This window comes from Zea mays, chromosome 1 (assembly GCF_902167145.1).
Source record: "Zea mays cultivar B73 chromosome 1, Zm-B73-REFERENCE-NAM-5.0, whole genome shotgun sequence".
Classification (NCBI taxonomy): domain Eukaryota; kingdom Viridiplantae; phylum Streptophyta; class Magnoliopsida; order Poales; family Poaceae; genus Zea; species Zea mays.
In genome coordinates this window covers 24,798,395-24,934,088 of record NC_050096.1, presented here as the reverse complement: position 1 = coordinate 24,934,088, position 135,694 = coordinate 24,798,395, and the positions used below count along the sequence as shown (strand labels likewise).

Sequence of the window (135,694 nt, the reverse complement as noted above, 5' to 3'; positions counted from 1 at the left end):
CCTGAAGCATCTTTCGACCCATCTGGTCGTCTGTCTGGCCGTCGCTTTCAGGTTTCAGCTGTGCCGTCTGAGCCCCTTTTTTAGTCGGTATGTTATTGAAGAAAGTTACCTAGACCGCGACGACGCGGATGCATGGTGAAAATATTTCGCATAAAAATGTTGTCCAGAGTTGGATTCGGACTACCAGGAGAGTTGATCGCTAATTTTTGCTAGTAGCGCACAACTGGTGCCTTCTGCTTTGCAGCGAATTGGAGTGCAAGCACAAATGACATACTGCTGCCTCAGCTGGTGCCATGAACAAACCACTCCAATTTCAAAACAAACAAAAGAACTACACCACTCCACTCAATTTCACTTTGCATGCAACTGCACAACTGCGGGAGGAATTCAAAGCTTAGTCGTCGCGTTGATTTCAGGGGGGTTTTTTCAACAAAGCAGCGCCAAACTTTAGTCCACTCGACTCCCACCACAGCATTTTTTTCCTCAACCAAGGTGTTTCTAGATCCCGCTCGTGCGGTCTCGTGGCGATTAAAGTGCAATAGGATCATCCGCACCGTGCCACAAAGTTATGTAGTAGACTGAGTCTACTCTGTTCTGCCGGTTCTCACCTCTTTTTTTTTCTTTTCCAAAATCAAGTAGTTCTACTTCACTCACACGCCCCCTACCGCCACCACCTAAAAAAAAGGTTGAACAATAGGCATTTCAGTGTTTCACTCACTATTCTCCCTTTTCAGTGAGAAAAGCTTTGACAAAAGTTGGGTGAATTTAAAAGAAGGGGCCTTTGTGCCTGTCTAGCTCACCGTGTGAACAAGGTCAGTGGTTTCAGTCCAAGTGCTGCTGACCGATGTGGCTAATCACGGTCTCTAGATGGTAGGTGTTCGCCAAAGTAAGCGCACACGTCAGCAGACAAAAGCATCCCCATCATCTAGATAACATAAGCCCGGGCCTACAACAACTTTATCCGGCCCAAAGGCTGTTGGCCCGGTTCGCAGTTCGCGCAGCCCCAGCTGCAATCCGAGCAGCAGCAGCTGCTGCTAGGCTCGCTGGCGCTGCTGCAGCGGTGGCGGCCCGCAGCGCTGCATGCAATGCAACCGATCAAATGAGTCAAAGAAAGCTCACTCGTATCCGTCCTTTTGTTCTTGTGCGCACGTCCATGCTTCCTGCGGCTGTAATTAGGCAAGTTACTCGGCAGTCAAAATTGTTGTTAGAGTTAGTTTGATTACTTCGTTTTAAAAAAAAACTATTTTTCCAAAAAATGAATTAATTTTTCAGAAAATATAAATTACTTTGAAAAATGGGGTTGTGAAACTAGCATCATTCGATCTCGCCCTCCTCGTGGCACAAGTTGGCAGCACAATTTGACCTGGAAACCCCATCTGCACCTTCTTCTGCTTGGAACGTACCCGAAACTAGATGAAAGATGAAACCACACCCGGACTTGGCGCTGGTCTTGACGCTCCCCACGGCTTGAAGCTGGTTTTATGTTGAAACTTTCTAGTCCGGGCGGCGAACTGCGTGATTCAACTACAAATGACGGTTGACCGGGGGAAAGTTGGATCTTAGATGGTGCTAATTAATTAATGAGTTGTATGGTTGATAGACTAATGTCAGTCTTAGTAACAAGTTTTATGGTTCTGTTTTTAGAACTACCATATGTAGAATAAAATAAGTGTATGAAGCATTTATTCTTAATAAAAGGTTTTATTGTGTGATTTGCGTATATTAAATTCTATGATTTTTATAGAGAGTCGACAGTCGTGGCAAGATAGTTTCTCACTTCTTCTCTTTATTTTCAAAAGTTACCACATTATTATCAAAAAGTGTTTATAGCATGCATGTGCGATCCACAGACAACTGCTATCTGCAAGTTCTTGAAATTCAACACACCCGGATAAACAGACAACTCATACAATCCGCAGATAGAGGTTGTCTATTTAACTTTCTGTAAATTTTTTTTTTATGCTTATACGTAGCCATGATCAATCATGAATAGAATTTGTACGTACTATTGTGTCGCTAGTTGATACAGAACGTGTCCTTCGATCTATTCTGACGATCATTGACTGACTGAATGGGAGCCATGTTACCTTTTTATAATCCGGAGCCTATGACATTTTCATACAAGGAACAGGTTCAGACAATAGGCAATAGCACACACACGCGATGGACAGATTCACACAAGAGCATACACGCGATTCCGTACGCAACAGTCTGTGCTTATTTACAGATTCTCAAAAAAAAGAACAGCAGGTCGCAAACAACGGCATTTTAATTAGTTCACCCCCAAAAGATAAACCAGACAACAGGATGTGCAAGTGAAATGAATAGCATACAAGACAACAGGTCACAAACAGGGACAGTTGGTTTGAAAAATATATATATATATCATTAGGCCATTAGCTGATTACATTTAGAAGTTCAAAACATAAAGTGAAATGAACTAGCATTATTTCTCTGTTGTCCAGAAACTCACTATGCCTAGTGTCTAGCGCGTTCAGATAATATAATCACAATGACCTTTCTTTCTACATATATGAAACATTCAGACAACTAGAAACCAAAATGATCGAAGGTGAAGATTGTTAATTTTACAGGATCTCTAGGAGTAGATCAGTGGGGTAATCTGTATTCTATTGAGTAATTTCGGGTTCCTAATTTATAGAACAAAACAGTATTAGATTGTTACCGTCGTTGGGAAGCGCAGGCGTGTTGGAGGATGTAGATCCGTCCGCCATCAGGTTTCTTGATGAAGGTTGATGCAGCGAGGTTGTCGACGGCGATGAACAGTGGTGTCTTCCCGTCACTGGCTGCGCACCCTATCAGATCGGTGTTAGGGTTTTGTCGGTGGGGAGTATGGCTCTCAAGAAACACGTGCTCTTAGCCGCCGGCCCCCACCCTTTTATTTATAGCGCAGTGTGACAGGGGCCCACCAACCATATCGGGTTGGGCGCCCCCGATCAGGACGCAATCAAAGGTCCAAGATGTCCGTTGGGCCTATCTTGGTGGAGATCAATCCAACATTCTCCCCCTTGATCTCATCGTTCACTTTAAACTTTAAACTTTAACTTCAACACTTTTCACTTTACTCGTTCCATCACAGATAAGTGCATAGAGAATGTTTCATCGTCACGATCAATCGTCGATAGATTTGACAGCTACAATACACATCTCTGATCTGAAACAGTTACTTTAACTTTAGGCCCTATTTATAGTCCAGGAATCATAGGCTTTCCCTTAAACCCATGTCAGCTACATGTTCTTTGAACACTTTGGGTGGTAAGCCTTTTGTAAGCGGATCCGCGAGCATCTTTTCACTTCTTATATACTCAAGACTTATTATTTGATCCCGGACTTTATCCTTCACAACGTAGTACTTTATGTCAATGTGTTTGGCAGCACCACTTGACCTATTGTTGTGAGCATACTGTACTGCTGGAGCATTATCGCAGTATAACTTTAGTGGTTTATGTATGTTGTCGACCACCTTTAAACCGGGTATGAACTTCTTTAACCAGTTCACCTGCCCCGAAGCCTCAAAACACGCTACAAACTCGGCATACTCTGTGGACGATGTAGTGACGGTTTGTTTCGAGCTTTTCCATGAAATAGCTCCACCTGCGAGAGTGAACACATATCCTGATGTGGATTTTCTATCATCTCCCGCATAATCAGAATCTGTGTACCCCACTATTTGGAGTGAATCTATTCTTCTATACGTCATCATGAGGCCTTTCGTGCCTTGCAAATATCGCAAGACTTTCTTTACCAATTTCCAGTGCTCAATCCCTGGATTACATTGAAATCTGCCAAGCAACCCGGTAACAAAAGCTAAGTCAGGGCGCGTACACACTTGAGCATACTGCAGGCTTCCGACAGCAGAAGCATATGGAACCACTTTCATTTGGTCGAGCTCGTACTGGTTCCTAGGGCATTGCAAATCCCCATATTTGTCGCCCTTGACTATTGGTGCAGGTGATGCACTACATTTGTGCATATTGAATCTCTTTAAAATCTTTTCTATGTATAACTTTTGGGACAGTCCCAATACCCCTTTTGTTCTATCTCGGTGAATCTCTATGCCCAAAACAAAAGACGCTTCACCAAGATCTTTCATGTCAAATTTTGAGGACAAAAACTTCTTTGTCTCCAGCAGTAGATTGACATCACTACTAGCAAGTAAGATATCATCCACATATAGGATTAGGAAGATGTACTTTCCATTCTTAAACTTTGCATATACACAGTTGTCCTCAACATTCTCTTTAAACCCAAAATCCTTTATTGTTCTATCAAACTTCAAGTACCACTGTCTTGAAGCTTGTTTTAAACCATAAATTGATTTCTTTAGGCGGCATCCCATGCCTTCTTTTTCTTTCACAACAAAACCTTTCGGTTGTGCCATGTAAACAATTTCTTCCAAATCCCCATTGAGGAATGTCGTCTTTACATCCATCTGATGTAACTCTAAATCATAGTGTGCCACTAATGCCATTATAATTCTGAAGGAGTCCTTACATGAGACTGGAGAAAATGTCTCATTGTAATCAATCCCTTCTCTTTGTGTAAAGCCTTTTGCCACAAGTCGCGCTTTATGTCTTTCAATATTCCCTTTGGAGTCGAGTTTTGTTCTGTAGACCCATTTACAACCTATTGTTTTGGCTCCTTTAGGAATTGTCTCTAAATCCCAAACTTTGTTAGCATTCATTGATTCCATTTCATCTTCCATGGCTTTAAGCCACTTTGACGAGTGCTCACTTCTCATGGCTTCTTCAAATGAGGTGGGATCACCCTCCATTTGAAGTCCTTCGGTGTTGTACACCTCATAATCATCAGGAATAGCTGATCTTTTAATTCTTTGAGACCTTCTTGGGGCCTCTACATTTGGCACATCTACTATCTGGGGCTGTTGTTGCTCCCCCTCACTTGTGACATCATTTTCTATAGGATCCTGAAGGACAGGTTCCTCATGTCCATTCATTATCGCCACAGGAGAACTAACAACAGGTGTTGTCACTACAGTGTATTGCACTGTTCGTGCAACAGGAACAAGTAATTCAAAAATTGGTTCCTGAAACATTGGAGTGGGCACATATACCCGCTTTTCCTCAAGATCAATTTTTCGACTTACCATGCTCCCCCTCATCATTTCATCCTCTAGGAACACAGCGTGTCTCGTTTCTACAAACTTTGTATATCTATCTAGACAGTAGAAACGAAACCCTTTCGATCTTTCTGGATAGCCAATGAAATGGCAACTTACTGTTTTGGGATCTAGTTTCCCAATGTTTGGGTTAAACACTTTAGCCTCAGCAGGACTCCCCCACACACGTAAGTGGTTTAGTGAGGGTACTTTTCCTGTCCACAACTCATACGGTGTTTTGGGCACTGACTTACTTGGTACTCTATTGAGAATATGAATGGCGGTTTTCAGTGCCTCCATCCATAGACTCAATGGTAAGGTAGAGTAACTCATCATACTACGCACCATATCCATCAATGTACGGTTACGCCTTTCAGCTACTCCATTCTGCTGAGATTCGCCCGGTGTTGAGTACTGGGCTACTATACCATTTTCCTGTAAGAACCTTGCAAAAGGTCCAGGAACTTGGCCATATGGGGTATGCCGACCATAGTACTCTCCACCACGGTCAGACCGGACTACCTTAATCTTTGAACTATGCTGATTTTCAACTTCAGCCTTAAATATCTTAAATTTATCCAACGCTTCTGTTCTTTCTTTAATTGGATAAATGTAGCCAAAACGAGAGTAATCATCTGTGAATGTTATGAACGAGTCAAAACCATCCACACTTTTCATAGGAAATGGACCACATATATCTGTGTGGATTATCTGTAGAATTCCTGTGCTTCGTTTGGCGTTCTTTTTAATTTTCTTTGCATACTTTCCTTTAATGCATTCTCTGCATTGTTCTAAGTCTGAGAACTCTAATGGAGGAAGAATATCATTCTTAACTAGTCTCTCTATTCTCCCCCTCGAAATATGGCCTAAACGACAGTGCCATAATTTCGATGATTCATCATGAGTTCTCTTTCGTTTTCTGTTTTCATTCAGTGACGAGGATACATTTTCATTCATATCGCTCACGGAATTCACATTTTCACGAAGCGATAACAAATAAAGATCTTCCTTTTGAAAAGCAAGACCAACACTTTCTTTATTATGAAATATCTCACATTTGCCATCTCCAAAATGACAATCAAAACCATTATTGTCCAAACATGAGACACTAATCAAATTCCTCTGTAAAGAGGGAACATAAAGAACGTCTCTAAGTACAAGTATGAAGCCATTAGCAAGCTCTAGAGGAAGGTCGCCAACAGCTTCAACATCTGCTTGCACTCCATTTGCAACTTTAATGTGTCTTTCTTTTCTTTGCATAGTCCTCGTCAAACGGAATCCCTGTAAAGAATTAGCAACATGGATGGTTGCCCCTGAGTCAATCCACCAAGTAGATTTTGAATATTGTACATATAGGGATTCATTAATGAACGTAATAATGTTCTCACCATTCTTTGCCATGATAGACTTTAAGAATTCAGGACAGTCTTTCTTGTAATGTCCTGTCTTCTTACAGTGGAGACATTGATCTTTGTTTACCATAAACTTTTTCTGTTGAGGCTGATGGTGCCGAGGAGCCTTTCCCTTTGCTTTTGCGGGAGAGTTGGCATTAGCATTAAAATTTCTTTTCTTATTATCTTTAACATAGTGGAGAGTGCCACCATTGGCAGCTTTTATTCTCTCCTCTTCTTGCACACACATAGCCATACAACGATCAAGATCCCACTTCTCGGGTTGAATGTTGTAGTTGACAACAAAGGTGTCGAACTCTTTTGGCAGTGAAGCAAAAATCAAATGGACAAGGAATTCATCCTTAACATGCAAATCCATTGGTTTAAGCTTTGAGTTCATATGACTCATCTTTAGTATGTGCTCTCTTATGCCAGTGTCATTGCCTCCTCCAGAATACCTCTCTGTCATCATCTGCTTTATCAGCTGAGTTGCATATGTCTTTGAAGAGCCATAGAACTGACCCTTTATTCTATCGAGGTATTCTGTGACAGTGTCACACTCTGGAATTGAGCCCGCAATAGAAGGCTCAACTGTATTCTTTAGCACTGCCATGCACTTTTTGTTGGCAATAACCCACTTTCTATGTTCAAGGTCATAAGCCATCTGTTTGGGAGCATGGTCCCTCTGTCTGTTCTGCCAAGCAGACTCAGCCTCATCTGTCTCTCTCACTGGTGCCACAGGCTCAGTGGGACACGGTGTGGTGACTACCCAGTCCACCTCAGCCAAAACGAAGGCTAGGTCAATCTTTTTCTTCCATTCTGTATAATTATCTTCTTTTAGGTGTGGAATATCTTTAATAAACCCCATCAAGGAGTATCCTCCTGAAATTACAATTCATGTAAGTGAGAACAAATTACATTAATTGCATGCTTCAGTTCCAACAAAAATTAAAGCATACAAATTTATCCAGTTTATATTAATTCTACATCACCGGTGGGCAGAAATAGAATTAATGTAAAACAAAAGACACTATAATATTATAATATTGCTATTAATCAACGTTGGTCAGAATAATAACAATACTATAATAATATGAAAATCATATCCATTTATCAAAATTAAATTCTCCCGTTGGTTCGAATTTAATAATGAAAATAATAACTTTAAATTTGCAGCGGAAACATTAATAAAACTTTTATTCAGAAGCATAAAACAAATACTTTTCTATTCTCTAATCAAATTATCTCGTTGGTTCAAATTTGAATAGAGATAGAACGTCAATAATTAAATAATGGCCTCTGAAAAAAAATGTTTACTGTTTCTTTCTCTTAGTTGGACTGAAACCAACCCGTCCAGCTTAGGGTTTGCACTAGTACATATACGTAGTGTCTTTCTTTTCCCTCTCCCAGCCGCCACACTTCTTTCTGTTAGCGTTTTTCTCGGGCGCAGTAACGGCTGGCGGCTCCGAACGCGTAGGCCTCGCCCCGGCACTATCTTCGCGCACGCCGCCATGGCTTTTCGGACGTGGAGCTCCAGCTCCCGCGTTCTCGAGAGGAGACGCCATGGAGGGCCGGATCCCGTCTTGCGCTGGGAAAAATATCCGGCTTCGCGGCGGTCTCAACCCAGCCCTCGGCCTGCGCGGGGCCAGCAGCGACCTGAAGCAGCCGAAACTGCAAGAATCCGGCGGTCTCCACCCAGCCCGTGGCCTGCGCGCGGCTAGCAGCGAGCCGAGGCAGCGGAACGGGCAGAAGCCTACGCCCCTGCACCTGCACGTGCAGGTTTGGAGTAGCATGCCATTTCTTTTTCTTTGAATTTGACGTGACGTGTCTCTGTTTTCTTTTGCAGGGGTAAATCCAGTCGCCATTTGGCTTTCTTTTCTGTTGTTTTATCTCTGAATCCAAACAGATTCAATCTCTTTTCATTTTCGTTGATTAAAACTGAAAGGGAATTAGGCTTACACCTATTTCCTAATTGATTTTGGTGGTTGAATTGCCCAACACAAATAATTGGACTAACCAGTTTGCTCTAGATTATATGTTCTACAGGTGTCAAAGGTTCATCTACAACTATACTAAATCGACTGTCCGGAATACCGTAGATTATTCCGGACAGGAGAAGCTTTTTGGAAAAACAGGCCAAGCGCGGACCGTCCGGGCCCTTGCGGCGGACCGTCCGCACCACCAGGATGACCCTCGGACAGAACCAATGCAAAAATCTGAGTTTGCACTATGGACCGTCCGGAGGAAAAGAGCGGACCGTCTGAGACCTCGCGCGGACCGTCCGGCCTCTGGCGCGGACCGTCCGGTAGGTGAGGAACCGAAAAACCCGAAGGTGACGGGTTCGGAAAAATGAATTATAGCGTCCGCGCGGACCGTCCGGGGTGCACGACCGGACCGTCCGCGCCTGGCTTTATCTGACATCTGACGACGCATTAAATGCAATATAGCCGTTGATATAGCCGTTACTGCTGACCGTTGCATTTTCAGCCGTTGATCTACAGGCGCGGACCGTCCGGACCAGGCGGGCGGACCGTCCGCGGTGGGCAGAATGGAGCAACGACTAGGAAGTGGTTGGTGGCTATAAATACAACCCCAACCACCTCCATTCACTTCACCCAAGCATTCCAACCTTCAACATTCAATACAAGAGCTAGCAATTCATTCCAAGACACATTCAAAGCTTCCAATCTCTCTAAGTTTCACAATTGAGAAAAGAGATCATTAGTGATTAGTGACTTAAGAGAGAAAGTGATCCGTGTGTTATTTGTCGCTCTTGTCGCTTGGCTTTTGCAATCGTGTTTTCTTTCGATCTTCATTGCGATCAAACTCACTTGTAATTGAGGCAAGAGACACCAATCTTGTGGTGGTCCTTGTGGGAACTTTGTGTTCCAAGTGATTGAGAAGAAAAGCTCACTCGGTCCGAGGGACCGTTTGAGAGAGGGTAAGGGTTGAAAGAGACCCGGCCTTTGTGGCCTCCTCAACGGGGAGTAGGTTTGAGAGAACCGAACCTCGGTAAAACAAATCCGCTTGTCTCACTTCATTATTCGCTTGCGATTTGTTTAACACCCTCTCTCGCGGACTCTATTATATTCCTAACGCTAACCCGGCTTGTAGTTATGATTATTTTTGAGAATTTCAGTTTCGCCCTATTCTCCCCCCCCCTCTAGGCGACTTTCAATTGGTATCAGAGCCCGGTTCTTCATTAGAGCCTAACCGCTCGAAGTGATGTCGGGAGATCACACCAAGAGGGAGATGGAGACCGGCGACAAGCCCACTACGAGCCAAGGGAGCACTTCGTCGGAAGAGTCCCGCACCAAGAGGAAGGAGAAGAGGAAGGACTCCTCCAAACGGAAGGAGAAAAGATCTTCTTCCTCACACCACAAAGAGAAGAAGGAAAAGTCTTCTTCCCACAAGTCACATCGGAAAGGCGACAAGCACAAGAGGATGAGGAAGGTGGTCTACTACGAGACCGACACTTCATCAACATCTACCTCCGACTCCGATGCGCCGTCCGTAACTTCTAAGCGCCAAGAGCGCAAGAAGTTTAGTAAGATCCCCTTACACTACCCTCGTACATCTAGACATACTCCATTACTTTCCGTTCCATTAGGCAAACCGCCAACCTTTAATGGCGAAGATTATGCTATGTGGAGTGATTTAATGAAATTCCATCTAACCTCACTCCACAAAAGTATATGGAATGTTGTTGAGTTTGGAGCACAGGTACCATCCGTAGGGGATGAAGACTACGATACGGACGAAGTGGCCCAAATCGAGCACTTCAACTCCCAAGCCACAACCATACTCCTCGCCTCTCTAAGCAAGGAGGAATACAACAAAGTGCAAGGGTTGAAGAATGCAAAGGAGATTTGGGATCTTCTCAAGACCGCGCACGAGGGTGATGAACTCACCAAGATCACCAAGCGGGAAACGATCGAGGGGGAGCTCGGTCGCTTCCGTCTTCGCCAAGGGGAAGAGCCACAAGATATGTACAACCGGCTCAAAACCTTGGTGAACCAAGTGCGCAACCTCGGGAGCAAGAAGTGGGACGACCACGAGGTGGTTAAGGTTATTCTAATGAAAGGATCACGATGCCCAAGAGGGGGGGTGAATTGGGCTTTTCTAAAAATCAACACTAATTAAAACCTAAGCAAGAGCTAAACAAGAGCCCAACTTCACCCCAACAACTAGCACTAAGAAAATAATACTTGAAATGTAACAAAGCTAAGACAATGCTTCAAATGCTTGCTAAACAAATACACAAAGTAAATAGCTTAAATTAAGTGCGGAATGTAAAGCAAAGTTTAGAAGACTCCTCCAATTTTTCCCGAGGTATCGAAGAGTCGGCACTCTCCACTAGTCCTCGTTGGAGCACCCGCGCAAGGGTATCGCTCCCCCTTGGTCCTCGCAAGAACCAAGTGCTCACTACGAGATGATCCTTTGCCACTCCGGCGCGGTGGATCCCTCGAGACCGCTTACAAACTTGAGTCGGGTCACCAACAAGATCTTCACGGTGATCACCGAGCTCCCAACGCCACCAAGCCGTCTAGGTGATGCCGATCACCAAGAGTAACAAGCCATAGACTTTCGCTTGACCAAGAGAAGCCTAATGCAAGTGGTGTGTGCTCTAAGGTGGCTCTCACTAGCGCTAATGAGGAACAAGCGCGGATTATGATTCTCTAATCTCCTCACTAGGCTTTTGGTGCTTGCAATACTCTACCAAGGTGCTGGAATAAATGTGGAGTGCAAGACATTGAATATGGTGGGTGGAGGGGGTATAAATAGCCCTCACCCACCAACTAGCCGTTACAGGCAATGTGCTGCGCGATGGCGCACCGGACAGTCCGGTGCGCCACCGGTGCGCCAACGGTGCGCCACCGGTGCGCCAACGGTCACTTCCAACGGCTAGTTCTGACATAGAGCCGTTGGACTCATGGCGCACCGGACAGTGAACAGTCCACTGTCCGGTGCACACCAGACAGTCCGGTGCGGTGTCCGGTGTGCCACTAAAATTTATCTCCGAGGGCTGCGCTCTCGGGTTTCTGCGACTGGGAAAACTCTGCTGAGGACCAGCCTGGCCCCACCTGGCAGAGGGTGCACCGGACAGTCCGGTGCACACCGGACAGTCCGGTGCCCCAAAGCCAGAAACCCTACCTCTTGTTTTTCAGCTGATTTTTAAATCGGTTTTTGCTCTAACTTGTGTGTGAGTTCTAGAGTGACACCTAGCACTGTATATGAGTGTGATTGTGCACCAACACTACACTAGAACTCTCTTGGTCAAACTACTCATCGACAACCCCTCTTTATAGTACGGCTAAAAGAGAATAAAAGACCTAACTAAATCGCGAGTGTCCACATCTCCTTGACACTCGGACTCCGTAGACCTTCACCTTTTGTTCCGTCGTTTTAGCCGTCGCTTCGAGTTCTTATCTCCGGGATTGCTTTCTCATTGTAGTGCTTTTACCTGTCATGCGACCTAACTTACCATTTGTCTCTGCAAAACACACGTTAGTCACATATAATATTACGTTGTCATTAATCACTAAAACCAACCAGGGGCCTAGATGCTTTCAATCTCCCCCTTTTTGGTGATTGATGACAACCCTACAAGTTTTGTGAGAGTAGTTTGTTTTGAAGATTCTGTCAATAGAAAGAATGGTTAGTTATACTCAGTAATCTTTGACAGAAGGAATGTGTACCATAAAATAAGAGTGAGCGCATACACATCATAAGATTCTTGTTCATATAAAAGAGAAAGTAAATTAATGAAACAAGAGCTAGAAGACTGGTGATATGATATAAGGTGAAAACATAATACACACAGTCAACCATAAGCAACGAGAGTATATGACGAGTTTGTGAGCCAAAAACACATCAAGCTAGTACAGAGAGTAGCAGGCATACATATTACATCAAAAAGACTCTGACTCTCTACTAACTCTCTAACTCCCCCTAGCTCTCACAACTCATATCTCTCCCCCTTTGGCGTCAAACACCAAAAGGGACCTGAACCTAAATATCTGAAGCAGGAGGAGGAGGCGGGGGCGCATCCGGTCGAGGTCGAGGTAGCAGAGCAAACGCCGACGGAGGGTCAGAGTCAGTCTCGGATCCAGGATCTGCGGTAGAAGCTGGAGCAGGTACTGACTCGGACAGAGGCCGCGATGCAGGAGCTACCGGAGCAGAAGCGGTCACAGATACTGCCACAGTGGTAGTGGTAACAGCAGATGCTGGTTGCACTGACGGCTGCGGACAGATAGAGCTGAGAGCCGGAGAGGTGAACGCCAAAGTGACCGGCCGGAGCGGAGAGGTACAAGCAGGGGGTCCAGACAAGATCGAAGGCACCACTGGAGCGTGAAGCGGAGGAGGCGGAACAGACTGAACCGGAGGAGCTGAGATACCAGAATGCTGAAGCATGAGAGCCATGAATGCCCTATTCTCTGCCCTATCCTGAATAAGCTGCTGCTGAAGAGCATCCTGCCTGTCCTGCATGCTCTGAAACATCGAGAGCATCCGGTCGGATAAATGGGCCTGCTCGGCTGCCAGGAGAGCCTGCTGCTGGGTGAGAGTCTGCTGCTGCTGGGTGAGAGTCTGAAGAATCAAAGCAAGGGCAGGGTCCAAAGCTGGAGGAGGAGCAGGGGCAGCACGGGAACTCCCAGCCTCATGATCATGTGAGCGTGGAGGCATAGGAGGCGGAGGCGGAGGAGGAACCCCAAAATCATCATCATCATCATCATCAGCTGTACCCTGAGTGTCAAACTGTCGTAGAGCTGCATCCTCGGCCTGAGAGTCAAACACAGAAGCAGAAGCTGGCACTGGAATCTCAGGAGCAGGACGGTAAGATCCAAATACAAGGCGAGAGGCCTCAAGGGTGCTCTGAAATCGAGGTGGCTGAATCAGCTGCGCAAAGATGTGGCATAAGTAGTGAGCATAAGGTAACTGCCGACGAGCACGAATCCCATCCAGAACGGTGTCCTCGATCTCACAGATCAGAAAGTCCACAACATCAAACACAGAGTGGGATACCAGGGCACCAAGGAGCCAAAGCTGAATATGAGTGGTAGCCTCCCTGTATCCCATCCGCGGCAGGAGTGTCCGTCTGACGAGCTCATATAAGTACTTCGCTGCTGTAGTAAAGTCTGCTGGAGAACGTCGCGACCCATCTGTGAAAGGCGGGCGGAACAGAGCCGCGACGTGAGCTGTCCCTGGAGCCACACCGCCGTGAGGGCGACGTGGAGGGTCTGAAGTGCCGTAGCAGAGACTGTGAAGGCGAGTAGTCGACTCAGGGAATCCAAAAAGCTGCCGGATCTGACTGGCAGTGATCGTGACATCCTCGCGCTCAAAACGGAACCTCATCCAATGATGATCCGGGTCAATCCAAACGGAGGCGTAGAAGACGCGGACCCACTCCTCAACATATCTGCCGCTGATAGTCAGAAGGGTCAGTAGGCCAGGCAGATAGGTGAGATGCGCCTCAGACTCAGCACCGGCTGCTAGCAAAAAAGCTGGAAGATCCAAGAGGCGGTGCACTCGCAGCGCTATCTGAGCAGACAACTGAGCTCTGAAGAATGACTCCTGAATCCGTGTGCTGAAAAGAACACATGCTGCTGGGTCTCTCTGAGCTGGCAGCCAAGACTCCACGGGTACGTACCTGAATCGACGTACCCGGGCTGCAGTAGCACGCTGAAGATCAAACAGACGAGGATCCGAAACCAGTGGACGGACCTCAGTCTCATCACGCTCCCGGAAGCGAGGTGGAGGGACAGGAGGAGCTGAAGCGGGAGCGGGGGCAGGGGAAGCAGTGGAAGCTGGCGTAGTGCTGGTAGTGGGTATGGCGGTGGAGGTGGATGGAGCAATAGGAGTGACGGGAGCAGGCAGAGTGGGTGGCGGAGTGGAAGCGAAGGTGTGAGTGGAGGAGCGAGACCGGGAGGCGAGACGACGAGCACGGAAAGCAATCTGATCTGATGGAATATCCGGCTGATCTCCAAGTGCTGCCTGCGCAGCGGCTGCTGCAGCTGCTGCTGCTGCACGAGCCTCTCTGTCCGAACGCCGCTTCTTGCGGCCTTCCTGCTGCTCCAAAAAGACAGTCTTGCCCTTCACCTGCCTGAAGGGGCGACGAGGGTCCTCGTCATCGCCACCCCCTGACGCCGACGCATTCTTCGTGCGCGGCATCCTGAACTAAAGTCTGCAAATGAGATAGAGAGACTAAGCACAGAGCAAAAGTGACCGATAGATTTAGCAAAGAGTGAGATGTCTACCTGGAAAGCTCACACAAGAGGTGACGATCCAGGCAGGACGGGAGACGCCACACGGTCACACAAGGTCACTGAAATGACAGAAGAGGTGAGCACGTATTAGTCACATAGTCATAAGCATATGAAATGTGAATAAATACATACACAGAGAGATATGACACGAGACAGGACGATCAAGAAGTCAAACGACATAAAAACGGCATTTGACAGGCAAATAGTGACATAGGATGATTGGAATTCGAATTGAGGCACGAAACGATATGGGATTGAGCCGATACTTCACAAATAGGTTTATATAGGTCAATATGAGTGAAGTGTGTGCATGGTTTAAATTTAGGCGAAGAATTAGGGTTTTGAGCACTCGGCTCGGAAACGATCGCGCAAAATGGGAATTTTGGTGAAATTTAAGCCTGGGATCTCGGATTGGCGTGAAATTTGGCAAGTAGGTTACTGGAAGTGTGGTGAAGGTGCCTGAAAAATTTGGGTTCAATTGGAGCAAGTTTGGCTGGTTTGGGCATTTCACCGAGCATGTGGCGTGCGGGGAGCTAGGGTTTTAGGAATATGGCCATTTGAGGTGGGAATGCCCTCCCGAAGGAGCTAAAAGTTTGCAGGGAGACACAAGGGAGGAACATGAACTCATTCCATCAATTGGATTCACAGGAATTCACAGATTTGGAAGATTTGCACAAGGGTGGTGTTCACTGCCTAACTGACAGAGAAAAGAGAGAGAGAGAGGGAGGACAGAGGGCTGCTCACCGCGGGGGAACAGAAGGGGTGCGCAGGTCGCCGGAGATGGAGGCCGCCGGAGAGAAGAGATCGACGGCGGGCGTTGGGAAGTTGCCAGAGACAGAGGAGACAGAGCGCGGCCAGGGAAAGAATGAGGCCTCTGGCCTGGCTCGGGCTGGAGGCCGTTTTTTTTTAAAACGCGAGATGGGCACACCGGACAGTCTACAGTGGCTGTCCGGTGCACACCGGACAGCGCACAGTAGCTGTCCGGTGAACCACCGGACAGCGCACAGGGAAAAAGACTTTTTAACGCGCGGCTGCCGGTGCACCGGACATTGCACAGTGCAGTGTCCGGTGCACACCGGACTGTCCGGTGAGCCCAGACAGAGGGGAGTTTGGAAAATTTTGAATTTTTCTATCTAACCCCTAACCAAACCAAATCCCAACTTATAATCACACAAAAGAACACTTGTTGGGACAGGTATTGGCATCCTCATATACTTTTCAAAATATTTTGCCATAGGCTAGATAATTTTTAGAGAAAATAGGCAAATGGTGAAATTTGCATTTGGGCTTGCACTAGGGGTTTTCAAGAGTGATTTGAGTTTTGAATACTCCCCCTAAGTGCAGTACCTCATGCATATTTCAAGAACCAATAATTGCATGAAAAGTAAGAATTTAAGTGCTAAAAGCTTAAAAACTAAGACTTGTCAAATTAGACCCGAGTTAAGCTTTTTCACTCGCTTTATTGGCGGTTATCTCAACTAGGTTAGACAAGTCCTAGATGCAATACAAGGAATTTAAATATGCAATGCAAGTGACAACACCATTTGACATTTCACATAAAATTTCTGAGATCAAGGATATTTAGTTCATTCCTCAACATGCAAAAGCGGGTCTTATCAAGTGGCTTAGTGAAAATATCCGCTAATTGATCTTCCGACCTCACTCCTTCTAAAATGATATCTCCTTTAGCAACATGATCTCTAAGGAAGTGATGACGGATATCAATGTGCTTGGTGCGAGAGTGTTGTACAGGATTATTAGCAATTTTAACAGCACTCTCATTATCACACAACAAAGGTACTTTTTCTAGAACTACGCCATAGTCTAGAAGAGTTTGCTTCATATATAAAATCTGTGTGCAACAAGCACCTGCGGCAATGTATTCTGCTTCGGCAGTTGACAAGGCAACACTATTTTGCTTTTTGGATGTCCATGAAACTAGTGATCTACCAAGCAGATGGCATCCCCCAGAAGTACTTTTCCTATCAATCTTGCAACCGGCATAATCCGAATCGGAATAGCCAATTAAATCAAAAGTAGCTCCTTTGGGATACCACAGACCAACGCTTGTGGTGTGCTTGAGATACCTAAGAATTCTCTTAACAGCGCGAAGATGAGCTTTCTTAGGATTAGATTGAAATCTAGCACACATGCAGACACTAAACATAATATCGGGCCTAGATGCGGTAAGGTATAATAAACTACCAATCATAGAACGGTAGAGAGTTTGATTAACCGGGTTACCTCCCTCATCTAAGTCGAGATGTCCATTTGTAGGCATGGGGGTCTTGATTGGTTTGCACTTCTCCATGTTGAATCTTTTCAACAAGTCTTTGGTATACTTCTCTTGAGAGAGAAAGTTACCATCTTTCATTTGCTTGACTTGAAAGCCGAGGAAGTATGTTAGCTCACCAATCATTGACATCTCGAACTCCTTCGACATCAACTCGCCAAATTCCTTGCAATGATAGTCATTTGTCGAGCCAAAGATTATATCATCAACATATACTTGACAAATGAAAATATCACCGTTATGTTTCTTTGTGAAGAGAGTTGTGTCGACGGTCCCGATTTTGAAGCCCTTTTCGATGAGGAAGTCGCGAAGACGCTCATACCAAGCCCTTGGAGCTTGCTTTAGCCCATAAAGCGCCTTGGACAACCTGTAAGCATGGTTAGGATATCTAGGGTCTTCAAATCCAGGCGGTTGCTCAACATATACAAGTTCATTTATGAAGCCATTTAAAAAAGCACTTTTTACATCCATTTGATAAAGTTTTATATCATAGCATGATGCATATGCAAGTAGGATACGGATGGCTTCCAGTCGAGCAACCGGTGCAAAGGTCTCTCCAAAATCTAAGCCTTCAACTTGAGAGAATCCCTTTGCAACAAGTCTTGCCTTGTTTCTTACAATCACACCTTGATCATCTTGTTTGTTTCTGAACACCCACTTTGTTCCAATGATTCTTGCATCTTGTGGGGGTTTCTCCAGGGTCCAAACTTCGTTGCGGGTGAAGTTGTTAAGTTCTTCATGCATGGCATTCACCCAGTCCGGATCCTGTAGCGCCTCATCTATACAAGTAGGCTCAACACAAGAAACAAAAGAGTGATGTTCAATAAAATTAGCATGTTTATGTGATCGAGTAATAACCCCTTGTGAAGGACTCCCGATGATTTGGTTTTGAGGATGAGCTTGAAGTAGTGATGAGTTCCTCCTGTCAACCACTTGGGAAGAAGATCCTGGAGCATCAACATCTTCGGCTTGTACCCTTGCTTGTTCATGAGAGACAAATGTATCTTCATTTGCATGCCTCTCATCTTTTTCATCATCTTGTGGTACATTTGATGAAGAAGGCCTGTCAATGATTTGCACCTCTTCTTCATCTTCTTTTGGTTTGATAGCTCCAATAGGCATGTTCTTCATTGCTTCCCTAAGTGGCTCATCACCTACATCATCAAGATTTTCAAGTGCTCCTTGGGAGCCATTAGTCTCATCAAATTCCACATCATATGTTTCTTCTACCACGCCAGTGGCATGGTTGAATACTCGATATGCTTTGGACTTTAATGAATAACCCAAAAGAAAACCAATATCACAACGTCTTTGAAACTTCCCTAGATGATGGCGTTTTTTGTAGATGTAGCATTTGCATCCAAACACCCGGAAGAAAGAGACGTCTGGCTTTTTCCCATTTAGCAGTTCATAAGGAGTCTTCGCAAGTAGCCGGTGAGGAAATAGCCTGTTTGATGCATAGCAAGCAGTGTTGACAGCTTCGGTCCAAAACCTCTCCGGTGTGTTATACTCATCAATCATTGTTCTTGCAAGAGTGATCAAGGTCCTATTTTTCCTTTCAACAACTCCATTTTGTTGAGGTGTATATGTGGCAGATACGTCATGCTTGATCCCAATTTCATCACAGTACTCATGAATGTTGGTGTTGTCAAATTCTTTGTCATTGTCGCTTCTAATCTTCTTAATCTTACAATCAAATTCATTTTGTGCTTTCTTGGCAAACTTCTTGAATATAGATACAACTTCAGATTTGTCATGAAGAAAGAACACCCAAGTGTATCTTGAGAAGTCATCAACAATCACTAGACAGTAGAGGTTGCCACCGGCACTGACATAATTTGTAGGTCCAAATAAATCCATATGAAGTAGTTCCAGTGGCCTTGATGTTGACATGAAAGCTTTAGTGGGATGTGTATTAGCAACCTGCTTTCCAGCTTGACATGCACTGCATGGCTTGTCCTTTTCAAATACCACATCCTTTAATCCTCTAACCATATCTTTCTTTAATACCTTCTTGAGTGTGCTCATCCCAACATGTGCAAGCCTCCTATGCCAAAGCCATCCAAGAGAAGCTTTGGTGAAGAGGCAAGTTCTTAAGTTTGCATCTTCTGAAGTGAAATCCACTAAGTAGAGGTTGTTGTATCTAAAACCCTTGAATACCATTGATTCATCATCCATTTTTGTTACAATAACCTCTGATGGAGTGAATAAGCATTGAAGTCCAAGATCACAGAGTTGTCCCACTGATAATAAATTGAAGCTCAAAGGTGCAACTAAGAGAACATTTGATATTGATAAGTCATTTGAGATTGCCACCTTGCCAAGTCCTTGTACTTTTCCTTTTGAGTTGTCTCCAAATGTGATTTTATCTTGACCATCAACATTCTCATCTAATGAGGTGAACATCCGTGGGTTGCCTGTCATATGTTGTGTGCATCCACTGTCAATAACCCAATGGCTCCCACCGGTCTTGTAGTTCACCTACATTCACAGACAATTCAAGCTTGAGTTTTGAGAGCCCTATATTGCATAGGACCAGTGACTCTCTCAATTAAGGACTTTGCCACCCAGATTTGTCTAGGTCTACTCTTATTTGGTGGACCTAGGAATGTAACCTTAATCTTTCCATTTGCAACTTTTCTTAGAACATAGTGAGCATTGAAAGCAAATGGTCTTGAGTGCTTAGGCAAGGGAGTTGGTGGTTTAGCTTTGCAGTTGTGGGCAAAATGACCTTCATTTCCACACTCAAAGCATTTGATAGGCTTGTGAGTCTGCTTTGGCTTGTATTGAGTGATAGCTTTCTTTTGCACAAAAGCATTGTATCCAATACCACTCTTGTTATTTTTCATAACAGTGTTCATAAGCAGCTCATTTTGGAGGTATTGACCCTTGTTGAACTTTTGCACACTTGTTGCAAGATGTTCATTTTCACTTTTTAGTTTCTTGACCTCATTCTTAAGCCTTTGATTATCCACTGCCAACTCATTGTTGAAATCATTGTTCTCAATAGCAACTTTTCCTCTAGTAGTTGCATTAGTCAAATAATTCTTCAATTTTTGGTTGTCTAAAGTCAGGACTTCAACTTTTTCAGTCAATTCAGCATGTAGACTAGTTTGCTCTTCTTGAATCAAATCATCACATGAGGTTGCTACATCAAGCTTAACAACAGGGTTAATAGCCTCATGTGTTTTGCAAGATAAAAGTTCATTTTCAACAAGAAGATTGTCATGATCAAATTTAATTTGAGTATAGTCTTCCTTGATCTTAACTAGTCTATTTTGCAACTCCCTATTAGCTTCATTTAATTTGTCATACTTCTCCTTAGCATCTTTTAGGGAGTTTGTGAGCTCATTTACAGTTGATGACATAGTTTTATTTTCTTCCTTTATTTCATCACTAGCCTTTATAACTATGTCATACTTGGCATTTAAAGATTCATTTTCATTTTTCAACCTATCACATTTAGCTTTTGACTTTCTAATGATTTGTGTATATTCTTTAAGCAAGTCAGCTAACTCATCATATGAAGGTGAAGCAAATTCTTCATCACTATCACTATCACTATCATCATCAATATTAATATCATTTTGTACCTTTCGTTCACCCCTAGCCATGAGGCATAGGTGAGAAGTGGATGATGGCGATGGTGGTGGTGAAGAGAAGTCCCCGGCGATGGCCGCAACTTTTTCATCATCCTCTTCTTCACTTGAAGAAGATCCACTTGATGATTCGATGTCGGTGAGCCAATCGCCAACAATATAGGCCTTTCCATTCTTCTTCTTGTGGAACCTCTTTTGCTTCCCATCCTTCCTCTTGAAAAATTTCTTTTCCTTCTTTTCATCATCGCTGTCATCTTCCTTCTTGCCCTTGAACTTGTTCTTTTTGGGCTTGTTGCATTGATGAGCAAGATGACCAAGCTCACCACAGTTGTAGCAGTCCATCTCAGAAATGGGCTTTCTTTTGTTGGAAAAGAACTTCTTCTTTCTTGAATCAAATTTGATGCCTTCTCTATTTAGCTTCTTCAACATCTTGGTGGTCTTCCTTACCATCAAGGCAATGTTTGCATCAAGGTCATCATCACTTGAGGACTCTTCCTCAACTTGTATTTTTGCTTTTCCTTTTCTTTCATGATTTGCTTTGAGAGCCAAATCCTTTCTTTTGGAAGATGATTCTTCTTTGTTGATGTGCATGTACATTTCATGGGCATTGATCTTTCCCAAAATTTGTGTAGGTGTGGTAACTGAAAGATCCATTTGATGTAGCACAGTGACAATGTGTCCATATTTGTCTATTGGGAGGACACTGAGAATCTTCCTCACAACATCCGGTTGTGAGATTTGAGTAAGCCCCAATCCATTGACTTCCTCTACAAGAATATTAAGTCGTGAGTACATAGCGTTTGCATTTTCATTAGCAAGCATTTCAAAAGAATTTAACTTTCGCATAGCTATGTGATATCTTTCCTCACGTTCACTTCTAGTTCCTTCGTGTAGAGCACAAATGTCCATCCACAAATCATGAGCATTTTTATGATTCCGAACTCTATTGAACACATCTTTGCAAAGGCCTCTAAAAAGGGTGTTTTTGGCCTTCGCATTCCATTTCTCATAATTGAACTCATCACCTACAAGATTTGTGGGATCTCTAGGTTGGGGAAACCCTTGTGTGGCGGCTTTATAGACACCAATGTCTATAGCCTCTAAGTATGCTTCCATACGAATTTTCCAATAAGGAAAATCGTCACCATCAAAAACGGGAGGAGGTCCATCCCCACCGGACATCGTAACTCTAGCGGTTAAGCTAATCTATGAGCAACAAGGCTCCGATACCAATTGAAAGGATCACGATGCCCAAGAGGGGGGGGTGAATTGGGCTTTTCTAAAAATCAACACTAATTAAAACCTAAGCAAGAGCTAAACAAGAGCCCAACTTCACCCCAACAACTAGCACTAAGAAAATAATACTTGAAATGTAACAAAGCTAAGACAATGCTTCAAATGCTTGCTAAACAAATACACAAAGTAAATAGCTTAAATTAAGTGCGGAATGTAAAGCAAAGTTTAGAAGACTCCTCCAATTTTTCCCGAGGTATCGAAGAGTCGGCACTCTCCACTAGTCCTCGTTGGAGCACCCGCGCAAGGGTATCACCCCCCCTTGGTCCTCGCAAGAACCAAGTGCTCACTACGAGATGATCCTTTGCCACTCCGGCGCGGTGGATCCCTCGAGACCGCTTACAAACTTGAGTCGGGTCACCAACAAGATCTTCACGGTGATCACCGAGCTCCCAACGCCACCAAGCCGTCTAGGTGATGCCGATCACCAAGAGTAACAAGCCATAGACTTTCGCTTGACCAAGAGAAGCCTAATGCAAGTGGTGTGTGCTCTAAGGTGGCTCTCACTAGCGCTAATGAGGAACAAGCGCGGATTATGATTCTCTAATCTCCTCACTAGGCTTTTGGTGCTTGCAATACTCTACCAAGGTGCTGGAATAAATGTGGAGTGCAAGACATTGAATATGGTGGGTGGAGGGGGTATAAATAGCCCTCACCCACCAACTAGCCGTTACAGGCAATGTGCTGCGCGATGGCGCACCGGACAGTCCGGTGCGCCACCGGTGCGCCAACGGTGCGCCACCGGTGCGCCAACGGTCACTTCCAACGGCTAGTTCTGACATAGAGCCGTTGGACTCATGGCGCACCGGACAGTGAACAGTCCACTGTCCGGTGCACACCGGACAGTCCGGTGCGGTGTCCGGTGTGCCACTAAAATTTATCTCCGAGGGCTGCGCTCTCGGGTTTCTGCGACTGGGAAAACTCTGCTGAGGACCAGCCTGGCCCCACCTGGCAGAGGGTGCACCGGACAGTCCGGTGCACACCGGACAGTCCGGTGCCCCAAAGCCAGAAACCCTACCTCTTGTTTTTCAGCTGATTTTTAAATCGGTTTTTGCTCTAACTTGTGTGTGAGTTCTAGAGTGACACCTAGCACTGTATATGAGTGTGATTGTGCACCAACACTACACTAGAACTCTCTTGGTCAAACTACTCATCGACAACCCCTCTTTATAGTACGGCTAAAAGAGAATAAAAGACCTAACTAAATCGCGAGTGTCCACATCTCCTTGACACTCGGACTCCGTAGACCTTCACCTTCTGTTCCGTCGTTTTAGCCGTCGCTTCGAGTTCTTATCTCCGGGATTGCTTTCTCATTGTAGTGCTTTTACCTGTCATGCGACCTAACTTACCATTTGTCTCTGCAAAACACACGTTAGTCACATATAATATTATGTTGTCATTAATCACTAAAACCAACCAGGGGCCTAGATGCTTTCATCTAAGATCTCTCATTTTCCTTAACCCCACTCAAGTTCAATTAATTCGTGGTAATCCTAGATACACACTAATGACTCCCGAGGAAGTAATCGGGAATTTTGTGAGCTTTGAATGTATGATTAAAGGCTCAAAGAAGATCAACGAGCTTGATGAACCCTCCACGTCCGAAGCACAACCGGTGGCATTTAAGGCGACGGAGGAGAAGAAGGAGGAGTCTACACCGAGTAGACAACCAATTGACGCCTCCAAGCTCGACAATGAGGAGATGGCTTTAATCATCAAAAGCTTTCGCCAAATCCTCAAGCAACGGAAGGGGAAGGACTACAAATCCCGTTCCAAGAAAGTTTGCTACAAGTGTGGTAAGCCCGGTCACTTTATTGTTAAATGTCCATTATCAAGTGACAGTGACAGGGATAACGACAAGAAAGGCAAAAAGAAGAGGTACCACAAGAGGAGGGGCGGCGATGCCCACGTATGCCGCGGGTGGAACTCCGACGAGAGCTCCACCGACTCCTCCTCCTCCGATGAGGACGCCGCCAACATCGCCGTCACCAAGGGACTCCTCTTCCCCAACGTCGGCCACAAGTGCCTCATGGCAAAGGACGGCAAAAGAAAGAAGGTTAAATCTAAATCCTCCACTAAATATGAGTCCTCTAGTGATGATAATGCTAGTGATGAGGAAAATAATTTGCGTACCCTTTTTGCCGACCTAAACATGCAACAAAAAGAAAAATTAAATGAATTAATTAGTGCCATCCATGAGAAGGATGATCTCTTGGACTCCCAAGAGGATTTCCTAATCAAGGAAAATAAAAAGCATGTTAAGGTTAAAAATGCTTATGCTCTAGAGGTAGAAAAATGTGAAAAATTGTCTAGTGAGCTAAGCACTTGCCATGAGACCATTGACAACCTTAGAAATGAAAATGCTAAATTACTTGCTAAGGTTGATTCCCATGTTTGTATTGATTCAATTTCCAATCCTAGAGATGATAATGTTGATTTGCTTGCTAGGATTAATGAATTGAATATTTCTCTTGATAGCCTTAGGATTGAAAATGAAAAGTTAATTGCTAAGGCTAAAGATTTTGATGTTTGCAATACTACTATTTCCGACCTTAGAACTAAGAATGATATGTTGCATGCTAAGGTTGTAGAACTAAAATCTTGCAAACCCTCTACATCTACCATTGAGCACACTTCTATTTGTACTAGATGTAGAGATGTTGATATCAATGCTATTCATGATCACATGACTTTAATTAAACAACAAAATGATCATATAGCAATATTAGATGCTAAAATTGCCGAGCATAACTTAGAAAATGAAAAATTTAAATTTGCTAGAAGTATGCTCTATAATGGGAGACGCCCTGGTATCAAGGATGGCATTGGCTACCAAAAGGGAGACAATGTCAAACTTAGTGCCCCTCCTAAAAGATTGTCTAATTTTGTTAAGGGCAAGGCTCCCATGCCTCAGGATAACGAGGGTTACATTTTATACCCTGCCGGTTATCCCGAGAGCAAAATTAGGAGAACTCATTCTAGGAAGTCTCACTCTGGCCCTAATCATGCTTTTATGTATAAGGGTGAGACATCTAGCTCTAGGCAACCAACCCGTGCCAAGTTGCCTAAGAAGAAAACTCCTAATGCATCAAATGATCATAGCATTTCATTTAAGACTTTTGATGCATTTTATGTTTTGACTAACAAATCCGGCAAGGTAGTTGCCAAGTTTGTTGGGGGCAAACACAAGGGCTCAAAGACTTGTGTTTGGGTACCCAAAGTTCTTGTTTCTAATGCCAAAGGACCCAAAACCGTTTGGGTACCTAAAGTCAAGAACTAAAATTGTTTTGTAGGTCTATGCATCCGGGGGCTCAAGTTGGATACTCAACAGCGGGTGCACAAACCACATGACAGGGGAGAAGAAGATGTTCTCCTCATATGAGAAAAACCAAGATCCCCAACGAGCTATCACATTCGGGGATGGAAATCAAGGTTTGGTCAAAGGTTTGGGTAAAATTGCTATATCACCTGACCATACTATTTCCAATGTTTTTCTTGTAGATTCTTTAGATTACAATTTGCTTTCTGTTTCTCAATTATGTCAAATGGGCTACAACTGTCTCTTTACCGATGTGGGTGTCACTGTCTTTAGAAGAAGTGATGATTCAATAGCATTTAAGGGTGTGTTAGAGGGTCAGCTATACTTGGTAGATTTTGATAAAGCTGAACTCGACACATGCTTAATTGCTAAGACTAACATGGGTTGGCTCTGGCATCGCCGACTAGCCCACGTTGGGATGAAGAATCTTCATAAACTTCTAAAGGGAGAACACATTTTAGGACTAACAAATGTTCATTTCGAGAAAGACAGGATTTGTAGCGCATGTCAAGCAAGAAAGCAAGTTGGTGCCAGTCATCCACACAAGAACATCATGACGACCGACAGGCCGCTTGAGCTACTCCACATGGATCTATTCGGCCCGATTGCTTACATAAGCATCGGCGGGAGTAAGTATTGTCTTGTAATAGTGGATGATTATTCTCGCTTCACTTGGGTGTTCTTTTTGCAGGAAAAATCTCAAACCCAAGAAACCTTAAAGGGATTCTTGAGACGGGCTCAAAATGAGTTCGGCTTAAGGATCAAGAAAATCAGAAGCGACAACGGGACGGAGTTCAAGAACTCTCAAATCGAAGGCTTCCTTGAGGGAGAGGGCATCAAGCATGAGTTCTCTTCTCCTTACACGCCACAACAAAATGGTGTAGTGGAAAGGAAGAATCGAACTCTATTGGACATGGCAAGGACCATGCTTGATGAGTACAAGACTTCGGATCGGTTTTGGGCCGAGGCGGTCAACACCGCTTGCTACGCCATCAACCGGTTATATCTACACCGAATCCTCAAGAAGACATCATACGAACTCCTAACCGGTAAAAAGCCCAATATTTCATATTTTAGAGTCTTTGGTAGCAAATGCTTTATACTTGTTAAAAGAGGTAGAAGATCTAAATTTGCTCCTAAGACTGTAGAAGGCTTTTTACTAGGATATGATTCAAACACAAGGGCATATAGAGTCTTTAACAAGTCCTCCGGACAAGTTGAAGTTTCTTGTGACGTTGTGTTTGATGAGACTAACGGCTCTCAAGTAGAGCAAGTTGATCTTGATGAGATAGGTGATGAAGAGGCTCCATGCATCGCGCTAAGGAACATGTCCATTGGGGATGTGTGTCCTAAGGAATCCGAAGAGCCTCCAAATGCACAAGATCAACCGTCCTCCTCCACGCAAGCATCTCCACCAACTCAAAATGAGGACGAGGCTCGAGTTGATGAAGGAGAAGATCAAAGTAATGAGCCACCTCAAGATGATGGCAATGATCAAGGGGGAGATGCAAATGATCAAGACAAGGAGGATGAAGAAACAAGGCCGCCACACCCAAGAGTCCACCAAGCAATCCAACGAGATCACCCCGTTGACACCATCCTCGGCGACATTCATAAGGGGGTAACTACTAGATCTCGTGTTGCACATTTTTGTGAGCATTACTCTTTTGTTTCCTCTATTGAGCCACACAGGGTAGAGGAAGCACTTCAAGATTCGGATTGGGTAGTGGCGATGCAAGAGGAGCTCAACAACTTCACTAGGAATGAGGTATGGCATTTAGTTCCACGTCCTAACCAAAATGTTGTAGGAACCAAATGGGTCTTCCGCAACAAGCAAGATGAGCATGGTGTGGTGACAAGGAACAAAGCTCGACTTGTGGCCAACGGATACTCTCAAGTCGAAGGTTTGGATTTCGGTGAAACCTATGCACCCGTAGCTAGGCTTGAGTCAATTCTAATATTATTGGCCTATGCTACTTACCATGGCTTTAAGCTTTATCAAATGGACGTGAAAAGTGCATTCCTCAATGGACCAATCAAGGAAGAGGTCTATGTTGAGCAACCTCCCGGCTTTGAAGATAGTGAGTACCCTCACCATGTTTATAAACTCTCTAAGGCGCTTTATGGGCTCAAGCAAGCCCCAAGAGCATGGTATGAATGCCTTAGAAATTTCCTTATCGCTAATGGCTTCAAAGTCGGCAAGGCCGATCCTACTTTATTCACTAAAACTCTTGACAATGATTTGTTTGTATGCCAAATTTATGTTGATGATATTATATTTGGGTCTACTAACGAATCTACATGTGAAGAATTTAGTAGGATCATGACACAAAAGTTCGAGATGTCTATGATGGGGGAGTTGAAGTACTTCTTGGGATTTCAAGTGAAGCAACTCCAAGAGGGCACCTTCATTAGCCAAACGAAGTACACTCAAGATATTCTAAGCAAGTTTGGAATGAAGAATGCCAAACCCATCAAGACACCCATGGGAACTAATGGGCATCTCGACCTCGACACGGGAGGTAAGTCCGTGGATCAAAAGGTATACCGGTCGATGATAGGTTCTTTACTCTATTTATGTGCATCTCGACCGGATATTATGCTTTCCGTATGCATGTGTGCAAGATTCCAAGCCGACCCTAAGGAAGTTCACCTTACGGCCATAAAACGAATCTTGAGATATTTGGCTTATACTCCTAAGTTTGGGCTTTGGTATCCTAGGGGATCCACATTTGATTTGATTGGTTATTCGGATGCCAATTGGGTGGGGTGCAAAATCAATAGGAAGAGCACATCAGGGACTTGCCAGATCTTGGGAAGATCCTTGGTGTCTTGGGCTTCAAAGAAGCAAAATTCGGTCGCTCTTTCCACCGCCGAAGTCGAGTACATTGCCGCAGGCCATTGTTGCGCGCAATTACTTTGGATGAGGCAAACCCTGCGGGACTACGGTTACAAATTAACCAAAGTCCCTTTGCTATGTGATAATGAGAGTGCAATCAAGATGGCGGATAATCCCGTCGAGCATAGCCGCACTAAACACATAGCCATTCGGTATCATTTTCTTAGGGATCACCAACAAAAGGGAGATATCGAGATTTCTTACATTAACACTAAAGATCAATTAGCCGATATCTTTACCAAGCCACTAGATGAACAAACTTTTAACAAACTTAGGCATGAGCTAAATATTCTTGATTCTAGGAACTTCTTTTGTTAAATTGCACACATAACTCTTTTATATACCTTTGATCATGTCTCCTTCATATTCTATGACTAATGTGTTTTCAAGTCTATTTCAAACCAAGTCATAGGTGTATTGAAAGGGAATTGGAGTCTTCGGCAAAGACAAAGGCTTCCACTCCGTAACTCATCCTTCGCCGTCACTCCAAGCAACTCTCCATTCTTAGGGGAGAAAGCATGAGCACCAAGCAAAAGGACTCCGCCTTTGGTATAATCTTCACCCATTTATTTATGACCAAAGGAGGAGAGAGTAGTTTAGAGGGCTCTAATGATTCCGTTTTTGGCGATTCATGCCAAAGGGGGAGAAAGTATGAGCCCAAAGCAAAAGGACCGCACCACCACCCACCCTTTTCAAATTTTCAAAGAGCATTTTCAATTGGTATCTTATTGTGTTCAAAAGGGGGAGAAAGCAGTATTTTAAAATGGTATATCAAAACCCTCTTGAACACTAAGAGGAGGATCTCATTTAGGGGGAGTTTTGTTTCAGTCAAAGAAAAAGCATTTGATACAGGGGGAGAAAATTTCAAAATCTTGAAAATGTTTTGCAAATCCTATTCATTTACCTTTGACTATTTGCAAAAGAACTTTAAAAAGGATTTACAAAAAGAATTTGCAAAAACAAAACAAGTGGTGCAAGCGTGGTCCAAAATGTTAAGAATGAAAGAAACAATCCATGCATATTTTATAAGTATTTATATTGGCTCAATTCTAAGTAACCTTTGCACTTACAATTATGCAAACTAGTTCAGTTATGCACTTTTATATTTGCTTTGGTTTGTGTTGGCATCAATCACCAAAAAGGGGAGATTGAAAGGGAATTAGGCTTACACCTATTTCCTAATTGATTTTGGTGGTTGAATTGCCCAACACAAATAATTGGACTAACCAGTTTGCTCTAGATTATATGTTCTACAGGTGTCAAAGGTTCATCTACAACTATACTAAATCGACTGTCCGGAATACCGTAGATTATTCCGGACAGGAGAAGCTTTTTGGAAAAACAGGCCAAGCGCGGACCGTCCGGGCCCTTGCGGCGGACCGTCCGCACCACCAGGATGACCCTCGGACAGAACCAATGCAAAAATCTGAGTTTGCACTATGGACCGTCCGGAGGAAAAGAGCGGACCGTCTGAGACCTCGCGCGGACCGTCCGGCCTCTGGCGCGGACCGTCCGGTAGGTGAGGAACCGAAAAACCCGAAGGTGACGGGTTCGGAAAAATGAATTATAGCGTCCACGCGGACCGTCCGGGGTGCACGACCGGACCATCCGCGCCTGGCTTTATCTGACATCTGACGACGCATTAAATGCAATATAGCCGTTGATATAGCCGTTACTGCTGACCGTTGCATTTTCAGCCGTTGATCTACAGGCGCGGACCGTCCGGACCAGGCGGGCGGACCGTCCGCGGTGGGCAGAATGGAGCAACGGCTAGGAAGTGGTTGGTGGCTATAAATACAACCCCAACCACCTCCATTCACTTCACCCAAGCATTCCAACCTTCAACATTCAATACAAGAGCTAGCAATTCATTCCAAGACACATTCAAAGCTTCCAATCTCTCCAAGTTTCACAATTGAGAAAAGAGATCATTAGTGATTAGTGACTTAAGAGAGAAAGTGATCCGTGTGTTATTTGTCGCTCTTGTCGCTTGGCTTTTGCAATCGTGTTTTCTTTCGATCTTCATTGCGATCAAACTCACTTGTAATTGAGGCAAGAGACACCAATCTTGTGGTGGTCCTTGTGGGAACTTTGTGTTCCAAGTGATTGAGAAGAAAAGCTCACTCGGTCCGAGGGACCGTTTGAGAGAGGGTAAGGGTTGAAAGAGACCCGGCCTTTGTGGCCTCCTCAACGGGGAGTAGGTTTGAGAGAACCGAACCTCGGTAAAACAAATCCGCTTGTCTCACTTCATTATTCGCTTGCGATTTGTTTAACACCCTCTCTCGCGGACTCTATTATATTCCTAACGCTAACCCGGCTTGTAGTTGTGATTATTTTTGAGAATTTCAGTTTCGCCCTATTCTCCCCCCCTCTAGGCGACTTTCAAAAACTTTTCCCCAACTAAATCAACACCTAGATTATGCCTCTGATACCAATGTTAATTTTACAGGATCTCTAGGAGTAGATCAGTGGGGTAATCTGTATTCTATTGAGTAATTTCGGGTTCCTAATTTCTAGAACAAAACAATATTAGATTGTTACCGTCGTTGGGAAGCGCAGGCGTGTTGGGGGATGTAGATCTGTCCGCAATCAGGTTCCTTGATGAAGGTTGATGCAGCGAGGTTGTCGACGGCGATGAACGGTGGTGTCTTCCCGTCACTGGCTGCGCACCCTATCAGATCGGTGTTAGGGTTTTGTCGGTGGGGAGTACGGCTCTCAAGAAACACGTGCTCTTAGCCGCCGCCCCCACCCTTTTATTTATAGCGCAGTGTGACAGGGGCCCACCAACCATATCGGGTTGGGCGCCCCCGATCAGGGCGCAATCAAAGGCCCAAGATGTCCGTTGGGCCCATCTTGGTGGAGATCAATCCAACATTAAGGTCCTGCCGGTCCTTAAATTTATATGTTATAAATAAAAAACTTCATAGCATATGCAACCAAGAACGAGAAGCTAACACTACAGCAGCACTAGCAACCGCTTCAGCGCCGGGTGGGTTTTAGTGATGGCAATGGGCGTGATTTATCCGCATACCCGCGGATAAAAAAACCCATTGGTACGGTTTTGGATACGAGTCTGAACCCATAGATACAGATACGGGTAGCTTTAAAATGGATACGAAAATTCAGTATTCATAGCCGAATACTCGAATATCTTTTAAAGTAACCTGACATGTGGGGTCACTAGAGTTTAGAACCACTTCACAGACCACAGCTAGCCCAAGTCCCGTCATAGCCTGCTCATCTCCTGATTGTCTAGCCTCCCCAAATCCCCAATCTAGCAAGGCAAGGCAGCAATTCGTTTAGGTCTAGCCACAAGTCCACAAGCCCAGTCCTCGAGGCCTCGACGGCTAGCCGCCACCCGGCTAGGCGGCCACCACGACCACGGTCCTGCGCCCGACGGTTCCCACTCCTCGTGCACGCCAGCGACCCAACATGTGGGGACTGTGGACGACCGGGCCCCACTCCCGGTCGTATCTCAGATCCGCGCGCCGCCGCCGGCTTCACTGTTCGCACACGCCACCGAAGACCGGCCATCCTCGTGCAGCTCCATTCTCTGTCAGCCACTCGCGACCGCGACCTTCCTTACTCTCCACGCCAAGCACTACGCAGGGGGTCGATCTTCTCCATGCAACCATGTCGAGCACTGCACATCGCCAGCTCGCCCAGCAGGTCCAGTTTCTTTGTAGATTTTTGTAGTTTTTCGGATTCTTGTAGGCTTTTAAGATTCTGTGTTGTTGTATGTTTTTATCATATTTAAATTTGTTGGACAAATATGTTATTATATTTGAATTTGTTGGATTTAAATATGTTGTATGTGTAGTGGTCAAACGGATATATCCGCGGATAATCGTTACCCGCGGGTAACAGATATGGATTCTGTTTTTTATTCGTAGCGAATAACGGGTATGGGTTCGGATATCGGATATAAGTCGCGGATATGGATGTCCAGAGACACTATCCGCGGATAGTTTATCCGTTGCCATCCTTAGTGGGTTTACAGCTGCAGCCACCACTGTATCCACGACATCACTGTGCAGAGCCCGGAAGATTGGTTCTTGTGGCAGATGCCATAGGCAACGATGGCGACTACGGTTAGTCGTGAACGTCAACGACACCGGCTCTAGGACAACCTTGGGCTCCGCCGCTATGATATCCTGACCGATAATGATATCCTGGTTCAATGTTTAATAGAATTAGTAGATTATTCATACCAACAATGTGTATCTTATTTTTCGGAAGTCTATTTCGAAAAATCTCTAAGTTAAATATGTTTGGATTGGAACAATTTAGAATGCGACTGATCGGTAAGTTTTCTCGGATACGTATGAGCGAGAATAAATTGTGCATAAAATACTCGTCTTGATATATGGTGACGATATATAATTCTAAAGACCGCCAGAAGTGGACGGTGTGTTACAGCCGCAGCAGCCATAGCCATGGCCATGGACTGGTCCAGCTTGCCGCCGTTGTTCACCCGGACGACGGCCGCTGACGACCTCGTCGTTGGACTCGCTCGGAGAGCAGCGGTTGTATGGAGAACTTCCGAACTTGTCGCAGGCCTTCTCCTTCCGCTCCTGACGCACGGAGCACACCGACGATTACTTAACAGCAATCTGGTACAACGGCAGGAACGGCGTCGATTTGCAAGATGGGCCTTGGAGCACTAGACGACGGCCTCGCCCTGTTCGCAAGATGCGCAACATAGAAATACACGACTCAAAACAGTGCCTTGTAGATACTTGCCTGTCTGCAAAGTTACGGCAGGCAGAGGCAGCAAGCAAACAGTGGAACAGGGTTTAAAGACGTGACTCAGATTCACACCTAGGAGACGGCTCGTGGCTGGAAGAGCTCTCACAATTGTAGTTTTTTTCTAATATTTTCTTTTTAAAGTTATGTAATAATCTCAAGCATTGACATTATCGTGAATTTACGGTAGCTTCTCGTAGTGTTCTCGTGTGAGGTACATCCTTATGACTAGGACTCTGCAGAAAACGCGAAACCCAAAGCTCGAAACAGAAAAACTGAAACCGAACCTAAATAACTCGAACCCAAAAAAAAAATATAATGTAGAAAATAGAATTAAGATTATTATCTCAAGAATATTATAGATATAACCTTAAATATGTCTAATAGCGTTTTTAGATGCAAAATCATCACTAATGGCTTTAATATTAATATCATTTAACAGTTTCTTCTCAACACGTAAAGTTGCTACTAGCATATTTAACTTTTCTTGAGACATTGTAAAACGTAAATAATTCTTCAACCATTTCAGCTTTCAGCTTTGAGCTCCTTCCAACTAATGCCATAATTACTGGTATTGTAAATAATATCCTATAAGCAACAAATATATTGAGATAGCAATCTATTTTTCTTAACAAACAAAAGTTCATAACAGGCATTGATTTATCTAGCAGTTTCATTATCTTGCTTGGCTATCTATCGCTAGGCTAGGGTCCTATATCTATATGCACTAGAGTGGGACCCCCTGGGAAGTGGAGGCTAGAGCGGTCGCTCAGCTTGCTCCCCTCGGACACAGGCATGGCTAGAGGTGCTTGTAGTCTTGCAAAATTGCATCTACTGTGCTTATAGTGTGGTTGATACTGTATACTGCAAGGAATGAGACACATGATGTTTTGGCAAAAACTATAGTGTGGTTAAAACTAGAGAAGTGACGTTGGAGCATCACTTGCACGTGGAGAAAACTTAAGGCTATCCATAGAATTACTCGATTAGGAGCTTAGCCCTCACATGGTTATTCTTACAAGGAGCTCCAATGAGGACCATAGAAAAGCTTGTGTGTTTCTCGATACCTCGATAAATATCGATGTCACCGATGACAGTATGTATTCTTATTGCATTCATGTTTCCATATTTATATTGTGTATCGATCTTGCTTGTGGCATTTATCTTCTTAACTTATATCCCCTTTGGAATATACAGAAATCAGTTTATTTTCACATGAAAGGAAACGGAAAAAATCCTAGTTCCAAATGTTAGACAAGTTGATAGGTCTGATTCTACTTATTAGACTAGTTAATAGGTTTTGATCTTAGGTTGAATAATTCTTTGCAGTAGAGATATGGGACATTATTTATTTGATTCAAGAGGTTGCCTTCATGGACGGCAAGAAGAGTCCACTTCTTTACCTGCAAATGGTCAAATTACAATTTTCTACAAGAGGCGCTATAATCCAACATACAACATTCACATATATATATTTCGTTGAGTAAACTGGTGGAAGCCAATGGTGTTAATTGTACAAGAATTTCTACTGTATATATTGATTGAGAAGGATCTGAAAAAACCACACTCTTATCATGCGACAAAATAGAGCACGCCGTGGCACTTTGTCCCCACTCCCCACCCAGTAGCTGTGAGCCTGTGACTGTGAGCGTGCCCGCATCCTCGAGACGTCGCTCTCACCAGCCCCTGGGTCCCCCGTCGGCCGAAACCTCCAGCATGTCCTGGCAGCGGAGCGGAGGCCGGAGGGTAGCAAGACAAGCACTAGAACTAGAAGGCGGCTGCCCTATCCTTGACGACGACGTCCTCCACCTCCCTCCTCATAAGCTTCTCCTCCTGCTGCCTCCGGCAGAAGACCACCCACGCGTTCACCTCCAGCGCCACGCAGGCGCCCATCAGCGTGGCGAGCGCCAGGCAGTAGCCGAGCTTCCAGTAGGAGGCGCCGAGCCCCATGACCTCGAAGCCCTGGAACACGTTGACGACCCCGACCACGACGCAGCCGTACCCGACCAGGTGGTGGTACGACTTCCAGTACTTGCGGTAGCGGTTGGTGGTCTTGGGCCGGAAGAACATGGCCAGCGTCTGCAGGCTCCCCGCCGTGGCCGCCGCGATGCCCAGCCCGCGGTGCAGCTTGTACGTGACGCCGGGCGACGCGGAGCCCATCACCAGCCCCAGCGCGAAGCCGGCGGCGCCCAGGGTGTACCCGGTCGCCTGCATTGCCGCGTGCGCGTAGAACCAGGCGGGCCCCGTGGACGCGCACGGCCGCAGGTACCGCGCCACCGCCGCGCCGACCGGGAGGAGGAGCCCCCACGAGAGCGCGTTCAGGGAGCCGTGCAGCCACTGCAGCGCGGCGGAGGCGATGGGCGACGCCTCGGTGGCGGTGGTGAGGATGTCGACGGTGGCGTGCGACGCCAGGTCGGAGGCGTCCGTGGGGTGGATGGTCGGGGAGTAGCCCTGCACGTACAGCCCCCGGTTCCACACGAAGTGCACCCTGGTGCGGTTCGGGGACAGCCGGATGGTGGCCGCGACCGTCACCCTGGCGCCGTCGCGGACGGTGCGCGCGGGGGAGGCGAGCGACGCGGAGGACGCCAGCAGCGGGATGTCCAGCGGCCGGGACACGAGCGGCGACGCCTGCAGCTTCACGTCGGGGGAGAGGAGGAACGGCAGCGCCAGGAGCGCGCCCGTGGACGGGTCGGCGAAGGCGGCGAGCACGCGCGCCCCCGTCATCGCCGGCGCGTCCGCGTTCACGCCCCAGGCCACCCAGCCCGACGGCGAGATGAAGGAGCCCGTGAACGCCGCGTCCAGCGTCGCGTTCCGCGCGTCGTAGGTCCACGCCAGCGTGGCGCCCTGCGTCGGCAGCGCGATGCACTTGTCGTACGTCTTGACTGGCGTGGACGTCGTGCACCGCCCCGCCGCCGCGGCCACCGCCCAGTCGGGGAGGGCGGCGGCGACGACCACCGCAACGATGAGTAGTAGCAAGCTGCGCGTCTGCCACATCGCTGCGCAGCCGTGTCGCACGGCAAGTGGCGCGCCGCGAACAGGTTTAGCCACACGACCACACCACTCCCACGACGGCACGAGATAGTGTGCCGTGAGGTGCGCGGCTCCTGGTGTGTGTGTGTGTGTGTGCTTAGGCTTTGTTTGCGCGCGTAAGTGGGGTTTTAGTGGGGCGTTTCGGGGTGCGAGGGTGATGATGACTACGAGATGTGCGCCCGCTGGTCGCCTTTTGTTTCGATGGCTTCTTCGCTTTGAAGGCAAGGGACGAAAGGCTCCAAAAAGAAGGGTACATACATGCGCGCGTCCTGTCTCCCGTGTGGTGCCGACCCTACCTTGGCCCATCCTTGGCAAAGAGCTTATGAATAGTTGGAGCAAATTGTAGTGGTCGTCGGGTCGACTGGCAGTGACAGCAATATTCGTTTGCTTTTAATCTGTATCGGCTTATATTACTTTTACAGTGTTTTGTCTTTATGAATTATAGCTGCAGCAGTGTAAATAGCTGGCTTTAATCCGAAGATAACAGACTAATTATGTCGTTTGCTAGTCATCGAAATACAATTACTATATGCATATATAATTCTTGGCACACCTTTAATTTGGGTGTAGTGACCAGCTATGGTCCTATGGAGAACTCGGCAATGATTGCGTGCGCATGCACTCGTTAAAGGTTAGGTGGTGTGGCGTAGGCTGATGCATGCCAGCAGCGGAATGGAAGGTTCGGTGGCCGCAACCGAAACGGAGTGGCGAGGGTGATGACATGTGATGCATGGATTCGGAGAATATTTGTTGCCAGCTTGAGACTCCTGTCTGTCCACGCGTGGTTATGATGGCCCTCGTAATTGTTGGCTTCAAAGGCACGGCTAGCTAGGAGATCGTGCGATTTCGGTTGGGAAAGCGCTGAATTCGTGAACAAAGTAGCATGGGTGTGTGGAGTATAAAATTCGGTGCAAGTTTTCAGCAAAAAGAAAAAAGAAGCTTCGGACTCTTAAAAACTATCCTAAATCTCTTCTCTTCTACTATATAAAACACACTATATAAAACACCTGTTTACATAATTCTCCACTACCGACGTGCCATACGTTGGTCATGCGTTTGTCCCCTTTTTCTATTTAAGCATCTCCAACAAACTACCTAAATAACTCGCCAAACCAAATTTTGGTTACTCAATAACAAAATAATTCTCCAACAGACTAGCTATCTGACTCGTTAAGCTATCCGACTCTTCAAATTAGCTCTCTCACTAGCCAAATTTGGCTAGCCATCTAAATAGTCAAACTAGATAGATAGTATATTGAAGTACGATGTTATATATAAAGTGTAATCTTTATAAAAAGGTAAATAAATCGTTAAATATAGAGCTAAAAATGAAGAGTCCCCGTTTATTTCGTTGGAATTGAATTCCATTTTAATAATTATAATTGAGACAAAACTAATTAAGTTCATATATTTATATATGTAATATATTTGTATATTATTCTAAATCATATAAGAGAGATAGTTATATACTACATTTATGTTATAGCGAAGCAATGCAAGTAGAAGAATGTGATATAAGTTGTGCATCGAAAAAATAGCATGTAAATCTATAGAATCAATTTTCATCTCTCACCCTATGAATTTGAAATAGACTTATATGATAGAGAACATATCTGGTGCACATGAAAGTTTAGGGCACATGGCGTACATATTAAATCAGCACCACTCATTTTAGATCTAATGTCTCTAGTTGTTTGATATATTTTGCTAAGGACACCCTCCGATGTGGTGGGTGTAGTGGTGGAAGATGTTATTTGTAAATTATAATGATCAACTAGAGACATTAGATCTAAGATGATAGTGATGATTTAATATGTGCACTATGTACACTAGATATGTCCTCTATATGATAACTCTGGAAAGTGGTGGAATGTCACATTCTAAAAAAAATAGTCTATTTCATTAGTAAAATTTAAATTTCTCAAAATGAAATGAAACAAACGGAACCTTCCTCCCCTCAAGGCTTCTTTTGGCACTGGCTTCCTACTAAAATTAGTAAGAGAAAATTATAAATTATACAAATATTTATAATAAAAAATAGTATCTGTATCTATGGTTATATATCATTTTCATGTGATAGTTGTGTTTTAATATTTTATCTAATAACTTATGTACCATCTTATCGCGCACGGGTAGCTAGTGGGTACGTTGGATCCTCCAGGTTTTCAAAAATCTAGTTTCGTTTAGTGCTCCTCGGGTCAGAAGAAACTGGAAAAAGATGGGTATCGATAACTTTCTAGTTTCAAAAATCTGGTCAAATCTGGCACAGGAAACTGGTCCCTTTGGATTACACCTAGATTCCAAAAGCCAAATTCTTAGAAACTGGTGGATCCAAACAGATCCATAGACTAGTAGAAATGCAGGTGCCACATGTTCTATGTTCATGAAAGCCATATCATATGCAACATGACAATATCAAATACATTTTCGACAGGCAAATTAATTCAGATACATGGCATAAAAATATAGTTCGCAACGTCAGTACATTAAAGAATATAATGAGAAACATTGGTTCCACCATACAAGATTCTATCATTTCACTAAGGATACGGCAACTCACTTTAGCCGAGGAGAAATTAACTTGTATTAGGTGCTGTTTGGTTCAGAAAATGTGACATAAACGTCATTGTAACAAAGTAACGGGATGGTTTCCACTCAGTAACGTAAATGGGTAACAAAAACTGAGTAACAAAGCCCACAAGCTCTGCAGTCTGCAGCAAGATGTCAGACGTAGCACAATGGCGACCATGGTGGCAGCCAGTGGCACCTTGGTCGATGGCAGCGGCCAAGACAAACAGAACGCCATAGGAGTATGTGGAGCTATGCTGCTATCCATGGCTGAAAGGATGTGGAGACGGAGAAGACGATGACGGGATTGTAACGCTTTACGCTTCACGTTCGTGGGGCAGCGGTAACAAGTTCCCACAGGCTGGCATCGGATCTCACATCTCAGTGTGATCAGATTACTGCTGATCTGAAACAAACAGAATCTAGCAATATCTGTTACCCCTGTAATCAAATGGCATTACAAATTTATGAACCAAACACTATTGTAGAGTATTAACAATTCGAAGCGGATATCATCAGAGGAGATCTTAGTTTGAAAGATTGGCAGCCTTACCATGACAGACCAGGTGTCTCATAATGACTGGGAGCAGATGGCAGAATGGCAGTCGACACAATACTAGGCGGGTATACATTTTTATTTTGATAGGAGGATGTACATTTGTTGTTTTCTACATAGTCATTCGTTGTAAACTCCAAGCACCTGAAAATGACAGTTCTGAATGTATCGATGCATTCCTGCTCAGTTCATTTAACAGGTGCCAATCCATTGATCAGTTTATCAACATACTTCAGTTTTGATTTCTAATCCATGATGGGAAGTTAGCACAAATTGAGATCCACAAACTTAACAAAGGGATTGTTCAAGTATGTTTATAAAGCTACAATATGACATTCTCCAACACATGAAATTTGCTCAAATGTGATTATAAAGCTACAATACGACATTTACTCCTGTGCATGTTTAAAGAGATTATATAAAGAAATTTTCTTATACAATACTGTGAGAATATAGTGGGAAGCAATAAATCCACCATACAACAGGTCCCATCGTTTCACAAGGGAAATGGCATTATGGCAATGCCCTTTAGCCAAGAAGAAACTTCAGGTAGTATTAAAATCAGAAATTAATAATCCCACATAAAGATTATGAACAATTGCAAGTAAATATCATCAAAGCGACCTGGGTTCATAATCCACGAAATATTGCAAGCCTTACCAGAAGGGACAGGGCCTGATAATGGCTATACCAGGAGAGGATATACATTTGCTTTTTGACTCATTCCTTGCCAACTACAAAACCGAATCAACAAGTTCAAGATCCTCCTTCCTGCAAAAGAGCACAGCTGTTTATTTCAGATGCAGCAAACTCTGTCTACAGAAAAAAAAAATTGCAAACTGATGGTCAAATTACTGAAGAATGGAAATAGAGGTCAGCATTTAAGAATGGAGCGCCAACTTCTGCTCTGCACCCGCTGCAATGTACATAAAAAAAACTCTTGGGGAAAGATAGACCCCACAATATTATATTAAGAAGAAGCTCAATTAGAGCCCCGACCGAGAAAGGACACGAAAGTTGGCCCCCGTGAAGCATGAGGGTTTGCTCCCTACAGATCAGATCTTTACTCGTTCTTTGAATCCTCCCAGCCCCTACGAGGAGGATCTGTCCCCCATAAGTTAATCCATCTCGTGTGCACACAACCAGAGAAACCAGCGAGTGATCTTTTTTAACCTCAGCCTAAAATTCGCTCCCACTGGGATTCAAACTCAGGACCAGAAAAGTGCTACTCATACCAACTAACTAACTCAGCTAGAGGCCATTTCGCTATATTGGATACATATACCAAAATGGAACGCCGACTAATGCAATTATTTTACAAAACTAACGAAAAAGTTGCACAAAGATTGATTTTTTTTAAAAAAAAGAGTTTGATTAATATTACCTAAAAATCAGTGTTGTCTCTATTTCTGATCATTTTTCGGCCCACGTTTGTTCTCTAGTCTGCTGTTCAAATGAGCTATTGCTTGCAGTAGATGCACATTCATGCTTCATATTTACACAGAAGAATGCAATTACGTTCTGCATGCCTGAACAAGTATTCTGAGAAGTTTATTAAGTTTTGTGATCTCGTCCTATGTACAGTAGTCCTTGCCTTTGCCTTTTCCTTTTTCGGTAGGACACTTCCTTATCCTTCCAGACTGCAATTGCTTATCCAGGAGCACACAGAAAGCCTACATGATGAGACCGCAGTTAGTGTACGAACATGAAAACACTGATGGCGTGAAGGAGAGGATGGGGATCAGGGGGCCATACTTGGTGGCGTCTGAATAGAGGAGGCCACCGTTACAACTTACAAGTGTGTGGCTGTGCAAGGGAAAAAGAAACGATCAAGAGAAAAAGGATGCGGCCTGATGCTGATGTAGGAGAGGAAAGGACAGCAGGAGGTGGGATTCACTGGTGGAATTGAGCAAATCTTGGGATGGAAAGGAGGAACAGGTGAGGGAGGGCGCAGGGCTGAGTGGAACAGACGATGGATCATGGAGAGTGGAGCCACTATGTTTTTTTAACTAGTATATATATACAGATTATACTACCTTTGATTCACAATGTATGTCTTTTAGGACATTGACATGGTCTCCAATCAACAATTTGGCTTGTAAATTTTTTAAAATATACCATTCTGAATACTGAAAATTATATACTATGAAAGTACTTTTCCATGATGAATATCAAATATGGTAACATGAACGATGCTTTGCGAAAGTAATTTTCTATATTGGTAGTCCAAGTTAAAATATTTTGAACAGATAATCCTAGATGACCTAATTTTGGAATCAGGAGTATGAATTTGAATCCTGAGCTGATAAGGACAAAATGGATTTTTTTCTGTTAACAGTTGTTTGTATGCTATATTCATTAATACCTTTTAGGAACTGGTACTTACTGCTCATCACCTATGTTTGTTTTTAAGTGACAAGAACACACCGGACAAATATACCTGGGATATAAGCATTCTAAATGTGATTAGTAATTGTAGCACACTTTTCTGGAAAGTAAGATGGTTATATTCTATTGATCAGACTCTTGATGATACAGACAGATATCAAGCAAGCTCTATGTCAGGAAGAAAGTAACTTCTTAAATGAAGATAGCGGACACTGGAACAATCTAAATTCCACGGTCCGAGTACCTCATTCTCATTGCAGCTACTTCATCCTTCATTGCCTGACAACATTTTTCAGCAGTTTCTACTTCCTTTTCCAAACTGGCAAGATTAATTCCTTCATTCAATTTATCTTGTATATTTGAAATAAAAGCTTGCTTCGTTCCATCCAGATGACTATCCATCATCCTTATGTTGCCCTTCAGTTTATTCAGATGGCTTGAAAGAGACTCGACTACGTTGCCCTCCTCTTTCTCACGGGCATGATCAAGCCTTGCTCTAGAATCTTGAAGCTTCTTAAGCCTAATTTGTGGCTCCTTTAAGCGGGCAATGAGATGTGTCACGTTGAAACCCAGTTGCTCTAAATGCTGGGCTTTTTTCATCAGATATGCAATTTCAGAAGCATCTGTGTCACATGACGTCTTGAGCACCTCCTTAGCCAAGCCAATTAGCAAAAACCATAATCCACTGTAAGGTAGATCTCCTAAAGTTTCATCATAGTTCACGAAGCCTCTGTAATGTGGTTTCTGAGGAATGAACTCAAAGAACAGAGGGTACTCCCTCATGGCTGCTTCAGCATAGGGGTCATTGTTGCTTTTCTTCTGGGTTTCTTGCTTGCTTCCACTTACATCATCTTCATCTGAGCTTTCCTCCCATTGCGAGAGAAGACCAGAGCGGACAAACTCTTCCAGTTCTAGGACAAGTTGCATGTTATGATGTTCTCGATTAGAAACACTCTGTTCCTCATCATCATCCAGGTTTATTACTTCACATTTATTCTTGGGCTGTTCGAGAACAATGCATTCATCATCACTGTCAACTTGAGCCAACTCCTCACATTTCTTAGAATCAGAATTTAGAGCTTTCTGGAGTGAAGAATACTTCTGACCTTCCAATTGCAACGAACTCCTTTTCGTGTTACTTTCTACTTTTCTTTTCTTCTTACTATCACCTCCATCTTCAGCAAATTTATCTCTTTGTTTCTGCACATTCTGTTTCACTGAAGTAGTTCTGCTATCCTTGACACAAGCTTCAAGGCCACAGACAATCACCTCTGTTTCATCCTCATGACTTCCATTATCCATTTTCTCCGGCTGCCCTTCTACAATGTAATTGATGTGGTCTCTCCTAGTGACTTGGGTGATAAATTGATCAAGTGTTGGCACTACAACACATTTCTCATTTACATTCAGTTGCGACGAAATAGCCCCATTTTCATGATTTCGTAATACCGAGCAACCATATTGGACATCATTTTGATGCTTGTAGAACTGCCCACTGCTGCTACACCATGCAACATAATCTTCACCAGGCATCCCATATCTACCGATACTTGGTATCCACAACTCGATTCCCTCAAAGTGGATTTCCCTGACAATGGACACAGGAGCAGCCTGATCATAACCAAACTGTCTCGCAACAAGCTGTGGATTGTACAGTACTGAATTGTCGGTGTCATCACTATGAAACCCGGTCAACATTGTTTGACTGATAACAGCAATGTAATCCAACAACCACTCTGGCTTATCTTTACCATGACAGGTCACCAAAATGGTGTCCTTGTTGAACCACTTGGGTTCCATCCAGTTGAGGGAGTTGTGCCGATAGGGCCTCCACTCAAAGCATACTTCGTCCAGCAAAATCTTTAGAGCCTCTTCAGATGTGCTCTTCTTCTTCCTCCGGCTCCAATACAATACCCTGACATTGGAGACAGGGAACTGCGGTGCCTTCAGCTCCGGCGGGCACAGCCTCTTGTAGCGCTCCCACATCCACACCTGCAGCATCCAGACTGGCACGCAGACATCTAGACGGCCACACACACCATCGGCCACAGTGCAAGTAACAATCTTATCCATTTCCGCATATAGATTTGCCACCATCCCCTGGCCAAGGGCAATGCGCTCGCCAAGACTAAGCCTCGCAGCATGTGCGAAGACGCGCTCCGGCAGCTCGCCACCCCTTGACCGGAGCCTTGGCGTAACAAAAAAAGCGAGCCAGTAAGCGAGGAACCCAAGCCACCGCAGTTCGTCGTCCTCGCCGGGGCGTATGCCACCGCCGTCGAACCACTCGAGCCACACCTCCGCAGACACGCGGCGCGCGGCGCGGGCACAGGGGTGGAGCTCCTTGATCTTCTCCCTCTCGACAACGAGGCGAACGCGGAGGTCATCCTCCTCTGGCGTGAGGGTCCGGTCCAGCGGCGCGCCTGCGGGCGGTAGACCAGCGAGGACGAGCGCATCCTCGAGTGTGAAGGTGGCGGGGCCCGCTGGGAGACGGAACGCGTGGGTATCCGGGTCCCAGAGCGAGAGCAGAGCGGAGAGGGCCGCACGGTCGGGGGAGACGACGGCGGTGGAGGCGGCGACGGCGCCGGAGATGGCGGACGAGGCGAGGATGGGAGCGAAAACGGGGTCGCTGAGTGCGGTGGCGACCCAGGCAGACCAGCGCGGACAGGGGGTGAGGTAGCGGAAGTTGAGCGGCGGGATGGCGTGCGGCGGCGAGGAGGGGGGCGGCGGTGGCGGCGTTGTGGTGCGTGGGGCTAAGGGGAGGGGGAGGAATGAGGGGGGCTTCGGATCGTGGAGGCGGCGGCCGTTGAATGCTCGCATTTCGCGGGTACGGTGGCCGCCGAGCAACCGCCGCCGGGCAGGTAGGCTGGAGAGATGAAAGGTCGGAGGGAGGGAGGGAGGGAGGGAGATTTGAGGGGTTTTGTGTAATTGGGTTTAGTAGGGATTTGGGGTTGGCAAAAGGACAGGGAAGGATGCGACCAAAACTGGGCGGGACGTTTCTCTTCTATTGGCGGCAGGGCCCGGGAGGCAAGAGCAACGGGGAATGGACGAATGGTTTTCAATTCTAGCGTCCACATCCCCACGAGGCCACGAATGCCTATAGGAACGTAATATACTTTGGTTGTTGATAGTGCAACCAAAATTTTCTTTTTGGATTATCAAGACATAAGTGACCTTCTAAGTAATTGGCAAGTTTCTTATATCCTCTTTCTATCCACCTTGCATCCCACGTAATTAGAGTCCGGATATTCAATCAATTAAATTTGAGACCCTTGGGGATATCAAAGTCCAATGGTGTATGCTTCAAATACTGCAATATGCTCTTTATTGATTTCAAATGACTTTATATAGGTGAGGCTTGAATCCTTACTATTAACAATGTTTTTTTCTTACAGATGAACTTAATTGTTTTAATTTTTATATACGGATAAATCTATTTTGCTTTATGAATGAATATATTTTGCTATTAAATTAAAGTTGTATGAGAAAAATGTTCTATATATTAGTTTCTTTGAGCCATAGTGTATTCTTTTAAATTTAATTAAATTTTGTTTTTTAGTTTTATCAATTTTTAGCTTATTTTTCAATCTTTAAATAACATGTTCATATTTTAATTAAAATTATGAAATAGTCAGCATAACCACTTGTAATATACACGATGGCTTAAATAAAATGAGGTGTGGAGGAGGAGGGGTGACAAAAAGATCGAGTTTGCATAAACTGATGTGTATAAGAGGAAGGGTAGAAAATTGGAAAATAAAATAGAAATAAATAAATAAATTAACGCTGGAATATTGTTTCTAGAGAAGTCTATATTTGTATATACTGAATATTGTTATATAGAAGGCATGCGAAATGATTACTGTAATATAAAAAAATCTTGGTAGCCAGGGCAAACGAAACGTGACAGGATAACGAGATAGGCAGACAACAAAGAGGGGAGAGTTTTGGCATTATGAAATACGGTACATTCGGCTTCATCAAAATAGAGACGTTGGAGAGGGATTTGACGATTTGGAAATCCACACGACGAGTAGCCGCTGATATGGACTTAAAATCTCTCTTAGGCGTTGAGTACATCCATTAAGGGCGTGTTTGGTTTACGGTAGATTTTAAGAATCTGATTTTAAGAATATATTATGGATCCAAACAGAGTTTATTTTATTCTGTGCCTTAGATTCTGAGCTCATAGAAACAAAATCTGTAGAATCAAGCCATAGTTGGGTTATCTTGGGTAACGTGAACATGCAGATTTTAAAAATCTGCGGAAACCAAACGCGGCCTAAACCTCCTCAGTCCAAATTAGTATGCGGAGGTACGGCTTCCGTCAGCATCGTCGTCAGTGCTAGTGTAGCCACCGCTCGTGAGTATGTCTGGTGAGCTCTCTACTTCTCTCTCTACCTCTGCAGCCACGGGGAGTAGTCGACGGTGAGGTACTCCCGATACGGGCGACAGTACACCTGCGCGCCGCCGCCGCCCGCAGTGACGACGAACCCGAACGCGATGAGGCCGAGGAGGAAGACGATGAGGAGCATCACGACGGCGAGGTACAGCCACAGCGCCTAGGCCACGTGGAAGCAGGCGCCGACGAAGCCGGTGAGGGAGACGAGCAGCACGGCGAAGCCGACGGCGAGGAGTGGTGCTTGAAGGATGGAGGAGCACGTGGCCGTGGCCGAGCCCTTGGCCAGCCAGAGGCCCGCCCTGATGACCGGGATCGAGGCCAGCAGCGTCGCCAGACTCAGGTAGCTGATCTTTGTATTACTATCTGAATTAGGCGACGTACTTGAAAATGCATCCCAAAACTCATGTGGCTCCAAACCCTCTCACAACCTTGATGTGCCCCTGCACCTTCTCGTACCTCACTACCTGAAACGCAGCAGCTTTTGCATCTTTCTCCATTACCGGATCACATTTCATCCCAACCCAGACATAGAGTACAGATGTACAATGAAGGCGCCTCTAGAGTCCAGTGCGGCAGGGGATGGGTCATTGAGCATTTTGGGCACCAAATGCAGAGGGCATACTGGGAGTGCGGCGCCATGCGGTACATCCTGAGCACTGAATTTAGAGACAACATGCACCCGTTTCTGGCACGGGAGAAGCTGGCAATCAAAGTGTTGGACACCAAAATGAGCGGACGGTCCGCGTGTCCCGAGATTAGATTAACTCGAATGTTTATCCTTATCTCATACGTGGTTATCCATCTAATCACGTGAGAGTTTGTTGGTTATCTCTTAGGAAAAGGTCCAGACCTCCTCCCCTATAAATATAAAGGGGTACGGCCGATTGAGAACCCCGAACACATTCCAATCGAACCAATTACCTTACTTACTTTTCCTGCCCTAGGAGTAGATGTAGCATAGTTCTAGTTGTAGCCTTCCGTATATCCACCTCCACCCCTAGTCGACTCTACGTCGTCTAGATCCGTCTTGGGTGGCCTGCCGATCCCAAGACGACCCTAGGATCTCACCCCTCCCGGGGGGCAAGATCTAGTTGTCCATCCAAGACCTCTTCCTCGATTTGATCTCTTAATTCCTAGGCGACTCCACGTTGTCTGGGGACGCCCCGGGTGACCTGTCGACCTGGAGCACCTTAAGATCTTTCCCCCCAGGGGACGAGATCTAGATTCCAGCAAGGAGGAGGAAGACGACCCTGTCGCCAGGTCGCGGACCGTCCGGCCCAGAGCTACGGACCGTCCGGTGTGACGCAGGGAAGACACCGCTCCTGCGCCCAGGTCGCGGACCGTCCGGCCCAAGGCCGCGGACCGTCCGCGCCTGACCAGAGGGCACCGCCACGGTTCTTGTTGAGTGTTTGGCGCTCCAAAAAAGCGGCAACATACTTTTTGGCGACTCCGCTGGGGACGAGGTTGAAGATCTACAAAATCAGGCTTATATGGCCGATTCTAAAGATCTCAACAGGGCTTCTCCAAACAGCAACACAAGGCTGACTAATTTATCGGCCGCTGAGCATAAAAGATTAAAAGATGACATGAAGAAAATAGACGAGGAGGTCCAACGACAAAAAGATCAGGTGCTCAAGGTGGCGGATAAATGGTTCCTCTCGCACTTCAGGGTGGATTGCCACCAGAAGACCGTCCAAGAAAGGGAAATAGACGCCAATTACATGTCATTCGTGCTGCAACAGCTCCCCACAATAGGTGATGCCAGGTCAGTCGATGATATTCCATCTATTAAAATTTCTTTTGATAATCGGATTAAAAGTATCACAGAGGATATAGAAAGGATGGCGCATGCATTAGGAAAAACTCACATGCCTAGTTTTTTATCACATAAATTAGGCGCCAAAACAATTGCGCCAAACACATCGGCAACAAATGGGTTTCCCCAGCCATACTCTGGTATGCCGATGGACTCATATCTAGGACGACCGTCACCACCATCTTTGCTAAATGGTGAGTCAACTCTGAGCGCGGCCGGACCGTTCGCACACAATAGCGGACCGTCCGGCCCTCCGTCGGACCGTCCGGCACCCTACGCCGGACAGTCCGGAGTTACACAGAGCCCACCACAAGGGTCACAGGTGTTGCCTGACGTGACCGGACAGTCCGAGGATAGTACGGGACCGTCCGATCCACCCGCAGACCGTCCGACTATGCAGGTCGGACCGTCCGGAGCACCAGAAGTCACCCATGATCCGCCTAGTGCGGAAGGCCGACATAAATATAATCGGCCACCCAAGCCCCAAGAACTAAAAAAGTCACATGTCCTTGAGCTTGTTTGGCCCACTAAGGCAAAACCTTCTGTTCGCTCTCACCCGCACTCGACACAAAAGGAAAAAGTTAAGTTCACATTTAATATTACTAAATGTGATAAAATATTTGATGAGTTGCTTAAACATGGTAATATTAAATTGTCACATATAATTCCTCCGGTTGAACAATTAAAAGGGAGTGTTTATTGCAAATGGCATGGCTCCTTTCTTCATAACACCAATGATTGTGTCGTCTTCCGTCGGCAAATACAATCGGCTATAAACGAAGGCCGGTTGAGGTTTCAAAAAGAGGTGAAAATTGACAGGCCACCTGTTCCTGTCACCACATTAGAGCCAACGAGCAAAAAGGCCATAATTTGGCCTTGTGCGGCCGATAAAAGTAAAAATAAAAATATCGCCATTGGTGATCCTCGCACACCAAATATGTCACGCAGAATGGTTACTCTGAAGGCTCCGGACAAAAGAAAGACCGGAGGCACCGGGGGGCAAGCACGATCGGACACCCGATCACGGTCACCTGTCCTGCGTACGCCGGATGATCCGGGTACTAAGGCCGAACAGTCCGAGACAGGCGCGGACAGTCCGGCTATGATGGCCGGACGGTCCGCAGATGGTCAGAAGCAGCAACCTCAGACCATCGGACCACAACGTTCCAACACAAGTGTTAGGAAACAAAACACTACTAAGACGTCTGGACGACTCAGTAGAGTCGGCCCTACTTTTGGTCAGTTGCTTGCCAAATATATGAAGAAGGCCGTTCCACACAACCGGCCAATAAAACAAACGAAGTCAAAAGGGCGACCTGTGCGAAAGCAAAAGCCGACTAAACGGACCCAAAGGGTAGCACAACCAAGATCGCCTTGTCATCCTCCTCCAGGGATAGCATGGTGCGTCCCGTTCTATCCATCGCCGATGTGTTGTCCTGCTCATGTGTGGGGTGGTACGGCGATGAATTCGTATTACTGGCCCAATCCGTTTGCTTATTTGTGCTGGGGGCACCACAAGTTTTTGCCTATTGACAGGTTGATCAGGTAGACATGGCCGAAGAGGATGCGATCCGAAACGGCCTCTGTGCATTAAAGTCCCATCAAGTATTTATATTATCTGATCGCAAGAGCCGATGACTTGCATCGAGCTGAGTCCTTACTTCGGGAACAAAACCTCATGAGGTCAATTGTTTCCGAAGTTTTCGCTGATGCTTTTGGTTCGCCAAGCTCCACCAAAAGGCAGGGGGGCATATGTTGGACACCAAAATGAGCGGACGGTCCGGCCCATGGGCCCGGACGGTCCGCGTGTCCCGAGATTAGATTAACTCGAATGTTTATCCTTATCTCGTGCGTGGTTATCCATCTAATCACGTGAGAGTTTGTTGGCTATCTCTTAGGAAAAGGTCCAGACCTCCTCCCCTATAAATATAAAGGGGTACGGCCGATTGAGAACCCCGAACACATTCCAATCGAACCAATTACCTTACTTACTTTTCCTGCCCTAGGAGTAGATGTAGCATAGTTCTAGTTGTAGCCTTCCGTATATCCACCTCCACCCCTAGTCGACTCTACGTCGTCTAGATCCGTCTTGGGTGGCCTGCCGATCCCAAGACGACCCTAGGATCTCACCCCTCCCGGGGGGCAAGATCTAGTTGTCCATCCAAGACCTCTTCCTCGATTTGATCTCTTAATTCCTAGGCGACTCCACGTTGTCTGGGGACGCCCCGGGTGACCTATCGACCCGGAGCACCTTAAGATCTTTCCCCCCAGGGGACGAGATCTAGATTCCAGCAAGGAGGAGGAAGACGACCCTGTCGCCAGGTCGCGGACCGTCCGGCCCAGAGCTGCGGACCGTCCGGTGTGACGCAGGGAAGACACCGCTCCTGCGCCCAGGTCGCGGACCGTCCGGCCCAAGGCCGCGGACCGTCCGCGCCTGACCAGAGGGCACCACCACGGTTCTTGTTGAGTGTTTGGCGCTCCAAAAAAGCGGCAACACAAAGCCTTCGCAATCCCCCGGACAGCCTTGACAAACTGGAAAGCGTCATCTAAGCTCTGGCCTTCCCTCCACATTAAGTAGGCGATGACCAACGACGTGGAGCGCCACATCCTCTGGCAGCAATGCACAAACACGCGGCCGTCCTGCTCCCTGACGTCCTCAAAGTAATCAAACACGTCATATAGGATCTCAGCGGCTACTACCCCAACCGCTCGTACCCGCTGCCCAGCACGGACAGAGCTAGAGATGGCAATGGGTAAAAACCCGTTGGGTATTACTTGCCCAAACCCATACCCGTGAAGAAAAAATACGTCTACAAAAAACTCATACCCATGACGGGTATAAAATTTTATCCAAACTCATACCCATGCGGGTTTTGGGTACTCAACGGGTTTCCCATACCCACTAACATCAACATAAAAAATAATTCATCATGTAAATGACAATCAATACTTTAATAAGATAGCATAAAAGGAACACGTGATAACTAATTTTAGCCTAAAATTTCTTACATGAAGTTTATTTCAATTAGAACATATTCAATTAATAATATTATGAGACATATTTATAAGGAATGTTGATTTTAAGATGGGTTTTAAAAACTCATGGGTTTGCGGGTATGGGTAGTGGAAGAACAAACTCATGCCCACGTACCCGTTGGGTTTCCATTTGAACCCATTAACAAACTAATGGGTAGAGAAATTGACACAAACTCATACCCTAATAGAGCAAAAACCCATTAGGTTTTGGGTAGTGGGTATCTATTGTCATCTCTAGACAGAGCTCGAATCCCTCCCAACGTCTCCATTTCGACGAAGCCGAATATGTCGTGTTTCATAATAGCAAAAATCTGAAAAGAGGGAGAGGGGGAGCCAGGGTACTGAGGAAACATAGAAGGTGGCGGCGAAGCGCGACACAGAGTTGGATGGCGAAGAGCTCGGCAGCGAGGGCTCCAACCCCGTCGGTGGTGGTGCGACTTCGCCGCCCATACCCGTAGCCCCTGTCGTATGCTTCCTCCGCTCCGCCGGGGACCTCGCTGGCGGCGCCTTCATTGGATCCATCTTTGGATATGGTACTCGCGTGATTTTCGATTACCTTGTGCCCTACTGCCCTTTCGATTATCAGGGGCCGTCTGAATATTTTCTATTCTGTGGAATTTTGGTTCTTAGGGCACATAAAGGATAGAAAAGCCCTTTCCCCCTACTCGTATATAGCAGTACTAGGTGAGTGCCCGTGCGTTGCAACGGGGACATATAATACCACAGTAACTTCTATACAAAATATGTGTTATACTGTTATGAAAAAATGTTTCATAATCCATTTGTAATCATGGTCATACATAAATTTTGTTATTTAATTTAGTTGTTTCACCACTACATTGCAATCATCAGTATCATGTCGACTTCGATATATGCCACGATTTCCATGGTCTCATCATTGGAGAGCACACCCCACGCCTGCCGGAAGAAGTTCCCTCGTACACCGTCAGTCATCAGGCACGCACCTCCATACGCGCTTACTCAAAAAAAAAACAATTGTGTGTTGGGTACCCGTGCGTTGTAACGGCATACAAAATATTCATTAAAATTTTAGTGCACAACGATTATTGTTTAGATCATCTAAATAGTGTTTGGACATAATAAGATGGTTTAGACAACATGACAATGCCATAATCTGTACTTGAGTTCTCAATAAAGCAATAAGAGCAAAACAATTTTGGTGGTTATAAAAAGAAAATGCAAAGCTTTAGAAACATTACTATTAGTTCACAGGTAACAAATTAAGATGGCATACAACAATGCGCATATGACACGTAAATCAATAGTACAGTCACATCTGAGAAAGAAAAGTACTATTGATTTTCTAGACAGATAACAATGTCAAATCATATTCCAGAAATATTATTTATTACAAAAAGTAAAAATTATGTATGCTATAGTGCTGGCGCATCTGAACTGGACGAGAACAAGCTTTATAGATATCTCGTGAGTTCTACATGCACTTGTTCCTGATCAAAGCAAATTCACTGTATTTCGCTGACCACTTTTCTTGAATCGACTGAAGCTACAAATCTTGGATCCAATCAACAAATAAATAAGTGCTACAAGCAAGTTCATCTACTCCATGTGCGCTGGAAGAATTTGGTGCGAAGATCTACACCGTTGGGTACATGGACTGGTTGAGATGCAATTAAGTTCACCTACTTGCTTGTTGCATGTGGTATTCACTGTATCGTACTCGTACATACCAGCTAGGCTACTTGGAGAGCTATGGTTTGATTATAAACAGCTTATACCATCTAAATGAGCAACAATATAGGGGATGACCAAATCAGCAAAAGAATGTAGCTACTTTCCATTTTGCTGAGAGTGCAAGTCTTATTGCAGAAAGATCAAACATGTATCACTCTAACAACAATTCTAATACTCAAATGGAAAAGACAATTGCAAAATCAGGAACCCACGACAAAACAAGAAAAAGAATAGTCCGCTTTCAGTGAAATGGATGCCACTTGCACCTAACAATAGCAAATGGATGTCACTTTCTATTTCACAGACTGCTCACTTCTAATACACAAACAATGTTAGCGGGGAATGCTTTTGTACTTGCTAATATAACAGTACTCCCTCCGTCCCAGTTTATAAAGCGTAACCACTTTTACCATTATTTTTACACTACTTTGCTATCAAGTCAGCAGTGAAAAGCACTTACTAATTATTCTTCACTCATGCCCATTGAACATAGATTATTTGTGAATTGCTAAACCTTTTATGCTCACTCCTCGGCTGGATTCAGAATGATGCCAGATGTTCTTTTTAAGGCAGAGTGGTGGCATATGCATAACTCGAGAGCATCACTCGAGAAGAAGAGATGGCCCACCTTAGGCAATTCACGACCTATCTCAGCAAGTAGATATGAAGTAGAGTCACTATTCCTGAGGTATATTTGCAATATCTTCTGTATAAAATCACCCTGACAGACAACAGAACAGGGAACATATTAGTAGCTACAAGCTTATCACCTATCAGCTAGCACATTAAAAAGGTAGATGGAGGAACTTAAGCTTACTTTACTCTGCCATCCTTTCCAACATCTTCGCTAGGGAAATCAGCACTGAGCAGCTTATGAGCTGAGTATCCAAGACGCTTTCGCAGAAAGGAAATGATTGCTTTGGAGCATCCCATGTGTATATTTTCCCCATTTGGTTCCCCGGATTTGTCCAACAACACAACAACAGAATTTACAATTGATTGTATAGTAATTAACACATCAGAAGACAAAAGGTATGAAAATGAGGACACTGCAAAAAAAAATAGTGCACTGAAATTAGGTGAAAAAAGGTTGCATAATGTCCAAGCATTGTGTGCACAAATAGCTAGTTACCTGAATCCATAATATCCTCCAACATTTTACATGCTCCATAATATAGGTAATCAACATTGCAAGGACCAAGAGATGATTGGAACTCAAAAAGAACATCATCAAAATTTTCAGTTGGCTGTAAAGTCTGCAAAAGTTGCTTTAGAATTGACATGTTTGGTTGATTCAACAGATCAGGAATGCCAAGTAACTGCAAAAGGCACCAGACTTGTTAGCATTAGCAGCTTCAGTTTCTAGATCTCGTCTATTTTCAGATAAAAGAAAATACAACAATAGAACAACCTTCCTGTAGTAGCCAAGAATCTCCTTGCATACAACAGTCACAATTGATGACTTGGAGACAACCACATATGGTATGTCTGGGTTGCCAGCAGAAGATGAATGTGAACTCCAGTCATCTAAACATCTCTCTGATTCTGAAGAGTAGTAGCTTATCATGTTACCAATCGAAAGCAAGGACAGTCAATGAAGGATTATACGAAATGCAGACATTGTTTTTCTCAAGCAATGCAGGAAAGTTGTGTCATTTCACTAAGAAGAAAAGATCCACAAAGGAGGGGGGGTGTAATCCCTCCCAGCACATACAATCCCGACCATTAAGAAACTGACTCAGCCCACTAATTATTAATTCAAACACTGTAAAAGTAACACGAAGCAGAAATTATGGAATAGAAGGTTACCATCTTTGATCATTGAAACTGCTCCATCCAGATGCTTCCTTAAAACTAAGAATAGTGGCTGGATTTTGTCAAGAAAATCTTGTGTGCTCTTATGGCAATGAGTAGGAGTATATTTTGCTTTAGAAGTACTAAGAAAAGGCTTGATTGAAGGATTCAGATTATCTAATTTGTTGTGCAGATCACGGAGAAGATATAGATATGTTGGTAGTTGCGTGACGAAACAGCCAGACGTTAATAATGTAACCCTATTTTAGCAGCAATTATCTAGTAGGAATGAAGTACCTCAGTTTCAAGGTAAGAAGATGAACCTTGACACTGCAAAAAAACTGATTGTTAGCAATTAAGATAGGAAGAAAAGGTTTTCTAATCCACTGGTCAATTTAAAACTGAAGAAATCCATAATTTGGACAGAGCTCACTTTTTTATTCAGATAATCTACAGTCCATATTTGCATTGTGCGCATTTTACTGTTTTGACGACTAAATTAACTGAACTGGCCAGGCTTGCTGCATGCAAACAAGAGAAAAGGAAAATGGCCGGTCTGCTCCTCCTAGGCTAAATGTTCGGCATGAGCCAAGGCAAAGAAACCAAGTCATCTCCAGTCCACGCCACCTGCTGCGTACTCGAAAACCAAGCTCCGGGCAGTATAAAAAAACGTTTGTGCAATAGAAGAATATCCTATCATCATCATCCTACAACTCTAGTTTGTCAACAAAAGGATGCATGCATGCTGATTCGCGTGTTCCAGTATCGGATTCTGAAATGAAAATGCACCAAACCCTACAAATGGTAATCAACAGCAACACGCAACGCAATTCGGCAGCGAGATCCAAAGCGAGAACCCAATCTTAATGGTGACAATGAGGATACGCACGCTAGCAACAGCCGAACCGAGACGCAAATCAGATCTACTGCCAGCTGCCACGGCAATGGCGGAGAGAGATGAAAGGCGAGACGAGCTGGAGCAAGCTGAAACGAAACGTACCGTTCCTGGCCGGCGGTGTCCCAAATCTGGGCATTGACGACCTTGCCGTCGACCTAGAGAGAGTGGTTGGCGAACTCGTCGCCGATGGTGGACTTGGACTCGAGGCTAAACTCGTTGCGCGTGAAGCGTGAGAGCAAGTTGGACTTGCCGACGCCGGAGTCGCCGATCAGGACCCTCCTGCCCGAAGTACCAAATGAATCGCGGTAATGGGGAGAGGGGATCTATGGGCAGATCGGCCAACATTACTTCTCCATTTACTAAATTGAAAAAATGAAATCAACTTTCAGATTCACATTTCATATTTTCATCTGATTGGCCATAATGGAAATATATTTCGTCTCGAAAAGATAATTATATTTTTTATGGAGCTGGTTCTGCTAGTGCAATCCCAAGTTCTAGACAACAAAATAGCAAGCAAATCCTTATAAATAAATTATAAGGAGACATCTATAGGTTTCATAAATGCATACAAGAGAAACCAGTACATCCAACAGACAAAGCATACCATGTTTTACAGAGGTATGGCTTAGACTTTATGGCAACATCCAATTGGTTCAAAAATAGGTGAGAACATGATTAGTACCTTCCGATCGGGATCAGCATAGAGGTATTCCAACGGAAAGGGCAACTGCATCAAATGAATTCTAGAGCAAATTATTAAGGTTTGTGAGTTCTTTGCAGAATGCCCAAAAACAAACTAAAACAGATAGGCATGTCTATCTCTCCTTCCGTTAGAAATTTGTCGTCTATCAAACCAGTAAACAAGAACAATGGGTTACTTGGTCAAAACTCAGAGCCTAAAAGCAGGTTTAGTCTGTCTGTGTGTCTCCAAAGATTTAAAGCTAGGTTACCAAATGGAACATATACATACACGCTCCTCGGCAAGAATACGGGCTTTAGCTAGAGTGCCAACACCAATAGCAATCAGTTTTACTCCAGCAGAATCAAATCTCTCCTTTGTGTCCTTCAGAACAGAGACCAACTCCCAGCTACACGGAGGCATAATCAGAGCCGACAGTTAGCTCAAAGGAAGAAGTTGATTGTAAAATATGCTCATTGCCGATCCGCAGTTCCGCACTCACATCGGAAGCAGAAACGCGGCCAGCGCCCAGCCGCCCACGGCACGGCTAGACCGCTACCAGTCTACCACTGCTTCCGTTGTCGCTGCCGCTGAATCCCATAGCGTGGGCCGCCCACTTGCTCGACCGCCAAGATGCCACCCCCGACAGCGACGGTGTAGATTTTCCATTCCCCCTACGCCGCGGTTGTGCTCAGAAACAACGAGCTGGAGGATCGGACGGCAGGGCATGATGTGGACGGCAGGGCCCGGTTGGGGCGCAGAGCAAAGAGATGATAGGACTGCGGTGGTCAAATAACAACCATGTTATACCAGCTACAAAGAAGCTTCCTCACTCACCAGCATGGGCACCCGAAATGCCTTAGCAGCGCAACAACAGACACTCCCTGCATAGACAATCAAACGCTGGGCTAGTCATGTACACGCAATAGGGAGGCTGGTTTGTTGAATCGACGGTTGCAAAGACTTTAAGAGTAATTTTTGCCCAAATACAACGACATAAATCTCCCTAGTTGGAGCAAAACAGACGAGGCTCGGATACGGCGTGTCTACCTCGTCCTAGTCCCACAAGTCTTTGAACAGGACGGGCTCGCCGGTGGCCGCGGAGTAGATTTCGATGTCGCCGAGGGCATCGCCGATACCTGGCCCAGCCTTCATTGCTCGCTTGATCGGTGAATAGATCCCACGCCTCCTCGCTCTGCACCTTCTCCACCTTGGAGTTGCCCAGCCCCGATGGTGCTGGATCTCCATAGGGCCCCGACGAGCTAGGTAGGCAAGCCTCTGCGCCCCCTTGCTCTTCTCCCCGACGAGCTTGGGTTTGCCAGCGGGGACCACGGTCGGGGAGCGGTCATTGCGGCCGAGGAGGACGTGTCGGGGTCTGGGAAGGAGGCGAGGGGGGAGAGGGGGTGTGGCTGTGCTGGTGGGGAGAAGGATGGAAGTGAGCATGGATGACGGGCTCAGGGCGACGGCTGTGTCGGAGCTCGGGGGAAGGGGCGACATTCACGGCGCGATTGGTTGACGGGAGATGGAGGCAGAACATGGTGCACGGTGTGGACGCCTACACACCGTGCTTATAGAGTAGTAAGGATTTGACCAAATCATAGCATATCATGAATTTGTTACTCTCGATACTCAACAAATTAGTATTCAACCCTCCTCGGTAGTAATGTTCCTGGTTATAGCTGTATATATCATACAAATCACATGACCACTTAATTTTAAATTTACATTTTTGCTTTATTTTCACAGTGAGCTTCCTATTGCTCTAGTTGCGAAAAGTGCAACCAACATGGTTTATTTTTTTAGTGTTACACTTGTGGCTCGTTGCCTTATATATATATATATATATATATATATATATATATATATATATATATATATATATATATATATATATATATATATATATATATATATATATATATATATATATATATATATATATACGGCGGCACTAAAATGCACCTGGGTGCATTCTCTATATTGAATGCACCCACCTGCAATAACACCCCGAGCACGCCTCGGCCATCCTGTATGCGCGCCTCCCTGCCCCCGCCGCCGCGCGCCTCCCTGTCCCCGCGCCACCCTCTCCCCCACCGCCGCCGAGCGCCACCCTCTCCCCCACCACCGCCGAGCGCCACCCTCTCCCCCACCGCCGCCGAGCGCTTCCCTGTCCCCGCGCCGCCGCGTGCCTCCCTGTCCCCGCGCCGCCGCGTGCCTCTCTGTCAGCGCGCCTCCCTGTCCCCCGCATTAGGTGTGATTGCAACTGCTGTATAATTCTACCCAAATATCTGTTAAAAATGTAAACAAAATGATTGCAACCGCTGGTGTGTTGTAATTGCAACTGCTGTTGTGGTGTGGATGCAACTGCTGAGTTGCTCTGATGTGATTGCAAGTAATGAATAACTCTAGGAAATTTTGTTAAAAAAATATGATTGCAACTACTGGTCTGGTGTAATTGCAACTGCTGGTCTGGTGTGATTGCAACTTCTATATAACTATGTCCAAAAATCTGTTAAACAAACAATGATTGCAACTGCTGTCTGGTGTAATTGCAACTGCTGGTCTGGTGTGATTGCAACTTCTTTATAACTATGTCCAAAAATCTGTTAAACAAACAATGATTGCAACTGCTGTTTGGTGTAATTGCAACTGCTGGTCTGGTGTGATTGCAACTTCTATATAATTATGTCCAAAAATCTGTTAAACAAACAATGATTGCAACTGTTGTCTGGTGTGATTGCAACTACTTTCTGGTGTAATTGCAACTGCTGGTCTGGTGTGATTGCAACTTCTATATAACTATGTCCAAAAATCTGTTAAACAAAACAATGATTGCAACTGCTGTCTGATGTAATTGCAACTGCTGGTCTGTTGTGATTGCAACTTATGTGAAGAGGTTGAGTCGTTCGTGGAGAAAGAGGGGCGTGGGCGAGAAAGTGAAAAGGTTCTGTCGGGAGCGTGCGGGAGCGACGAAGACGTGCGGGGGGACGAAGACGGCCTGGGTGGGACGGTTGGCTCGGACCTGGCGCGTAGGTTCGGCCTGGGTGCATTCTCTATATTGAATGCACCCAGGTGTAATATATAAATACAGTATATATATATATAGGGAAGAGATAATGGAAGCTCTGGGCTTCCGTTAGTGGGGGAAGCCCTAGCCAGGACGCCAACCAGGTCACGGTCGGCCCACTGTACGCGAGCTTGCGTCAGCCATGCATATGATAGCCACGAATCCCGGATGAGACGCAACAGGCGATATATGCACGCATAAATATATGTAGAAATGTGCATAAATCATGCATAGAAGGAATCTTTTGTGCCACGAATCATAGGAACGGATATTACCATGTGCACACCGTTTACGACTGCATAACGTTGTGTAACATGATAGCGTAAACCATGCAACATTTAAATCTCCACCGGTTTGAGATAAGGAAAGACGTGCTCCACGTTCGCGTAAATAAAGGCACAGTTACGGGAGGAAACAAATTCTAATTTGTAGTCGCTTGTCCACGTTCGTATCTGTGATATTGGTGGCGGAAGGGAGAGCACCGGGCGGCGATTAACGACGAGAAAATGTCCAGCACCGGCGCTGGCGATGACATGCCACCTGTAGCATCTGTGCATAGATCAACAGGTACGTCTATTTCAATGGACATGCATCCTGTAGCGTCTGCGATCACCGGTTATACAGAGGGTGTATCTGTTACTCCCCCCGCGGCATTGAGGGCACCTGGACATATTGATGAGCACACAAAAACGGCAGACGTGGTCGGCGCAGATAAGCACATCCCCATGATACATATTGGGCCGCATGAACAGGACACACCTCATATTCTTCAAAGCCATGTAAGTTCTCCCAATTATGATACTATTATTTTCTTACATACTTTTTTGTAACGTTGTACCTATATTACGTTAGATTTAGTCGCTATTGAATCGTAAATGTTAAATTTTTGTGCGCAGCCGGACAATATTGATATAAGATTGATACCTAAAGTCGGTATGACATTTAGTAACGTGGACGAGGCGTATAATTTTTATAGTCAATATGCATACGAGGTTGGATTTCCGTTGAAGAAATATAGGGAGCGGAAAAATTGTAAATGGTTGAATTGTTTAATGGAAGGAAAGAATACTGAAAGGGTAGCTGAAAATCCAAGGATACGTAACACATGTTCAAAACGAACACAATGCAAGGCTGGGATGAAACTTAAAAAAATCTACGATGATGCTAAAGAGAATGTTATTTCCGTCCGAATTGATCTGGTAAACTATGAGCATAATCATGAATTCTTGAAGAAAGATACAGAAAAAGGGCAATTGCAATGCAACAAAACTCATGATCGTGAATATATGGAGTTCCTTAGTGCGATGCAAGAAAGCAGGATTCCACAACATTGCATTATGGATTTTGTTTCAGAAATGCATGGTGGTCCTGAAAACGTTCCAATAACCGTGCAGGACATGAGTAACCTGTAATTGTATTATGCATTGCCAATAATGGTATTATATATTACCGAAACAAATTGAAATGTGTTAAATTAGATGTAATGCATAATCATTACATTTTTGACAGGAAAAAAACATGGCAAAGGGAAAGAAATGCAAATGATGTGTCGAAGCTATTATCTTTTTTTCATTATGCAAGAAAGATAATCCACAATTTTTTTCAGACTTTCAACTGGACAAAGAAGGAAAGATTTTAAGCATATTTTGGTCCCATGCTAGCCAGCAAGCCGAGTACATTGATTTTGGTGATGCAGTTACCTTTGATACTACACATAAGACTAATATGTATGATAAGCCATTAGGCATGTTTGTTGGCTCGAACCACCACCTACAATGCATAATATTTGGGTTTGCTTTACTAGGAGACGAGACAGTTGATACATTCGAGTGGGTCTTCAATACGTTCAAAACATGCATGGGATGTGACGTACCACGAGTGATGTTGTCAGGTATGTTGTAATAAATGGCTCATATTTATTATGACACGTACTATATGATATCATATTGTCTTGCATAATGTTATGTAAATTTATCTATTTCAGATCAAGACCCTGCTATGCCAATCGCACTAGGCAGAGTATTCCAAACACAATACATCGATTGTGTTTGTGGCATGTGCAAAACAGGTATATGCCCCACTTGAATGAATTGTATGCAAGTTTTGAGGAGATGGAATTCAAAACAAGGTTCCAATCTATAATACATCATCCATTGAATGAAATGGAGTTCGAGGCTGCCTGGCAAATGATGCTAAATGATTTCCAGCTACACGAGAACAACACCCTTGTCAGATTGTATGAAATACGTAAAGATTGGGTACCTGCATTTTTCAAAGGAGACTATTGTGGTCTTATGGTCTCTACACAACGAAGTGAGAGCATGAACAAGCTGGTGAAGAGTGCCCACGTGGATGCAAACACACCGCTTCATCAATTTGCAAAGCAAATGATGAAGCTCCTGCATAGTAGGAAGATGAAAGAGGCCAAAGAGGCACTAGGATGCATGGTAAGTGAAAAAATGATAAACATATGTTTTATGCTATTAAAAACAAAACGATATTTGTCGGCGTTTCGAGACCGGGGGGTCCCTGGGCCGATGAGTGAAATGTCGCCGCGTGCCCCAGCCCAGATGGGTCGGCGCGAGACGGAGCGCGAAGGGGGGAAGAAGGCGGCCGGAGCGAGAGAGAGAGAGAGGTGGAAATCCCATGGCCTTCGTGTTTGTCCCGCGCCCAGGTCGGGTGCGCTTGTAGTAGGGGGTTACAAGCGTCCACGCGGGAGGGGAGCGAGCGGCCTCACGCGAGCGCCTGTCCCGTCCTCTTCCCCGCGCGGCCCACCCTCTGTAAGAGGGCCCTGGTCCTTCCTTTTATAGGCGTAAGGAGAGGATCCAGGTGTACAATGGGGGGTGTAGCAGAGTGCTAATGTGTCTAGTGGAGGAGAGCTAGCGCCCTATGTACATGCCATCGTGGCAGCCGGAGAGGTTTTGGCACCCAGTTCGTGTGGTGTCGTGGCCGTCGGAGGAGTGCTGGAGCCTGGCGGAAGGACAGCTGTCGGAGCTGTCGAGTCCTTGCTGACGTCCCCTTGCTTCCGTAAGGGGGCTGAGAGCCGCCGTCGTCATAGAGCGTGTGGGGCGCCATCATTACTTGTCTGGCGGAGCGAGCCAGATGGGACGCCGGTCTTGTTCCCCATAGCCTGAGTTAGCTTGGGGTAGGGTAATGATGGCGCCTTCTGTTGACGTGGTCGGTCGTGCCCTAGGTTGGGCGGTGTGGAGGCTCCTCCGAGGTCGAGGTCGAGTATGTCTTCCGAGGCCGAGGTCGAGTCCGAGCCCCTGGGTCGGGCGAGGTAGAGACCGTCGGCGGAGGCCAGGGCTGAGTCCGAGCCATGGGGTCGGGCGAAGCGGAGTTCGTCGTCTTCCGGGGCTGAGCCCGAGTCCGAGCCCTGGGTCGGGCAGAGCGGAGTTCGCCGTCTTCCGGGGCTGAGCCCGAGTCCGAGCCCTGGGTCGGGCGGAGCGGAGTTCGCCGTCTTCCGGGGCTGAGCCCGAGTCCGAGGCCTGGGTCGGGCGGAGCGGAGTTTCCTATGGTGCTTGAGGCCGGGCCTGACTGCCTGTTAGCCTCACTCTGTCGAGTGGCACAACAGTCGGAGCGGCGCAGGCGACACTGTCCTTCTGCCAGGCCGGTCAGTGGAGCGGCGAAGTGACTACGGTCACTTTGGCTCTGTCGACTGGAGGACGCGCGTCAGGATAAAGGTGTCAGGCCACCTTTGCATTAAATGCCCCTGCGATTTGGTCGGTTGGTGTGGCGATTTGGCCAGGGTTGCTTCTTGGCGAAGACTGGGCCTCGGGCGAGCCGGAAGTATGTTCGTCGCTGGAGGGGGGCCTCGGGCGAGACAGAGATCCTCCGGGGTTGGCTGCCCTTGCCCGAGGCTGGGCTCGGGCGAGGCGTGATCGAGTCTCTCGAATGGACCGATCCCTGACTTAGTCGCACCCATCAGGCCTTTGCAGCTTTGTGCTGATGGGGGTTACCAGCTGAGAATTAGGAGTCTTGAGGGTACCCCTAATTATGGTCCCCGACAGTAGCCCCCGAGCCTCGAAGGGAGTGTTAACACTCGCTTGGAGGCTTTTGTCGCACTTTTTTGCAAGGGGACCAGCCTTTCTCGGTTGCGTTTTGTTCCGGTGGGTGCGCGCGAGCGCACCCGCCGGGTGTAGCCCCCGAGGCCTCGGAGGAGTGGTTTGACTCCTCCGAGGTCTTAATGCCTCGCGCAATGCTTCGGCTGGTCTGGTCGTTCCCTCATGCGAGCTGGCCGTAGCCCGGGTGCACGGTCGGGCCCCAAGTTCTCGGGCTGGTATGTTGACGCTGTCAACGGTTTGGCCGGAGCCGAGTTTGCGAGAGCAGCCCCCGAGCCTCCGCACAGGGCGAGAGGACGGTCAAGGACAGACTCGACTTTTTAACATACGCCCCTGCATCGCCTTTTCGCAAGGAGGAGGGGGGAAAGCGCCATGTTGCCCTCGGAGGGCGCCGAACATGGTGTCTCCGGTGAGCTGCTGGCGGGTAATCCGAGTGGACGCCCGTGCCCCATTTGTTAGGGGTCGGCTAGAGGCCCGGAGGCGCGCTCAAAAGTACCTGCGGGTGATCTGCCGGACCCGGTCCCCTGTCGACGGGGTCCGAGGGCTCGATGCCTCCCTCTGATGGGATTCCGTTACAAGATCGTTCCCGCTGGTCTCGGAAATGTCCTAGGGTACCTCGGGAGCATAGCCCGAGCCTTGGTTATGTATCGAACGTACCCATGGTCATCCCTCGCTTTGTGTCTGAGGCGGCTGTGAACCCTTCGAGGGCCAGCCTTCGAACCCCTGATCAGTAGTGGGCGCGGAGCCCGAGTGGCCTGAGGCGGTCGTTGAACCCTTCCAAGGGGCCGGCCTTCGAACCTCTGACCAGTAGTGGGTGTGGAGCCCACGCGCTCTGAGGCGGCTGTTAAACCCCTCTGAGGGGTCAGCCTTCGAACCTCTGATCAGTAGGGAGGCTCGGAGCCTGTTTCCTTCACGGAGAAGGATCCTTTTCGGGGTATCCCCCTTTCCCGGTCCCTGTTGTAAGAGAGAGAAAGAGGAAAAGGAAAAGGATACGAAATCGAATGACGTGGCGTACCTCTTTTGACGTGGTCATTATGGCGAAGGCGAAGCGTCGCTCGCTTCCCCTGCCAGAGGCGCCGCCTGTCCCGCCGCGGAGTTAATGCGACGGGGCGAGCCGTTCGAGGAACGGAACACGGGCGCGCCGTCTTCACGCCATGAGGGAGGGTTCTCTCACTGCCCCAGGATGGGACGTAAGCTTGGCTGACGACGTGACCGCTGCTCCCGCCCGCCTGCCACCGCCATTACCACCGGCCCATTTTTGGCCGTATTGACCGCCGCGCCTGGCTGGCACGGCTGGGTCGTACGCAGGGTTGCCTCGAGTCGTGGTACTGGTTCCGCAGTCGAGGAGGCGTGGCAGTGGTGCGAGTGGCGGTGCAGTTGCTTGCACGTAGCGACCGGCGCGCCGGTTGCATGACGCGTGGGCGTGGGCCCCCATGCTGGGTGCGTTGGAAGTCGGAGGGGCGCGCCCACTTGGCGCGGTTGCATGCCGCCTGCATGGCTGCCCGCCCTTTCGCCCGCTGGTTTGGGCGAAAGCAGAGGAATGCTCGTAACCACTGGGCGGTTGCATGCTCCGCGCGCGGCGGTTTGGCTTCTTCTGCTCTGGGCCAGCTTGCATGACGCGTGGGACCCAGCCCCCGCGCCGTAGGGGGAGGACCTTGGAGCGTGTCGGAGAAGACTCAGCCCGCGACGGCTGGGGACGCAAGTAGGGAGAGTCGCCTTTAAAAGGAGGGTGACCCCTTTGAAAGGCGACCATGTCTTCGCGCTCCCTTATGCATCGTGTCTTTCCACCTTCCGAGCCCCCGGATGGGGGACACCCGCAGTCCTTCCGCCTTGTCGTTGGAGGAACGCAACTCCATGGGAGTTGGTACCTTTCAGCCATCGTTCGGCTTCAAGGATTTTCATCATGCAGCCCGGCTGCACCCCTCCGCCGGCGGTCACCCAAGACGGTGACCTCCAGTTCGGTGGCGGGGGAAAGCAAACCGGGCTGCGGCCTCTGCCCCTCCCTCTGCCTCAAGGATTTTCATCATCAGTGCTGGGGAGGGGAGTGTGCCGAGTTGGGGTCGGCCCCTGCGCGGGCGGCGGCCCGCTCCTTCCCTCAGTGATCGGGGGGAAGGGCGTTCGCCGTTCACGGCGCTAGCAGCTGCCGCGTGCCTGGCTCTCCGACCCGAGTGGCTTCGGAGCCGCTCCCGGCGCCGCCTTCTGCCACGGCAGCTGGAAGAGGTTCTTCCGCCGACGAGATAGCCGGGGCCGCCCACAGACCGACCTCCAACTCTACGACCTTCTGCCCGTCCTTGCCTCACGAGTTTGGGCACGGGCGAGGGCCTCATGGCAGCAGCATCTGCCCTGAGGTCATCGCTGCTGCTGTTCGGCCCCCCGGAGCAGAAGTCGTCGTCGTCGCCGCTGCTGGAGCGGGCGACAGCGAGCCGTTCGTCGGTCTTCTGTTGCTCCGCAGGCCCCCCAATCGTGTGGGGTTGTTCGTACCTGCGGAGGTGGAACCGGAGTTCCGTTTGTAATGGCACCTTGAATGCCGGTCTTTTGTTCATTGTGGCTGTCGGGGCCTGAACGTGTATGTATTTTTGGCGTGGAGCCGTGTTTTTTTCCTCATTTTCGAGCACTAAGACTCGCCTGTTGGTTGTCTGAACCGCTTCACCAAGCGTGAGTCGCCCCATACAAAGGTGACGAGTGAGGTATCCGTATCCCGGAGGCGTAGGAGTCCCTCGGCTCGGTCGGCCTTGCTATCCGAGGCTTCTCTTGCTTAGTTAAAGGAACCCCTCGGCCGCTCTTCGATGAGCCAAAGCCAGGGGTAGCGGTGTCAGCACGGATAGAGGCAGAGTTGGCTCAAAAAGAAGACTTGGTCGACCGGAGCCTGGCCGGGTCGTCCGTTAGCGGGACCGACGTCGGAGTTGATCTGCCGAGGCCTCGGGCCGGGCTGATGTCTTCGGGGGACAGCTGGCCGAGGCCTCGGGGTGACCAGCCGAGCCGCCTGCTCGAGCCGGATTCTTAGAGAAGACCCTGGCGGCGGTGGCCCGAGCGTGATGATGATGTCGTCCTTCAGAGTGGAGATCCTCGGACCGCGTCGCCGTCCGAGGCTAGGTCGGACCTCGCCGAAGGTGTAGTCGACGCCGAGGGTGATGTTGCTCCCTTCAATTGTCAAGATCCGAGCCTGCAGGATCGGATTATCTTATAGTGTGCATTTTCTGCGGTCGCTGAGGCCTAAACACACCCTCGTCGTGTTGTAAAGCTGTGCTTCTTTTCCTCTTGTTTCGAGTATCTGGACTTTTTCGTTGGTAACAGAATTGTCTGGGCGAGCGAGAGTTGCTTTTCACGAAAGGTGATGAGTGAGGTATCCGTATCCTGGAGGCGTAGGAATCCCTCGGCTCAGTCGGCCTTGCCGCTTACGCGCACTCTTGCCCGTCCATAGGGCTCTGCCACCGACGCAGTCGAGAAGGCCCAAAGAATCGCTTCGGCAGAGGGGCTTTCGAGCGTGAAGACTTGTTCGGTCCGCGGAATCGCTTATCCGAACGCGAGTTACTTATCGCAGAAGGTGATGAGTGAGGTATCCGTATCCCGGAGGCGTAGGAGTCCCTTGGCTCGGTCAGCCTTGGCTGCTTACGTGTACTCCGTCGTTTTTAGGATCCACTTTCGAAGTAGTCGAAAAGCACGAACGACATTCTGGCAGAAAGGATCTTTTTTCGAGGAAAATTTCGACGCAGAGGGGGTTCCCCCCTTTTAGCCCCCAAGGGAGGGTCGGGCTTTGCCGAGGCAAGGCTGACCCTTCCTTGATGACTAAACTTTGCGTGGGAGCGAGGTATATGAACAACTTGAAAGCATCTTAAGGGTAGAAGCGACGTAGCTATTGGATGTTCTAAGCGTTGCTGTAGACCTCGCCTTGACTATTGGCCAGCTTGTACGTTCCGGGCTTCAGAACTTTGGCGATGACGAACGACCCTTCCCAGGGAGGCGTGAGCTTGTGCCGCCCTCGGGCGTCCTATCGCAGCCGAAGCACCAGGTCGCCCACCTGGAGGTCTCGGGACCGGACCCCTCGGGCGTGGTAGCGTCACAGGGACTGCTGGTACCACGCCGAGTGTAGTAAGGCCATGTCCCGAGCCTCTTCCAGCTGGTCCAGCGAGTCTTCTCGACTAGCTTGGTTGCTTTGGTCGGCGTAGGCCCTCGTCCTCAGGGAGCCGTATTCTAAGTTTGTGGGCAAGATGGCCTCGGCCCCATAGACTAGAAAGAACGGCGTGAAGCCCGTGGCTCGGCTCGGCGTTGTCCTCAGACTCCAGACCACCGAGGGGAGTTCCTTCATCCATCGCTTGCCGAACTTGTTGAGGTCGTTGTAGATCCGAGGCTTGAGTCCTTGTAGAATCATGTCGTTGGCACGCTCTACTTGCCCATTCGTCATGGGGTGAGCCACGGCGGCCCAGTCCACCCGGATGTGGTGATCCTCACAGAAGTCCAGGAACTTTCTGCTGGTGAACTGGGTGCCGTTGTCTGTGATGATGGAGTTCGGGACTCCAAAACGATGGATGATGTTGGTGAAGAACGCCACCGCCTGTTCGGACCTGATGCTGTTTAGGGGTCGGACCTCGATCCACTTGGAGAATTTGTCGATGGCGACCAATAGGTGCGTGTAGCCCCCAGGTGCCTTCTGCAAGGGGCCGACGAGGTCCAGACCCCACACAGCAAAAGGCCAGGTGATGGGCGTCGTCTGTAGGGCCTGAGCAGGCAGGTGGGTCTGCCTTGCGTAGAACTGACAACCTTCGCAGGTGCGGACAATTCTAGTGGCGTCGGCCACCGCCGTTGGCCAGTAGAAACCTTGTCGGAAGGCGTTTCCAACAAGGGCCCGAGGTGCTGCGTGATGGCCGCAAGCCCCCGAGTGTATCTCTCGTAGGAGCTCCTGACCTTCGGCAATGGGGATGCATCGCTGGAGGATGCCTGAGGGGCTGCGGTGGTAGAGCTCTTTCGTGTCCCCCACCAAGACAAACGACTTGGCGCGCCGCGCCAACCGCCGAGCTTCGGCTCGATCGAGGGGTAGCTCTCCTCGGTGGAGATATTGCAGGTACGGGGTCTGCCAGTTTCGATTAGGCGTGACCTCGCTCCGCTCCTCCTCGACGCGCAGTGCCTCACCCTCAGGGGCCGAGGGTACCTCGGGCTGAACCGAGGGTGCCTCGGGCCGAGCTGAGGGTGCCTCGAACTGAGCCGAGGGTACCTCGGGCTGGGCTGAGGGTGCCTCGGACTGAGCCGAGGGCACCTCGGGCTGGGCCGAGGGTGCCTCGGGCTCGGCGTGTCGTCGATCTTGACGGAGGGTTGATGCAGGTCTCGGGAGAAGACGTCCGGGGGAACCGTTGTTCGCCCCGAGGCTATTTTAGCCAGCTCGTCCGCAGTCTCGTTGTAACGCCGGGCGATGTGGTTGAGCTCGAGCCCGTAGAACTTGTCTTCCAGGCGCCGAACCTCATCGCAGTAGGCCTCCATCTTCGGGTCGCGGCAGTGGGAGTTCTTCATGACTTGGTCGATGACGAGCTGCGAGTCACCGCGAGCGTCGAGGCGTCGAACCCCTAGCTCGATGGCGATGCGCAACCCGTTGACCAGAGCCTCGTACTCAGCCACATTGTTGGACGTAGGGAAATGGAGGCGTAGCACGTAGCGTAGGTGCTTCCCGAGGGGCGAGACGAAGAGTAGGCCTGCGCCGGCTCCTGTCTTCATCAGCGACCCGTCGAAGAACATGGTCCAGAGTTCCGATTGGATCAGAACTGTTGGGAGCTGGGTGTCGACCCATTCAGCCACGTAGTCCGCCAAGACCTGGGACTTGATGGCCTTCCGAGGGGCGAATGAGATCGCTTCGCCCATGATTTCCACCGCCCACTTTGCGATTCTACCCGAGGCCTCTCAGCACTAGATGATCTCCCCCAGGGGGAAGGATGACACCACAGTTACCGGATGAGACTCGAAGTAGTGTCGCAACTTCCGCCGCGTCAGGATCACCGCGTACAGCAGCTTCTGAACTTGTGGGTAGCGGATCTTGGTCTCGGACAGTACCTCGCCGATGAAGTAGACTGGCCTCTGGATGGGCAATGCATGCCCTTCTTCTCGTCTCTCAACCACGATCGCGGCGCTAACCACCTGAGTGGTCGCGGCGATGTAGATCAAGAGGGCTTCTCCAGCAGCGGGGGGCACCAAGATGGGCGCGTTCGTGAGGAGCGCCTTCAGGTTCCCGAGGGCTTCCTCGGCCTCAGGGGTCCAAGTGAAGCACTCGACCTTCCTTAAGAGGCGGTACAGAGGCAGGCCTCTTTCGCCGAGGCGTGAGATGAAGCGGCTCAGAGCCGCAAGACATCCCATGACTCTCTGTACGCCTTTCAAGTCCTTGATGGGCCCCATGCTGGTGATGGCCGCAATCTTCTCCGGGTTGGCTTCGATGCCCCGCTTGGAGACGATGAACCCCAAGAGCATGCCTCGGGGAACCCCAAAGACACACTTCTCGGGATTAAGCTTCACGCCTTTCGCCTTGAGACATCGGAATGTCACTTCAAGGTCGGAAAGGAGGTTGGAGGCTTTCCTCGTCTTGACTACGATGTCATCGACGTAGGCCTCGACCGTCCGACCAATGTGTTCGCTGAACACATGGTTCATGCACCGCTGGTACGTCGCACCCTCATTCCTCAAGCCGAACGGCATGGTGACGTAGCAGTACATGCCGAAGGGTGTGATGAAAGAAGTCGCGAGCTGGTCGGATTCTTTCATCCTGATTTGGTGATACCCTGAGTAGGCATCGAGGAAAGACATGGTTTCGCACCCAGCAGTGGAATCCACGATTTGATCGATGCGAGGCAGAGGGTAGGGAACCTTCGGACATGCTTTGTTTAGACCAGTGTAGTCTACACACGTCCGCCATTTCCCTCCTTTCTTTCTCACAAGCACAGGGTTGGCAAGCCATTCGAGATGGAATACCTCTTTGATAAACCCTGCCGCCATTAGCTTGTGGATCTCCTCGCCTATGGCCCTGCGCTTTTCTTCGTCGAATCGGCACAGAGGCTGCTTCACGGGTCGGGCTCCAACTCGGATATCCAGCGAGCGTTCGGCGACATCCCTCGGTATATCGGGCATGTCCGAGGGACTCCACGCGAAAACGTCGGCGTTTGCACAGAGAAAGTCGACGAGCACTGCTTCCTATTTGGGATCGAGCTTGGAGCCGATCCGGATCTGCTTGGAGGCGTCGCTGCTGGGGTCGAGGGGGACAGACTTAACCGTCTCCGCTGGCTCGAAGTTGCCGGCGTGGCGCTTCACGTCTGGCACCTCCTTAGAGAGGCTTTCTAGGTCGGCGATGAGGGCCTCGGATTCGGCGAGGGCCTCAGCGTACTCCACGCACTCCACGTCGCATTCGAACGCGTGTTTGTACGTGGGGCCGACGGTGATGACCCCGTTGGGGCCCTGCATCTTGAGCTTGAGGTAGGTGTAGTTGGGGACAGCCATGAACTTTGCGTAGCATGGCCTCCCCAACACTGCGTGGTAGGTTCCTCGGAACCCGACCACCTCAAACGTGAGGGTCTCCCTTCAAAAGTTGGAGGGTGTTCCGAAGCAGACGGGAAGGTCGAGTTGTCCGAGGGGCTGGACGCGCTTCCCGGGGATGATCCCGTGGAAAGGCGCAGCGCCTGCCCGGACCGAGGACAGATCAACACGCAGGAGCCCGAGGGTCTCGGCGTAGATGATGTTGAGGCTGCTGCCTCCATCCATGAGGACCTTGGTGAGCCTGACGTCACCGATGACGGGGTCGACAACGAGCGGGTATTTCCCCGGGCTCGGCACGTGGTCGGGGTGGTCGGCTTGGTCGAAGGTGATGGGCTGGTCGGACCAGTCTAGGTAGACTGGCGCCGCCACCTTCACCGAACAGACCTCCCGACGCTCTTGCTTGCGGTGCCGAGCCGAGGCGTTTGCCGCTTGCCCACCGTAGATCATGAAGCAATCGCGGACCTCGGGGAACTCTCCTGTCTGATGATCTTCCTTCTTGTCATCGTCGCGAGCCCTGCCACCCTCCGCGGGTGGCCCGACCCTGTGGAAGTGGCGCCGAAGCATAGCGCACTCCTCAAGGGTGTGCTTGACGGGCCCCTGATGATAGGGGCACGACTCCTTGAGCATCTTGTCGAAGAGGTTGGCACCTCCGGGGGGTTTCCGAGGGTTCTTGTACTCGGCGGCGGCGACAAGGTCCGCGTCGGCGGCGTCGCGTTTTGCTTACGACTTCTTCTTTCCTTTCTTCTTGGCGCTGCGCTGAGTTGATGCCTCGGGGGCGTCTTGCGGTGGGCGGCCCTGGGGCTGCTTGTCCTTCCGGAAGATAGCCTCAACCGCCTCCTGGCCAGAGGCGAACTTGGTGGCGATGTCCATCAGCTCGCTCGCCCTGGTGGGGGTTTTGCGACCCAACTTGCTGACCAGGTCACGGCAAGTGGTGCCGACGAGGAACGCGCCGATGACATCTGAATCGGTGATGTTGGGCAGCTCGGTGCGCTGCTTCGAGAATCGCCGGATGTAGTCCCGGAGAGACTCCCCCGACTGCTGTCGGCAGCTTCGGAGGTCCCAGGAGTTTCCAGGGCGCACGTACGTGCCCTGGAAATTGCCGGCGAAGGCTTGGACCAGGTCGTCCCAGTTAGAGATCTACCCCGGAGGCAGGTGCTCCAACCAGGCGCGAGCGGTGTCGGAGAGGAACAGGGGGAGGTTGCGGATGATGAGGTTGTCATCGTCCGTTCCACCCAGTTGGCAGGCCAGCCAGTAGTCTGCGAGCCACAGTTCCGGTCTCGTCTCCCCCGAGTACTTTGTGATAGTAGTCGGGGTTCGGAACCGGGTCGGGAACGACGCCCGTCGTATGGCGCGGCTGAAAGCCTGCAGACCGGGTGGTTCGGGCGAGGGACTCCGATCCTCCCCGCTGTCGTATCGTCCCCCACGCCTAGGGTGATAGCCTCGGCGCACCCTCTCGTCGAGGTGGGCCCGACGGTCGCGGTGATGGTGCTCGTTGCCGAGGCGACCCGGGGCCACATGCGCTGTGTTGCGCGTGCGCCCGGTGTGGACCGAGGCTTCCCGCATGAATCGGGAAGTCACGGCGTGATGTTCCGAGGGGTACCCCTGCCTTCGGGAGGCGGAGCTTTCGGCCCGTCGGACCGCGACGCCCTCCAGGAGATTCTTGAGCTCTCCCTGGATTCACCGCCCCTCGGTGGTTGATGGCTCCGGCATCGCGTGGAGAAGCATTGCTGCTACAGCCAGGTTCTGGCCGACTCCACTAGAAACGGGTGGCGGCCTCACCCTGACATCGTCGGCGATGCGGTGCTGGATACCCTGGGGTAGATGGCACACTTCTCCGGCCGGAGGTTGGCCCGCCCATTCCTGCCCGATGTCCCGGTGGATCAGCTCACGTTCCTGCTCCCTCGTCGAGCCTGGCCTGCACCCCGCGGATTTGCTCGAGCTGTGGGTCATGACCCCCCGCCTGAACGGGGACCACAGCTAGCTCCCGTAGGATGTCAACGCGAGGCACAGGCCTAGGGAGATCACCGTTCTCCGGCATACCAAGATGGTTGCCTTCGGAGGGACCCCCTAGATCGACGTGGAAACATTCACGACTTGGGCCGCAGTCCTCGTCGCCGAGGTTGCGGCTACCGTCCGAACAGTCGGAAAGGCAGTAGTCGCATGCGGTCATGAAGTCCCGCATGGCACTGGGGTTACCAAGTCTGGAGAAATCCCAACAGAAGTCGGGCACGTCATCTTCCTCGGACCCCTAGGGCCCGTAGGTCGAGACGTTCGTCAGCCGGTCCCAGGGTGACCGCATACGAAACCCCAGAGGGTTTGGACTCGCCTATACGAGAGCGTCCGCCAAAGCGAAGTCGCTTGGCGGGTCGAGGCTGAATCCAAAGGGCGTGAGATGGGAATCGGTGGGTACCTCTTGGTCGACGGGCGGTGACGAAGTCACGTCAGGGACTGATTGCACCGTCGTCTCAGGTACGAGGGTGACGCCCAGCAAGCCTTTCGCGAGCGTGCTGGCGTCGTCCGTTTGCTTGGAATTGGCGTGTTGCGGGGAGACGGCGCTCGTCTTCGTCTCAAACGCGAGGTCGATGCCCGACGCGCCCCCCGTTGGGGCGCCGGCGCCGTCGACTTGCTCGACAGCCGACGAGGTGCCGCCTCCTGCTTGGCCTTGGTTGCCCCGCCTCCTCCTCCGTCGGCGGGGGAGAGGACGGGGTGAGCTCGAATGTTGTTCTTCCACCACGCGGGGAAGACGTCGTCGATTCCGCCGCCGGTGGGCGGGCTGTAGGCCGCCATTGTCGCTATCGCACGGCGGGGGAAGGCGTATCATGTCGTAGCTGTCGTCGAGGGACATGAACTCAAGATTCCCGAAACGGAGCACCGTCCCCGGCTGGAAAGGTTGCTGGAGACTGCCCATCTTGAGCTTGACGGGAAGCTGTTCGTCAACACGCAGCAGGCCCCTACCTGACGCACCAACTGTCGGCGTTTCGAGACCGGGGGGTCCCTGGGCCGACGAGTGAAATGTCGCCGCGTGCCCCAGCCCAGATGGGTTGGTGCGAACGGAGCGCGAAGGGGGGAAGAAGGCGGCCGGAGCGAGAGAGAGAGAGGTGGAAATCCCGCGACCTTCGTGTTTGTCCCGCGCCCAGGTCGGGTGCGCTTGCAGTAGGGGGTTACAAGCGTCCACGCGGGAGGGGAGCGAGCGGACTCACGCGAGCGCCTGTCCCGTCCTCTTCCCCGTGCGGCCCACCCTCTATAAGAGGGCCCTGGTCCTTCCTTTTATAGGCGTAAGGAGAGGATCCAGGTGTACAATGGGGGGTGTAGCAGAGTGCTAACGTGTCTAGCGGAGGAGAGCTAGCGCCCTATGTACATGCCATCGTGGCAGTCAGAGAGGTTTTGGCACCCGGTTCGTGTGGTGTCGTGGCCATCGGAGGAGCGCTGGAGCCTGGCGGAAGGACAGCTGTCGGAGCTGTCGAGTCCTTGCTGACGTCCCCTTGCTTCCGTAAGGGGGCTGAGAGCCGCCGTCGTCATAGAGCGTGCGGGGCTCCATCATTACTTGTCTGGCGGAGCGAGCCAGATGGGACGCCGGTCTTGTTCCCCATAGCCTGAGTCAGCTTGGGGTAGGGTAATGATGGCGCCTCCTGTTGACGTGGTCGGTCCGTGCCCTAGGTTGGGCGATGTGGAGGCTCCTCCGAGGTCGAGGTCGAGTCTGTCTTCCGAGGCCGAGGTCGAGTTTGAGCCCCTGGGTCGGGCGAGGCAGAGACCGTCGGCGGAGGCCAGGGCTGAGTCCGAGCCCTGGGGTCGGGCGAAGCGGAGTTCGTCATCTTCAGGGGCTGAGCCCGAGTCCGAGCCCTGGGGTCGGGCGGAGCGGAGTTCGCCGTCTTCCAGGGCCGAGCCCGAGTCCGAGCCCTGGGTCGGGCGGAGCAGAGTTCGTCGTCTTCTGGGGCTGAGCCCGAGTCCGAGCCCTTGGTCGGGCGGAGCGGAGTTCGCCGTCTTCCGGGGCCGAGCCCGAGTCCGAGCCCTGGATCGGGCGGAGCGGAGTTCGCCGTCTTCCGGGGCTGAGCCCGAGTCCGAGCCCTGGGTTGGGCGGAGCGGAGTTCGTCGTCTTCCGGGGCTGAGCCCGAGGCTGAGCCCTAGGTCGGGCGGAGCGGAGTTCGCCGTCTTCCGGGGCTGAGCCCGAGTCCGAGCCCTGGGTCGGGTGGAGCGGAGTTTCCTATGGTGCCTGAGGCCGAGCCTGACTGCCTGTTAGCCTCACTCTGTCGAGTGGCACAACAGTCGGAGCGGCGCAGGTGGCGCTGTCCTTCTGTCAGGCCGGTCAGTGGAGCGGCGAAGTGACTGCGGTCACTTCGGCTCTGTCGACTGGAGGACACATGTGAGGATAAAGGTGTCAGGCCACCTTTGCATTAAATGCCCCTGCAATTTGGTCGGTTGGCGTGGCGATTTGGCCAGGGTTGCTTCTTGGCGAAGACTGGGCCTCGGGTGAGCCGGAAGTATGTTCGTCGCTGGAGGGGGGCCTCGGGCGAGACGGAGATCCTCCGGGGTCGGCTGCCCTTGCCCGAGGCTGGGCTCGGGCGAGGCGTGATCGAGTCTCTCGAATGGATCGATCCCTGACTTAGTCGCACCCATCAGGCCTTTGCAGCTTTGTGCTGATGGGGGTTACCAGCTGAGAATTAGGAGTCTTGAGGGTACCCCTAATTATGGTCCCCGACAATATTAATACTATATTGTGTAATTTGCAGGGTCAAAAGGATACAACTATATTGTATATGTTTGAAATAAGAGTTGCAAGGGCATACACTAGAGCTGTAATGACAAGGTTCCAGGAGACCGTAAAATATGCAACTGCATACCGAATAGACCGTGATACAGAGGGTGATGTAAATGATTGGGTGGTGAAACATACTACAAGATCAAATAAAATTATTTGGGGTCAACACCAATTCAAAATAAGGGCTGATGTGGATGCCGGAAAGTATTCATGTGAGTGCAAGCATTGGGAGCATACAGGTATGTTATACTAAACGATTATTTCTATATGAAATTCTAAATTATTACGAATACATAGCTGTTTGCGAGTAATATATGACATAATGTATGGTTAATCAATTATAGGCCTATTTTGTGTTCATCTTGTACGCGCTTTCATGCATCTACAAATTGAAAGGATCCCGAGTGAGTATATTTTGCAACGATACACATACTCCGCGCGACAAGATGTGACTTTTTCAAGAGATGATACAAATTTGAAAGGAAAAGATGGAGAAACTAGATCATATAGACATAAGATGTTGCTTAAAAAGCAATGAAAGTAGTACACCATGCGAGTCTATCTAAAGTTGGGAATAATAAAGCCCTAGAGATGACGGGCGAATTATTAGTGTTATTGATGCGTGTGGAGCCTGATATAGGTACTGGTGAGAGTTGTGGCACAAGTGCTGGCGATGACATCCAGGTACGCATATCGTGTTTTTATGAATTTTGCATAATTACATGTCGATAATGATCCATGTATGTAATGATGATATAGGTCGAAGCGTATGAAATAGAAGACATAGTTATAGACAATTTACGCAAATTAGATGATGGGAACGAGGTATGGAACAAAATTTTATAATGTATTATTTATGCTGCTCTATAAAATTTGTGTCTTCACTGGAGTTTGCGTTATTTCACAGGAAATTTTAATGGGGTCTAATACAAATGAATGCAATGCTAACGATGATCAATGTAATATGCCGATATTAACATTGGAACATAACATTGGTATGCGTCTGGTTGATAGTAGTGCTACGGATCTAGAAGCTAGAAAGGTAATAACATTGCTACAGTATATGATGAATATGTGAATATGAAAACTGACTTAATATCTTTGATGAGCAGAAACTGGAGTTTCTTATGGAAGGTGTAAACTTAGCAAGACCAGATAAGGCCAAGCCTAAGGGAAGAACAATCAAAAGTAGTGAGCAACAAGTTCTTAATTTGGGTGCGAAAGGAGCTAAGATGAGCAGGATGTGCCAGAAATGTGGTATAGCTGATGGTCACAACAGCCGTACGTGTTTAACTGTGGAGGATAATAGGGTTCGATTGGCTAACCTATCTGGACGTAAGCGAGGACGGCCTCCTGGTTCAAGGAACAAAATCATAGGTGCAGCACCACAGTGGAATGAGACATCAACGTCGAAAAAACGAACGGTGTATGTCGGAGATGATGATTCATCTGGTAGAGAGTAGAATACCATAAGATTTATGATAAAATTATATTCTGGATGTAAATGTGATTCCTATGTTTAATTGACAATGCACAGAAAGCGTCATAAATATGTTTACAAACTAGCATAAACGTATGTGGAAGTTATCATAAGCAGTTAACAGTTATGTAGCAATCTGAATGTACATCTACTTGTTTTATAGCATATGACGTTGTCGTATGTAGCATACATGTAAGTTCGAAAATACATAACACTGGCCATAAACTGTTCAGATTGTGAAACTTATAAAGCATAGAACGTTGTCGAATGTAGCATACATGTATGAGCAACTATGCATAACATGACGTTGTTTATTGCATAAACTGGTCAGACTGTGAATCATGACTGTACAAAGAGATGTTTCCAGTATAGAACGGTGATAATTGTATCATAAACTTGAGACAAAACAATCATAATGTATGGCATAGAACGGTGATAATTGTATCATAAATGTAAGGGCAACAATGCATAACACGTCGTTGTTTATTGCATAAACCGGTCACACAGTGAAGCTTATGACTGTACAGCGGTGATAATTATATCATAAACTTGAGAGACAACAAGCATAACGCGAAGTTGTTGACAGCATAAAATTGTACAGTCATGCTTAACACGAGGTTGTTGACATCATAAAATTGTACAGGAAATTGGCAGAATTAAATGCATGAAACACACATGAAGATCAATAACATGGGGTACAATATTCCAGTTTAGACATCGCTGATCCCCAAGTTGTCATTGACATAACATAAGAAACGTCTACCGTCTTTGCCCATATTATACACACATGACTCATCTGAAGTTTATGGAACCATTGTATACACAATATATTACATATCTAAACTAAACTGCATCCATTAGGCCTTGAAACTTTGGATGTCTTCAAGCAGCGATAATGCTTTGTTCTTCGGATGGAATGTGATATAATGCAGCGCAAGAGACCGTATCTCACTAGTGTTGCCCTGCAAGACAATAAAATTGTGTTAGTTATACATGTGTACCATATGTTGCTTTGTGCCAACTATAGAATTAACTGATAAATTTGTACGTACTGCTTCTATGTCTGACCGCAGAGATCATTCGACGCAGTCATAAAAGAGAATGTATCCCATAACATAAAACCCACAATCATTGGATCCTGCTGCCATGTTAGGACAATTTAGGCACAAGTCAATTGTGAAGTTGCCAAATTTGGGAAAGCATGTCCTGGGCCGTACATGTTGTATGGCTTTGTTTAATATACTCATAATAACCTTAGCCCATGGTAACTTTCTGCCACCTAAGTCCAATTGGGCAAAATGATAGTCCTTCCATGTAGTACCACCAAGTGTTGCCCCATATGGATTGGAATCTAAAATGTGAATGCACTTCTTCACTGTATTGACAACATACAATGTCTAGTGCCCCCTGCTTACCATGGGAACCATGATCTGATCGTGTAAAAAAAGCATAAAGATGAACATTGTAAATGACAAAGCATAACAATGTGATATGTACCATTTAAAATAAATTATGTTTGTAAAATGAAATACGATTGTTACCGCTTTGCATTTATCCATTTCATCTGTCTTGGGCAATGCATTGTCTAGAAGTGTGTGCAGTACAGATTCATCAAAAGGCTGAGGGTTCCGACTGTGTCGTTCCTGTTCCTCAAAATTGAGTAGTGACTGCAATAAACAATATAAATGGAGTCAGTATACTTGGGTTCGGAGATTGTGTATATGAATATGGTGTAGGTATGTTATGATAATTTACCCCAACATTAACATCAATAATTAATCTGTTCAAACTCATGGAAGGCTGCTGATTTTTGGCATCATCATCAACACATTGGATGAAGCACTGCATGAACACATTGTCGAGACACTTCCCATCGGCACAAGATTCATATATATCAGAACATGTCGAACAATATTCACCATAATCTATTATGGTCCTGGGGAATTTTTGATAACAATTAGTGAGGTCGCGTAAAACTACCAGCATATAAACAGATTTTGATTTTGTCTGTACTTCATACCTGCTGGTGTCAGATTGCGTACCACACAAATATTCGCGTAGATCTAACACAGTTTGCATCTCCGAATCAAGTGAAACCTGGTCAACCTGAGGAGTGTTTGTAGCTGGATCGGTTTCAACAGAAACCTAAAAAGATATATGAAAATATATATAACAATCTATGAACAGTTTTGGCGACTATAATGAGAATGAAAATTACTGAGCTGACATGTTCAGATGGAGTCTAATCAAAGCATGGACCACTGTCGGGGAGATCTGTTTCTGCCGCCTGTTGGACACCGCCGGGAGACTAACAATTATGGTATAAATGGATTGGATGTTTAGTAAACTACTAATAATAATATAAAAAAACAACGAGGCGGTGTACTCATACCTTTATTTGCGGCGTCGCATCAAATATCGGCGAGCAAGATTCCGTATGTGGTGTTGCTTGAGGAGTGACGTTTGTGTTGGTCGGCATGTTCTTGCCAACGTCACCATGTTTACCCTGAAAAAATTGTAATGGTTATATGCTATTTAAAGAAAACGATGAATACAACCCTTCAATGAAAATACAAGTAATAAAAAAACATTACCACTGGGGTTGTAGGTGTTTTGGTCTGTTTCGTTATATTTGTATGAACCAATGGATCGATATCAGCTTCATCGGGGCACCTTTCTAATAGTACACGAATATGTTGTTGCCTTAACAGTAATTCATGTACCTGTGTGTCTGTCAACTGCGTATCCTGCTGGGATGCTGGAGTAGACATATCCGGTACAGTTTGTGGGGCCAGACACGTACATCCTTCTTTACGTATCATTTAAACAAAAAACATTGTTTTAAATAATAGCATCATAACGATATCGACAAATGTTTGAATAACTTTTTTATATTGACGTAAAGACCATAAAACTGACTAACCTGTCGACTGGGGAAGAATATCAAATCCCTGATGAGCGGGAGTTCGATGTGAATTGTGTGCTGTCCAGATGGGTCAGGACGCGGTACATCAAAAGTGTTTGCCCTGGTATTATGCTGTTCTAAAATGAAAATTATTAAGTAAATATACAACGTATAACTGAATATTATGTTGAAATTTTATGACAAAAAATATATAAATAGAATCTTGCCTTAAATTGTGCTTCAACATGTGGTACAGTTGTGTAGCAGGTCTCTGTGGTGCTTCAGAACTAAAAAAGGCGTGAAAGATGGAGTAAAACTTATACACATATAAAGTGGAGTTTCATTTGTAAATATAAACGACACTGCTTCTATCCATGTACCATATATAAGGCAAATTAAATTGATAAATGTGATTCATATGTTTAATTGACAATGCACAGAAAGCGTCATAAATATGCTTACAAACTGACATAAACGTATGTGAAAGTTATCATAAGCAGATAAAAAAATATGATAGACGCAAAAAAATACCAAACAATGTCCAAATGGTTCTTGTCCTTGGCGTATCTTGCCCTTGTCAGCTCTTGTCAATGCTTGAATAATATTCCTATCAAAATATTTGATGCGTGGTGTTCCACGTTTATTCTGAGGTGCAGCTGAGTCATGAAGATGATCCAAATAATACAGCTGCAAAAAGCATAACATGAATCGTTGTGAGACATAACAAAGCATAATCTACGTGTATATGAATTTTGCATAAAAAATATGGCTACATATAACAGACAAAAAAGTGATATGCTTACAAGAATGACGATGGAACATCCGTAAATGGTTGTAGAAACATTTGTAACGCTACTAGTATGCCACTTCTTGGCAGCTTGACATAAATCATTGAAAATTAGCTGGCACCAGTCCATCTCGTGGAAACGATCCATTTCCTTAGTTAAAAGAACCTCATGGTTAGTTATTCCCCAGCTGGCAGTAGGGAACAACAACCTATTGAACAGTATCAGGAAGAATGATCTGATGCTTAGATCATCGTCAGACCCTTTCCTCAGACGATCTTGAAGAGCTGCAACCCCAAATTCTTCTTTTGATAAACCAAGTTCAGCCCTTAAAATGTTTGCAGCAACAGCTTCATCAATGCCTAATGTCGTTACTCCACCAGCATTTGGTAACCCCAAAATAAGGTGCACTGTCTCCTTTGTAATTTTGAGCTCCTTCCCTGGGCCGGCTCGAATTGTCATGTCATTATGGTCAAGCTTTTCCATCAGCCAAGCTAAATGAGATCTACTGCCAAGTGCGTCAACTCTCATATCAAGAATACTGGAGAACCCCCTCCGTGCAATAGCTTGGCGCTGTCTGTCATTTAATATCTGGATGCTTACTAATATGTCTTGGGGATTGCATCTCACATTAAGCCTCTGCTAAAAAATGTATACAATGAATAGCGTAAACATTTACATCTGCATAATCGCAACTCAATGTTTAAATCAAATCTCAAAACAACATAATTTCACGCAGAAAAATGATATATTGCCATTGACCATCAATTCTAACCTGTCGGGGGGATCCACTACTTTCCTCCACTTTGTAACTATCTTCTTCAAGACTTTTGGAGGACTGTCATCAAAGTTACGCTTCTTCGATAATGGTATAAAGTCATCGTCCTCATCAGCAGTCTGCATTGTTTTGTGTCTAACAGTTTTCACCGGAACACGAGGTATGTCGACACTAAAGCACTCTTGAGTAGACTGAATTATAATCCGCTTTGGATTAGATGGAGGTCGGTCTACGTTCTTCATGTATGATGTTCCTGCCAAATCAAACAACACATATACATAAAAACGTAATGAAGCAATAAAAATTCTGCTCATATGCAACGTCCAATTAATGTATAAGCTGGCTATTTCGTGCGTGCTGGCCCTAAATGTACGGCAAGATGTTTATGGCATAACATGTTGACGTATATATCATAATTTTGTCAACAAAGCAGCATAACACGGTATTGTTTAGTGCATAAACGTGTGATACGTTGAAGAGTATAAATTTGTGTATCCGTTTAACAATGAATTTATGCTGAATTGTTTTTTGATAAATCAAACAATTGAGTTACTAATAAGGTGAAACCGATTTATGATTCAGATTGTGTAAATATGCAAATGTAAGAGTTGGCGGTTGAGGACTTACCCGAGTGTGGAGGTGCCTGAAGGCCGGCCGATTTCGGGACCCTCTGCAGTGGAGAAGCCCAAGGCGACGCGCGGCTCGGTCAATGCGTAGGGGACACTGAAGTTGACGGCGGGTCGGACTCAGCGTTGGAGACGGTGCTCGCGACGGCAGGTGGATTGCCTAGGGTTCGGCCGCCGCGGTGGATCAAATGTGGCTCGGTCTCTGCGGTGGAGAAGAACGAGGGGGCGGCGCCACCGCCTCCGCGATTCCGGGTCCCTTCCCGGTGAAGAAGAACAAGGCGACGTCGTCTCCCTCTATGCGGTGGAGAAGGTGAATGCGACGGCGGTCGGACGACAGGGGGGGGGAGAATCTATAGGGTTCGACAGCCGCGGTGGAGAAGAAGCAGACGGCGACGATAAATCTAGGGTTCGGCCGCCGCGAGCGTTACGGGTGAGGAGAGCTAAAAAAACTGCATGCTCGGTTGCTGGATTCGTGGGCCCGATACACGTAAACTGCTGGGCGAAATCAACGCGAAGGCCCATGGACCGACACGCGGATTACTGTTTCGTAAACGGAAACATAAGACATCGTAATATCAATATTTATGTGGGGACTAGTACGACTGCCCAGATTGCGGGAACACAATCTTCTCGTGGGCCCGGATGCCCGAAACATGCACATACCAAAAAGTGTGTAAACTATTGCACGAATGAGCATAACACGTAGTAATATTTGACGTAAGCAGGTGGTACAGTGGGCCAAAAAGTCTGCGCACCTGGTCGGTGCGGTGCGGTCCGCGCACCTGGTCGGGGCTTCCAATAGTTATACAGAGCCCAGGGCTCTAAATACTATATATATATTATAATAATAATAATAATAAAATGTTTGGATTCCTTCTTCAGGACAAGGCTTGATTACTAAGAAGGGTTTTAAGGGCTCATTCAACAATGCAGCGTCCTCTGCTAAGGTTACTTTATCATAGTGTTTGTTCAAATATATTTCTTTGATGAAGAAATTGTGATGTGCCTTTCTGGAAAGTTGTTCATAACACAAAATATCTTGGATTAGATTTTTGATGTTCTCTCTGGAGTTTAGAGTTTGGTTGTGTGCCTGTTGCGGAGGCTACGTGGGAAAGATGACAGTATGTATACCACGTTAGCTGACCATATATTCGTTAACATATCTGAACTTGGATTATATGAACTGACATGTTGTGTTGGCAGTTGTCAGTGCTGGCATAGCTGGTTGTTGTACTGGTCTTGCTTTGAGCTTTCCAGGTATTTATATTGAACTTACTCTTGTTTTATTTTTTTTTTCTTACTATTGTTCTCATTTCTCTTGGATGAGTATTTGCAGTCTTGATCGTGTGGTATCTTGTAATCTTATTGTTGTGTAACTCTACTCGTTATTAGGCCCATGTGTTCACCTTGGATAGAATAGCAGTTATTCATAGAATTTTATGAGGGTAGATTCATGTGATATATGAATTGTTTGGATTGAGATAGCTAGTGTCATGTTTGGTCAGAATTCTACTGTTTGGAGGATGAATCTTAAATGATACATTTTGTGTGTATATAGGTGCAGTTAAAACTTTTGTTCTTAAATTGAATTGGAAGCGATCTATTTCAATGATTAGACACTGATGATGAAATGTAAAAGGGTCAATGAACTTACCTCATGAATTATTTTTACAGTCAGCGAAACTAAACCTTTCATGCATTATTTTGCGCTGACTAGGGGTTAGCACAAGTTTTGTCTGAAAATTCATTTTGCTATTGAATTATGAATTGGACTAGTGGTTTATAAACATGGTCGATTGCATATGGTACTCAATTTCATAAATTGCTATGAACACCTTTTTAAGATATAAAGGAGACCCTTCTTTTTACAAAGAAAAAGAAATATTTTGATAAACCATAGTTTGATGGGGATTGCGACCAGCATTTGGCTAGTGATAAGCTAGAAACATTTTTATGTGTTTCGCTTGTTAGTTTGCAATGCATGTTTCATTGCTTTCTGGCACTAGTATCATTTTGGTGCTCAGCTGTTAGTATGTGCCTAGTTGTTTCAAGTTCAGGAGGAAGTGAGTATTTGTGCATGTTCTAAAGCTGTTATTTGGAGTCCATTATTCTAAAACTCATCTTCAGCTCTTCTTATAACGATTCTCTGACATGATTGTTTTTCTTTTTATCAGGAGCACCACAAGTGTTGCTTCAAAGCTGTGCCACCTTTGCAGCATTCTCTTGCATCATGGAGGGGCTCAATAAGCAGCAGGCTGCAATGGCCCGCACACTTGGGGGGGGGGACTGCCGTGACAGTCGTGCATGAGAAAGGTGGTGTTCTGCCTCCGTTCACGCTTCCACCAATTCTTGATGCATCTGATGCTTTAGCTTCATGCTGCTTAGGGTTAGTAAAGCCTAAGCACTAGACTACAGAATAGAGGCCAAGTCGGCTTATGATGGTTTCTTCATTGGCTCAACAACTTTTAGGTCATGGGGGAGGATTTGGAAAAGTTGGGCTCCTGTAAAATGTAAATTCTTCATGTGGCTTGTGGCGCACGGGCGTTGCTGGACCGTTGACCGGCTGGCAAGGAAAGGCCTGCCTCACCCTCAAAGCTGTCTGTTATGTGACCAGGAGGAAGAAACTATGAATCATCTGCTAGTTTCCTGCGTATTCTCAAGGGAAGTCTGGTTTAATATCCTGAAATCTGTCGGTTTGCAGCATCTCACTCCTAGTCTCAATTCTACATCCTTTGATGATTGGTGGGAGGAAGTTAGCCTGACCCTTATTGGCCCTTCCAATAAGAAGTTGTGCAAGGGGCTGAACTCCCTTATCATATTAGGGGCTTGGGCCATTTGGATTCATCGCAATCGATGTGTCTTCAACGGAGAGCAGCCTAGGGCTAGCAAGGTGATCAATTGGGTCATGGATGAGTCTCATCTTTGGTGTAGGGCTGGGGCTCGCGGTTTATCTGATATCCTTTTACCTCATCATACTAATCGGTGATTTGGTCTCCAATCTGCTTGGTGTAGGGCCCAATCGTTCCCTTGTACAAGTGCTCCTAGTCATTTTCTTTTTTGTGTGGTGTGTAGAGTTGTATGAGGTTCTTTAACACCTCACCTCCTTTTTCTACTTAATATAATGATACACAGCTCTCTTGCGTATTCGAGAAAAAAAGAGAGATGGTGAAGAAACGTAGCTGCAATCTTCGGTTCCTTATTGGGTTGATCCTGGCATAGGTAAATCTTGTTTTTGGACGATACTTGTAACGTACCTAAAATCCAGAACTGCTTTTACTGACCAGTTTTCCCTTGATGTGTTAACATTTGTAGCACGCGGCATGCCTTTGCAGATTCCGTAGCCTCAGGCCTCAGCTGAAAGAACTTTCTCAAAATTGAAGTTATTGAAAAATTATTTGAGGCTAACTATATCACAAGAAAGATTAAATAGCTTAGCTACATATTTCATCGAGAAGGATATATCGGAAAACATTGATCAAAACATTGTCTTTACATATTTTACTTAAAAAAAATACTCAACAAAGGTATCTATTTTAAGACATTAGAACTTTATGTAATATGAAATTGTTTAATACTCTAAATTTTATTCTCGCTTGAGGTAATCGTATAAATTTAACACTATTTTACTATTCTTATTTTTCTTATGTTTTACTATATTTTTTGACGATATAAAAGGAAAAAAATAAAGACCTAAACATTAGCATTACCCCTAAACCTTCAAAGTTTAAACCCGAGTCGGCCGGTCGGCCCTGCTCTCATTCCAATCTGGTCTTCCCTCTCCCTTACTCCAACCCCGATGACGGCGCTACCCTCTCCCTCTATGTGGTCATGCCTCCTCGGTAGGGCGCTACTCTCTCCCTTTGTGTGGTCATCTTCTGGTCTTCCCTCTCCCTTACTCCAACCTCGATGATGGCGCTACCCTCTCTGATAGGAATCGGGGCGGATTCCCGGATTGATCGCAGGTTGTAGTGGTGGGTGATTGGTGGCCGGGGTTTGAGGCGCGATGCATAGCGGCGGGGCACCATGTTCACCGCGCGTGAGAGGAGAGAGACGCGAGGAAAGGGGCAGCTAGGTCACAGTAATCTCCCGGCTCCCTCTAGCTGGGAAGCCGGAACAATCTTGTTTCTGCTTGATCTATAAAGTGGTGCTTGCAATTATTTATACTCCCTTCTAGTCCTTATCTAATGAGATAGATCTCCTCTTTTCTCTCTAACAAATCTTATCTTCTAATCCCTATCTTCTCTCTAACAAATCTTATCTTCTATTCCTTATCTGCATGCAATCTTATCTTCTAATCCTTATCTGCATGCTTTATGCTGTTGCCCGACGCCTATAGTGGCGGCCGGTCATAACATCTCTCCCCGCCTGCGCAAATAGCTCGTCCTCGAGCTGGAAGTCTGGGTAGTGCGCCTTGAACTCGTCGACTGTCTCCCACGTTGCGTCGTCTTCAGGGAGGCCACGCCACTTGATCAGCACGTGCCAAACGCCCCGGCGCTGCTGCGCCTGAAGGGCGCGCTCCGGCCCCGGGAGGATGCGTCCATCCATGACCGGCGAAAGGGAGGCCGGAGTTGCTGGAGGTTCGCCATGGTGAGGCTTCAGCAGCCCTACGTGGAAAATGTCATGGATGCGCGCCCCGTCCGGAAGCTGTAGACGGTAGGCGACGCTGCCGATGTGTTCCACCACTTGAAATGGCCCCGCATAGCGCGGCCCAAGCTTGCGCTTGGCACGGGGGTCCAAGGACTGCGTCGTTCGGTGCAGCAGACGCAGCCAAACCCAGTCTCCCACAGCATACTCCACGTCGTGGTGGTTGGCATTGTAGTATTTCTTGGACATCTGCTGGGCTTGAAGAAGACGTTGACGAGCTTCAGCAAGTATCTCGTCCCGACTGCGTAGAAGAGTCTCAGTCGCCTCTGTCCGTGTTGACCCTGGTGTATAGGGCAGGATGGGCGCGGGGAACGACCGTAGACCACCTCAAAGGGGGTGGCTCGCAGAGCGGTGTGGAAGGAGGTGTTGTAGCAGTATTCCGCCCACGCGAGCCAGTCGAACCACGCACGGGGTCGATCGCCTGTGACGCAGCGCAGGTACATAGCGAGCACCTTGTTGACCACCTCGGACTGGTCGTCCGTCTGTGGATGGAAGGCGGTGCTCATGTGCAGCTTCACGCCTACCATCCCGAAGAGGTCGCGCCAGACGTGCCCCGTAAAGACAGGGTCTCTGTCGCTGACGATGGAGGAGGGGAAGCTGTGTAGACGAACAATGTCCTCGAAGAACGCTCGAGCGACTGTTGTCGCAGTGTAGGGGTGCCCGAGCGCGATGAAGTGTGCATATTTGGAGAAGCGATCGACGACCGTCAGGATCAATGACTTGCCACCCACCTTGGGCAATCCTTCAATGAAGTCGATGGAGATATCAGCCCACACTTGCGAGGGCACTTCCAGCGGTTGCAGCAGCCCTGCCGGCTGCGATGTCGCCGTTTTATTGCGCTGGCATGTGGTACAGGTGCGCACCAAGTCCCGCACCAATGCACGGTCGCCGGGGATGTAGAAATCCGCTCGTAGGCGATGTAGAGTCTTCTGCATGCCTTCGTGGCCGGCGGAGTGGGCCAGGGAGAGGGCCTGGTGGCGCAAGTTAGCATGGCCCGGCACGTAGATGCGGTTACCATGGAGTAGTAGCCCGTCATCGATGCGCCATGGGCCCTGCAGCTCTCCCGCCTCGAAGCGGCGGCGCACATCCTTAGCATCGTCCGCGTGCGACGTCGCGCGGCGGATGTCGTCGATGAAGGTAAAAGACGGCCCCGAGCGCACGCATAAGGCCGACCCGAAGCTGGTGCTGCCCTCCTCAGTGTCGCGGCGGGACAAGGCGTCCGCTATGACGTTGAGGCGTCCTGGACGGTACATGACGTCGAAGTCGTAGCCAAAGAGCTTGCTGATCCATTGGTGCTGAGGCACGGTCGACAAGCGCTGGTCCAGCAAGAACTTCAAACTGTAATGGTTAGTACGAATAATAAAATGACGCCCCCACAAGTAAGGGCGCCAATGGCGTACTGCCTGCACCAGCCCAATTAGCTCGCGCTCATATGCCGCCAGCTTGAGGTGGCGAGCGGCGAACGGCTTGCTGAAGAAAGCGAGAGGCTCGACGCCCTAGTGTAGGACGGCGCCGAACCCCACGCCGGAGGCGTCGCAGTCCACCATGAAGTCCTTGTCGAAGTCGGGCATCTGGAGGACCGGCCCCGTGGTGAGGGCGCGCTTGAGCGCTTGGAAGGCCTCCGCGGCCTCCTCATCCCATGCGAAGGCGTCTCGGCGTAGAAGACGTGTCAGGGGCGCTGCGATGAGGCCGAAGTCCCGGATGAATTTCCGGTAGTAACCGGCCAAGCCTAGGAAACCACGGAGACCCCGGGCGGAGCGTGGTGTTGGCCACGAGGTGACTGCCGCCACCTTGGCGACATCCATGGCCACACCGTCCTTGGAGATGACGTGGCCCAAATAGGCCACCGAAGGCGCCCCGAATGAGCACTTCAAGCGCTTTAGGTGGAGCTAGTGCGCCCGAAGCTCATTCAGGACGATGGCGACTTGCTGCAGATGCTCTGCCCATGATGAGTTGTAGATAAGAATGTCATCGAAGAAGACGAGCACAAACCTCCTTAGGTACGGCTGTAGGACGTCGTTCATCAAGGCCTGGAATGTCGCCGGGGCATTGGAAAGCCCGAACGGCATCACTAGGAACTCATAGTGGCCATGATGAGTGCGGAACGCCATCTTGGCGATGTCGTCGACGCACATCCGCACCTGATGATAGCCCGAGCGCAAATCGAGCTTGGTGAAGAAGCGAGCCCCATGGAGCTCGTCGAGAAGCTCGTCCACGACGGGGATGGGAAACTTGTCCTTGGCAGTCTTGGCGTTGAGGGTGCGGTAGTCGATGCAGAAACGCCAGGACTTATCCGCCTTGCGGACAAGGAGTACCGGCGCCGAGAATGGCGAAGTGCTAGGGCGGATAATCCCCTGGGTGAGCATGGCGTCGCACTGGTGCTCCAGCTCATCCTTCTGCAGCTGGGGGTATCGGTATGGTCGCACGGCGACCGGTGCTGTTCCCGGGAGCAGATGGATGCGATGGTCGTATGGTCGGGCCGGCGGCAGGCCTCGGGGCTCCTCGAATGTGGAGGCATGCTGAAGAAGAAGTCGGTCCAGCATGGGTTGCTGGTCACTTGCGGCTACCACCGCTGCTACGGAGGCTCCACCGTCATCTCATGAGGCGTGAATGCCTGGAGGCGGGAAGAGCCCGCCAGGACGTCGGCTGGCGGCGCAGTGGGCACCAGCGCGGCCGCCGTGTGATCGCCGAGCATGGGGGCGTTCGTCCCCTAGGATGCCGGTGCCTGCAGATGGGCACCCGGCGGCTGGGACAGCCCCGGAGATGGTGGCGGATGCGGTTGGTGGGGAGAAGGTGGAGGGTTGGGGCTGGACATGGTGATCGAACATGAAATTGCTGATACCAGGTTGATAGGAATCGGGGCGGATTCCTAGATTGATCGCAGGTTGTAGTGGTGGGTGATTGGTGGCCGGGGTTTGAGGCGCGATGCACAGCAGCGGGGCGCCGTGTTCACCGCGCGTGAGAGGAGAGAGACGCGAGGAAAGGGGCAGCTAGGTCACAGTAATCTCCCGGCTCCCTCTGGGAAGCCGGAACAATCTTGTTTCTGCTTGATCTATAGAGTGGTGCTTACAATTATTTATACTCCCTTCTAGTCCTTATCTAATGAGATAGATCTCCTCTTTTCTCTCTAACAAATCTTATCTTCTAATCCCTATCTTCTCTCTAACAAATCTTATCTTCTAATCCTTATCTGCATGCAATCTTATCTTCTAATCCTTATCTGCATGCTTTATGCTGTTGCCCGGCGCCTATAGTGGCGGCCGGTCATAACACTCTCCCTCTATGTGGTCATGCCTCCTCGGTAGGGCGCTACTCTCTCCCTTTGTGTGGTCAACTGGTCATGCCTCCTCGGTAGGTAGTGATGGTAATGGATTACAATTAAAATGTTTCTTCGTAATTCGTTTGAGTCCTTAACTAATTTTAGTTTAAAAATAAATAGAAATATAATATGATCCTAATCCAATCTAGCCCTTAAATTTTGTAGTGTAAAATTTAGAGTAAATTATCATCCCTACTCGGAAAGCCGCGTCTAAGCCACACCATTCCGACTGCTTACCCGCATAGGCTGCGCCTCCCCGCCCACCCTCACTCGCACTGCCCACCAATGAAACTGTCTACGACGGTGCACCGTAAAGGTTCCTCTAAAGCTTTTGGGGGCACCTTAAAGGTGCAACAGCTACCTTTAAAGATCACCCTAAATTTAGGGTAAACTCCTCATGCCTCTAAATCTAGGATGCTTTCTCTTCTCCCTTCTAAATTTTTTATACCCTAAATATGAATTAATCATAAAACTAATATGTATGTACCATTTTAGACCATGAAAAATACATATGTAAAAGAATTTAATTTAAACTATATTAGAAATACGATGTATTATGTTTAGTTGATGAATTTAGAGTGAACCTTTGCTGGAGATGGAATTTAGCTGAATGGAATCTTTTAGAGGGTAGAGAAAAAGTGATACAGGGAGTCTGGGCATTCATGTTAGCCTAAATTTCCGGATTGGGTAATTTGGGCTTTCAACAATTCGGATTTCCAGAAATAATACCCGAATACCTACCCAATATAAGCTAAACCTAAAATTTCGGGTACCAAGAAAATTCAGGTTCGGATACGGGTAGCATGTTCTATCCGATTTTAGTGCAGATCATTGTAACATCTTGCACATATATTTTGACAAAAATAACAGGAACAAAACACATTATAACATTAGTATTTGCACAATGCAGATATAGTTTGACAAAAGTAACAACAAGACTTGCTTGCTGCTTTGTACCATGAATAAAGGACACTAACACAACCAGTCTGCTTGGCTTATCAGCCAGCTTTTCTCCCCACAAAACGGCGAAAATTATTGAATCAGTCAGAAACTCAGAATTACCAGAATCTGTCAGCCAACAGAACTGGCTGACTTGCTACTGTAACAGCATACTTGCTGCCCACGCTCAATCACCTATTCGCGTTGCGGCAGCCAGCATGTAGTCAATTGGCTGCTAGAAATATTTTTTTAATTGGAACTGGAAGCAAACGATCAAACGAGGAAGCAAAATAAAAACTGACCTTGATTAGCAATTGATCTTCAGTACCCTTTGCTCGAGATGACTCAGGACTGCACTATGTGTGCATAGCCCGGCTTACCTAAGTTTGTTTGGCATTTTTAGGTAATTCGGGTACCGAGGTCTACTATCCGATTAAGCCCGAAATAATATCGGGTTTTAAGTTTTACTACCCCTACAAATATTTCGGGTAACGAATATTGGACTATACAGGTTTAGGCTTAAGTTATTCGGGTTTTAAACTTTGGGCTCGGATGTTATGCCCATGTGAATATAGGGAGGTGAGACTAGCCAGAGTGATGTCCGTCAGCCGCCCACTTCCCTATTACTGTAGATGTTTAGTGTCTTCTTTGCGCTGCATCGGCTAGCTATAGCCCCCCTACCGTGGCGTTGCACACCCGTGCACGTCAGATCAAGGGGTGCGGCATCTGGGGCCATCGATTTTTGTGCACGCCACTATTTGTTAGTTGAGAAAAATAATATTGGATGATATATTAGTTTAGAAAACAATATTTTATGATTGGTACGAGGTATAGAGAGGAAGAATTTAGAGAGAACGATTGCGAAAAGGAAAAAAAAGTAGGGGTGAAATTTGTGTGATATGGCTGTATAGTGTTATATAAGAGAAAATTTATTGGAGAGCGTTAAGAGTCAGTCTGATATAGAGGAAACCCAGTCTGACCGATGCCTCTCCGGCTTGCATGACCTCGCCTACACGGTCTTTTTTTTTTTTTTGGTCCATCAACCGGGGACGCTGCAGGGCCTTGCAGAACAGAACAGACTGACAACGTGGGAACAGAACAGAACAGGTCTGAAGCCGACATTTTGGTCAAGAAGGTGCCACGCACGCTAGCTTCTCATTGATTAAGCTTAACCTCGTGCCCAAGCATCATCGTTCCCTTCCGCGAGATTCTCTACTCCTGCGCCTGCGGCATGTACGCGTGATCTGAATGGCCATCACCAGCACACACGACGTGCCTTACAAGTACGCTTCTGAACATCGGCGCATGCATGATATTTAATAACGAAACACCATAGCGAGTACACATGGCGGCCGGGCGCCGGAGAGATCACCGCGCAAACGACAGTACGACACCGCTGCGGGCTACGACTGCGATATGTATGTCTGCCATCTTTACGCGTGGCATGAATAATCATCTAATGTCAAGTGCTGACACAAAGCTCTGAAGAAATGCGAAGAGGCCGTCAGTCCTCATGTAGGTATATGTGGAGAAAAGAAAATCCGCAAGTGAGTCGATCTCACTTGTCTTCCTTCCAGGTGAAAAAGCACCTTAACGTACGACAGTGGAAAACGTACCAGCTATCCCTCCCAGCCATGTTTGTAACCTAGCTTCTAGAGCCTGCCTGAACGTTGCAGATCAACAAGGATCCGGGTAGGCCGTAGGTGAACCGTACACCAACGGTGCTCTACTGCCACCAACGACGACTGCCAATGAATTAAAAAAATAAGGATGAATTAAGCGGAAGGAAGAGAAAACCAGCTATGAGGGCTCTAACTAATCAAACCTCCAACAGCTTATAACTCCATGTCGGATTGATCAAAGGCTAGTATTTTATAGTTGTACTACAGCGTACTTTCCTCAGTAGTCAGACAAAATTACTTCTTGTTAAAAGACGCTGGAGTTCGGGACGCTCCCTGCGCTTCACGCGTCCGGAGAGTTCGGCCTGCCGACGCGTGCTCAACTGTCCATTCACGGACCCGAGATATTTCTTCAATTCTTTGAGCCATTCACGTCTACGTTCGCTCCCCCATATCCGATCGATCCACTGCACCTCGCGAGCGATTTGAGTTTGAATTGTACTTATTTAGGATTTAAACCCACCCAATCCCAATGGATTGAGAGCAAAACGAATAAGCCCTAAAGTCTTGTTCGATTTGAGTTTGAATTGGAGAGAATTAAATACCCTCCTATCCAAATTTGTATAGGAGGGAATTTAATCCCCTCCAATCCTTCTCAACCCACTCCTAAGACCTTGTTGGATTTGAGGTAGATTGAATGAGATTAAATCTACTCCAACCCTCTCAACTCATCTCTAACCGAACAAGTCCTAAGAATTTGTTTGGAAGCAAAGATAATGGAGAACAAGTCCTAAGAGTTTGTTTGAGAGCAAGCGGAGGAGAGGGCCAAAATACCGTATTATTTAAAATTAAATAATAAAATATTTTGGTGCACTCAATTCACTCTATTACCCTCGCTTCCAAACACGCCCTAGGATAGTTTTTGAGGTGCGCATGCATTGTGCCGTGAAAGCGTTCTCGCAAGCTAAAGCGAAACGACGCAGACATTTGCTCAATGGTTTCATCGTTGCGTGAACCGATGGCAAAAGTGTCGCGAAATATGCATCAAAGAATGATATACGTCTCAAACGCCTGATGTCTCTCAAAGCGAAAGGTGGGTCATCATGCGTACATACGTGTGCCTGTCGATGACTTGGCTGTAATGAATAATGATCTTGATACTTGACTACTATACTTGTTATTCGGCGCCATGACTGGATTGGACCACTACCATACTATACAAAAAAACTAATCTAACTATCTGAGATAGATAAACCGTGGAAAGAGGCCAAGAACTTAATTAGGCCTTGTTCGTTTGTGCTGGATTGATGGGTCGGAACGATACATAACCGGATTGATTCTCTAATTTATATAAATGTTGATTAGCTGGAACGATTCCGGGTGCAATCCGACACAAATGAACAAAGCCTTAGTTATATGGTGAATATGACCTCCGATATATCCATTCCAACTGGTGATGACTGCGAACACCCGAAGCCATGCAAATTTTAGCAAGGTGTTGTGGCGTTTCTATTCTTTTTTTCTTGTTGTAATAATATATGCATCGAGATGATACAATTATGATTTTGGAAGCGTGCCCCAGACAACTCTTCTTCCTCAAAGCGATGCTTAATTCCTTTGCTGACTCTATAGGGCTCCATGTGAATTATAACAAATCTAATATTTATCCCATCAATGTTTCAGAGCAGAAAATGGTTGTTCTTGCAAATACATTCCACTGCAATATTGGATCTTTGCCCTTCACGTATCTCGGGCTTCCTCTGGGACTTCGTAAACCCAATTTGGAAGCATTCCTTCCTCTCATTCAGAGGATCGAAAGAAGACTCGCTTCAACCTCTATATTTCTATCCCAGGCTGGCAGATTACAAATGGTCAACGCGGTATTTTCTTCTCTTCCAACCTACTACATGTGCACCCTGAAACTTCCCAAAAATGTGATCAAACAGATTGATAAACTTCGACGGCATTGTCTTTGGAGAGGGGCAGACATAAATGCTAAAAAACCTCCTCTAGTTGATTGGAAATCAGTATGCAAGCCAAAAAATCAGGGGGGGCCTTGGAGTCATCAATCTTGAGCTTCAGAATAAAGTGCTACTTATGAAATGCCTCCATAAATTCTATAATAGAGTCAACATCCTGTGGGTCAACATCATCTGGGACACTCACTACAACAATTCTCTGCCTTCAGCTAAACCAGTTGGTTCGTTTTGGTGGAAAGATATTATCAAAATTCATGATTTATTTAAGGAAATTGCCCGAGTGGAGGTTGGAAATGGGAAAACTACTCTCCTCTGGCATGATTGATGGAATGGACAGCGCACATCTGAAAGATTCCCGGAGCTCTGGTCTTTTGCATCTGTCAGGGAGATTAACATTCATCAAGCTCGGTTGGCTTCCCCGAATGAATTGTTCCACACTCCCCTATCTGCTGAAGCGTTTGGCCATCTTCTTTCTTTTCATGACATTCTTGCTAATTTCCAATTGCATGATCACAATGATATTTGGCGTTGCAGTGGCTCTTCCAATCTGTTTTCATCTCAGAAGGTCTATGCTCACTTGATTGGCACCCAACAGTCGCACCCTCTCTTCTCTTGGTTATGGAAATCTAAATGTCAACCTAAACACAAAATGTTCTTCTGGTTATTGCTCAAAGACGGATTGAATACCCGCTCCCTCCTCAGGCATCGTTCAATGCCCTTGGATTCCTTCACCTGCGATAACTGCATCCTCCAGATTGAAGAGACGCTCATTCATCTCTTCTTCAGATGTAATTTTGCTCGGCGATGTTGGTTACTTTTGGGCTTTCTCCCGCCAAGTAATTTGAATCTCCTGCATACCTTATTGAGGATTAGAAGGAGATTGCAAGTCCCTTGGAGGCTAGAAACTATTATCATTATGTCGTGGTGCATCTGGAGGTGCAGAAATAATTGGATTTTCAATGAGATCCCTCCTACCGTTTCTGAGTGCAAGGCGATGTTCAGGACTGAATTTGCCTTATTATGCCATCGAGTCAAGCCTAATCTTAAGGAAGATATCTCCTCATGGTTAATTCATTTAGGATTGTAGTTCCTCCCCTTGCTTTCTCTTCCCTTCACTTGCGGTGTAGTTTTCTTCCTTTTTTCCTAAAACTTGGTTCTCTCTAAATTAATAAAATTACTGTAGGACCTTCCTACAGTACATTTACTTCAAAAAAAACAAATTCACTCCCAGTTTTTAGCAGTCACCGTGTATCAGTTTGTGCAGAAGGCTTTATTGTATCCGAGTTCAGTACGAATTTGTTGTGCAAGCCTGCAAAACTAAAGCAAGCAGCACGGTTGCACCCCCGGTGCAAAACATGAAAAATAGACCCTATAACCTATAGTGTGTAGAGATAAAAATAACCTAAATTAGGCTCTTTTATATTTGATCTATTGTGATATCCTTGTCCTCTTATTTTATTTATTCTAAAGCTAAGATTTTTCAACTTATTTTGTAAAACATCAAATAATTCTTCCTATGCTACTAGAAAACTCAAAAAATTAGGCTCTAAAAATTTGGGGGGCTTGTGCCGTCAGCCTAGTTGCACTGGGCAGTCGACGGGCCTAGGGATGGCAATGGGTCGGGTTCGGATCGGGTAGAGTAAATACCCGCCCGCGACCATACCCGCGGGGATTATCCATATCCGTCCATGACTATACCCGTGGGTAAAATTTTGTACCCGTGCCCATACCCATCGGGTATCGGGCGGATATCGGGTATCCGTCGGGTATAGCAGTTTGGTGCATTCTCCCTAAATGAAGTCTAGTGCAGTTCTGAGTGCCGCACATCGCCATGATCATCAGAGGCACATAATGTTGTTGCACAGTGCAGTCGTGTAGATGTAGCCTTGGACATGTGTTGCTAATGTTTTTTTGTTAATAAACTTCCAACTTGTCAAAATCAGAGAGTAGCTAGCATAGTCGTCTGGTGTATTAACACTCTCTTAGCTCAAGTACTTGTACTAGATAGCACTACGTACTGGCACTTTATCAAATGTACTGGCACTACTACTAGAACCAGATTAGAAGCATCATCAGATAGGGAGGAATGGCAGTAGGATGAGTTGTCGAGGGTGGACGACTAGCTACCGTACTAGTAGGTTGAAAATCTAAAATCACTATTTTCGGATATCCGTCGGGTACCCGCGGGTAAGAAATCAAATCCGTACCCGACCCGTAATAAAATCGGGTCGGGTACGGGTAAACCCACGGGTCAAATTTCGTGCCCAAACCCGTACCCGACGGGTCGGATATCCGACGGATATCCGAACCCGCGGGTAAAATTGCCATCCCTAGACGGGCCTGCCTCTAGTTACCAACTACATCTTCAAAATATACGGTACAACGGGTTAATTACAGTACAATGACGTCCTAGGGTCAAATACATGAAGTCAGCACTGACTAGTGGGTCCAATGGGTTGGTCCACAATGCTTCAGCAACCATGTTGTGTCTATTTCTTTTTATCTTCGTTTCCTTGTTCTTAATTATTTTACAATCTCATCCAATCCATATGTAATAGGAATAATCAAACAAAGCCTTTATTGGGACGATAGGGTCATCGCTCTCGGCGAGCCCCCATAGAAACTGCCTTTTTGCACGGTCGGCATCAACCATCGGGGGCAAAGGCTTCACCGGTAGGGCGAACCTGTCGAAGTGTCCGGTCGCACCTGGTCTTATATTTATAAAGGATTAGTTTTAGCTTAGAAGCGCGCTCGAGAAGGTCGGGTGAGGTCTGGTTCGTCCTTCTTCGCAACACACCCTCAAAAGTCTTCAGGTTTTGTCGTCACGGTGAGTAAATGTTTGGATTCTCACGACATCTCTGAACGTTTTCAGGTTGTTCAATCTAGTCAAATTCGGCAGTATCCTGGGAGGTCCATGAAGCCACGAAGACGAGATGCAATATAATCCCCAAATATAAAGGGCTAGAGGTTAGGTATTGGGCCGTCAAAATGTACGACCAAGTCACTGTACTTCGTCGTAGAGTCTACTGTCCTCTCTCTCTCTTTTCTCCTGCAGCTACCTACCTATATACAGTCTTGTACTGCAAACAATACTAGTCAAAGTCGACCATGGATCAGGGAAGGCAACAAAGAAAATACACACACGCGGAAGATCAGACAAGGATAGATAGATACACATTGGTGTAGATTGCCTGAAGACGAAGCCATTAACAGGAGCGCGACGTTGGAGCTAAAGAGTAAAAGACTACTCTATGCGATGAACAAGTCATCCAGTGGTGCCGTCAAGTGGCATGCAAAGCCTGGGCTTGGTGATCAGAGGAACGCGTGCCCGGCCTCCGCATGCCACGCGCCTGAGGTAGATGAACAGCGGGAATGATGGAGAAGCCCTGCGCGTAGATTCGGGCATTCGGGGGACGAATCCGTCCACGCCGCCTTGCCGGCATGCCGCGTGCTTTCATGGACGCAGCAAAAGGCATCGCTACGTCAGCCAATCAAATTACGTAGATACGTGCTAAATATTTTTGAATGATTAGGGCAGGTACAACGCACATACTACTTGGGACTGTTTATAGAAGCCTGAAATCTGATATATATATATATATATATATAGACAACTAAAAACGACACGTCTTCTAATAGACGGTGTATTTTCATATCTAAAAGTTACATACTGTTATTCATATATAGATATGACTAATTATGAATACTGTTTTATACATCATTATATATTGCTATTTGATAGAGAAGAGCACACGCAAAATAAGGTAAACAAAAAAAAACTTTGTTTAGAGTCCCTCTCCGCACTGCGTAAAATTATGAGGACCAACACCACTTCCGAAAAACGATTAGAAAAAGTCGGCCATGAATCATCATTCTTACTCTAACAGACCGGTGTACTTATGATGAGTACTAATTTTGACGATCTTAATCGAATAAGTACATCGGAACCGACATACTTAATGTTAACTATATGTCGGTTTCCCCACACTGACGTATTTAATAAGCACGTGGTCAGTAAATACGTCAGGAGAAACCGACATACTTACTTATCGGCCATGTGGTAGATACTCCGGGTAGGTTGGATACGTCACATGGACGTTAAGTATGTCGGCTAACCGACATACTTATCCTTTCGGATCAAACCTATACTTGTTCTCTCCTCGAATGGGAAGCCTATAGAACATACATATAACAACAAAAAGAGTATCATATACAGCAGTTTACAGAGTACATGACATACATGGGTCAAGCATAAAAGTTCAAACATACTGGTCTACAAGTCCAAACATAGTCCAAATACAATGGCCACTCCATAGGTGGGTCGTCAGAAGATCCATCAGTCGGGTTAAACAACTGGTTCACAATGTTCATACTGCTTTCTGGAGTTCGACGTGAACATGAATCTTAAAAGAGATATAGTATGTGTTAGACTGATGTATAGACTAAAACAACAAGCAAATTTATCTTAGTTATTCAAAAAGTGCATTAGCTAGTTCATCTTAGATTTAGCTCGACTCACTACACTTTCCATAACTAAAGATCAAAGTACTTAGATTATACTTAACTTACCGCTCCTAGCAATGAAGGTGCATGTGTCAGCCATGGAGCAAATCCCCATGACATTTATAGAGGCAATATCAATAGGTGTATAAGTAGAATCATCAAGAATATTGCATGTAACACCTATACTTGCTATTTCAATGGATTCCTTTGTTTGCCAAGACGAGTGGAATGAGCTTATTTCAACTTCTCATGAGTTTCATCGTGAACCCCATGATTAGATAGATGCACCTCAAAGGATTGCTCAAGAGCTTTATGCTTCTTGCATAGTTCTTTGTGTTTTTCCTCCTTGTGTTGTTCAAAAAAGAATGAGCCTCTTGTAACAACCCAATGAGTTCCTTGGGCTCTTCTTCATCCTCAATACCACTCTCACTCTCATTGAATTGTACCTTAGTCCCCTTGACCATGAAGTAATACCATGCTATATTGGTCACTTGAATGCTATCTAAAAAGGGACAATTCTGGATGGACAAACCTCACATGCACGACGGATGTGATGAGTACCGGTCCAAAATAGGTGACACATGTTTTTTTACTCTAACGATATAATATTAAAACGGTTAAATAATCCTGCATAGGACCAAGCCCTACTTGTGTGGTGTGTTTAGAGGTCTTGACATGATATTGACACATTCTGAGTGAGGTAAGGTGAAGGCCTAGCGCGAGGTCCTACCTTCTCGATGGTGGGCATGCACAGTGGCGATGGGTGAGTGGGAGGGGGGAGGCAAGCGAGGTAAGGTGTGGTGACAGGCACACACGATGGCGGTGGGTGAGGTGAGCGAGCGTAGAGTTATACCTCGCTTATTTTTGTAGCTAAGGACTATTCATTGAAAACGAGAGGCTTATTTTTGGCAACCGACCTCTATCTTATTTTCGATGGCAATAGAGACTTTCGAAATTAATTTATTTTCGAGGGCTAAGACAGCCATAAAAATAATAGTTTTATTTTTCATTGTCTGCCTTTAGCCGCTGAAAATAGACTAATTTTTGGTGTTCTCTGTGTTGCCACCGAAAATTCGTTGATATTCTACACTATACTCAAAAGCCCAAGATATATTCATGTATACGCAAAAGCCCAAGATATTCATGTGAGCTTTAGATTTTTTGTATATTCAATACAGTGGTAGCCTTTTGAATTAAGAATGAAACTTAGCTGTCCTAAGTCCCAACTCCCAAGGATACCCGGCTGCTCGTCAAACAATCGTTGCAAAAGAAGACACATGCTCAATCTCCAGATAATAATAATGCCATTGCCGGAAGCGTACGAAAAGGATAGCGGGGTGAGGACGAAAGGAAGCTATGCAGGAGTGGAGTTGACCCAGCGTGGCACACGGTCTACAGTCCTGAACTTGCTCCAGCTTTCACCTAATCCTCTCCGAATTTCCTATTGCTCTGCCTTGTGGCCTCGTTGGCCAGCCTCCACCAACTCTCGGCAACTCGGCTGCGGAAAGACCGGGCCACGACTCATGCAGTAACGGGGCAGGTACAGTACAGGACTATGCGCACAACAATTGTTCCAACTCACCATGGTGCGGTTTTAAAAAGGTTTACATAGGTTTTGTGGTAACTTCTAATTGGTCCCTTTCATTTGGACCTATATATGTGGAGTTCACAGTTCACACCCTGGTAAACGAAGAAACTGAGTCGCTGCAACCTTCGCCACACGTCCATCTGTCACTCGATCATTCTAGCAGTATTACTTTATGAGCTTTTTTTTTTGCTGAAATGGTAGCTGATTTCATCTCTGTTAGTTTTATAAGCAAGAACCTAGAGTATATGTCTGCTACCATACCATGCCACGTTTACAACATGTATGTCCAGTTTGAGTACAGTTTGCAATCTGAGCTCAGCATGCTCGGATGCTCCCTTAGCTTGAACGTTCAACACAAAATGGCCTCGATTCTTCAGCGCTTAATGAGGGTTTTCTTAGTTGGGCTTTTCAACCCGTTTTTGTTTTTTAAAAGCCAATTAAATGGCTGAAAAGCACGCTTGCTTCAGGCTACAAACTGTTTTTCTTAAATACAAAACTAAAAGCATTTCACTTTATGCTCTTACGCGGTCTCAAGCATTACGTTATATATAGTGAAGTTTAAAATGAGAGATGTGATAACAGAAAAGATAGATGAGCTACCGGAGACATCCTTAACTGTTGTGAAGCTGGACAAATTCTAAAAATTTACCCACCTATCATCAGATATAAAGATACTAGTCTATTTTTTTTTCTTTTCCATTTTTGACATATTCCCAGCCCGTAAACCCTTTCTCATCTCATAGACTCATACAATGTTTCTGGCGTGTGGCGGTGCTCTTTTCCTCTCATGTGTTTGGCTTTAACGACCCCTTCTTCTCTAGCCTTCTCGAGGCAAGATCATCCCCTCGAACATGACTTTTGCCTTAGCCAGACCTCGGTTGCCACACGGGCAAGCGCGAGTCCACCCTGTGGGCGAGCACAACCTCTCCTGTCATGCGAGACTGTAGGTTCACCGTTGCGGACGAGCACGATCTTGCTCGAAAATCCATCAAGAAGATAAGACTGTTAGGTGGGCCCGCTTGTCACTTATAGTTTTCCTAAAACTCATAGATGTTGAATCAAACGGCTTTCGGAGTTGCTTTTTCACAGTCCACTGTTCAAACATGTACTAAGTAGACCGTGTCAAGTAAACACTTAGGGGGTATTTGGGAGTGAAGTTTTTTCACAGTTTTGAAAGAATACTGCAGTATTCTCAAATACTGCAGTATTATATACAGAATGGTGTTTGACAAGCTGGGTAAAATCTCTGTTTTCAAAACTGAAGTATTGCAAATACTATAGTTGTTTTTTTAAGGTATTCTAAACTTAGTTCTGGACCTCAGTTTCCAAAATTGTGGTATTGTAAACTGCGGTATTGTCATGACTAAAATATACTGTAGTATTTCAAAAAATGTGGTTTTCAAAAACTTTATTCTCAAACAGGGCCTTACTAAGTTAAAAAAAAGGTGGAAGTCGTATCCACAATTCAATCAAACATGTTCTGAAAGTAGACCGTGTCATGTAAACACGCACTAAGTTAAAAAAAAAAGTGGAAGCCGTGTCCATGTATTGTTTCACAGAGATATACTGAGACGAAATCCCCAGATGAGACTGAAAAATGATCGACCACGTCACCTCGAACCTTCCACGCACACGCTAGCAGTAGCAGCCAGCGGCTCTCCGGCCCCCAACAACCGCGCGAGCGCGACGACCTACTCCTCTCTCCGTGCTGCCATTACATATAGCGCAGCTGCAGGCTGCAGCTCCGACCAAGCAAACCTTCATCTATCGAGTCGCCCGTCACCACAGCTGATATTGAGGCGACGCGCCGGCCGTCCAGATCAACCAAAAAAGAAAAAAAGAAAAAACAGTAGCCATGTCGCGGCTCCTCCTCCTCGGGGCCGCCGTGCTGCTGCTCGCGTCGGCCGCCACGGCGCAGGACTGCCTGTCCGCGACGTTCAGCGGCGGGCGGACCTTCGGGCGGTGCAACAACCTGCCGTCGCTGAGCGCCAGCCTGCACTGGACGTACCACCCGGAGAACGGCACCGCGGACGTGGCGTTCCGCGCGCCGTCGGACGCCAGCGGCTGGGTCGCCTGGGGCATCAACCCCGACCGCGGCGGCAGCATGGGCGGCAGCAGCGTCTTCGTGGCCTCGCCCTCGCAGGACGGCAGCGGCGCGGTGTCCATCCTCATGACCCACCTGGAGAGCACGTCGCCCAGCCTAACCAACAACACGCTCAAGTTCAAGGTGCCCGTCGGCCCCGCCGCCGAGTACTCCAACGGCGCCTACACCATATTCGCCACGGTGGAGCTTCCCGGCAACTCCACGCAGCAGTTCACGGTGTGGCAGGCCGGCGCGACCAGCAACGGTGCCATCTCCCCTCACCCGACGGCGCCGGCCAACTTGGCCAGCACCCAGAGGCTGGACTTCCTCTCCGGGTCCAGCACCGCCGCCTCAAACTCCAGGCTTCACCGCCGTAACGTGAGTTCCACTTCCTCCTCGTCTTTTCCCTCCCGCTTCGCTTGTTTTCTTTTTCAGGTCTCGGTTTCTTATGTTTTTTTAAGAAAAAGATTGCCTTCCATGCCCAATTCTTCAGACGGTAGGTAAAGTTTAGTTTGGTAGTGATCAAGTAGAGGACGGCGACGTTCTGTAGATTAAGAGTGAGCTGAGTTGGAGATGGCTGCAACCAAGCTACTTTCATCGGTTGTTTAATTTAGGGCGTGTTTGGAAGCACACATTTTCTAAGAAACTGGTAGTTTATAAAAAACTGATGTGGTTCCAAACATACCAGTTTATATCTCGGTTTGTAGAAATTAGATTAATAGTTTTTTAAAGAAAGCTGGCCTTTCCTAGCTAAAAATAAAAACCAATTTTTTAAAAACCGAGTTGCTTCTAAACAAGACATTAGACGGACATTACATACATATATAAAATCTGCCAAATGGCTTACTAAGCTTTAAAATCCATTTGCTTGCTTGCTTCACCAACCGGATAGACCGTGTCATATGACCCTGAAAAAAGAGATGTTCAGACTCCTAGTCCCAGAAGCAACATCTTTCATTTTCAGATTTCGCAAGGGAATACTCCGTACTTAAAAATTGCTACATATATTTGGGCCAGTCTTAAATTTTGATAATTCTAACCAAATGTATGGTACAACAAAACAGATCCACGGCATGCTGAACGCGATCGCCTGGGGCGTCCTGATCCCCGTCGGCGCCATCATCGCGCGGTACCTGCGCGTGTTCGAGTCCGCGGACCCGGCGTGGTTCTACCTGCACATCGCGTGCCAGTGCTCCGGCTACATCCTGGGCGTGGCCGGCTGGGGCCTGGGGCTGAAGCTCGGCAGCGAGTCGGCCGGCGTCACCTACCAGCCGCACCGCAGCATCGGCATCGCCATCTTCTGCCTGGCCACGCTGCAGGTGTTCGCGCTGCTGCTCCGGCCCGACAAGAAGAACAGGTACAGGCTGTACTGGAACATCTACCACCACTCCGTCGGCTACTCCGTCATCGTCCTCGGTGCCGTCAACATCTTCAAGGGGCTCGACATCCTCAAGCCGGACAGCGGCTACAAGACCGCCTACATTGTCGTCCTGGCCACGCTCGGCGGCGTCGCGCTCTGCCTCGAGGCCATCACGTGGCCCATCGCCATCCGGAAGCGCAGGCGTAACGCCGCCGACAAGGCGTCCAACGGCAACGGCTGGCAGCAGGGTGCGTAGGGGGCCAGGTCGATCGCCGGGCTTTGTGCGCGTGTGTCGTTGTGCTATAGTTTTGATGCGAGAGAGAGGTCTGATATCGATGTGCTGATGCCGTTGTTCAGAGAGAGAGATCGTTGCTGATGTGTTTCTTTCCTGTTACTACTGCCTCTGTAGTCTGTACTCCTACCTAGAAGAGTAGCTCCTTTGATTTTTTTTCTTCTGTTTTGTTGTTGAATTTTATTAGGGTTCTATAGTGCCATTTGTACACATTTTTTCCCTTCTTATTGATGTACGTACGACTGCTTTGATTATTGTATGGTTTCAGTCAGATGACACGGCTTTCCTTACTGCTCAAGTTAAAAACTGACAGATTGTCGTTGAGTCTTGTGGATGCATTTCTGTCCCGGCGGCAAAGATAACACCGAACCGAACACTCGCTTTCGTTCTGCCAACTCCAATCAGCTTGCAGCCGTTGGAGGTTTGATTTGGTTTGGTCAGATGCTCACCAGAAGATGTGAGAACAACACAGCTGGGGGGAGTTTTCCTTTGGATATCGTCATGCAACGAAAATTATGCCGTCCTGTTTGTCCTTTGCTTTTGATGGCATGGTAGCATACATAGAGCATTGATTTTTTTTATTATTATGATCTGACCAAATCAAATCCATAGGCAATGAGACAAAACCATAAGCATTAATTGTTTTTCCTAAGATCAATTGATGAGATTTAATTTGAACATAGCCTTTTGTCAGGTTTCAGTTCGTGAGACGATGTGTCTCTGTACATGCATATCAAACCCATAAGGGCTTCTTCGGTTACGCCAATCCAGAAGTGTATTACGATAATCCAGAAGGATCCAATCTCCTTCTGGATTGGCGTAATCGAACGAGTCCCTCCAATTCCCTTCTAGATTGGCATGTCCGAACAAGCCAATAACTAGAAGTGGATTTAATCCCCTCCAATCCTCTTCTCGATTAGCATAACCGAACAATCCTTAAGTAGGATTCAATTAGAGATTTATATAAACCACAAAATCAAGGTAAAAAGGACGAAAACAATCCTCTTTAGAAGTAACCCTATACCACTATACGGTTGTTGTACTGTAGTACAAACGACAATTCACCTATATTCGATCTTATGTAAAAAGGTACTCCCTCCGTTCTTTTTATTTGTCGTTGTTTAGTTCAAAAATGAACTAGCGAACCACAAATATTCGAGAACAGAGGCAGTAATATACTACTTGTACAAACAACAATTCACTTAGGGCTACTTTGAGAACCTCGAATCCCTTTCGAAAGGGATCTAAGTTTCCAAACTAGCCCCTTGTGGTCGATCAGACTACCGGAGATGTTTCAGTTATGGTGTGTTTGGTTTGAGGAATGGAGTGATCCATCTTCTTCTCACTCCTCACATTTTTATTTGGTTTGAGGAATAGAATGAGTTGATCCATCATCACCTCATTCCTTATAAACTAATAATTAGTATATATATGAGGAGTGAGTTGATTCCAGCAAAATTGATAGAGTGAACCTATGATGCATCACCTAATAAAGCATTGGGTGACTCCACAAACCAAACACACCACTAGAGTTTATGATCTTTGTGGCTTGACTAGTGAGCATTCTTGTTTCCTCACGAGATAGTTGCAATGGACAAGATGCCATGGTTGACACGCCAGCAAGAAGGCCTAAACAAGCATGATGCTGCAGTGGCATATGTTGGCTGATTCAACCTGTATACGAATCCTGAACCAAAAGACGGCCCAAGCTGCTACTGGATCGGTCCTGCGTGCAAGACTGACTGTTCAATACGGATTCCAAGGCCCATCGACGCGCAAACCCGGCCACTTACTCCTTAGAGCATCTATAACAATTTCTAATATTTATTCTTCTAGTATTGCTATATTGAGTATTGGGTTCTTCCCAAAAGTTTAAAGTCCTAAAAAACATACATAGCTCCAACAATTAGGATTTGAACCATGGTTATTGGCTCTAAACCATATTTGTACTCACTTAGCCAACAAAACACACATATTTATGTTTTATATTTTATACTTGAGCATAAATGGAATTCGTAGCAACGTAGGGTCAATTTGCTAGTGCACGTATTAAATTTGAGTCTTTTATCTAAGGACCAACGACTGAGGTGCAAAGGGTCCTTTTGCAAATATACAGCTCTACGTGAACAACTGTAGAAGTTATTTTTTTTATAAAATATCTCAATCGTTGATCTTTACTTGAAGAGTGCAGATTTAATATGTGCATCACGGTGATATGTTCCCTTTTCGTATTCACCGTTCCATGGGCCTAGGGACGAAGAAGTGGTTCTCGGACATGGTGGCCGGGCCTGGTAGCGGCACCACCGGAGGAGGCCGTGCGGGCCCGCTAGCGGCACCAAACGGGCTGGGCTGTGCTGTGCATGTGTGCCGCAAAGACACTCGTTGGTACGTCTCCATCCAATCCAAAGACTGGAGGAGTCAAGATGGCACCCATCAGATTTGACAGCGTCAGCGCCTCGGATGAGGTGACGAACATGAGGGGGGCAACACAGTGAGAGTAACGTATCATCCAATCCAGCTCATTTTTTTTGTTACCGTGGCTTGGACTCTTATTTTTAAGGCTATAGTCCTGTCTAGCACAGGTTTAGAAAAACAACTTATATAAGAAATTATACTTATTGATTCTTTTAGTTCATTCTTAAAATCAGCTGAACTGATAACCTGTTGGAGAAGCTACCTATTTGATATAACTTCTGCTTAGGAAGCTAAAAATAAGTTGGGTCAAACATGACTACTAATGTATCGATGGCCCTAAATGACCCGACCCACACTTTCAGGTCTAGCATGGTCTCTAACTAACTCTAAGTAATTAACTAGCTACTAACCACGCTCTGAACCCATGGCGGCGTAAGGTTAAAGAACGGACCAGGTCGAAATTCAGCTAACTCCCATGAAGACGGCACGACAGTAGATGAATTCTATTCTAATCGGAAAGCATTAGCACGCACGTTGAAGAATTCAAGCCCACCGTCGTCGCGACGAAGCGAGAAAATTTCGGACGGTTTTCTCGCTCACTTCTCCGAATAAGAACAAGTGCCTCATGGCCACTACTCGCGTTGGTTGTGCATATAGCAACACGCGTTGGTTGATCATAATAGTATCATTATATCGCGGACCGTTTCGCATGCAGGTCCGATCGGTGGTATGTAGCTGCTGCTGCTGCTGCTAGCTTTGCGCGTGATGTCGTCGTACGTACGTGCTGCTGGTCTCACTTTTACTGAAGATCGTAGGCTCTGAGCAGCTAGGAGGACCATGCATGGCCGTCAAAGGCTGCCTCATTCTGCAATCTAGATAGATGGACGACGTACGGGCCGGGATCGGAAGCGGGAAGGAAGGGAGGAAACGCGCGAGAGATTTCTGGTCACCGGGCGCAGCGCAGGCGGGCGATCGATGGACGCACGTGGTTATTTCACGCGTATGTGCATGCACACGACACGAGATGCGCGGGCCACCACCGCTGGCTTTGGACGTCGTAGTACTAGTACAGGTGGTCCGGCGGCCGGAGCGCGGCACGTGGCACCGCCACACGAGCGAGAGTGCCGATGCGTGCACGTACGGGGCATGGGCGGCGGCATTGCCACTATTGTTCGAACACGCACGGATCGGAGACGGAGACCCGGCGGCCGATCGACGACGGATCGGGAACGAAAGGGAAGGCCTGGAAATTCGGAGGAAATAAATGCGCGCGCAGCAGTGGCTGTACTCCTATTAGCTCACTGGCCTTGTGCATGCATGGATGGAAACTTTCGCCACGGCTCTCTGGTGGTCCAGCGGATATCTCCACGGCTCCAACAACTAGGACGCCGCGCGCGATTCCAAACCCTCGTCGCCGAACTTGCTTCTGCTCAGTGCTCACCGTCGATGTACTACTACTACGGAGTATGATGTGTGCACTAAGCCCATGCATCGAGTAGTAGTAACCTACTGCATGCCTCTGCCGCCTCGTTATCGGCTGCTTCTCTCTGTTGCACTCGCTCTGCTGTCGTCTGTAGCTACCACTACAGTTTCCTTTGGAAGATGTATGGAATCTGGGACGCATGCATGTGTGTTCCCCAGCTTAGCTAGCTAGCTGCCAGTTGTTCTACCTTTTCCAACTTTAGTCTCGGTAAAAAAAAGACAGGTGAGGTCGTGATCGCATTTTTTGGTGTAGTAGTAGTAAAAGAATGGCGCGTGGGGCCTTTGTAAAAATAAAACCCACTGGCCCTGCTGGTCTCTCTCGGGTAGTCGGCCGGGTTACATTGCACATGCATGCATGCGTGCAGACGTAATCAACCCGCTGGTATCATCGTCTTGACGTCGGGTTAGATAGATGCATGGACGACAGCGCCAGCAGCACAACACACGTACTCGTCGCATATGCCAATATATAGCTGCAAACATGCATGCATCTCTGGAGTGGATGGTGCTTATTCGTTCATATATCTTGGGCCACCAGCTAGTCCACCAATTGCCGAGCGTACACGTCCGTCCATTATTGCCAGGAAGCTACTACTAGTGTGCATGCAGCCTAAATATTCGCACACATTTCCAAGAACTTGCATGTATAGATATATGGGTTGACAGAAGGGTTGGCTTCCTAGCTTACCACCTTCGTTTATATACCGGAGGACCAATTATAAACATACTTTATACCTTAGTTAGAGCTTGTAGTTAATAATCCTCCCATTCGGTTACCGATCATAACAAAATAAATAATAATTCAATTTTTTTAAAATGAGATGAGTAGTCAAAATTTTCAAAAAAAAAAGTTAACGGCCTTATATATTTAAGAACGTGTAGTACATTACAGTATATTTCTCAAGCCGGCCAGACTCCGTTTTTTTATCCAGCGGCACCAAGCATATATATATATCCAACACGTTGGACATAGCACCAATATGCACCATACTGGCCATGGGCCCTCCAGCGTGCATACATCTCACGCCATGCATGCATGCACCACCGCGTGCATGAACCGCACGCACATAAAAACCCGTGGCACACATATATCTAGCATATGAAAAACAAAAACAACACACATGCCACTGGCCAAGCTAGCTCTCTGCTGCCTCTGCGAATATCTTAAATATGTGCCACATGCTCACATCATCGATAAATCGCACGCAATGCTCGTTTAGGTATAAAGTAAATGGCAACGATAATGATTTACACATGAGTATAAGTGATAATAAGTTTAAATAAGCTAGTACCAGTTCCTAGTATGGTATCTGTTTACTATTTAACTTAAACAAATATGATTTAATGCTATTCATTACCTATCACATTATAAATATGTGAACCAAACAATATCTCAATTACACCCGTTTAACCATCAGTACTGTGTTGTTAGTGACGGACTAATTATTATTGTTGATTGTACTTCCATAAATATCCTGGTCACTGGTCACAGTATACTCTGGTCCAAATCTAAAGTACCGTGTGTATATACAACAAAGCACTAGCTAGCTTTATTACTTTCTCAGAAAGAAATGTAACTTTACTTTTTCATGCAAATGCAATGTGCAAATTAAATGCTACATGCTGCACATGCATATGCTTTGTCGCATATCAATTCTCTGACGGCACATGGTATGGACGGGTACGTTAAGATATTCCTGGTTAAATTTAGAGAACGTTATCGAAACAAATGCTTTCTCAGTATTTCAGATACTCGGTAAAGCCTAGAAAATATTTGACAAACTCTTTGTTGAGTGTGACTCTCGGTAAAAAAACTTGGTGAACTGTACATCGACAACGGTTATTTTGTCGAGTTCTTTTTGTCGGGCACTCGACAAAGAAAAGTCGTTGTGATGGTGACAAGTGACGGAGACATAGACTTTGCTTAGTGTAATCAAGGAGACTCGGTAAAGAGGGAGCCTCTGCCGAGTGTGACTCTCCGTAAAAAAAACTTGGTGAACTGTACATCGGCAACGATTTTTTTGTCGAGTGTTTTTTTGTCGGGCACTCGGCAAAGAAAAGTCGTTGTGACGGTGACAAGTGATGGAGACGGAGACTTTGCCTAGTGTAATCAAAGAGACTCGGTAAAGAGGGAGCCTCTACCGAGTGTCTGCTGGCCTCACACTCGGCAAAGGAAGCTCCTTTGCCGAGTGCCTGCCTGTCTGGTGCTCGGCAAAGGAAACACCAGTTGGCCCCTTTGCCAGTCCCTTTGCCGAGTGCGCTGGACGACACTCGGCAAAGTGACTTCTTTGCCGAGCGCTATAGGTATACATTTGGGCCGGGCCTGATGGGCCGGCCCGAAGCACGAAAAAAAGCACGACCCAGACACGACATGACCCAAAATATTTTAGTGTCGGGTCGACACGACCCGATATATCGGGTCGGGTTTGGGCCAAGGTCGTGGCCCATGGGCGGACACGAGCACGACCCGTTTAAGGTAGGCACGAAATGGCCCATATAGAGGCACGAAAAGGCTCATATTTATTAAAACCACACTTCATTCCACACATTTGTAGCTAGAGATAATGCTAGTTAGATGTTTTTTGTAGCTTTGAATTAGAGTATGTGATGTAATTTTACTTTTGTTATGAACATTAGATAATGAATTGAACTTATGAACTTTGTATAAAGCTGATTATACTATTTTCCTTCTAACAAAGTGATTTGTAAACGAGGTAGTCATTGCATAGCGCTCTTGTAACTTAAATACAAATATTAAGTTTACTTTTGGTCAAATTTATTTGTCTTATCTTTTATTTGTTTTGAATTTAGGGCTCTGATGTGAATTCCGGGCCCTGATGTGAATTTTGGGCCAAAAAATGAATTTCAGGCCAAAAATTGAATTTCGGGCCCTGATGTGAATTTCAGGCCAAAAATTGAATTTCGGTCTTTTATAATTTAGGGTCGCCCGAAATGAGCTCGGCACGTTTAAGCAATTGCGTGTCGGGCCGTGGGCCGACCTAGCACGACCCGAAATTCAAACAGGCCGGACCGACCCGAAATTCAAACAATACAGGCCTTTTCGGTTTTGGGCCGGGCAACCCGAATGTACACCTATTCCGAGCGCTAGGACTACAATACTCGACAAAGAAGCTTTATCGGTTCACAAGTATGCCTTTTTGCCGAGTGTAACACTCGGCAAAGTGACTAGAAACCCTATTTTATTTGTTCTTATTATTCCATCCAAATAAACAAAACATATATCACATATATATCCATCACATACATCATAGAGACCACATATGACATATCTCACAAAAACCACAATCTCACAAATTTTTCACAAACATGTCTATGTTTAGACCAAGTTGCACCATTATAAGTATTACCAACTCACAAACATAAGTTTTTCACAAACATGAGTTTAGACCAAGTTTCTCACATAAGTCTCACAATCACCACTAAGAGAAGATCATCAAGGTGGGCGGTTGGACTGGTTTTGGCAAAGGGTTAGACGAACTATGATGGTTGTTTGATGTTGCCGATTGATTCTGCACAGAGAAGAGATTGCATGTGTGAGACCAAATGAATACATCAAATAGGACTAAAATTTTGATACTCATAGGAGTAGGAAACTGAGCAAAGGTCAAATGGAGGGAACAACAGAGGTGGTGGAGCAAGACCCTATGCAGCGCCAAGGCTCTGCATATACTAAAACATCTCTGCCATCCTATACTGATTTGCCAAGCGAGCCACCCACTCCACCTCCCGCTCCATCCTCATCGTCTCCTCCATATCCATATGTTCCCTCATCTCTTCTTCTAGCTGGGCCTATAATGTTTCACCCTAATGTTATAATAATGCAAAGAGAAGGTATATAACTCAATGAATGACGAGGCACATAAGCACTAACCTGGATTTCCTGGATGCGATGTTGTGAGCTGTCCTGCCGAGATCATATTGCTGGGCTCGCACTCATGCTCCTTGCTCAAACCTGAGACAGAGTGGGAGTGGAGGACGAGTCTATTGCCCCATCTGCACCAGTATCGCCCATGCCTCTTGCCTCCTCCGACCCTCATTAGGACACCTCTGTATTTACCTGCAAGTATTGCTCTCGAGTCAACAACATGGTTCTAGTGTCCTTCTTGCTAACCTTGTCTCCAAGGACGAAGCCGTAGTAAGTTATGATGGCCTAGATACGCGCCTCGCAGTGCATGTCCACGATGAGCTTCTTATAGCTCGCAATATCCACCACATTTCCCTAGCCTCGTATCCAAGCTCGCATCTGAAGAAATCTTGCATATAAAGATGAGGTATCCATACATTATTTTAAGAATGTGCAACGAATGCGATCTATTCAACAATATTGTGTGAGGAAGACTTACCCATAGCTCTTGCTTCACCCGCTCCGCCTTGTTGTTAAATACCCTGCTGTCCCGATCTACTGCATCGGTGGCGATGGTGTAGTGGTCGAAGGAATAGGCTGGGCCCGTCACTTCAGCATACTCAAGAAGACCAGGGAAGTGTTCCCTGCATAGAAGGCCGATAATTCCATTGGGGTTGCATTTGTGACCGCCTACATTCTCCACAACCTTTCAAGACCTGTCCAAGTGATTAAGACAAAGTATTAGTTTCTATTATGAATTTGAACATATAATATGAAGAAGCAATGTCAACATCTTCCCCATCGGGTCGAATCCGCGGGCGCCTGTCACGAAGTATCGGTCACAGAGGGAGACTTGCAGGACCTTGCAAGTAGACTCGCCTCAAACCTGAGGTGCCAGAACCAGAGATGTCATACTGTGCCTCATCGTCGTCCACCTAAGCATCGTCGTCATCGTCCTATTGCGTCGCATCGACGTCCTGCTGCTGAGCCTCAACAACGGCCTGCTGCGTCGCGTCGTCCACTTTCTGGTGCACATCATCGTCCTGCTGCGCCTCGTCCTCCGTCGTATGGGTGGTCCTCCTCCACTTCTCCTCATCGTCCTCTGCATCATCCCACCGCCCACCATCTTTGTCCAATCACCTGCAATTAAGACTAAACAAATAAGCACATATAAAAATACATATTTGGAAATAGATGTGAAATAAATAAAATATAGCATTACATCGATTAAAAATAATCTTCATGGCTAGGATTAGCTGGATCATAAGTCTCATCATCATTATTAACCATTTCATAGTCAACACCATCTGAAGGAGCAAGTTCGTCATTGTCATTGCCTAAATATAATCCTTCAAGCATTTCTAAGTCGTTCTCATTTTGCACCTCATCATCCTCCTCGTCAACAACCATTTCATCCTCCTCGTCTACTTCCATTCCGATCACTTCGGTTAAGTCTTTCTCAAATCTCCCTTCTAGCCCATCTTCTTGAAAGAACTCTCCGTCATAAGTGTTTGGGTCTAAGTTATAATATTAATCGTTTGGAACAAGTAATTTACCATGCGGTGATACCTTATACACAACATCCCAACCCTTAAAATGATCTTTCGTTTTACACACATATGGGAGATAATACAGTTGTGTGGCCTTTTGGGCCACGATATAGACAACATCTCCGGGTAAGATGGTATCTTGTCGAATTTCTACTAGCCCAATATTATAATGTGCCCGTCTTGTCACTTTAGGATCAAATCAATGACATTTGAATATCACTGGAGTAAGAGGTTTGGAAACATGAAAATTGGGTTCATATATTTCTTCAATTCTTCCATAATACTCGAACTCGTCAAGCCTAGGCATAAAAACTCCAGAACACGTGGTTTTTCGATTGGGTCGACTTTGGTCATAGCTTGTTGTGTGAAAATGGTATCCATTAACATCATACCCAGAAAATGTCCTAACCCTATATGCAAAGCCATTGACTACTTGTCTTAACTTGGTACTCATAGACAGATCCCTTTGGCCCTACAAGTTTAAACACTATAGATTGTTATATTATCCGCATGTAAGTGCAACTTCAAATGAAATACTAAGTACGATGCCTTATGTTTGAACCAGGAAATGAATTCGGGTAATCTATTTCCTACACCCTTTCTAAGAAGGGTATCTATTTCTGTGGAGTTGGATCCCTTGATCGACGCCAGAATTCATCAAGAAATTGTTCCATGTATGGCATCAACTCATCAAGGTTGGTCAATAGATATAGCATGATATGACACCACTCTTCATGTCTCATGGTCTTGGTGGTCGAACCACTTGAGCTTCCGAGTTGCCCACGAAAAATGCTGATTTTCGCCATCATTGTAACGAGGGGGGTGTATTATGCACACTTAGGAGTTTGTCACCATAGTAAGTTGTTGTTAAGTTTGACACCTCCTCTAGTATGTATACCTCTGCATTGCAAGCCTCCATTTTGCATTTATTTCTACATTTCTTTCAAATAGTCTTTATGCATCTCTCGATTGGATAGCACCAACGTCCCAACATGGGCCTCCCATTCGTGCGTCATACGGGAAATGCAGAGTCAAATGCCGCATCAGATCCTTGGTATGAATGGAAGGTGGCATACGTAGGATTGTCACTGGGATGTCGAGCTGCATCTTCTGTCCATTACCCGAGTCTACCTCCATGAACCTAGACGATTTACACTTAGGACAATACTTTACCTCCACGCTCCTAAATACGACGTAGCCCTTCAGACAAGCATGTATTTGCTCATACATCATCTTGAGTGCACAAATAAGTTTTTGTGCCTCGTACATGCTCTTTGGCGGAACATGATCCCTAGAAGCAGACTACTAATAACTGTCAACAAACTATCAAAGGCTTCTCAACTCAGGCTGTACTATGACTTGAACGCCATTATACATCCAACGACATCCTGTTGAGAAACATTTGTCTTGCCATGAAGGCATTTCTGTGCCGCGTCAAACATGTCGTAGAACGCCTTTGCGGTTACCTCTGGCTCGTCCTTCATACGTCCTTCGGCGAACTGTGCCTCATGATAGTTGTTCAACATGTTCACTACCTCGACATCAACATCATAATCCTTGACACATTGTCTCACCACATCCTCTCTTGTACGATGTTCTTCACCATGGAAGATCCACCTAGTATAGTCTGGTGTAAATCCATTCTTCCAAATATGTTCTCCCATGGCCTTCTTTGTTTTTCTTTTCCTCTTGACACATTTGCTGCAAGGACATGGGACTAGACTCGATCCTTTAGTAGCTTTGCCAAATGTCCGTTCCAAGAATGCATCGGCCTTTGTAATCCATTGAGGGGTAACATGAGAAGCCAAAGTGGTCTCATGATGATTTGGTCCAACGGTATGGTTCAATTTTAATTGAGCATAGAAATAATGACGATGCTTTATATTGTATTGTTCAACTTAAAATTGAAAATGCCATGCTTAAGAGTCAAGCAGATTTGCTAAATCTTGGGAATCTTGCTCTTAATGAAAAATATGATATGTTGTCTTGCTCTCATGATAATCTTGTGGATAGTCATGTCATGCTTAATATTTCTCATGAGGTTGTTATTGATAGTTTAAATTCATGTGAACCTTATTCATGCTCATGTGTGAAAGTAGATAATATTTTGTCATGTGCTAACCCCTGCTACTCAAAGAAAGGCAAATCTTTGATTGAGTAACAAGTTGTAGGATCAAAAGGAAAGTTGCTTGGGAACAAGAAAACAAGACAACTAAGGAGAAGACGCCAGGCTCATCCTCCTCAAGATATGCATAGACACGTGGTGAAGAAGCTTGAGAAGGGAGAAACTGCAACAAGTGTCATACTCCACAAGAAGGAAGTTCCTAAAGCAATAAATGAAGCAATCAACATGAACAAGGAAAAAGGTAAAGATTCAATTAGTCATATTGTTTGCCCTGATCATCTCTCTATGTCCTCCAAGAGCAAAAATGGAAGAGGAAAAGGAGATGCTTCGAATGCAAGGAACCAAGCCACTTCATTGCGTCTTGTCTACACAAAGACAAGGATGAAAGGTTGAGGAGATGCTTTGGATGCAACGATAAGGACCATGTGATCACTTCATGCCTGTTCATGAAGAATCAATGACGTGCATTCCCCACAATGACCCTCACCAAAAACAAGAATGAATAACAAGCGGCATACCAAGCTGAGAGATGCTTCTGCTACAAGTGTGGTGAGCAAGGTCATCTACGAAAGGAATGTAAGAAGGGTAAGGTTCCTAAACAAATAAATTCATTTCATTCTTATTAGCTTAGGAGACCCAAATCATACACTTGTGCTAGACCCATGTTGAGATCACATAGAACTAGCACAAATGCTATTTGGGTACCTAAGGCTCGTTTAGATGATCTTTATGGACCCATCTTGAGATGGGTACCAAACTATTCCACCTAGACCATGCATGTGCCTCGAGATGGACAGGAGACCTTGGGAGAGCTTAAGATGGTTAATTCAAACTCTACCCTTAAGCTGTCAATTTTATTATCTATTTATTGACCCAAGGTTGAATTATTGTGCAATACTAATCCCATGTTCATATCGAGTTAAATAAGGTGTAGAGGTCCTTAGTCATTATTGGTGAATCAAGCAACAGACTTTGATGAGAATCTACAACTTGCTCTCCAAAGGACGGTAACCTTGTAAATTAAGCGTGTTGGGGACTTGTTCTCAAATGCTTTGCCTTGACAAAGATTGATTCCCGATTGATGCAGTTGCAATTACAGGACACAGTAAAGGAATACTGTTCACTATTTATAGGCACGGGACACAGCCTGTGAGGAATTACAATTATGTCCCTCATAAGGAATTACAACAGCGACTCAAACATTTATGGACTAAAATGTCATTCTACTCTTAAGTCGGTTTGTAATTCCGAAGCTTCATACAGAGGAACCTTCGGTCATCACATGCGAACAGCTTCAGCCGAAACTGTTTCTCCCTACAAGACCTTCGGCGACGAAGCATAGTCCCAACAGTAGCCCCTTCACGGTGCTAGATCGTTTTTCGTAACGAGCTTGATCCGTGAAAAAAGTCTCTTAGGCTTCGGGAAGCCGAAGGTTCGAAAAACACCTTCCCTGAGCTCGTTGTCGAGAAACGATTTAGTTTCCGAGCGCGTAGCGGTCCCACCTTGCAGCGGGTGCAAGCAGCTGTTCGCCTGGTATAGAAATCCTGGCGATTCACCTTCTTACCTGCATCACTATATAAACCGACGGATAGGTGTAAAGTTACCACAACATTCATTGCTATTTGCACTGTTTTGCTGCCAAAATTTTTAACCATAGCCGAAGCTTGACTCTCGGAATCAAACGAAGCTCCAGTTTGAAGCCTACTTCGTCAGAAGAAAAAGCTTCGGAAGAAAAAGTACTTAGTTCCCAAAAAATTCAGAATTAAATGGCCAGAGTGCGTTCTACCGCTAGGGTTGAGCGTGAGGGAGGCGAAGCTGAAGGATCAGAGACTGTTCCCATCTCCGAAGCGATGCAACGATCCGGACTGGTAACCTCGGAAGGAATCCGTACCGCTGAGACAGAGCAGACTGTCCCCATCTCCGAAGTTGCTGCCGACGCGGAAGAAGGAAATATTGAGGAAACTGATTCCGAAGATGATTATCATATTGCCATGCCAAGTAAGCCCAGCCACTTGGACTTCGGAAAGTCAACTGTCTCTAAGGCTGATCTCTCCAAGATGGTGAAGTCGGGTTATTTCAGTGAGAGTGAGAAGAAGCTACTTCGCTTCGGGGGGGGGGGGAAGAAACTACCCCGAAGCCAGAGAAGGATGAAATAGTCATTTTCAAGAGCTTTCTAAAGGCTGGGTTGAGATTCCCCCTTCATAGGATTATTGCAGATGTATTGAAGAAGTTTGGGATCTACTTTCATCAGTTGACTCCTAACGCTATCGTTAGGCTTAGTGTTTATATCTGGGCCCTCCGAAGCCAGGCGGTGGAGCCGTTTGCCGACAGCTTTTGTCGAGTTCATGAGCTGCATTACCAGACGAAGGCTAGAAAAGATGGATTGCATGATAACTTTGGTTGATATAATTTTGCCTATCGGAAAACCACAAGGTTTCCTGTAATCAGCTACCGAAGCAAATGGCCGGCAGGCTGGAAGTCAGAATGGTTTTATGTGAAAGTTGACGAAGACAAAGAGAAGCTGGTACAAAGCCCTCTTGAATTGATCTTCGGAGAAACAAGACCGCGATGCCAAATGTCATTAGAAGGTCCCACTTGGGCTGCACTGGCTGAGTTTAAAATTGTTTCAGAACATATCAGCACTAGGGACCTGGTTCAAGAGTTTTTGGCCTTCAGGGTTTTTCCTACTTTAAAAGAATGGGAAATGCCGAAGCTAGAGGGGGAGAAGAAAGAAGGGGAACTTGTGCGGTTACCTTACTATTACAAGTTTAAGAAATACTTTAAAACACCTTGCCAAGAGTGGCTGGAAACAATTGAAATAATGTGCAACGAAATACTCGGTAATTACTCCAAAAAAGAAGATCAGTTGATGACTGCGGCCTTCGGTACCCGTCCGAAGCGAAGACTGAATCGAGTGCTGGACGCCTTGGGTTTTGAATACCCTGACTACGAACAACTGAATAAAATTGTCGAAGGCCGGAAAAGGAAAAGGGTAGCCGAAGCTTTAAATGAAGATGAGAAAGAACCACCAAAAGAGAAGAATATACTGAAGAAGAGAAAAGTATCATCTCCGAAGCGAAAAGTATCTGACGAAGAAGAGACTCCCGCATCACGCTCTGCCACTGACATGGAAGAGATTTTGAAGGTAATGACTGAATCCCTGCCTGTGAAGCTAAGTCCATTAGGGCCTCAACTGACAAAGTTTTTTCAGAAGGAAAAGGAGCCCGAAAAAACGAAGAAAACAACTAAAACAAAGAGACAAAGAATCATCGCAGTGACCGAAGTCATTGACAAGACACCACCGAGAGCTTCAGCTCGGAAGACACCAGCGGCTGAGGAAATATCAAATGTTGAAGTCGCACCTTCGGAAATCGCGGCTACCGAAGCTACCTCAGCCGAAGATTTGAACTTGGAAACCACAATCGAACATATCGACAAAATACTGCTAGACATGGCCACAGAAGAAGGTACTACTGTCGCCGAAGAGACCATGGCCGCAGTGTCTGGGAAAGGAAAGGAAATGGCTGACGATACTTCGGAGGACGAAACCTTCATGTTCCAAAATTTAGTTGGACAAGAATTGTCAAAAACCGAAATAGAAGAGCTTAAAGAATATGCCAAATCTTGCGGATATAAACCAGGAGCACTCCTCTTCGGGGGTATTGACGATGAAAAATTAGGCTGTATCCGGGATCAAACTGGAGCTAAGATTATCGGTACTCTATCAAAGAGTATCGGTTTTCCGAAGCTGGAAATGGATATTAGCCGCTACCGACGACAACATATCGTTGGTAGTTTATTTTATTCCAATTTCAAGGTGAACTACTTTTCCCTTGACTTTTATTGTTTTTAATAATAAAGACATTTCTAACGAAGGTTGTTTATGCGCAGAGTATGCTGTTGAGTAAGGCTTTGAAAATGCAGCAGGATCTGGAAGACAAAAAACACGAGGTTATAATTGGAAATTTAGAGAGCAAAATAAAAGAGCAATCAGCTATTATTGAAAAGAAAAACTTCGAGCTTCAGACAACTGAAGGCTTATTGGCAGAAGCCGAAGCTAAAATAGCAGAATTGAATACGAAGCTTCTCTGCCAATCTGAACAGTTTGAACAAGAAAAGCAAGAACTTAATGCGAAACTTGAAGCCGAAGTCGAACAAAATTCAGATTTGAAAAAATTATTGGCAAGCCTTCAAGACAAATGTTTGGAGTTTAGCAATAAATGTATTCAACGACTGAGAAAGATATTCCACTCAGTTGGGGCTAGCAGTGAGAAATTCACCCCGTCAACTGAAGATTTACAAAAGACCTTCGAACATATTGAGGGTGAAATTGATGAGCTCGACGAAGTTATAGCCGGGCACGGTGACTTCTGTGCCTGGGTAGCTTCTCGGGGCACTGCTGCTGCTTTTCTGAAAGCTAGCTGCGACCATGGAAAAATTGTTAATAGGCCCAATTTCACTCTATCACCATCAATTTTAGATGACATTCCTGACCTCGCCCGAAGCATTTCTAATAGATTTGTAAAGATGATATGGACAAAAGGCGGGCGAGAAAAGGCTGGAGACGAAGCTCGGAGTCATCTTGAACCAGTAAGAAATCATACCTTGTGTTTACCTTTTCCTTCAAACTTGGTTTTGACTCCCCGAAGTATTTCTAATAGATTTGTAAAGATGATATGGACAAAAGGCGGGCGAGAAAAGGCTGGAGACGAAGCTCGGAGTCATCTTGAACCAGTAAGAAATCATACCTTGTGTTTACCTTTTCCTTCAAACTTGGTTTTGACTCACAACAACTTAATTCATGTAGGGTGACGAAGCCGAGACCGTTGCTTAAAGAGTATGACGCCGAAGGTGAGGCCCCATGAAGATCAGTAGGAGTAGACTGCAAAAAAACTCAAGAAACTTTTGAAATAACTTTTGTAAATATGGCTAAACTGTTCTTAATGAATTTTGTTCATACCTTATAATATGCTCTTACCCTTCCATTAATGTATGAGGTGCTTTGATGTGGACGAAATTATCTTTTTGAGCCCAAGGCGAAAAAACACCTTCCCTTCTTTTCGTACACAGCGAAGCATAAAGCAGCTTTTCCTTTCTGCCGAAGCTCTTCTTTTCGTATACGACGAAGTACAAAATACAGTTTTTTTTTCTTTTTGCCGAAGCAACCACTTATGCTATGATGATGGTTATCCTACATATGCCTGGATGAATGTTTTATGAATGCAAATGTTATGATGTAATGTGGTGTGCAAATGAATGTCAAAACACATATCCGAAGCCGTAATCACAACCGTTATTTCCTTAGAAACAATCACATATCAGCGCGGACTTTTCGCTGTAAGCCTCCCTTAGGAGCTTCTTCGCCTTTTACTTTCGGCGGTATCAGCGTTGATTTTTCGCTGTAAGCCTCCCTTAGGAGCTTCTTCGCCTTTTACTTTCGGCGGTATCAGCGTTGACTTTTCGCTGTAAGCCTCCCTTAGGAGCTTCTTCGCCTTTTACTTTCGGCGGTATCAGCGTTGATTTTTCGCTGTAAGCCTCCCTTAGGAGCTTCTTCGCCTTTTACTTTCGGCGGTATCAGCGTTGACTTTTTGCTGTAAGCCTCCCTTAGGAGCTTCTTCGCCTTTTACTTTCGGCGGTATCAGCGTTGACTTTTCGCTGTAAGCTCTGCATTCCCTTTGGAACGACTTTTGAGCAGAAAACTTACACTGCGCCCCCCTTTGGAGCGACTTCTTTAGTAGCTTCGTCGTGCTCCGCATCCCCTTAGGGACGGCTATCGAGCTTCTTCTCTGTTTCTTTTTTTTCCTTTTCGGCACTCGATGGTGCGTTCTCAGTTTTTACATTTACATCTCTGGGGGATTTTGCTCTTATAGAACTAAAATAAAAAAAGAAATTACATGTGATGGCCCCATTAAAAACCTTTCTCCCCCTTCAGAAAGGAAAAGGGTGCCATAAAAGAAAATAAAAAATATATAAAAAATTACATCAAGTTATACATAATATCGCCGAAGCTTATCCGCATTCCAAGATCTAGGAATGTCGTTGCCGTCCATATCCTTCAATCTGTATGAACCGGGTCTTGATGAAGATACTACCAAAAAAGGTCCCTCCCATTTCAACTGCAACTTGCCCACTGTATCTGGGTTAGCCACTCTCCGAAGCACCAAATGTCCTGGCTCAATATTCTTTAGCCGAACCTTTCTATCACGCCATTTGATTGTTTCGGCTTGATATTTATTGATGTTCTCCACAGCATGAAGCCTGATCCCTTCTATAGCATCTTTTTCCATAGAATGATCAGCTTCGGAATCTGATTCTGTCGAAGCTACTACTCTTATTGATCCAGTTTTAGCTTCCTCCGGAGTTATTGCTTCGTCACCAAACAATAATTTGAATGGAGTAAAGCCTGTTGACCTTGATGTTGTTGTATTGTGGCTCCACACCACTTTGATTAATTGATCTGGCCATTTTCCCCTGGGTTGATTGAAGATTAACTTCATTATTCCTGTCATTATGATGCCATTAGCTCTTTCAACAAGTCCATTTGACTCCGGATGTCTAACTGATGCAAAATGGATCTTCGTGCCAATTTGATCACAAAATTGTCTGAAATCTTCGGAGTCGAACTGTGTTCCATTATCTACAGTGATGGCCTTTGGTACTCCGAAACGACAAACAATATTCTGCCAGAAAAACTTTTGAATGGTGGCCGAAGTTATTGTGGCTAAAGGCTTTGCCTCAATCCATTTAGAAATATATTCCACGACCACTACAACATATCTTAAGTTTCCTTGGGCCGGTGGTAACGGACCTAACAAGTCAAGGCCCCACCTTTGCAATGGCCAGATGGGTTGTATCAGCTGAGTTAGAGACGAAGGTTGTTTTTGATCTCTTGCACATTTCTGACAACCTTCGCACTTTTGAACTAATTCCGCTGCATCCGAAGCTGCCTTCGGCCAATAAAACCCTTGACGAAAAACTTTTCCAAGTAACGGCCTAGATCCAATGTGAGATCCACACAGGCCTGCATGTATTTCTTTCATCAATTCTATGCCTTCGGCTCTGGACAAACACTTGAGTAATGGAGTACAAACTCCATGCTTGTACAACTCCCCTTTTATCATGACATATGGACGAGCTCTTGCCTCTATCCTCCTGTTATAAGTTTCGTCATCTGAAAGGAAATTACCCTGAAGGTAAGAGATGATCTCAGTTCTCCAGTCTTCACTATAAATAGGAGATATATTGAGGACTGCTCTTTCAAGAAGCTCCACTGAAGGTGCTTTTATTGTTTCGAAGAACACATCCGAAGGTAAGGGCAGCCCCTGTGCCGTTGACTTAGCTAGCAAATCAGCATGCTCATTTTCTCCTCAAGGAATATTTTTGACAGAGAATCCTTCGAAGGAGGCTTCAATCCTTCGGACCGTGTCTAGATATTTTTCGAGCTTCGGATCTTTAGCCTTACAACTCTTGTCAATATGACCCGAAACAACCTGGGAATCAGTTTTAAGAATGGCCCTTCTGATTCCCATTGCTTTTTACTTCTGAAGACCCAAAAGCAGGGCTTCGTACTCAGTAATATTGTTTGTGCAACTAAAATCGAGTCTTGCCGCATAACAAGTTTTAACTTTGGATGGTGAGACCAACACAGCAGCTGCTCCTGCTCCGAAGGTTCCCCAAGACCCATCGCAAAACACTGTCCATACTTCGGCATCTTTATTTGTTTCTTCATCCTGAGCCCCTGGCGTCTAGTCGGCAATGAAATCTGCCAGCGCTTGAGACTGGATCGAAGATCTATGCACATAATCAATGCAAAATTCATTGAGCTCTGCAGCCCATTTTCCAATCCGTCCAGTAGCTTCTCTATTTCTCATAATATCCTTCAACGGTTGCGAAGAAGGAACAACAATATTGTATGCTTGAAAGTAATGCCGAAGCTTCCTGGATGCCATCAAAACAGCATATAACACCTTCTCCAATTCTGTATAGTTTTTCTTTGATACACTAAGAACCTCAGATACAAAATATACTGGGACCTGCTTCTTGACTTGGCCATCAAGCTTCTCCTGGACAAGTGCTGCACTTACCGCTGAGTGCGAAGCTGCCACATATAATAACAAAGGAGCCCCTGGTGTTGGTGGAGTTAATGTTGTTAGATCCATCAAATATTGCTTCAGTTCCTCGAAGGCTTTTTGTTGGCTTGGTCCCCATTGAAAGACTTCGGCTGATTTCAACACTTCGAAGAATGGTAAATTTCTCTCTGCTGATCTGGATATGAATCTATTGAGAGATGCCAGCCTCCCCGTCAATCTTTGGGCCCCCTTTTTTGTATTTGGTGGCTCCATTCGAAGTATAGCTTCAATTTTACTTGGATTAGCTTCAATTCCCTTTGTTGAAACCAAGCATCCAAGAAATTTCCCCTTCTTTACTCCGAAGACACATTTTTCTGGATTCAGCTTTAGACCAGCTTGTCTAAAACTGGCGAAGGTCTCCTGCAAATCAGCAATGTGATTTTCTTGTTTCGTGCTTTTTACAATGATATCATCAACATAAGTTAGCACATTTCTGCCTATCTGAGACTGAAGAACCTTCGAAGTCATTCTGCTGAAACTTCCTCCAGCGTTCTTGAGCCCCTCAGGCATCCGAAGGTAACAATATGTTCCACTAGGGGTTATGAAACTGGTCTTCGGCTCATCCTCCTTCTTCATCCAAATTTGATGATAGACTGAATAACAATCTAAAAGACTCATAAGCTCTGACGAAGCTGCTGCATCAACTAAGGAGTCTATCCTTGGCAATGGGAATTCGTCCTTCGGACAGGCCTTGTTGAGATCCGTAAAATCGATACACATTCGCCATTTGCCATTGGCCTTTTTTACCATAACAGTGTTAGCTAGCCATTCTGGGTACTTTACTTCTCTGATAACTCCTGCACTGAGGAGTCTTTTGACTTCATTCCGAGCTCCTTCGGCCTTGTCATCAGACATTTTCCGAAGCCTCTGCTTTCTGGGTCTGAAGGATGGGTCAACATTGAGCGAGTGTTCAATAACATCCCTGTTAACTCCGCAAAGATCATTAGCTGACCATGCAAAAACATCTTTGTTGTTGAACAAAAACCTTATCAAGGTTTTCTCCTGTTCTTCGGATAATTGGGAGCCCAACAGCACCTTCTGCTCTGCTATGTCCTCACATAAGAGCATGGGCTTCGGCTGATCTGCCGAAGCTGCTTTCTCCCTTCTGAATTTGTACTGTTCACAAGCTTTAGCTCCATCTATATTATGGATTGCTTTTGAGTTAGTCCAGTTTCCTTCGGCCCTTCTGGCAGCTTCCTGACTTCCATGAATAGCAATGGGTCCTTGATCCGAAGGTATCTTCATGCAAAGATAAGCAGGATGAAGAATTGCTTCGAAAGCATTGAGGGTGCCACGACCAATAATTGCATTGTAAGGGTATTCCATGTCAACAATGTCAAACACAACTTGCTCAGTTCTGGTGTTGTTGATGAATCCGAAGGTCACTGGCATGGTGATCTTGCCCAGTGCTACAATCTGTCTTCCTTCGAAGCCACAGAGAGGGTGTGTAGCATCATGGATCTTATCTTCTGGCTCTTGCATTTGTCTGAAGGCCTTAGCAAATATAATATCAGCTGCACTGCCTGTATCAACCAAAACATTGTGGACCAGAAACCCTTTGATAACGCAAGAAATAACCATAGCATCGTTGTGAGGAAAATCCTTGAGTTGAAGATCCTCTTGGGAGAAAGTGATTGGAATGTGGGACCATCTTGACTTGATGAAGGGTCCCTGCACTCCAACATGTTGTACCCTTCTCTGCGCCTCTTTCTTCAGCTTTTTGTTGGCTAGCTCTGAGCATGAACCACCTGTTATCGGGAGCACCAGCTTCGGGGCCGAAGCAGCTCCAGCTTGATCGCTAATCGAAGCCATCAGCTCAAAAAGTGGAAGTGAGTTGACCGGAGGTGGGCGCCAATGTTGGGGACTTGTTCTCAAATGCTTTGCCTTGACAAAGATTGATTCCCGATTGATGCAGTTGCAATTACAGGAATCTGTGAACAGTAAAGGAATAATGTTCACTATTTATAGGCACGGGACACAGCCTGTGAGGAATTACAATTATGTCCCTCATAAGGAATTACAACAGCGACTCAAACATTTATGGACTAAAAGGTCATTCTACTCTTAAGTCGGTTTGTAATTCTGAAGCTTCATACAGAGGAACCTTCGGTCATCACATGCGGACAGCTTCAGCCGAAACTGTTTCTCCCTACAAGACCTTCGGCGACGAAGCATAATCCCAACAAAGCGCATTGCTTTCAATTTGTCGGGGACCATAATTAGGGGTACCCCCAAGACTCCTAATCTCAGCTGGTAACCCCCATCAGCACAAAGTTGCAAAGGCCTGATGGGTGCGATTAAGTCAAGGCTCGGTCCACTCAAGGGACACGATCTCGCCTCGCCTGAGCCCAGCCTCGGGCAAGGGCAGCCGACCCCGGAGGATTCACGTCTCGCCCGAGGGCCCCCTCAAGCAACGGACACACCTTCGGCTCGCCCGAGGCCCAATCTTCGCCAAGAAGCAACCTTGGCCGGATCGCCACACCGACCGACCGTATCGCAGAAGCATTTAATGCAAAGGTGGCCTGACACCTTATCCTGACGCACGCCCTTCAGTCGACTGAGCCGAAGTGACCGCAGTCACTTCGCCGCTCCACTGACCAGCCTGACAAGAGGACAGCGCCGCCTGCGTCACTCCGACTGCTGTGCCACTCGACAGAGTGAGGCTGACAGCGGCCAAGTTCGGCCTTGGGCGTCATAGGAAGCTCCGCCTCGCCCGACCCTAGGGCTTGGACTCGGGCTCGGCCCTGGAAGACGACGAACTCCGCCTCGCCCGACCCTAGGGCTCGAACTCGGGCTCGACCCTAGAAGACGACGAACTCCGCCTCGCCCGGCCTCAGGGCTCGGACTCGGGCTCGGCCCTGGAAGACAACGAACTCCGCCTCGCCTGACCCTAGGGCTCGGACTCGGGCTTGGCCCCGGAAGACGACGAACTCTGCCTCGCCCGACCCCAGGGCTCGGACTCAGCCCTGGCCTCAGTCGACGGTCTCCACCTCGACCACGGAAGACAGACTCGACCTCGACCTCGAAGGAGCCTCCTCCTCGCCCGACCCAGGGCTCGGATCGACCACGTCACTGGGGGGGCCATCATTACCCTACCCCTAGCTAGCTCAGGCTACGGGGAACAAGACCGGCGTCCCATCTGGCTCGCCCCGGTAAACAAGTAATGATGGCGCCCCGCGTGCTCCATGACAACGGCGGCTCTCGGCCCCTTACGGAAGCAAGGAGACGTCAGCAAGGACTCGACAGCCCCGACAGCTGTCCTTCTGCAAGGCTCCAGCGCTCCTCCGACGGCCACGACATCACATGAACAGCTTGCCAAAACCTCTCCGGCTGCCACGACGGCATGTACTTAGGGCACTAGCTCCTCTCTGCTAGACACGTTAGCACCCTGCTACATCTCCTATTGTACACCTAGGCCCTCTCCTTACGCCTATAAAAGGAAGGTCCAGGGCACTCATACGAGAGGGTTGGCCGCGCGGGGGAATGGGACGGCGCACATAAGCCTCTCGCTCTCTCCCGCGCGGACGCTTGTAACCCCCTACTGCAAGCGCACCCGACCTGGGCGCGGGACAAACACAAAGGCCGCGGGTTTCCCCTTAACGCCTGTCTCCCTCTGGTTTCCCCCCTTTGCGCTCCGTCTCGCGCCGACCCATCTGGGCTGGGGCACGCGGCGATAATTTACTCGTCGGTCCAGGGACCCCCCGGGGTCGAAACACCGACAGTTGGCGCGCCAGGTAGGGACCTGCTGCGTGTTGACGAACAGCTTCCCGTCAAGCTCCAGATGGGTAGTCTCCAGCAACCTTTCCAGCCCGGGACGGTGCTCCGTTTCGGGAGTCTTGAGTTCATGTCCCTCGACGGTGGCTACGACATGATACTCCTTCCCCCGCCGAGCGACAGCGACAATGGCGGCCGACAACCCGCCCGCGGCGGCGGAATCGACGACGTCTTCCCCACGTGGCGGAAGAGCAGCATTCGGGTTTGTCCCGTCGCCTCCCCCGCCGACGGAGGAGGAGGCGGGGCAACCAAGGCCAAGCGGGAGGCGGCACCTCGTCGGCTGTCGAGCGAGTCGACGGCGCCGGTGCCCCAATGGGGGACACGTCGAGCATCGACCTCGCGTCTGAGACGAAGACGAGCGCCGTTTCCCCGCAACACGCCAACTCCAAGCGGACGGACGATGCCAGCACGCTCGCAAAGGACTTGCTGGGCGTCACCCTCGTACCCGAGACGACGGTGCAGTCTGCCTCTGACGCGACTCCGTCACCGCCCGTCGACCAGGAGGTACCGACCGATTCCCATCTCGTGCCTTTTGGATTCGGCCTCGACCCACCAAGCGACTTCGCCTCGGTGGAAGCCTTCATAGAGGCGTGTCCAAACCCTCCGGGGTACGGTGTGCGGTCACCCTGGGACCGGCTGACAGCCGTCTCGACCTACGGGCCCTCGGGTTCCGAGGAAGATGACGAGCCCGACTTTTGTTGGGATTTCTCTGGACTTGGTAACCCCAGTGCCATGCGGGACTTCATGACCGCATGCGACTACTGCCTTTCCGATTGTTCCGACGGTAGCCGCAGCTTCGGCGACGAGGACTGCGGCCCAAGTCGTGAATGTTTCCACGTCGATCTAGGGGGTCCCGGCGAAGGCAACCATCTTGGTATACCGAAAAACGGTGATCCCCCTAGGTCTGCGCCTCGCGTTGACATCCTTCGGGAGCTAGCTATGGTCCCAGTCCCTGCGGGGGGTCAGGACTCACAGCTCGAGCAAATCCGCGAGATGCAGGCCAGGCTCGACGAGGGAGCAGGAACACTTGAGCCGTTCCACCGGGACATCGGGCAGGAATGGGCAGGCCAAGTTCCGGCCGGAGAAGCGCGTCATCTACCCCAGGGCATCCCGCACCGCATCGTCGACGATATCAGGGCGAGGCCGCCACCGGCTTCCAGTGGGGTCGGCCAGAACCTGGCTACAGCGACAATACTTCTCCGCGCGATGCCGGAACCATCAACCACCGAGGGGCGGCGTATCTAGGGAGAGCTCAAGAATCTCCTGGAGGATGTCGCGGTCCGACGGGTCGAAAGCTCTGCCTCCTGAAGGCAGGGGTACCCCTCAGAGCATCGCGCCGTGACTTCCCGATTCATGCGAGAAGCCTCGATCCACACCGGGCGCACGCGCAACACAGCGCCTGTGGCCCGGGTCGCCTCGGCAACGAGCACCACCACCGCAACCGTCGAACCCACCTCGATGAGAGGGTGCACCGAGGCTACCACCCCAGGCGTGGGGGACGCTACGACAGCGGGGAGGATCGGAGTCCCTCGCCCGAACCACCCGGTCCGCAGGCTTTCAGCCGGGCCATACGACGGGCGCCATTCCCGACCCGGTTCCGAACCCCGACTACTATCACGAAGTACTCGGGGGAGACGAGGCCGGAACTGTGGCTCGCGGACTACCGACTGGCCTGCCACCTGGGTGGAACGGACGATGACAACCTCATCATCCGCAACCTCCCCCTGTTCCTTTCCGACACCGCTCGAGCCTGGCTGGAGCATTTGCCTCCGGGGCAGATCTCCAACTAGGACGACCTGGTCCATGCCTTCGCCGGCAACTTCCAGGGCACGTACGTGCGCCCTGGGAACTCCTGGGATCTCCGAAGCTGCCGCCAGCAGCCGGGAGAGTCTCTCCAGGACTACATCCAGCGATTCTCGAAGCAGCGCACCGAGCTGCCCAACATCACCGACTCGGATGTCATCGGCGCGTTCCTCACCGGCACCACATGCCGCGACCTGGTGAGCAAGCTGGGTCGCAAGACCCCCACCAGGGTGAGCGAGCTGATGGACATCGCCACCAAGTTCGCCTCTGGCCAGGAGGCGGTTGAGGCCATCTTCCGGAAGGACAAGCAGCCCCAGGGCCGCCCGCCGGAAGATGTCCCCGAGGCGTCTACTCAGCGCGGCACCAAGAAGAAGGGCAAGAAGAAGTCGCAAGCAAAATGCGACGCCGCCGACGTGGACCTTGTCGCCGCTGCTGAGTACAAGAACCCTCGGAAACCTCCCGAAGGCGCCAATCTCTTCGACAAGATGCTCAAGGAGCCGTGCCCCTATCATCAGGGGCCCGTCAAGCACACCCTTGAGGAGTGCGCCATGCTTCGGCGCCACTTTCACAAGGTCGGGCCACCTGCGGAAGGTGGCAGGGCCCACAACAACGACAAGAGGGAGGATCACAAGGCAGAGGAGTTCCCCGAGGTCCACGACTGCTTCATGATCTACGGTGGGCAAGTGGCGAACGCCTCGGCTCGGCACCGCAAGTAAGAGCGTCGGGAGGTCTGCTCGGTAAAGGTGGCGGCGCCAGTCTACCTAGACTGGTCCGACAAGCCCATCACCTTCGACCAGGGTGTCGGCGTCTCGAGACCGGGGGGTCCCTAAGGCCGACGAGTGAGTGTGCCGCGTGCCCCAGCCCAGATGGGTCGAGCGCGTGGGCGAGCGCGAAGGGGGGAAGCGAGGTGGCCGGAGACGGGCGTGAGAGAGGTGGAAATACCGCGGCCTTCGTGTTCGTCCCGCGCCCAGGTCGGGTGCGCTTGCAGTAGGGGGTTACAAGCGTCCACGCGGGTGAGGGAAGCGAGCGGCCCCAAGAGAGCGCCTGCCCCGTCCTCGTCCCCGCGCGGCCAACCTTCTCTAAGAAGGCCCTGGTCCTTCCTTTTATAGGCGTAAGGAGAGGATCCAGGTGTACAATGGGGGTGTAGCAGAGTGCTACGTGTCTAGCGGGGGAGAGCTAGCGCCCTAAGTACATGCCAATGTGGCAGCCGGAGAGATCTTGGCACCCTGCTGGTGTGATGTCGTGGCTGTCGGAGGAGCAATGGAGCCTGGCGGAGGGACAGCTGTCGGAGCGGTTGAGTCCTTGCTGACGTCCCCCTGCTTCCGTAAGGGAGCTGAGAGCCGCCGTCGTCACAGGGCTAGCAGGGCGCCATCATTGCCTATCTAGCGGAGCTAGCCAGATGGGACACCGGTCTTGTTCTCTGTGGCCCGAGTCGGCTCGGGGTAGAGTGATGATGGCGCTTCCTGTGGACGTGGCGGGCCTGTGCCTTAGGTCGGGCGACGTGGAGGCTCCTCCGAAGCTGAGGTCGAGTCTGTCTTCCATGGCCGAGGCCGAGCCTGAGCTCCTGGGTCGGGCGAGGCGGAGGTTGTTCGGCAGAGGCCAGGGCGGAGTCCGAGCCCTGGGGTCGGGCGAAGCGGAGTTCGTCGTCTTCTGGGGCTGAGCCCGAGTCCGAGCCCTGGGTCAGGCGGAGCGGAGTTCGCCGTCTTCCGGGGCCTTAGCCCGTGTCCGAGCCCTGGGTCAGGCGGAGCGGAGTTCGCCGTCTTCCGGGGCTTTAGCCCGAGTCCGAGCCCTGGGTCGGGCGGAGCGGAGTTCGCCGTCTTCCGGGGCCTTAGCCCGAGTCCGAGCCCTGGGTCGGGCGGAGCGGAGTTCGCCGTCTTCCGGGGCTGAGCCCGAGTCCGAGCCCTGGGTCGGGCGGAGCGGAGTTCGCCGTCTTCCGGGGCCTTAGCCCGAGTCCGAGCCCTGGGTCGGGCGGAGCGGAGTTCCCCGTCTTCCGGGGCCTTAGCCCGAGTCCGAGCCCTGGGTCGGGCGGAGCTTCCTATGGCGCCTTTGGCAAGGCCTGACTGCCTGTCAGTCTCACTCTGTCAAGTGGCACTGCAGTCGGAGTGGCGCAGGCGGCGCTGTCCTTCTGTCAGACCAGTCAGTGGAGCGGCGAAGTGACGGTGGTCACTTCGGCTCTGCCGGAGGGCGCGTGTCAGGATAAAGGTGTCAGGCCACCTTTGCGTTAAATGCTCCTGTGACTCGGTCGGTCGGCGCGGCGATTTAGTCAGGGCTGCTTCTTAGCGAAGGCAAGGCCTCGGGCGAGCCGGAGATGTGTCCGCCGTTAAAAGGGGGGCCTCGGGCGAGACGGAAACCCCTCGGGGTCGGCTGCCCTTGCCCGAGGCTAGGCTCGGGCGAGGCGTGATCGAGTCGCTCGTATGGACTGATCCCTGACTTAATCGCACCCATCAGGCCTCTGCAGCTTTATGCTGATGGGGGTTACCAGCTGAGAATTAGGCGTCTTGAGGGTACCCCTAATTATGGTCCCCGACACAGGGCGACCACCCCGACCGCGTGCCGAGCCCGGGGAAATACCCGCTCGTTGTCGACCCCGTCATCGGCAACGTCAGGCTCACCAAGGTCCTCATGGATGGAGGCAGCAGCCTCAACATCATCTACGCTGAGACCCTCGGGCTCCCGCGGATCGATCTGTCCTCGGACCGGGCAGGCGCGGCGCCTTTTCATGGGATCATTCCCGGGAAGCGCGTCCAGCCCCTCGGACAACTCGATCTGCCCGTCTGCTTCGGGACTCCCTCCAACTTCCAAAGGGAAACCCTCACGTTCGAGGTGGTCGGGTTCCGAGGAACCTACCACGCAGTGCTGGGGAGGCCATGCTACGCCAAGTTCATGGCCGTACCCAACTACACCTACCTCAAGCTCAAGATGTCGGGCCCCAATGGGGTCATCACCGTCGGCCCCACGTACCGGCACGTGTACGAATGCGACGTGGAGTGCGTGGAGTACGCCGAGGCCCTCGCCGAATCCGAGGCCCTCATCACCGACCTGGAGAGCCTCTCCATGGAGGCGCCAGACGTGAAGCGCCATGCCGGCAACTTCGAGCCAGCGGAGACGGTTAAGTTCGTTCCTCTCGACCCCAGCAACGACGCCTCCAAGTAGATCCGGATCGGCTCCGAGCTTGACCCCAAATAAGAAGCAGTGCTCGTCGACTTTCTCCGCGCAAACGCCGACGTTTTTGCGTGGAGTCCCTCGAACATGCCCGGCATACCGAGGGATGTCGCCGAGCACTCGCTGGATATCCGAGCTAGAGCCCGACCCGTGAAGCAGCCTCTGCGCCGATTCGACGAAGAAAAGCGCAGAGCCATAGGCGAGGAGATCCACAAGCTGATGGCTACAGGGTTCATCAAAGAGGTATTCCATCCCGAATGGCTTGCCAACCCTGTGCTTGTGAGAAAGAAAGAAGGGAAATGGCGGATGTGTGTAGACTACACTGGTCTAAACAAAGCATGTCCAAAAGTTCCCTACCCTCTGCCTCGCATCGATCAAATCGTGGATTCCACTGCTGGGTGCGAAACCCTGTCTTTCCTCGATGCCTACTCAGGGTATCATCAAATCAGGATGAAAGAGTCTGACCAGCTCGTGACTTCTTTCATCACACCTTTTGGCATGTACTGCTACGTTACCATGCCGTTTGGTTTGAGGAATGCGGGTGCGACATACCAAAGGTGCATGAACCACGTGTTCGGCGAACACATTGGTCGAACGGTCGAGGCTTACATTGATGACATCGTAGTCAAGACGAGGAAAGCCTCCGACCTCCTTTCCGACCTTGAAGCGACATTCCGGTGTCTCAAGGCGAAAGGCGTAAAACTCAATCCTGAGAAGTGCGACTTCGGAGTCCCGCGAGGCATGCTCTTGGGGTTCATTGTCTCCGAGCAAGGCATCGAGGCCAACCCGGAGAAAATCGCGGCCATCACCAACATGGGGCCCATCAAGGACTTGAAAGGCGTACAGAGGGTCATGGGATGCCTTGCGGCTCTGAGCCGCTTCATCTCGCGCCTCGGCGAAAGAGGTCTACCCCTGTACCGCCTCTTAAGAAAGGCCGAGTGCTTCACTTGGACCTCCGAGGCCTAGGAAGCCCTCGGAAACCTGAAGGCGCTCCTCACGAATGCGCCCATCTTGGTGCCCCCCGCTGCCGGAGAAGCCCTCTTGATCTACGTCGCCGCTACCACTCAGGTGGTCAGCGCCGCGATCGTGGTTGAGAGACGAGAAGAGGGGCATGCATTGCCCGTCCAGAGGCCAGTTTACTTCATCAGTGAGGTACTGTCCGAGACCAAGATCCGCTACCCACAAATTCAGAAGCTGTTGTACGCGGTGATCCTGACGCGGCGGAAATTGCGACACTACTTCGAGTCTCATCCGGTGATTGTGGTGTCGTCCTTCCCCCTGGGGGAGATCATCCAGTGCCGAGAGGCCTCGGGTAGGATAGCAAAGTGGGCGGTGGAAATCATGGGCGAGACAATCTCGTTCGCCCCTTGGAAGGCCGTCAAGTCCCAAGTCTTGGCGGACTTTGTGGCTGAATGGGTCGACACCCAGCTTCCAGCAGCTCCGATCCAACCAGAACTCTGGACCATGTTTTTCGATGGGTCGCTGATGAAAACAGGGGCAGGCGCGGGCCTGCTCTTCATCTCGCCCCTCGGGAAGCACCTCCGCTACGTGCTGCGCCTCCATTTCCCGGCGTCCAACAATGTGGCCGAGTACGAGGCTCTGGTTAACGGGTTGCACATCGCCATCGAGCTAGGGGTTCAAAGCCTCGACGCTCGCGGCGACTCGCAGCTTGTCATCGACCAAGTCATGAAGAACTCCCACTGCTGCGACCCGAAGATGGAAGCCTACTGCGACGAGGTTCGGCGCCTGGAATACAAGTTCTACGGGCTCGAGCTCAACCACGTCGCCCGATGATACAACGAAACTGCGGACGAGCTGGCTAAGATAGCCTCGGGGCGAACAACGGTTCCCCCGGACGTCTTCTCCCGAGACCTACATCAGCCCTCGGTCAAGACCGACGACACGCCCAAGCCCGAGAAGGCCTCGGCCCAGCCCGAGGCACCCTCGGCTCAGCCCAAGGCACCCTCGGCCCCCGAGGGTGAGGCACTGCGCGTCGAGGAAGAGCGGAGCGGGGGTCACGCCTAATCAAAACTGGCAGACCCTGTACCTGCAATATCTCCACCGAGGAGAGCTGCCCCTCGACCGAGCCGAAGCTCGGCGATTGGCACGGCGCGCCAAGTCGTTCGTCTTGCTGGGGGACGGGAAGGAGCTCCACAACCGCAGCCCCTCAGGCATCCTCCAGCGATGCATATCCATCGCCGAAGGCCAGGAGCTCTTACAAGAAATACACTCGGGGGCTTGCGGTCATCACGCAGCGCCCCGAGCCCTTGTTGGAAACGCCTTCCGACAAGGTTTCTACTGGCCGACCGCGGTGGCCGACGCCACTAGAATTGTCCGCACCTGCCAAGGGTGTCAATTCTACGCAAGGCAGACCTGCCTGCCCGCTCAGGCTCTACAGACAATACCCATCACCTGGCCGTTTGCTGTGTGGGGCCTGGACCTCGTCGGTCCCTTGCAGAAGGCACCCGGGGGCTACACGCACCTGCTGGTCGCCATCGACAAATTCTCCAAGTGAATCGAGGTCCGACCCCTAAACAGCATCAGGTCCGAACAGGAGGTGGCATTCTTCACCAACATCATCCATCGCTTTGGGGTCCCGAACTCCATCATCACCGACAACGGCACCCAGTTCACCGGCAGAAAGTTCCTGGACTTCTGCAAGGATCACCACATCCGGGTGGACTGGGCCGCCGTGGCTCACCCCATGACGAATGGGCAAGTAGAGCGTGCCAACGGCATGATTCTGCAAGGACTCAAGCCACGGATCTACAACGACCTCAACAAGTTCGACAAGCGATGGATGAAGGAGCTCCCCTCGGTGGTCTGGAGTCTGAGGACAACGCCGAGCCGAGCCACGGGCTTCACACCGTTCTTTCTAGTCTATGGGGCCGAGGCCATCTTGCCCACAGACTTAGAATACGGTTCCCCGAGGACGAGGGCCTACGACGACCAAAGCAATCGAGCTAACCGAGAAGACTCACTGGACCAGCTAGAAGAGGCTCGGGACATGGCCTTACTACACTCGGCGCGGTATCAGCAGTCCCTGCGACGCTACCACGCCCGAGGGGTTCGGTCTCGAGACCTCCAGGTGGGCGACTTGGTGCTTCGGCTGCGACAAGACGCCCGAGGGCGACACAAGCTCATGTCTCCCTGGGAAGGGCTGTTCGTCATCGCCAAGGTTCTGAAGCCCGGGACATACAAGCTGGCCAACAGTCAAGGCGAGGTCTACAGCAACGCTTGGAACATTCGACAGCTACGTCGCTTCTACCCTTAAGATG

At 47.6% G+C, this 135,694-nt stretch overlaps 3 protein-coding genes, 1 long non-coding RNA gene and 3 pseudogenes across 8 annotated transcripts; 2 read left to right on the top strand and 5 right to left on the bottom strand.

Moving 5' to 3' along the window:
* Positions 1-34,460: 34,460 nt before the first annotated feature.
* On the bottom strand, positions 34,461-36,112 carry LOC100217044 (Dopamine beta-monooxygenase). The gene has a single exon (NM_001158787.2). It carries the CDS (start codon positions 35,936-35,938, stop codon positions 34,712-34,714), a length of 1,227 nt encoding a protein of 408 aa, NP_001152259.1. The 5' UTR covers positions 35,939-36,112; the 3' UTR covers positions 34,461-34,711.
* A 2,328-nt stretch (positions 36,113-38,440) lies between these two features.
* Positions 38,441-44,457, bottom strand: LOC103632501 (uncharacterized). 5 transcript variants are annotated; one of them, XR_004852997.1, is made up of 3 exons: positions 41,731-44,457; positions 39,096-39,869; positions 38,441-38,983 (listed from the first exon to the last, which is right to left on the bottom strand). XR_004852997.1 is itself a non-coding variant. In XM_008654302.3 (2 exons), the coding sequence occupies exons 1-2, from the start codon at positions 44,301-44,303 to the stop codon at positions 39,833-39,835; spliced, it is 2,610 nt and encodes an 869-aa protein (XP_008652524.1). In that variant the 5' UTR covers positions 44,304-44,457; the 3' UTR covers positions 38,441-39,832. The 5 variants fall into 5 exon arrangements, 1 of the variants encoding a protein (XP_008652524.1); XR_004852998.1 differs by having other exon boundaries at positions 38,441-38,948; XR_555999.3 differs by having other exon boundaries at positions 38,441-39,242; positions 39,759-39,869.
* A 1,415-nt stretch (positions 44,458-45,872) lies between these two features.
* LOC109940818 (tetraspanin-6-like) lies at positions 45,873-46,382 on the bottom strand (annotated as a pseudogene).
* Positions 46,383-46,423: 41 nt separating this feature from the next.
* Positions 46,424-84,193, top strand: LOC103644504 (chloroplastic import inner membrane translocase subunit TIM22-2-like; annotated as a pseudogene).
* LOC118473253 (uncharacterized) lies at positions 51,719-57,267 on the bottom strand (annotated as a pseudogene).
* LOC103632494 (uncharacterized) lies at positions 78,958-79,322 on the bottom strand. The gene is made up of 3 exons (XR_555966.2): positions 79,286-79,322; positions 79,084-79,197; positions 78,958-78,999 (listed from the first exon to the last, which is right to left on the bottom strand). It is a non-coding gene; the product is annotated as an uncharacterized lncRNA (long non-coding RNA).
* Positions 84,194-102,141: 17,948 nt separating the features above from the next.
* LOC100285512 (uncharacterized) lies at positions 102,142-104,407 on the top strand. The gene is made up of 2 exons (NM_001372296.1): positions 102,142-102,837; positions 103,524-104,407. The coding sequence occupies exons 1-2, from the start codon at positions 102,232-102,234 to the stop codon at positions 104,073-104,075; spliced, it is 1,158 nt and encodes a 385-aa protein (NP_001359225.1). The 5' UTR covers positions 102,142-102,231; the 3' UTR covers positions 104,076-104,407.
* The last annotated feature ends 31,287 nt before the right edge of the window (positions 104,408-135,694 follow it).

Bases quoted from the DNA above. Each gene is read 5' to 3' on its own strand.
- LOC100217044 (NM_001158787.2), bottom strand. From the start codon at position 35,938: ATGTGGCAGACGCGCAGCTTGCTACTACTCATCGTTGCGGTGGTCGTC.
- LOC103632501 (XM_008654302.3), bottom strand. From the start codon at position 44,303: ATGCGAGCATTCAACGGCCGCCGCCTCCACGATCCGAAGCCCCCCTCA. The intron at 39,870-41,730 runs GTACTCGGACCG...GCTCTTTTGCAG, and splicing joins GTAGCTGCAATGAGAATGAG to GAAGGAGGATCTTGAACTTG.
- LOC100285512 (NM_001372296.1), top strand. From the start codon at position 102,232: ATGTCGCGGCTCCTCCTCCTCGGGGCCGCCGTGCTGCTGCTCGCGTCG. The intron at 102,838-103,523 runs GTGAGTTCCACT...ACAACAAAACAG, and splicing joins CCAGGCTTCACCGCCGTAAC to ATCCACGGCATGCTGAACGC.